Source organism: Empidonax traillii, unplaced genomic scaffold (assembly GCF_003031625.1).
Source record: "Empidonax traillii isolate 1590-97213 ecotype Southwest subspecies unplaced genomic scaffold, ASM303162v1 scaffold277:size2070623, whole genome shotgun sequence".
Taxonomy (NCBI): Eukaryota; Metazoa; Chordata; class Aves; order Passeriformes; family Tyrannidae; genus Empidonax; species Empidonax traillii.
Window position 1 is genome coordinate 1,227,294 of NW_020955470.1, and position 109,380 is coordinate 1,336,673.

Consider the following 109,380-nt stretch of genomic DNA (forward strand, 5'->3'; position numbering starts at 1 on the left):
ACTCTGGGAGCTGTAGTTCTTGCCGCCGCCCTTCCCTGCCCGCCGGGTGGCGGTGAGACCACAGCCCCCAGGGTGCCCCGCGCGGCGGCCGGCGATGGTAAACAAGCGGCGCGGGGACACGTGTACCGGCCCGGGCCGCGACCCCCGCCCCGCAGGGGGACCCTATCGGGTCCCCGCGTCCCCCGGGTCACTCACGCGTGTCCGCGCTGCTCCCACACGGGCCGAGCAGCGTCCTGGGCACGGCCCCGGCGCGGGGTGGGGGGGTGGGGGGGGAGGGAGTTACCAAAGGTCAGGCAGTGAGTCAGCACAGTCGGCCCTGCCCCAGCCTCGGCCTTCGCGTCCCTTCCATTGAAAAAAACATCGGCCCAAAGTTAGAGTTGGTGAGGGGGGGGAAGAAAAACAAATTAAATTAAAGCAGGTTTATAAGTTCAGTAGTGTCTCCCGGACATTCCCATACATTTATTGCCAAAATACCAACGTGGTTTGGTTAAACATTATTTTTGATAGAGAAATGAAACTACAGATACTTTGTCCCCTTACGCAATGACTGGGAAGACCTTAGAGAAAGGCTCCTCCCGAGGCCACGTCCTCGTCACAAAATACAGTAATTACTAAGCATGACGTGATACAAAGCAAATGGACAATTCAGAAAATGTCAATATTTTAGAAACTGATGGCGAGTGTCAACATTTTGCAGCTGCTGGGTTTTTTTCCAAGAAAAGCATTTCTTTCTTATTCAGTTCTAAGCATCGTTCCAATAATGAGAATGTGTCCTAAATCCTGTCTCAGAGATTTTGTTGTCATTTGGTATCTGCAACAGCTCTGCTTTTCAGGCTCGCTAACACAGCTGTGCGAGAAAACAAGAAAAAAAAAAAAGTCAACACAATTTAAACAAGAACTGGTTCCGTGTTCGTTGTCCCATGACACACGCGATTAGTGGCCACTAGAGGGAATGCCGGATTGCTGTTCCCACAGGCCTACTAGGGTAACGCAATTGAAAAGAAAAAAAAAAGAAAATTAAATCACGTACACCGAAATTGTAGTTAGCATCCAAACACACCCGGTATGCAGATGTCATTGGCACATCAGTTTAAGATTTGCCTTTTCCAAGAAGTTTGTCTGTTAGTGAAGTCATTGCCATCTGTAGGCACTGTTTGGAGAGAGACATTACTTTGAAAAACACCCAGTATCTTCTGCACTCTGAACTGGAAACTATTACTTTTTATAAGCAAGTGTAGTTTTAAAAAAAAGGGTAGAAGAGCTAATGTCATGAAATTTAATTCAAAATCTTCTGTGCTTAATGACCAAACAAACTGACCCTTTACTTATCATTTTCCCAGTTCAAAAAGATGAGTTAAACAAGTGCCTTGAGGAAAAATCTTAATACTGAGATTCAAATATTAAGCGACTAGACAGCTTATTATAGTATCACCTGTCTACCCCACATCCCACAAGCTCACATTTTTTCTGTATTTGCAGTTCAGGTTTTTCCTAAACAACTGATACATCTTTATACAAGAAAGATTTTGTGGCATCCTCTCTCTCAAATACATTTTTTAATAAATAGAAAACTGGTAAACCAGGAATCATTTTTTTTACACCACTCCACAATAAAATAATTTTAAAGCTGTGCTTCTTCCCCCTCCCCTTTCTCTATTGATCTCCCTTATGTATCTAAACAGCCTTTAGGCTTTTTGGAGAGATATCTGAGCTTCTGGGGCTTTTAATGAATTTCACTGCTGACCCTGCATCACCAGATGGACGCTTGGCAGAAGACCTGTGCAGGCAGATGTCTCCCTTCTCTGCTTGTGGCACAGCCACTTGCAAGGTAAAACTCACAACTTCTGAAAGCTCCCCCTGCCACAGTGTGGAAGATGGAAAGGGCAGAGGCTGACTCAAGCAGCTACAGAAGATATAAGAGCCTGTCTCAAGTCCCCTCAGATTCTTCAGAACAGGTCTGTTGGCCTAAAGGTTCATACCTTGTTCTGGAGCCCATTTCCACCCTGTTATGTTACTTTTTGAACCCAAAACACACAAAACAAAATAGCTGCACAGATATTTGCTGTGAAGGCTCACAGTTCCCTACAAACACTTAACACAAGTATTAGATGTGAAGCCCAGTCCTCTGAGATTCACTGGCCCAGATTCCAGACAGAGGTTTAGACAAGTAAATACCACTGCTGAATTAGAGCCTTGATATCACACTGGAATCTACAGCATACCCAGAAAGCACAAAAATATGAATCCTACCTAGGACCAAGATTACAACCTTGTAAAGATGAGCGTCTGAATTGTTTTGAGATTCTAAAAAGAGATATGTAACACCTTTCTTATTTTCAAATCTACCTTTTCTTCTTTGCATACAGTCAATTAACATTTACTCAGTGGGATGTAAGAAAAAATGAGTCAATGGACAGGTAGGCCATGAAGTAGATGACAGGAGAAAACTATCAAAGCTTAGTTACTAACCCCCTTGGTTCAAGGCAAATATGTATCATCTAAATTTCAAAATTAAGATTATGTCAATGCCATACTCCTTGAGCTGTATGTCTAGTCTCTAATTAAATCATTACTCCCCCTCCCCACACCCTACCTCGCCTTAGTCCATGCCCAAAATGAATGGGTGCTCAGGGAATGAATCAATACTGTGTAACACACACTGTTGGTAGCTTTGCTGATTCAGTTGCTTCTGCTGTTGTAAGAGGTAGAAAATAAGGTGGGGAACTGGGAAGTGTTAGTTGTGAGTTCCTGTCACATTATGGTTGGCTACCAAGAAGCAAAAAACAATCAGCAGAGCCTACACTACTGGAAAATACTGATTAATTTGCATCTTAGCTATTTACTTCTTAAAATTGCCAGCCACCAAGTTAAGAAATCACAAGGTAGATTTTTACAATTAGTAATATTTCAAAGTCATATTAATAAAATGTTATATATTGGGTTTGTGCCTATCTCCACTTTGAATCCCTCTGGACCAAAGCCAATCCTGCCCTTATGACACAGCTGTTACTGCTGACTCTCTGAAATACAGCATATCATTATTTTAATTCTACTACAGGTGCTTTCTCATCCACATGTAGACAAACACCTCAGTAATTAACTAATACTCCCCCAGACATCAGAGGAACCCTGTTCACCACGGCTTCCACTCTTACCCAGCGTGGCAGCCTCTGCCAGACCCTCTCACACCAGTTTTCTCCTCTCACAATGACTCGGGTATCTCCTAAAGCTATCTGTACTCATTCCCTCTTCTCACAGCTGTTTGTGGCTGACTGCAATGGTGGAAGGCTCCCTTCACCTTCCTAAGGACAACTCTAGGCATGCCCATGCCCACATCTCACTTCTTCAATCTCCTCACAGAAGATGCTGTTGAGAATGAAAAGCTGAAGAACAAAGAACTTGTTCCTCTCAGGAATGAATTCTTCCATTGAGTGCTAGAAGGGAAACTTCACTTGCCTCCTGCAGTCGGCTCAGGGTGTGGAGAAATGGAACAAATAACAGGCCAGAGATGTTTTTTTTTTTTTTTTTCTTCCAAGACAGGTCAGGAATTAATGAGAATTTTATGTAATGTCATTAAGGCATAGATTCCAGTTTTAGCTAAATTTATCACCTACAAAAATAAAGCAAGACAAAAGATGACAATAGTAGTAGGCAAAAAATAAAGGCTTTTCATATCATAAAAACAATCCAGAAGGGTGATAATTAAGAAAACCATCTATCCAAGATCAAAGCTTTCAGAAAAACAACTCAAAAGATTACAGAAGATCTGTAGGTTTCCTTTATGCTGACTGGTAATTTAAAATGCCAGGGAGTGTTTCTGGGCACTGGAATACAATCATCTGCAATGTAACTTGTCTTAGAATTTTTTTGGTAAATGGTAAGGTTTTTTTGCAGGCCAATAGCAAATAATTTTTTGATAGGGCTTGGGAGCTACCATAGGCCAGGGACTGTTCTCAGTCAGCCATCTGTGTATGACCATCCCTTACGGAAAGCTGGAAAAAAGCTTCCACGACAGCTTATAAACGAGCCCAGACAAATACTGGAAAAAACTATGAGTGTTGGTTATTCAGAGCCTTTGTTCTAGAAAATAGTCTCAGGCACATAAGATTTGCTAGGATAGATATAACCATACAGATGAAGCAAAAAACTAAAGGCAGAGTGAGGCTAAAGTTGCTTCAGATAGTCACACCACCTGAATCCACAAGGACAAAGCAACTAAGAGGAAAAGAAGACAGAGCTTTGTGATAAGTTGGATGGCTTTTTCCAAGTAAGACATTTATCAGAACTGAGTTTCCAAAATCTTCAGAGATATGAGGGAGCAGGTCCCAGAGGCTCACTTGGCTGCCAGGACATTAGTCATCCACACAGAGCTGCACAGTGTTATCGTCTCCCAAAACTCCATAGCTGCTCAGCTGAAATAATACAATACCTTCAAAGAAGAAAGGACAAAGTATTCATATCATGCCATGCTGCTATTTTTAGGCTGTCCTAATTTAATTTATGTCAGTAAGAAAAGGTTTAGTCAGCAGATACTGTCACAATGGCCTAGAATAACCTCAGGTCAGAGTTTTTCACATGGTTTTGACTGGGCAGCTTCTTTTGTGTAATAGCTTGGTCTTTGTCTCTTCCCTGTTCCTCCATACACACATATACCTCTACAAGTTCTAAGGAAGAAACACAACCCTACTCAGGGTATTCCCACAGCCATAGCAATGCCAGTACTGCACTCCAGCACATTTTGACTTGCCATCATAGAAGGGACAAGGGTGGGACAAAGGGGATGGGAAAAAGAAAGTTGCTGCCCAATGAACCAGACCCAGCCAGTCACTCCACTTGCCTTACATCTCTTTACTGCCACTGGCTCTTCACATGGCTGTCAGAAGAAAGATCACTTAGAGGGAAAGAGAGAAAGTGGCAAACTGACTTTCAGCAAAGCACTTTGTTCAGCAAAAGCCGTAAGATGCAGTAAGCATCTGGAAAAAAAAAGACTCGGAATTGCCAGTTCTGTGGAGGACGACCAGCAGATACAGATTTTGCACATCTGGGAACCCTTGATATTGAATAAACAATAATGTTTGCCATGAGAAGTGTGTCATAAACTACAAAATGGCACAAGCATGACATAACTATCCCAGAGTCACCTTACAGAGAGCTTAAAGCACCAAACATTTCAAGCAAAACAAAACCAAACCACCAAAACCAAACTACACCATTTCAGCAAGGACCAGAATAGTCTTTACTGAATAAAAAAGACAACATGAAGGAAGAAGATGGAGTGACAGTGGTTTAGGTAGTAATTGGTTTCACAACACTCTTTGGAGGTTTGCCTCAAGACTTCTACAACTGGTCGCTTCTGGATCTCATAAAGGAGATCCAGAAGGGAATGATTTCAGAACTGTTTATTTCAGATGACTTTGAATTAAATCTCATGGAGCACAATGTCATTTGACATTTAAAAAGTGATGGCATCAGCACTAGGACCAAGGAAGTTTGCTTTCCTCAGGGTTTGTGTCTTGTGACTGACTCCAGGGCTGTGGTCAAATTTTTTTTCCCCCTGGTTAAGGCATTTGTAAACAAACACTTGCTGCCATGTGGATTCTCTTTTGCTTAGTAACATGTGAGCCATGAATGCCTCTCCTACAGGATTCCTCTCAGGCTCTTCTCTCCTCACTCAGTGAGGCATAGTTTCAACAAACTAACTGGAGCTTTTTTTGCCTCCCTTTTTTTTTTTTTTTTTCTATTTAGAACTTAACCATCTGTCAAATTAATTTAAATCATGTGCAGAATTATAAATCACTGTTAAGGTTGGTGAGAAAGGAGAGAAACGAACCAACACACAGGTGCCAAGTAATTGCCAAAGTACCATTCCTTTAGTGACCTGGCTACAAACAAGGACAAATCAAGGATACAAATCTTTAATAACCAAAGCACGGACACAGATAGTCTCAAAAGGTAAACCAAACATAGTATTGTTTAAAATTAATAGAATTATCTACCTTTTTTTGAAAGGTCTTTAAAAAAAACCAGTGACTTAGTATGATTTCCTTCTTAGGATGAACAGTCATCACATTTATGACATGAAGTCTGGCATGTCTGAAGTGTATGAACAGATCCAGGAGAGATCCCAAGTGCTGACTGATGAAGGATACAATGATTTAGATGAAACTCAGAAAGTGACAGTTTATTACTGTTGGTTAAGACCCTCTGAACTCATCAACAAAGAAAATTCCAGAAATCCTCCAGTGCCCAAGAGCAACACCATAAACCTGCCACAACATGATGCTGTACTTTGCAACTCCAAAAATCCAAAGCCTCTGATTATCCTGAATTTGTCACTCCACAGCTTTTCCCCAGCTACAAACTACTGAGCAAATCATCAAATACAAAGTAGTTACAACAATTACCACACCAACATGTTGTCTCTTCTGAGTAGGCAGAGCATCCACGTAATTTCATTTATGAAAATCAACATGACGGTGTTAAGAATTATGAATTTTTTTAATAAATGAATATAAATAAGCCTCTTTATGATAATGGAAGTAAAAGACAACAATATCAATCAGCATAGATTTTTATATATAAAAGTGTTGTTTATTGTAAGGAAACTTTAAATATAACCAACAATATTGAAAATATCATGACTGGCATTTATGGCCTTGATTGTAGTTTACTGCCGTACAAGTAATTTCTAGCATTTTTCTTAATCACATCAAGCCAGTGCAAAATATAGGTAGCTTTTAGAGATTAAGCATACAGAATGACAAGAGTGTAGATTTTGGTTACCTGACATTTCCTTCTAGTATAACAGGCTTCTCTTTTTTTCCATAAATCAAAAGTATAAAGGCAAGTTATCATATGTGCAATTATTCACACCAGGTTTCTAGGTTAAAAAAAAAAAAATTACATTTGTAAATTTTGCTCAGATTGTACTTTGTTACGAATCTGACTTATAATTTATACCATACTGTATGATATAAATGATATATTATCATATTATATAATCATAATTTCATATACAGGTATGATTATATAAATTGTCAGAACATATCACTAACTGTAGGGTAATGATTGCATCAACAGACACAAATGTATGGCATTAGAAAAGTCATTATCTAAGAAGGAAAGATGTTATAATTCAGGTGTTTGAAATAGGGCATGAGCAGCCTTCCACCAACTCTTGCAGTGCTATTTTGGCAGAACTACTGCCCATTGCCAGTATGTGCACGAGTTTTCCATGTACATCAACAGACAGGTCAGTAAGCAGTATTAAAATTGGGCTGTGCCTGAAATTTCCAGTCACAGACCCTTGTAAGCAATGAGCCCTGTGAGCCTTATTAGGATGATACTCCCTCTCCTCAGTCTCAGAAGGTATCCCATGCTATTATGGCTGAAGACATTACTTCATGATGACCTACAGGTTTTTGAAAGCAAGACGTTAGGTTTAACGATAACAGACGTGTGCAAAGCTTTGGAAGTACTGATCTTTCAAATTAAAAATACTTTTGCACTTCCTGATAAGGATTTTCAAGGACAAGCTTAGTTTAGCATGGCTTTCAATATCAATCACTTCAGTAATTGACTCTGAACTTTGATAGCTAAGATTAGACTGCAAGAAGAGAGATATACAGAGATCATTTCATTTGAAGCAGGTAAAAGCTTTAACATAAAAGAGGTGAGATCTGAAAAACAATTAACTAGAGAACAAGCATAGATAGAGAAGACAAAATGCATAAATATAAAACAAGGGAGAAGGAAAACAATTGAGGTTATGTATGATTAGGTAGAACATGACAATGACCCATGCCTTTGCTTTGAAAGCATTAAGGTTAATTTGTCAGCTGTCCTCACTCATGTACAGAATGCGTATAACTAATAAAAAATGCAGTTTATTGCAAAGATATACAAGTCCTCTAAATTGCATAAGATAGTACAATGTCGTGCTGAAACATGACATATTAAACAAAGAGGACTTTAAAACAAATTACAAAATGTTAAAAATCAGATTTGGGTCATGAGCGTTACACAAAACGCTTTGTCATGCTTTATCTTACGATTAATCTTGTGATTCACTACATCTGTGATAAATGCAACATAAAATCATGACAACTGTAATAGTCAGAAAGTAATATCTACTGTATATCTTCTGTATTAATACATATAAACACTTTGTGTGCACTAATACTTTCAACATATCACATTCAAACTAACAGTCTTTCCAGAAAAGTTGTAACGTTTTTGAAGAACAGAAGCTCGTTTAACAAGTTCATCACATGTGTGGTTTTTATTTTTAATCTATTCTTTATGGAAATGCTGTGTTAAAGGATTTGATTTTCAAAGGTGCTGTGCTACTACAGGTCGTCCTAAATAGCAGATGGAACCATCAACTCTAAGCACTTTTAAAAATCAAGTCCACAATGTACTGAATTGCTATTTTGTTTACTAGTATTCCCACTGTAATAAGTAAAAAAAAAAAACAAAAAACCGAACAAAACAAAAATAAACAAACAAAAAACCCCCAACCAAAATCAAACCAAACCAAAAAACTCCAAACCCACTCTTAAAATCACAAAAAATGCTTGGCATCTATAGGAAGAGAGACAATTTCTCAGTGGACTAACCACTACTGTGCTATATTCTCATAACAGATCTTGTTGCTCCACTGTTTAGTTCATGCACTGGTATCGGCAATGTCCATGTTTGTTCCAAACAGAGCAACCAGCTGCTCTTCATAGTTTGCAATGTTTCTTTTCAGAATTTCCATACAAGGTCCCAAAAGCCTTTCAAATGCCTGCACGTCCATAACTAAGGGAGAAAAAGAGAAAGAATATGATGTGCTCATCAGTTACAGACATTATACATGATATTTATGACATTCCAGTGTAAAATTTTAAATTACAACAAAACAGATACTACTGTATAATTAGGAGCTAAACATCAGACCCTGGAAAGCTATGTATGCAAAGGGTTGTCTATGAGCACAACTCCTATGGTCTTCACTTTTCCTGTGCCTGAGACAACACTGTCATGGAATGATTAAATTAACAGCTGGTGAAGACAAACAATTTTTTAAGAGCTTAAATCATGGTGATAAAATGGGACAGGATTTTTCAGAGTTATTTTTTAGATGAATCAGTCTACTGAGAAAAGAAGTACTTTTACCTTTCTGCAGACTATAAGACATTAATCTGATAGCTATAAATGGTTTGCAGCAATACTCTGCACTGTCCTAAAACAATTTTTAATTCCATACAATCAGAGAAATGTTGGAGAATTGTCTTTATTAGTATTTATAAATTGCAAATAATTTTTGCAACTAAATAACGTAAATAGAAATGCACAGCAATAGCTGATGTACTTAAACAGCCTTATTTAGTTAAATGTAATTAAATCTTATATTCTGGAGAAAGATACAAATAAAACCAACCAAATAGATTATGTATCATTTTATATCAGATGTAAAATATTATTGAACAATACCTAAACATTTGACAGTGCCAAGAGCAAATGCAGAAGCAGCTCGTGGTTTGTTAGTTACAAGAGCAAGTTCTCCAAAATATTGTCCTCTTGAGCATCGAGCTATTTCAACTGCTCCATTCTCTTCTAGATCTTGTTTGCCCTGAAATATCATGTAAAAAAAGAAAGAAGATTATGGGTATGAGGGAGAGACTTGCGGAACTCAGGATTGAACAAGCAAAGCTAGTGGCAATAGACACCATTTAAGACTTAAAATACATCAAGATTAAAATTAAAAAAAAGTTCAATGTTTTAGGGATGTTTACCTTCCTTGTCATTATAATCCTTACTTCTCCAGATTCTACAATGAAGAAAGAATCAGCCAAGTCACCCTGCGCAAGGCAAAAATAAAGTGAGTAAAGGAAATGTAGTTTCCCTTCTAGTTTCGTTAACATTAAAATATTTGCAACCAGTGCCTTGGAGCTCATCTTTTTGATAGCTGTTGCAAACTGGCACATAATCAAAACATCTATACAGAACTGCCAGCAAGGACTTTTCATAGAAAGACATAGGTGACTGTGACTTACACATAAACCAGAAAACCCGTGTTAAGGAAGATTTTTAGGATCCTTACTACTGTTTCTCCACTTCTGTATTTCTTCCAAATTATTGCACTTACTGAGTTTCCAGTATAAAAAGCCTCCAAGGGCTATCTGATATCCAGTATTTATCCTGGGGCAAGACAATCTCAGTTGCCTAGTCTGAAGAGTTTATTTCTGCATTCTTTTCCAAAAGATGTTCAAAATATTACCATATTTTAACAATAAAAACAAGTTAAGTCTTCAGAGCTCCTCATTGGAAGCACATTTATATAGTTTGAATGTCTAAGTATACTAAAAGTGTTGACTCCTTTATTATACCAAGAGGGCTGTTTTTCAAAGTACTGTAAGTGAAAAGTTAGCTTTTGAAACAGAATAATCACCTCTCTTAGATGTCAGATTCATTGGTTTTGTTTAGGTGAGAAAAAAAAAAAAGTTTAAAAGTATGCATTGTCTATAGATAACATGATTACTGTTATCTACTGGGAAAGAAAAACTAAAACTAGAAATAAACTGTACCTGAGCAATGATTTGTTCTCCATCTTTGTACACTTTGGTACCAATCACATCAACCACTTTTAAACGCTCAGACATCTTCATTTAAAAAGAGAAAATGTAGAAATATTTAGTTAACATTATTATACTATATATTTAGAAAGCACTTTCATATTTTCTTTTCATGAATCTTTGCACAGAATACTGTATCTTGATTCTCCTGTTTTGATAACCATTAAAAAAAGAACTGCTGAACAGTGTTCCAGAAGGTATATTAGTTTCAATAGCCAGGTATTTTGATAGAGCTTCCATTTCTGTAAGAAGTCTATATATCCCAAGTCTTAAAAAAATATTTAAGTAGAATATTAACAATAATTCTTTATCCCAAATTTAGAAAACCCAAAAGCAAGCAAACTTTTATTGTGGAGAAATTTTGAATTCCAAATTTCAAGTCTTCAAAAGCAGAATCTTATCCGACACCTCTGATACAGCCATGAAAATAATTCAACAGAAATCTTACTTCTAAAGATTTAAGGAATGGCAATGACTCAATAAAACTTTCATACATTCTTCTCTTTTTGGCATTATTTTTTACAATGATTCTTCGGAATGTTACCCTGTCCTGAAAACACAGAAAGAAAAAGAGAGTTTATTAACAGAAAAAAATGTGTGTACTAGAAAATACTTTAGAAATGGCTGAATATGTTCAAATTACGCCACTTTAGTCACTCAGTATAGCTGTCAAACTGGCAGCTGGCCAGTGTCTCCCTACAGTCAGTTGGAACAGATTCCTCTAGGGGTCATTCAAGAGCTCCTCAAGTTAAGCTCCTGATCTGATTCAAGAAAAATCTCTGCCCTTTGGCAGAGAGTACATGCTGAGTTCACACAGAGGGTAGAGAGTTTACATTAAACTGCAAGTGCTGAGTGTGTGATTTAAGATATTTACGAAATCTTCAGTATTCAAATGTTTCATTTAAAAAGTTTATTCATTATCCTGAGGTCCCATACATATTGATAGGTACTCCAAGAGGATTTTATATTATTATATAAAGAAAATCAAAATACATGGCTCTGAGTCTTGGGTCACAGTCCACTTTCTGCTGTTTCAGCAGAACAAGATTCACTGCTGCCCTAAACAGTCAACTGTACATTCCTTAATATATGGCCATGCAAGTGAACCAGACAGATGGAAAAACTACATAAATGCTGTTTTCTTCTCTTGAGTTCCTATGACTGTATCCTGGTGACAGAGGGGAAACACACTGCAAGCCTTCACTGATACAGGTGGGACTTACTGGCCAATACAATCCAATCCAATTTAAAGCCATTCTTCCAGTGTCCTTACACAATCCCAAAAGTCATGTGGATTAAGCTGGCAGAAAACCACGTTTGACTTCAATGGGAAAATGTAATCTTGGGATCAGTCACTAGATTGAAATGTACGTCTTGAAGAAGATGGCCACTGCAGTTTTACTCTCGGTAAATTCTATTACTGTTGTCAAAGATCCAGGTCGTGCAACCTCATACTGGGAACTTTACTCTGGAACCAAAGGTGTTTCCAATCAAGATTTGGGGAAAAAGAAAACGATATGCCATTGCCAATTGATAATTATAATTAAAATAATTAAAAAAAAAAAAAATCAGTGTTTTTTTTAAGCCTCAGATTTGCATCTGCAGATTCTGAAAAGAAACCTCAGCATTGTGTTGGGAGTTCTCAGAATTTTTAGAATTAAACTTCCTGAAATTTTGAATTTTTTAAAATGCTGATAATAGCATGCCAGTACAATTTACATAAAATAGTTTTTTTAAAAATAGCTTAAAACAAGTGTTCCACTTACCAAACCCCAGATGGCACCAGGAGAGGTAGCTATAATTGTAGCTGCTCTGGGCGTATTGTACATTAAGGCCAACTCACCAAAACATCCTCGGTTATCATAGGTTCCAACACACCTCCCAACACCATCGCATTTTACATAAATATCATATGTACCTCTGTTAATAAAATACATAAATACAATTACAGTCCAGCCCTGGTCTTTGCTAAGCTGCCTCTCACTATATTTTTTATACTGTGAATTCCAAAGATAAAGTATTTGAAATATACATTCGCTTGTTTAAATGGTATTAAATACCTTGTAGAGACATCTCAATGACTTCTATAAATAATAAAAGTGGTCTCTTTATAAAGGGAAGGATAGAGCTATTAGTTTTTACATTAACTCAGTTTAAAGATAGACTGGATGTACAGTGATCTATTGATCATCAGAACTTATTAAAAATTAAGATTTAACTTACAATCTGTTTCTTAATTTCACTTTAACCACACTAAACACAAATGTCACAAGTCCTTGTAAAAATTATGACAGGATCACTGAAATAGTAATACAAGTTATTTAACATTTTACATATTTTACAGTAGCAATTTATAATGAAATAAATAAAGGAGAAGCAAGAAACAGAAGAAATATACCTGAAAAGCAACATAAGATTATGAAATAAAAATATACATTTGTTTAATATATTGCGCATTTCTCCTCCTCAGCATTAAATTAGTAACTTTTTTTTTGCTTTAGGAATGCAGTAAAATATGGTATCGTGTAAAACATGATGTTACCACCCCCACTGGTGCTGAGCCATCATTTTGTTCAGTGCTGAATATTTGCATGCTATGTGTTGATAAATCACGTGAACGTAATGCAAAAATCTGTGCAATTATTTCACTGATAAGGGACATAGAGGTGATTCACTGCACCTAAAAACTGCAAGGCTGACAGAATATTGTGAAGTCCCTGCAGCCTTTTGCATAAGAGGTGACAAACTGTAACCTCACAAAGCTGAAAAATACTGTCTTTCCACACAGAGTCCTGACACACTTCCATGATCTTCTGATTTAATATTTCAGGTACAAGGGGCCTACAACAATCATCTTGTCCAACCACCTGACCACTTCAGGGCTCCCAAAAGGTAAAGAATATTATTAAAAGAATTGTACCGATTGTACCACTTCTTACACACCGACAGCCTTGGAGCATCAAACAACCTATCTGGGAAGCCTGTCCCAGTGTTTGACCACTCGGTAAAGAAATGCTTCCCAATATCAAATCTGAACCCCTTCTGGCACAGCTTTGAACCATTCCCATGAGTCTCACCACTGAATACCAAGAGAAAAGCTCAGCATCTCCCCCTCCACTTCCTCTGCTCAGGAAGCTGCAGAGAGCAATGAGGTCGCCCCTCAGCCTCCTTTTCCGGACACATTCAAGTAACTTCATTCTAAATTGTGGGGCCCAAAACTGCACACAGTGTTCAAGGTGAGGCCACACCACCACTGAATACAGTGGGATAATCACGATTTTTGACCACCTGGTTGTGCTGATATACACTGATCAAGAAATGCCTTTGCACTTCTTTTAGAGTTCTAGCACAGTATTCCTATCAAACACTTCCAGAGATCATCACTGTGTTAGCCTAAAACTACAGGTACTATTAAGAAAAGGTGATTTGGGACAGCCTGGCTGGAGCCTGTGCCAACAGACTAGTGAAGGATGACAAAATAAATGCTCTTCCTAGCTCACTGATTTCAACAGTAATGATTATCTTAGTTACCTGCTTTTTCCATACAGATCTCCAAATGAAAAGTAAAGACTTAGCTCCTCAAGGTTTAATAATATTCATGTGAGCAAGAAAATCTACAGTTAGCACTGAAAAGCAGTAAGATTTCAAATACTGAGCTGTAAAACTTTTCGTATTGTGTTTTGTGTTAGATCTCTTTCCATGTTAAAAAAAAAAAAAAAAAAAGAAAGACACAAACCAAAAAACCCACCTTTGGGATCTAGCGATACATAACAGGAACATGTTTCCATATGAAAAAAATCTACTGCCTTTTAGAAACTGCTCTCCACAGCTCAGACAAGAGCCATACTGGTTCACGTGTGCTCTTTTTTTTTCTCCCATGCAAATATATGTAAGAGTTAAATACAAGTTCATAGAATGTAAGTCTTTCTCAGTGACTTTTGCATAATACTGTGTGCTATAATGAGACACAGCAATTCACCTGTCAATGACGTAGAAGTTGTCACCGTCATCCCCTTGATCAATTACGTGTTCCCCTCCTTCAACCAGCTTTTCAAACATCGCATCTAACACCTGAGACATCTGTTCCTGTTTCAAAGAACACGAAGACAAGAAATTATCATCTGCTTTTAAACTTTGCTCTTCAAATTAACTCACTGGCCAGCTTCCCAATATGCAGATAAAAAATGTTAACGGGTGGAAAATATTCATGCTGCAGAAATGTGTGGATCAACAGAAAGACAGTTTTATTTAGTATTCAGTGTTATCTTTTTCCTCTTGCAGTGTTCAGAGAGCAGGTTCCCTTCTTGTCCTTGCAAGTAATAATACTTGCAAGTACTACTAATGACCATCCAAAGAGAGAACTTCACCCTTCTCAACTGAGTAACATTATACCATTGAAAGAAAAAACTGTATCTCTTATTTCATGTGATAGACTTACCTGATTTTGTCTTCACAACTATCTTACAGAATTCAAAGTTTCAAAATGATTGTAAAGTATTTTGAAAATCTAAATTATATAATACCTGCAAAATGTTGAGCCAGATGTAATAATAAAGGTCTGCAGTGCTTTGGTTAAGTATGTAAATGCTGGACTCCTTGGGAAGTAGAAATTAACACACAGCTATAAAACTACCTAGTTAATCTGAATGGAATACAAATGTTTAGAGAGAAATGTTAAATGACAACAAAATGTGACCATCTGAATTATTACTGTCTAATAACAAAACCAAATCACTAATTACATAATTTGTGCTGTTTGGTGTAAATTTGCTAAAACTTGACTATTCACATCTAAAAGAACCAAACACAGCTCATTGCAGATTAAGAACATGGCTTCTAAAAAGATAACTTAAAAATTTAAATTTTATTTTCAGTTTATCCCACAATATACCTAAAATTCTATCAATAACCACAAGATTATACTTTACTTTTTGAAACTTATTAAGTATGTAACATTCTGGAAAGAGCACGTTCTAGTGAAAACCATGGTAAAGAAAAGCCTGTATATTTGCATTTTACAAGGGTTCAATTAGTAGCATTTCCAACCACTGAAAGATGGATGGCATTTGGCTTTCTGGAGACAACCAGTCTAAGCCAGCCCTGTAGAGTCTTTTTGCAGCCCACAGACAGAGATAACCATACAAGATAGCTCAGAATGAATTTCATCCTTGTGCTGTTGAATTTCTTCATTTACTGAAAGCTTTTAAAAACATCAGCAGTACCATGTTATCCAAGTCTTTTTGAAAAATGGAAGCTAAATACAATTATACTTCACAGAGTTCACTGTGTGTGGGCACAAAGAACAATGGAATGGCAGCATCCATCCTTCATACAGCCAATCATGGTAAAGTACAGTAAGACATCATGCAGCCCTCCCAGGCCAGCAAAGAATCATTTACCTATGTCTCTATTTAGTTGTACCTTTGTCAGTATAGACAGGTATGTATTTACAAAAAGAAGGATCATTGTAGGTATCAGTGAATATAGTTCATTTCAGAGAGAGAAAAGTGTCGGGGGGTGCCACTGGGAGAGACTGCTTCCACCCTCTGTAAGCTACCTGTTTATGTTTAAGTTTGTCCAGAAGCGTCTCGTTCATCCATGCAGGCCTCCTGGCATTCTTCCCTGCTTTTCTCTTTGTAGGGTTGCATTGTTCTTGAGACTGGAGGAGACAATCCTTGCGTATCATCCAGCTCTCTTGGGTCCCTCTTTTCTCCAGGGCATCCCTCCATCCCATGGCACTGTACCAAGTTGATCCTTCAAGAGATCAAAGTCTGCTCTCCTGAAGTCCAGGGTAGTGAGCTTGCTGCTAATCCTCCATGTTGCCCCAAGGATCTTGAACTCCACCACTTCATGATCACTGCAGCCCAAGCTGCCCTTGAACTTCACATTCCCCACCAGCCTCTCCTTGTTGGTGGGAACAAGGTCCAGCATAGCAGCTCTCCTTGTTGGCTCCTCCTCACTTGGAGAAGGACATTAACATCAGTGCATTCCAAGAACCTCCTGTATTGCTGTGTTGTCCCTCTGACAGATGTTGGGCACGGCTGAAATCCCCCATGAGGACCAGGGAACGCGAGGCTGCTCCAATCTGTCTGTAGGGGACCTCGTGTGCTCAGTCTTTCTCATTGAGGAGCTGTAGGAGACCATCACTGTAATGTCACCTGTCCCTGCCTTCCCTTTAATCCTGACCCATACACTCTTTGTCAGCTCCTCATCTATCCGCAGGTGGAGCTACATGCACTCCAGCTTATCACTGACAAAGAGATCAACACCGCCTCCTTGTCTCCTCTTCCTGTCCCTCCTCAAGAGCCTGCATCCTTCCATTCCAACACTCCAGTCATAGATGTCCCACCGTGTTTCTGTGATGCCAGTAAGGTCACAGCCCTGCATAAATAAAGTGTGTGCCAGCCTGTTGTATTGCCATTCCATAGCTGAAATGCACAGAATTGTGTGCATGTTTACAATTAGTTACAAAAAACATGATGAGATTCAGAAGAACAGAGCCCTAGACAGGAATGACAACTGGTTTACCAAGGACATCCCCCTGGAATAGTGTGTGTTTCCATCACTCCTGCCAGGTCAAGTGAAAAACAGTAACTAAACACTCTCCTATCTTCGTATCACACAAAAAATTGTCCTCCAGATGCATGTTGTTTTATTTGAAAATAGCATGTTAACCTCAATTTCTCTCCAGTCAACAAAACAAACATAACAATCACATCTCAAGACAATTCCTTGAAAAAAAAAAAGTCAGTGAGATAATGGACATTAAGTATAATTTAAACTACATTTTATTTAGTAAAAACTTACACAGATTAAAAATCCAGTCACTTGTATGTCCTTGCAAGACAGATTTTGATTCATTCAGGAGAGCTGGTAGACCATGGCATGTCCTTCTCAAATGTCAAAGGCTCTTTTAACTGCCAAACTACCAAGTGCTTTCCTACTGCTGTGCCAGGTAAATGTCTTCTTAATATCAGTTTACAAATTTACTGTGAGCTATTCTGTAAAGGAAAAAGGACAAAGTTCTCCACACTAAACTCAAACACTGGGGCTTCCAAGAAGCAGTGATGTTCAAACTGCCGATATAAACATCTGTTGTTTGACAAAGTGCTACCTGAATCAATGAAGACACTGTAGATAAAAATCAAAAGTAGGACATAATCATCACTAGTAGTCATGACAATGACAAATACAGAAATGTCGTGGTTTTGCCCACCAGCCCATCCCTGGGGCTGAGGATGGTTTTGTCCAGGTAATTTCCGGACAAAAAGGCCAATCAAAAGTCCAGTGATGCCTTTGCTAATTACATCTTTAAGAAAACAGAAGAGAAGGTTGTTGGCGCAGTTGAAATTAGGGGCAGCAGCCATGTAGGGGAGAGGAGTAGCGGGCCTGAGCAGGGCCAGACTCCCTCCTCCCCCAGCTTGGGCCAGGGTGGGGGGAGCAGGTGTAGCACTGAAGTCTTCCCTTCTCTCTTGTAAGAGAGTGAAGAAAAAAAAGTTTAAAAGACGAACTGCTTGGACAGAAACTGCTGTGGAAAAATTCCAGCGAAGAGATAAGGGACCTCCAAAGTCAAAACTAGCAGCCGGAGGAGAGAGAAGAAAAGTTTGAAGGGGGGAGAGCTGCTTCTTCCCCCTTTCGCTCTCTCTCTCTTCAGCAGGGAAAAGACTGAAAAGTAAACCCTGCTACTTGTAAAAGTTTGTTGGAGTAAGGAGACCCCCCCATGCAGGTGATAGAGGAGTCTGCAGATGCACCAAAGAGAACCGAGACTTCATGAGAAGGACTGAAGTGAGGCAGAGTCCTGGTGGAGATTTGTAACCCTGAGGGAAACCTGTGCTGGAGCAGTGACGACTCAGGTGGGATACTGGGATCCGTGTGTGTGTAGATCCATACTGCTGTTGAAGATTTTGTGACCCTGAGAAATCTCATGCTGGAGTGAGACGGCCCATGTGAGATGTTGGGATCCGTGTGTGTGTGGATCCGTGCTAGACCCATGCTGAGAAGTCTATCAAGGACTGTTCTCCCATGGGGAGGGACCTCCATAGGAAAACAGGAGTGAACTCCTAAGCCATTATTCCCTGTAACCCCGTGGAAGAAGATCCATAGTAAGCAAGTGTCCCCTTGCAAGCCTATGGAAGGAAGACCCTTCGGGACCTGGGTAACCCCCAGCCTTCAGTCTTAGCCCAGGAGGGGGGTAAGCCCAGCCCTGGAAGCCAACACAGAGCGAGAAAGAGAGAAAAAGTTCCAGCTGCAACGAGAATACTGCTGCTACTGAAGATCTATTACTAGAGAGAGAGCTGAAACTCCGAAAATAGAGAATGAGACTACTTCTTCTCCTTGGACTAGTATAAAAGGGGAAGAAGTATTTCTGTAAATATATAGCACTTCAACTTGAGTAGAAATTGTTGTAGATATAGTTCTTTAGTTTTTAATTTATTAGTAGTTTTTGTTTTACTAGTAATAAATGTTTATACTATTTTCCCCAAATCCCATCTCTCTTTTGTCTGCAAAAACCTTCTCTCAACTAGTAGTAATTGCAAATTGACCCAGAGCAAAAGCACGACAAGAAAATAAATTCTGAAAATTTTCCTTTCCCACTATTCAAGATAAGGAATTCGAGAGATAGAAGGAACAGCTACATTTCTACAATTAAAATGATGTGGTGTCTAAGAGCAAACCAACACCATCCTAATCTGGCATTTGACAGGAGCCAGTAAAATCCAGATATTAAGATGGGTGCAATAAATCTCTAAAGTAATGGATGGTATGTTGGGATTATATATGCTTGGAAATCCCCCCAAAAAAGGATGAGTGTGCTGCTGGAGGTAATCTCAGTTCATTTCCCTCTTAGATCCAAGACATCCTGCACAATGAAGTGGGCATAAGATTGCCTTGTGCTTTAGTAAAACAGTAGCAACAAGACTTGCCTATCTCATATGACTTGCAAAAAATTAAAATGCTCTGAGACACAACCATAAGACTATCATGAGAACAAAGTGAATCCACATTTCTTTTATTGTCTCTGAGTTCATAAACCACTTTATTCTTTCCTCCTACAGCCATTTTACTAAAATGAGCCCCAGTTAAAAATGGCATCCTGCCGGCCACCTTATCCTCACTATGTGCAATGTAAAATATCAATGAATTAATATTTCACATGATATTAAGAAGTCAGTGAAGCAGACAGAATACCAAAATAGGGAGCAAGAGATGGGGAGGGTGGGAGGAGCGGGAGAAAGATCAGGAGAAAATGTTGGTAAAACAGGCAAGAAAACCATGGGAAGAAAAGGACTTCTTAATCAACAAGGCAGGACCTGGTAGAGGAAGAGTGGATTACAGAATTCATGTCTACAGCTCTTTGCATTTGTTTTTCACAACAAAACCATGTACATACACTCCTTAGAAGTCTGATATAAATGTCAGCAGCAATACTGATCCAGTTCAAAATATTTAGTTCCCCTGGGTAATATCTACTCGTAAACTAATCAAATGGCATTTATTTCTTCACTATCAAAGAATTTACTTTGTATTTCAATGTATAATCAATATTTTCAAGCAATAATATTTTTCTTGAGAATATACCTTGACCTTTCTCCACATGTGTTAAATTAGTATTCTGCCTCTCAAAATACCATGCACATGCCCATCAATCAGGCTCAGTAATACATTTCATACTTTGTAACTAGCCCTGTGAGCAAATTGGCTGATTCTTTTTTGAACTTTGTTAAAAAAAATTTTAAAAGAGCAGAAATAGTTCAGAGTTGCAAATAGTTTCCAAAATTCTTAAGCCAGATATGGAGGTACCTCACACTGTGCAGTTCTTTTGCAGAACGTCTTCAACAGTTGATTAGAGAATCACAGAATAATTTAGGTTGGAAAGATTGAAAGATTGAGTCCAACCATTGCCCAGCACTACCAAGTCCACCACTAAACCATGTCCCCATGGACCACATCTACACATCCTTTAAATACCTCCAGGAATGGTGACTCCATCACTTTCCTGGACAGTTTCTTCAAACACTTTGACAACCCTTTTGGTGAAGATCTTCTGTCAGCAGTTACCAGGAATGCTTTGGTCTTAACTGTAAGAATCCACTATTCATAAAGCAGTTACATTATGCTCTCTTTCATCTTCCTTCAAGTTAATCAGTTCTAATTGATTAATCAATATTTGTGCTGTCTTACACTAATTCCCCGGGTACATGAGTGGCAATATGCCCAGAAATTGCTACTGTATATTTGTGAACAATATGTATAATTTATTACCTTTTATAAAAGGATCAAGACCTATTTTAAATATTCTCTATAAGCATTAGCAGAGCAAAGCTCTCCAACACAAAATTTCCCTGAAAGAGAATAGATGATCTAACACTGCTTCTGAATTTCTGCAAAAGAAAGGATTTAAACTTTAAGTGCAAGGGCGCGGCACAGATTTGATGGTACCAGTCCACCGAGCCACATTTTACTCTGATAAAAGGTTCCTCAGGTATTTTAACTGCTGCCCTACTGGCCATAAAAGCCAAACCAAATAGCCTGTCAATCACCCCAGCAAATTTTCCTCTTAAGAGACAAACCCAACAGAACAACAACTTCAAATTGCATTGTAAAAAGGAAGAGTAGAAGGCTGCCTAGGACGCTATATGAGCTGCTGCTGGTATTCCTCCTGGTGATAAAACAGTTGTTAGGCTGAACAGGGAGAAATTACAGTAATAGGGACTTAGGGCTTGTCCTCAGTAATGGCTCAAGACATTTGGTCACCATCTTGTTTTCTCCTTGCTGGCTTACACAAAGTGGAAGTGGAGGGGAAAGAGGGCATGCAGCTTCTGATTCCACTGCTAGTAACCTCCAGCATGTGGAGCACAAAGGAGGTGGTCTGGTAACATGCTCTGTGCATGCAGGTAGAATAAGCAGCCTGGCACACCATGGCAAACCTAGAACAAAAGTAATATGGTTTCTGGCAATGGGGTGGCAAGCAACTGAGAAGAACAATAAATGATACTCTGGTCTAAGAGGAAGAGGTTTTTCTGGGAAGAAGAGCAGGAAGAGATGCTTTAGAAGAGGAATGAGTTAATCTAATACAGGATACATTAACAGCATGGGAAGAAGAATACAAACATCTGAATAGACCTTCCTCTTCTAATTCACTCATCCACATGGTTCTGCTCCTAGAATTTCTCAATTCTTTTCTGATCTGGTCCTCTAAAACTAGCCAAACACCTCTGCAAAACCTTTTTCCCTCATCTTGTTGCAAATGCCTGTTTCAACCAATATTTTTCTCTTCCTGTAATTTTTTCAATACTATTACACACTAGCTAAAACTGATACTGAGTAACAGCAACTAGATGGGAAGGGAGTAAGCCCTCATAAAGGCAAAAAGATTGCTAACATATCAATTCTTTAAAAGTATTTTCTATTTAAGGGAGTTGACTCAGGAGTGCCCTGCTGAAGTCACATTCACTGACCAGTCACACCCTCATCAATCTACAAAGCAAAAGAAAGTTTCAAGAAAATTCAAGTAACTTCACAGACTTCGAGGAATTTATAAGAGTTGACCTTTAAAACATCAATGTTGCTCAGGGAAATGTACCCAAACTGGTGTTCCTTTACAACCACAGCCAATATGTGAAATATTGATATTTTTAAACAATTTTGTGCAAGTTTACTGGTCTGATATTCAAAAACCGCTATAGGTAAATGCAGGCTCAAGACAGTGTTGTGTGTAATTGTCTCAAACTCTGAAGGTTATCTTTTTTTCCTCTCTCTTATTTAGTGTCATGTTCAAATAGTTCTGCTGTTCTTTCATTTTATGTGATGGCTCTTGTCTGTTCAGATGACACCCTTATCTTATCCTTCCATTCAAATTACAATACAGTGTGCGAGGATGGGATAAAATTTTAAGAAAATGTGGACTCCACTGAGCATCATGTACTGAATGCATGCTGTAAGACATTGTTATTCTGTATTTGAGAATGGTGTTTGACACCCTGCTAAAAGGCCATCCAGGAAAAGCCATTAAGTGCTTTATGTTGTCTCTACCTCCATAAATGATTTCTGAAACAATGAATTTCATACACAGAACTACAGCAGAAAGGGGATGAAGTTCAGTGCAAGGAAAAAAAAAACACAATGGGGGAGTGGGAGATGCTATCAATACAAAACTTGACTTTTGTTCCAGAGACTTGAGCTTTAGCAGCTGAAGATATTATCTCTCTCCAAGATGAAGGAGGTTTTTGCTAAGACACCACTCTGCAAACTGCAGCAGCTCTCATGCTGCAGGGTGGAGAAGCAGAGGTGAGGAAGAAAGCTGGCATAGGAACATTTAAATTACTGCAACTACAGTGGCAGAGCCCTTGAGTCACTGCCTAGAAGAAGAACAAGAAGGAGGAGTGGGAGAAGTCCCCTGAGGACTACAGATCCTGGCTCCACAGAAGAGGAATGCCAGACTTACGAAGGCTACATTTTAATACTCTTGCTGCCTTCAGAGCTCAGTAGTTTTCCAATGTCTTTTATGAGTAAAAATATTATAATGAAAAACTCTTCTACAAAAACTATCTTATTCCACTTCCCAGAATGCTGTCTGTAAAGAATTTCAAGCAGGAGGAAGTGTTCTTAATCCACTGGACAACTGGAGCAAAGACTTGGGAGATCCCAGGAGCAGATTTCAAAGCTTTGGATTGCAGAGATCCACAGGGAAGAACTCAGTTAAGCAATCTGCTGCTGAACACCTGGAACAGTCTGTGGTAATGATCAGCAATTACATGTAACTGATTCAGAAGGAAAACCTAAAAAAAAAACGTTCAAAACATCAGTATTGAGACAGCAAGCACAGTCCTGAGAAGACCTTCACAAACAGGAAGTAACCCATCAATATTCCTTGGAAGAATCCATCCCTGGAAAAAGTCCATCAAGTGTCCACACCGGAACAGTTTAATGCTCTCTGTCTACAAAAGCATTACAATATAGCTGATTTGATGCCAACAGATCCCTATCCTGCAGACCAAGTGGCTGATGACTATTTAGATAGAAGATCTAGTTCTTGCTTTAAGGGAAAGCAGATCCCATCCAGAGGACGGATACTGTAAGGTCTATTAACATCACAGCAGGTTTTAGGAGCACACGATAATCCATTGGGTTGCTGGGCTCATAAGAGATGCTCAAGAGACCAACCAAGAGGGGCCATTGGCAGATTAATGTGGTGATGGTCCAGCCAAGTGGAAGCCACGACACAGAAACAACAAGGAAAATATATAATAAAGCAATTTCACATCCAGAGCAGACGCCCACAAACAACTTTGTATCCCTGAAGCTATTCAGAAAAATAATTCAGGAGCAGAAGGGGTAAATGTCTGCGTGACTTTAGCTTGACTAAGTGTAGTGGAACAGATTAACTACATATTAAACAGACAGCATGAGGGAATTAGGAAATCTTCTGTATTAGAATCCCTAGTGTCCCAACAATGCACACGTATTATTAGCACCCACGTGGAGACTACCGACGCTCTCCGATAATGCTAACTCCAAGGTCCTGCAAAGCTGGGAGTTTGTGGCTCGTTGCCCTCCTCTGGGCTTCTCTGGGAAGAGGTACCCAGGGTCAGAGTTCAGCTTTGTGCCGACAGAAGCAGGAGCTGGAAACCTGCAGCACAGATTAACGTGCTTTCTCCATAAGAGCACCTGATTTCCAAACAGAGCTGCAGACCGGCCTTTCCGTTAGCTCCCTCTTGAATCAAATTTTAAACTTTCTCTTCTCATACTTAAAACTCTACCCAATTATTTTTGTTTCCCCCATGCTCCATCCCATGACAGCATCGAATCAATTCCTTTGAGAAAGCATTTGGTGTGCTGTGAGTCATCCCAACCTCAGCATGCGTGTTTTGATTGATACAATCACATTTTCCCTTAAACAATCCTGTATGCTTTTTTCGGTACCATTATCACCTTTGTCTGATCCAGATCACTCATTCAGTTCATTTAAGCTTTCATAAAAGCTCCTAGTTATTCTTACAGGCAACAGAAAGAAATTATTTGCATAAAATAAGATTATCTGAAGCTTTTTTATGGTATCTGCACTACATGAAATAATAATGCAAACACTTCACTATCACCTTTCTCTTTCCCTCTATTTTATAACTCACTTGTTCAATTACATCCATAATTAAATTGTAGGCTTAAGGTGTAATTTTCTGTTTTGAGGGAGCACTCAGCACCTTTTGGATGCTAAAAAGTAACTACTAGAGACAACTTAAACATTCCAGTTAACTGATGCATTTATATACATCAATGTACAGCAAGATTTAAAATAAGAAAATACAACATTTTACAATCACAATAATGTATAGATTCATATTAATGTACTTCAAGGTTATCATCTATGGTGGTGAACAAAAGACTATATGATTCATCAGTTATAAAAATGTAATTTCTGGAATTCATGAAATAGTCAAGAAAGCATATGTAAGAGCTTACAAAAGTCAAATCTGCAAATATCTGTTCAAAAGCTCAAGAATTAATTCTTAGCAGCACTGCTAAATGCTGTTCAGTACAAACAATTTCTTACCGGGTCCAGGTTCTTAAAAAGAAGAATGTCCTTGCAGGCTTCCTGCAGTCTGTTTCTTTGATCATCTGTTTTGGGGTGAATAATCTGAGGGATATAATAAAAAACTCTTAAGGTGGTTATCATATAGCAGCACTAGCTGAAAGACTGAGCTAATTCAGCTATGCATTTTACACAATATTTTGGCCATGCTTCATAACACTTTCATTTCAAAACCTTCAGGATTTGAATAAACACTCAATGATAACATGGTATCACCACAGCATTAGCAAATGTAACACTTCTTTATTTAAGGTCCAGTAGAATCCAGTTGATTTCTGCAAGCCATTCTGGATACCTTTATCTGCACTATTGTTACATAAACATTACTACTCTCTGATCATATTTGGGGCATGCATGTTTTATGAAAAGCACCACTGTTATATTCAGTCATTTGCCATGACTACTTTCTAAAGAATATTTTGTGAAATAGTATCTGTGTTAAATTCATATCAGAAATTTCACAGAGTAAACAACAGACTTGACACAATCTGATTGAGCCAGAGATTTACTAAATTACAAATGTGTGGTTCATGTGAGTATCAATCAAGTTGCTCAGCTCATAAGCTTCATAAGATATGCTAAGTATAGCTGTGATAGTATAACCTTTTTGGGTTACTTTTTGACAATGGGTAACCTTTGACAATGGGGTAACCTTTTTGACAATGTTATAAGCCAGAAATTAGGTAGAACATAAACAATTAAACTTTCCTTGAAAGTCATGCTATTTCATCTTAAAAGCTAAATAAATGTTTTTAAAAAGGTGACATAAATAAAAGAAATGAACACAGTTCATTAGTTATTGCATTGTACATCTAAAAATCTTAGCAATTTTATAATTTACCTGTTTTCTGCACTATGAAAAATACTAGAATATTGAGGAAACCACTGCAAGATTCTGAGGACGCCAAATAAGTGTTTTGAGCAGCTGCTCTCTACGTATATATAATTGCACAAAAATGTTTGCTTAACCACATATCACAGGTTTGGTAATTTAGAATAATATATCAGGTCCTATATGGGTGACTGTCATCAGAATTTTTAAGTGTTCCTTTAATACAAAAACCCATGAGCTTACAAAGTATACGATAATAAGGATGCTTTTGGAAAGGAATGGTAATGCTGACTGCATTTTTCTCCCTAAATTTAATGCCCAAGAATTGAAAAAGTAAGTATTTGATTCTAAGCATTAAGTACCCTAGATTCTGCGTCGTCCTCTTCCTCATCAGGATTGTAAGCTTCTGCACACACTGAAATTAAAAAAAAAAAAAAAAGTATAATCTTAATTCAAATTACAACACCGTTTCACAAGATTTACAGAAAATGCATTGTGTGACAGAGGAATAACATGCATTAATGTAACACACTCAGTAAAGAAGATACTGCTGAGAGGGTCCATAGCAGGTACACTCAAAACTGCGGGTGAAACAAAGCCCATTTGTATAATTTTTGGACATGTTTTCCCTGGTTTGAAAGACCTCTAATGTAAGTTTCTGACCTAAACTGTTCTAAATGATCTTTACTTACTATCAGAATTTTTTTCTGATGTCTAAGTTAATTATTTCTTGTTAGAATTCAAGCTATCCATATGGGATGCAGAGATCACATAATTCCCTTCACCTGTGTAGATTCAAGGTGGTTCAGGGTGTGTTTCTTTGGTTCGTTGGCTGACTCCAGGTGTTTTATTGGGGTTTTTTTGCATCCTTGAAAACTTTTCACTCCTACCTATGTTTTGTTTTTTTTTTTAGGCTAAATAATTCTGGTTCTTCAGGTTTTTCCTTACAAGGCACATTTTTCAGCTCTCTAACTCTCTTTATTGCCATTCCCCTCCAGGTAGCCCTTCTTTACTGAAATGTGATGCTCAAAGTTGGACCCAGTATTTGAACAGTGAAGAGCACTGAGTATAACACACCAATTACTCCACATATTTTGCAGGCTATATGACTTTTTCATCCATCGTGCCTTCTTTACAACAGGTTGACTACACTGACTCATGTAATATTTATGACATGTATAATTTTCAAAAATTAACCACTGCTTAACCACCTATCCTGTGGCTATTTGGCTGTTCTGTTCAGGTGCAGTACCATGCACTTAGGCTTGTTAAATATTACCGTATTTTCAAAGCCATTTCAAGATCATTTTCAATTCTAATCCTGTTACCCGGCATCCTTCCAATCCCTTCTCAACTTTGTGACAACTGCAAATTTAATAAGCATATTCTCTAAAACATAATCCAGATTATTACTGAAAAAACAGAATAGTGCCTAAAAAAAAACCTCTTGTGGAATATGCACGAGTGAAACAGCTGCTTAGGGTTTACCTTATCCAACCAGTTCAGCAGCTATATCCCAGGCAACTCACACTGAGACACTGCCTGATATTCCTTAACTTGTTCATAGGGGAGTCTTGTGAAACAGCACTCAGACGTTTCTCAAATTGAAAATGTAGGACACCTGCTCCTTCTCTTTTATTCACAAGTTGTAATCTCTTGTTTCAGGGTATTAGACAGTTCCAACAAATCCATGCTGATTGCTATTTGTTACTTTCCTCCAGGTATTTACATAATGAATATTTGTCTGTAATTTTTCTAGGAACAAAAATTATCTGTAAATCTATGATAGGCATATTCTCTCCATAGCTCCCCCATCCTTTTAAAAATGAGGTTTTCTATTTTTCTGGGAGGGCTTTCACACTTACTTTTCTTCTTCAGATTCTTAATGGCTATTGCTAACAGAGCTGAGACTAATTTAGACAATTCTTCCAGTTTCCAAGCACAATGTGTCTAAGGCACAGCTAACTTGGGAACACCTAACACATAAGTTACTGTCTGATTTATCTTTTCTCTGTTCTAGGCTGTTTTCCATATACTCTGGTGGAAACTGATGTGCTTTTGTTAAGCAGCAGAGCAACACCTTCCTGGAACATGCTTACCAGAAATATAGTTCCAGAACAATTTCTGTTACTTCTCATGTACTTACCAGTACACAATCTTTTCTTGTTCATTTTTTTTTGTCTTGGCTTCTTGGATGTGCTATGGTTTGTTGGGTTTTGTTTTTTCTCTACATGTTCTTCTATTCTTTTGTACTTGTTCTGAATAATCCAAACTAGTTTTAATTTAGTGCTTGATATAAATGAAGTGCTTATATTTTAGACAGATTTATTTCACTATGCTTTTTGTCCTTCTTCTGTCCTGTCTCGGTTTGCATTTTTTCTCTTTATAATTTTTCTCTGAGGAACAAACATTCTTTAATTTCTTTTCTCCAGGCTCCTTTCCAAAGAGATTATGCCCACAGTCCTCTGACACCCCCCTGAAACTGTTGTTCTGACTCTTTTACCTCATTCCCTCCCTGAAATCTCTAAGTCCTGTCATCGCAGGGTAACTCACTCAACCTGCCTTTTCTCTCCCTATTCTTGCAACAGCTTCTCCCTTAGAGCTGATATCAAATATAATAGCTTCCCTTTTGATCACTTTTCCCATCATCTCAAACTTTGGTTGTAAGTAAACTGCAAAACGTCAGGCAGTTGGTATTCTCCTTTATTGACCTCCAGCAGACGACTGATTGATTAAAATCCCTCATTATCACCATACCCTGTACCCTGACAATAATAAATACCCTGACCTATCTGATCTGTTTGGTGGCCTGTGCAATGCCTGTGTAACAACGGAGCTTTTCCCCTGTTAGTATTGCCCATGGAGCACTGGCAGGTCTAACTCCCTCCACAGCTGGGTCACAGCACAAATGTCTGAACCAAAATGTACAACAGCCTCTTCCTCCTCCCCATCCTCTAACCACGCCTTTGCTATGCTAGTTCAGCCACAGTGTTACTCAGGGATTAAGATTTGATGTCCTCTCATTTATTCCCCATACTTCCTATATCATTATACAACTTAAGAAGTAGTGACCTGGTAGACACACATTAACCTCCTTATTACCATACCCAGTTAAGATGATTTCATGGTAAAGCATAACATCACACGTATTATACACAGACCCACAGGAAGTCCTGGTCCTCACTGTATCATGCACTCAGCTAAAATGTCAACTTTATAAAACTTGGCATCTTCAAAAACTTGGAAGAATTTGACACAAGTCCCTCTGGAACTGACTGAAAGATTCCTATGAAGTTTACTAGGAACTGGATTTGGTCCCAAATAATTACAAATGCCCACAAAAGGAAGTCTGCAATCTCTTGAACAACTATAGTACTTTACCTCTACATAAACAAAATTCCTACCAACTATTTAATGGTACTATAGTTACTACAGTCTTGTCAGAAATAAACTTTAGGGGATTTTATTTAAATAGCAACAATAATAACATGCCAAGTAAGCACCATATAACCCATCATAATGTAAATCAATTTTTTTGTTTGTTTGTTTCAGCTGATACCAGGCTCTGTGACCTTGTGCACGTATGTGCACATGGGAGCCAACAAATCTGTGTCACAGTACAGTGTGCTGCTGGGTACATGAACAGTCTGTCTCAACCTGAGGTACAGGTACATCCTTACCTCTGACAAAACCTCTACATCAAAAAAAAGTTATACAAACCAGGAATTTAATTTAATAGCTTTGATATTGTTATCCCAGAGCTGACAGGTCTTAGAGGGCCTGGCTAAACACTTGACAGTCTTCCAGATCACACAAAAGAAACTGAATTTAGCCTCATCCATGCCTGTCTTGAATCATCTTATCAGTCCCTTTCACACAGCCTGAAGCAGGATCAGTCCAGAACGAGACTGTGTTCCTGACCTATTCTGTGTCAGTTTGTGTCTCTGCTCTAAGGTCACTCTGCCAGCAACTCATTCCAGTCAATCTCATTAGCTACTATCAGCAGGTGCCTTCATTAAATATTTCTTCTCTACCACTGGTTACAGACAATATATTTAAGAACTGCAGTTTCTCCTGCTAGTGCCCATATGCCTGAATTCTAAAAGGATTTCTTTTTATCATCTGTGGTAAGAAATTTAACTCTTCTGGTTACAAGTCTGTATTTATTTTGCCTTGGCTTATCTTTTTTCCACAATCAGGGATGCATCTTTCATTAAAGTCACAACCTTAAAATTATACCAATGCTGTGGATCTGCTTTTTATATATGGCATTTCCTTCATTACTTATTTCAGTAACACATTAATTTCTAAGTCCATGCCACTAGATGTCTCATGGAAAAACTTGATACATTTTATTTTGGTTCTTATAATACAGCCTCTGACATTACCATGGTCCACTGAATTTCAAGGCATGAACACTGGGGTTTGACACACAAGAATCCCATTGACATAAACTATCTAAAGCTACGTGAGATGCCTCTTAGGTAAACATCCACATCTGCACAAGTCATCTGGATTCCAATTACAGTCAATGCAGAGAAACCGGCATGTTTACAAGGAGATTTATATGACCTGTATTACATGTCCAGATTGAGACGAGATTAATTAAAAATGTGACTAATTGGCTGAGATAAATCCTATCCCTCTTGAGATGAGTCCTAGTAGTTACAACAGGCTGCAAGACTGGTTTTCCCCACTTCTCCATTTAGCATATATTTCCTGGAAAACAAAGAATTTCATCATATAATGATGGTGACAGGTTGTTCATGCGATAGCACACCTGTATTCATTTTGTGTATTCTGTGGTCCACATCTCTTTTGTCTAAGCCTTGACTGGGACTGCAGACATTATTTATTCTGAACTATTGCACTGTTGGTGGCTGCAATACTCATTGTGATCCATATTTTATTTTTCTACCTCTCTAGCTCATTCCACGCTCCCAACAGTACATGGCGACTTTATCACGCTCAAATGTCCTGCCACATTTTGCTACAAGTCACTGCTGAATGCAATACTGACATCATTGCTCAAAAAGCAGTTCTAATACTGTCTTAGGGACCTATTTCATCCCATGCAGAATTATGGCATTAACAAATAGCAATACAAACATGGTACATATTTCTCCATTGGTTGCTAAGCTCAACTAAGTGAAATTATTTTTATTTGCTTTTTCCAGGTGAGGGCTACATTTCACACATACCCATCCAAGATGGATATAAACACAAACAAGCCCAAATACATCAACGCAAAGTATTTGTGGGAAAAAAATCTGAACTGTCAAAAGGCAGTGCGTTATGAAAATACACATGCACTGAAATCTGCACACAACTCAAGATGGATTGCTTTGTCAGCAAGAAGAGGTAAGCTTTTAGAATTTCTAACTCATCACTCCACATGATGAGTGGTTTTCAGCTAGTAAATATATTTTATATTCAAAATCAGCAACACAGTCTCTTCAGACATGAATGGATTCTAAAATGAAAACTAACATACAGTTAGTAATTGTAAGATAAAAAAACATGTTGGTCAAGCTCTCTCTATTGCCTTGATGTATCAAAAAATAAGGTTATCAATATATAAATGAATGAAAATTCACATATAATTACTGAATATTTTATTATACTCAAAACATGACAGGAAAAATAATCAGTGTGTGTGTACCCTTTCCAAAGTACAGAACCTCTGAGTCGTAAAGCATATTAGAAAGAATTTCTCAAGAGAAGAAGAGCTGTGGAAATATTTTTTCATCCCATTCGGGGCAAATCAAGACCACAGTTTTTCCAGCGTGACTATCAGGCTGGAGCATGAAAATAACCACCTCTACCTGCTGTAGCTACACCAGCATGTCTTACATCCCTACAAACATCCCTAACTATGACAGCTATGCCCATCCCCTCACACAGCAAAAACATCACTTCCCTAGTTTAACTCTATGAGAATTGCTAAGGTGACTTAATGGTAGTGTGAGATTTTTTTCATTTTGTCAGGATTTACTTCTCCTGAATGAGAAACATGGTGCACAGAGACTCCTCGCACGGCAGGTAGTAGTTTCAATCTAGACCAGACAATTAATACTGGATCTCCAAAGTTTCTGCATCAGAAACTCATTTCTTTAACATCTCACCAGTTCCTACCACTACAGGATGAACTAGGAAGAGAGCCCCACCCCCCAAAATCCCAATTCCATAATTAGTTTTTATTTAAACAAAAGCAACTCTCTGGGGTGACAGCAATGAGGAATAACCAGCTGTAGTCTCTGATGATTGCAACTATCAAGTACCATATTATTTCTCTTTTCCTAGTTTTGACTGGACCACATGGAAGATGAAATCAAAGAGCTGTAATTAAACATAAGGACTGAAGAACAACCCAGAGAAAGGAGATCAACTTTCTCCTCTATATGAGCATACAATAAGATAAGGTGTAATTTATCTGATTCCACACATGATAAAATAAGACAATACCAACTGGCTCTGCTGCTGAGACCCACCATTTGTGCAAAACCCTGGACATATTTCAAGAAGTTAAGTTTACTTTAAAAGCAAGCTCATTTGGAACAAATCAGGATCGGTGGGGCTATCATTTCCCATGATACTGTCAGAAAGAAGGAGCCTACTCCTGATGGGATCACTAAACTGAAACTTCATCCAGGCATAATGAGGTGAATACACAGAATTCCTAATACTTCACAATTCTGTGTCATTATTCTTTAGATATTGAACATTTACATTAAAACACTACCCAAATTGGAATAAAAGTATGCATGCTCAGAAAAAAAAGGTCTGGCAAACACAGAGATGTGCATATTCTAGAGATTTCCTCACATGCAATAAACTAAAATTGAAGAAATTCCCCTCCAATCTACCAGACTTAGGGGGTAACAACTTTTGTGCAGTCGACTACCTAGCAAAAATCACCAAGTGCTCAGAACACCAGTCTGAAAATCCAGAGCTGGTTAAAGTCCAGGCAGCTTATTTCTTCTTAATTACCAGGAAGGTGGTCTTCAGTTCATTAGGCAGGAATTGATTGAATCAGAGTCTTGGGAGCGCTGCCAAGGCAGTCTGTTTCAGTATCAGCTGCTTGTGCAGGACAGTTCTACTCTGGCTTTCAGCGCACAGACTCAAATTCTCCAAAGACTGCCTCACAGTCATAGTCATCAACACCTACCAAACACCAGGTTTGTACTCAGCTATGCAGCTCTGTGGCAAAACCTTTGCCAGAGCTGGAAGACCTTGCTCAGCCTTCACTACATGCTTCAAAGAAGTCAAAAGACTCACACAATCAACTTTCCTACAGCATTTTCTCTTGGCCATCTGCTATGAATGCTATTTCTAACGAGCAGAACCACAAGCTATTTCCTCCAGCATTTCTAAATAACATGAAGTGTCTAATATAATATGTAGCGTCTCGAATGAGGTCCATGGCAATAGTGAGTCACAAAGCCTCCTAAGGATTCTCCGTTCAAAAGTCCACATGGGTTTATTCATATTTCATCAATCCTCTCAACAAAGCAGGAGTTCCATCAAGATGGTACTGATCACTATGAAAGCCCATTTGAAGAAACATGACAGACCACTCAACATTTTTTGATAACTATCCCTGTTAAGTTATTCCTCTATGGGCAAGCTTTGCACAAGTTCCTTAAAATTATTTGGTATGTAAAAGCGAAAACTGAGATATATTAGACAACAGTACCTTTTTCTACTTCAGAGTCCAAAGCACTCTGCATCACAGGTAGCATGCTCACTGCTGGGTCAAAGATGCACACTCTGCCCTGAAATCATAGGGGTTGAATCACTAAAGAGGTTCCTTCACAGAAACTGTCTATTCAAAGTTCAGCACAAGGAGCTGAAAGACTTTCCTATTTTTAAATAGGGCACCAGAAAGGTCCTTTAACAGAATTTCCCTAAGGACTTACATAGTACTCAGTCCTCTTTCTAATCCTATTTCAGTCCTTTCCGTAATTGTGTAATTTGTCAGGTTGGAGCTAAAAAAAAAAACCAGCCAGGCTTCTGGCTGATGGTAGGAGACAGTTTCGTTTGGCATCTCAGGACATGCTTGATTTTGTCTGGCTTGTGAAAACAAGCACAAACACATATTACAATGTCCAGAACACTGCAGGTAGTTATTAAACAATAAAATCATTACAAAAGCAAGATGAACTTCCACTAGAAGAGTTTGCCAGTATACACCATGGACTATAGAATTTACTCTGTAAGTCTTCCCAACATAGCATATGGAGTAGCATAACATATAGCAACATACTGTACTCCAGCGTTGACTTGTATAACCTTTTGTTCCCATTCTCATACGAGTCCCAGCAGTTCACAGTGCTATAGTGTGTTATTTGGGACGTAGCTAAAATATGCATAAATATTTGACAAACTCTGAGCAGACACAGGGCTCTTTGCATACATTTCAACTTTATATTTGCTAATACTACAGAATAGAAACAGAAATGCACTCAGCTCTTCCTGCCATATTTAGCTCTTCATAGACGTCAACTGCAGATATTTTTTCATATTGAAAAGTCAGCATTAGGATGATATCAGTGTCTACATTATTTTCCCACCAGAACAGTCATGCCTTACATACAATGTGAGCAAATATAAAATGCAGCTATTAAGAAAACATATTCTGAACAATGGAATGTAATATTTTTGCTATTTTGTAACCCATTTAAAGTGGGTTAAAAAAGAAAACCGTGTGCAGAAAGAAACCAATTTACAAACCTAGCACAGTAAAGCATTTAGTTATCAATAGAGCAGAACAAAAGAATAGAAAATGGAGAAAAAACGTACAGGCAGAGAGAAAAGCCAGAAAAGGAAGTACTCAAATTCCAGAGTTATGAGAAGACATTGATGGACAAATATAAGAATCAGCAAGACAGACGACATTGTGGGTAGAAAGAAATAAGAATTATTTGGGAAAAAGAATAAAAAAGCTAAAATCATAGAAGTAATTTAAATTTATTTGGGCAGGGTTTTGGTGGCTGTGGGGGCCTGCAGTGGTGGCTTCTGTGAGAAGCTGCCAGAAGCTTCCCCATGGCTGGATGGAGCCAGTGCCAGCTGGCTATAAGATGGACCCACCACCGGCCAAGGCTGAGCCCATCAGTGACAGTGGCAGCATCTCTGAGGTAATGGATTTAAGAAGGGGAAAGAACAGCCAGAAGAGAGGAGTGAAAATACGTGAGAAAATCTGTGTTACAGATCTGCAAAGAGTTATGAAAGCTAATGAAACAAAAAGGTGGTGGTTGTTTTAAGGAACCACAAAATATGGCTTTTATATGCTGGCGTTTAAACACAAGATCTTGATAGACTATAGGAAGGATATAGTGAGGGAAAGAAAATTATTAGATGTGACACACAAAGAAAATAATTACTGGTGACTGGACATGTAAAGATATGAGAAGATTCATGAAAGTAGAAAAAATTTAGATTAAGGGCAGGCAACAGAAGGTGACTTCTAAGACTGAGACTCATGCAAAGAGGGACTGTAGGGAGAGTAGAGACAAAGCCAAAACTATTGACTCTGACAAGCTTGTCTCAGTTTCCTGCCAGCATATTGAACTGGTTTGACCAAGACAAGGTGAAAAAACCTACCAATAGCAGGTATTACAGTATGATAGTATGGTATATGGCATGATATATGGGGAAGGTAGAGATAATACCAAACCTAGAATACTCCTATGAACCTTTGGTATGACATCTAAGGCATAAATGCAAGAGTTCCTCAGAGGCACATGTCAAAGCCCGTGATCCCACAAACGAGGTAGACTTGGTTTGGGCAGCTAAGGGAGTGCAAAATTCAATCTCAAATAGGCTTCACTGAATAGCCTGCATCCATATGGCATTCAGAATAGCAGGCTGAGAATAGGCACCCAAAAAAGAGGTGGAATTATCCTTTTAAAAGAATAATTGCTATAGCAAAGTTACCTTTGGCTTTCACAGCTATGGGACCAAGGGAAGGAAGCTTGAATCTACCTTTCCCATTTTCCAGAAGTGCCCTACGTTCTACATTACAAAGTACTCTGTAAGGAGATGCTCCTCAGTCCTCCTTGGCCCAGGCTGCTAGGCAGAATGAAATGAGGAAATAAGCTAATGGAACTTGTCTCCTGGAATTTTAGTGTGCTGATTTTAGGTGACTTTGGTCAAATGGGTAAGTCATGCTCACATAATCCTCTATAAGAAATATGATAAACCAAACTTAATAAACAGGTTCCAGATACAACAGGAAGACAGGTAGACAAAAAACATTATGGAAAATATTTCTGCCAAGTTTTGAAATGGTTGATTTTGAACATCTGTTTTCTCAAGAATTCCAAAAAATTAATTTAAGACTTTTTGCTGACAAGATTCTTTTCAGAGAGCCAAAGGAAGTTCAGAAGACAAATCAAAACTACAAAATAATATATATGCTGGTTTACTTTTTTGTAGTCAAAATATAAACTGCTGTTATGAAATAATACTGGTAACTACATACTAAGGTAAGAAAGCAAGTACCCACATAGCAATGAGTCCATAATCACCTGCATTTGTAATGATGCAGACAACTATAACAAGCCAAAAAATGGGCTACAAATATTATCATTCCAAGAGCAGGGACTGTAATCACCCTGAAAACACAGATTACCACATTTATATTCCCTAATAATAGAAGTTGTCCATGACTGTGTGACTACTTACCACTCAGAACAAGAAGGAAGGATTGGGGTCTCACAGAACTGATTTTTTTCTTTAAAAGTAAAAAACCCCAAGCCTCCACTCCTTCAGCTAACAACCTGTCACTCCTTGAAACTATATTTCTCAGGAAGTCCTTAGTCAATGATAAATACAGGCAGTGCACTCTAATGACTAAAAAAAAAAAATGCATTTTTTATTTTCAGCTTTCTAAACAACCTCCACCCCTCCCACACATACACATTTGGTACCATTATGAACTAAATACTACTGAATTCAAAAGACTAAATGGATCTAAACACAAGCTGATCTATCTTTTTCCTGCATACTGTAAAGCCAGTTTTATATTTTCTTCTATCTATAGATATTGCAGACATCTACAGTGCTGTTTCATTCCCTTGTTTTCTACTATTACAAGAAGACACAAAAAGGCCAGATGAGGTGTCACCAACACAAACAGGATGTTCCAAGATGTATTACTCTTCTATACTGGTCACCACCACTTAACTCTTTTTTCTCAGTACCTACTGAAAACCAAATTGCACCTGAAGAAAAGACGAATCCAGGCAAAACTAACGTATGTATGCAGAAGTTCACCAATGAACACAACATGACCTCAAACAGCATTAGACTTGCAAGACAGTTAGTTTCAACTTCCCAGTCTACTCCATGTCTAAATGACTGTGATGGCAAAAGCATCCTTGTCCACCTTCAGCTGACCAAGAAAGATAGTGCCTTTTTCACTAGAAGAAGAAAGAACTGCATGAATGGCCTCCTTACTTCAGCAACAAATCTCTAATCTTGGAAAAAGCTGACCACATCTCCACAAATACTTTGCTGCTATATTCCAGTCCCTGTTCCAGTATTCTCCATTTTCTGCAGAGTTCCTTGTTTTACACAAACCTCAACCTCTAGTCTCCTGCCTTAATACACAGGATCTCCACTGGGACAAGCTCTTGAATTGCCCCGTACAACCACGGCCTTGCACCGTTTCAGCAAAGAAGGAAACTGTCAGCCAACAGAAGAAAGCTCATGAATGCACATACAGCAAATTTCTCAGCAACTGAATCCACACCAGAAAACCTCTGAACAAAAGTAGACTTGCCATTTTGAAAACAAAACATAAAATTCCAAGTTAGTTTCCCTTGGTCAACTCTGCATGCAAAACAGATCCACAACTGAAATTATTCTTACTGAATGGAGGGGAGGAAGGATTTTTATTTCTGTTTTTATTTCAAGAGAGATAATAACACATATCTCCTCTGTAAACTACAATTAATTCCTTTAAAGTTGGGAGGGGGGGGGAAATAAAGATACTAATGTGAACCAGGTACCTCACATTTACTGAAACCAATATCCTAGGAAATCATGTATCCCAGGTAACCACTTTTCAGAACAGCTCCTAGAGTTACTGCACAAACTAAACAAAGAGTTAACATCTCCCTTTGCCAGGTGCTAGAATTCAGGCTTACAGTGCAGTCTTTTTCTCCCAGAAAATTAAGTACCTACAGCTGCTTTTCAGCAACCACTCTGTTAAATATCAAAGAGCAAATGAACCCTTAGGGTGAGACAGTGGCATCTAGCTTCTTCAGCCAAAACACTTACGTGTGACAGAATGTTCTTTTAGGGATCAAACTTAGAGGGAATGATCAAGGCCATAGAGAAAGATGAAGGAACCTCAAGGAAATTATATTCCTTTATAAATGCCCTGTGTGTAAGTAGCAGTGCTAAAGAACTTCTTGATTTAATTTGTATACAGTTCCCTTGAGACTTCTAGAAATTTTGGGTTTAATGATTAAATAATCATTCTGAATAAAGTTACCAAGATAACAGCACAGTTAGGAGATAACAAAAATATGGTTGTTAAATGAACCAGACTGCTGAGGTACCCACTATTGGTATGCTAAATAAAGCTTGGACTACTGTGACGAATTTGAAGGTACTACATTTACAAATCCACATGGGTTTTTTTACACTCTCAAGGGCCTTTCAGTGCACAACCCGTAAAACAAAGGTAACATTATTTACAACTAATTGAAGCTCTCGAAGTTGCACCGTACACACAAGCCAGTGTATAGATCATTCAAGTCTGGTGAACGATTTTCATCTTCAATTACCCTCAGAAGAAGCATGTGCACCCAAACATCTCTCATTCTCCTGAGCCCTGCAACAGCACAGGCTGGAAACCCCTCACTCAGGAATTGCTCCCCTAGAATGGCCCTGTGCCACCGTAAGCCAGCAGTGCCCCAGCAGCAAGGAGGACCAGCTGCCTCCTGGGCCATAGGAACAGGACAAGTGATCATCCCTCTACTCACTAGACCCCATCTGGAATACTAGATCCAATATGAGGGCTTCCAATAAAGGAAAGACACTAAGAAATTAGAACAAACTCAGCGGAGGGTCGTCAGGATGGCCAAGCACTTGCTGTGCGACCAGAGGCTGAGGGAGATGGGTTTACTGACCCTGGAGAAGAGACAACTTCGCAGCACCTGACAGCAGCCTGGCAGTACCTGTGGGGAGATCCCTAATGCTCTGCACACTGGTGCACAGTGGAAAGATGACAGGCAAAGGCATGAGCGGAAAAAAGTTTCAGGTTGGACACACGTGAAACTTTCCATCATGAGGCCAGTTAGGTGGTGGAGCTGACTGCCCAGAGAGGTTATGCAGTCTCTCGCAGTCCTTGTAAGTTTTCAAGAACCAGCCCTCACTGACTTGGTCTGATTTAAGGACTGGTCTGCTTTGATCTGGAGGCTGGACTTCCTAAGGTCCCTTCCAACCTGAATTATCCTAGCATCCAAAAGAATTTCATCATTGGGAAATTATCTTTTTTTTACTTTGTGTCCACAAGTATTATCTGTGATTCCAAGTCATTTCCCTGATGCCATCAATTACCTGGCAAAGGCTACCTTAACAGTTATCCAAACCAGCAACTACAGGAACCACTTCAGAGCACATCACAGTGAAGCTCAAGGCTTTTTTGTCATCACTAAGAGAAGGACACATCTGATCTCACTGGTCTTGAAGACAGGTGAAAAAACTGCAGACATTTCCTTGCAGATTTTAGCCTTGTCCTGTCACATGGAAAGTGTTGCAGAACCTAGAGAATAGTGACCTGCTTGCCGTGTAGATTTATCAGACTACAGTGAAGCTAGAACTGGAAGTAAAATCTAGCATGAAATATCAGAAAAATTCAGCACACCACTTGTCACAGGAGACATTGAAGCTGGGTAGTTGACTAGAAGGTAAGTCATAGGATTCCCGGTTACTATAAAATTTCATGTTCTAAAGTTAATAACATGTCAAATGAGTTTTATAATCTGTGATGATACAAGGCTTGACTTCCAAATGCTGGTCTCCCGAACCTGGTGCACAAAGCAAAATCAATAATGTAAAGAAACTGAAAAGTCTGAATAATAATGGGATATACAGAAGAATGATCATTAAAATATAGAAAAAATATTTCCAAATGCTTAACATGAGCAGCATCTACCTTCAGCATGCTGGTGGAAACTGCAGGAACTGTAGAGAGCCAAATGCATAAAAGACAAAAATGTTATCGATTGTAGCTCAGAGCACATTATTGATGTTTATGTCCCAATGTCCATACTATTAGAGGGACCAAAGTTCAATACTGTTTTAAGGCAAAGACACTTCTTTTTCTGTGTAGCTCATTTGAAATTATTATTTTCACAGAATCACGAAATCAGTAAGGTTGGAAAGGACTTCTGAGATTGAGTCCAACCTTTTACTGATCACCACTTTGTCAACTAGACCATGGCATTCTTCAACACCTCCAGGATTGGTGACTCCACCTCCCTGGGCAGTCTGTTCCAATGCTTAACAACCCTTTCTGTGAATAAATTCCTCCTGATGTCCAACCTCAACCTTCCCAGCACAGCTTAAGACCATGTCCTCTTGTCCTGTCTCTGCTTGCCTGGGAGAAGAGACCCATCCCCACCTGGCTACAGCCAGGTAGTTGTAGAGAGTGATAAGGTCACCCCTGAGCCTCCTTTTCTCCAGGCTAAACAATCCCAGCTCCCTCAGCCACTTCTCATTGGACTTACCCTCTAAAACCTTCACCAGCTTCGTTGCCCTTCCCTGAATACGCTCCAGCACCTCCTCAATGTCTTTCTTGTAGTGAGGGGCCCTGAACAAAGGACTCGAGGTGGGTCCTCACCAGTGCTGACTGCAGGGGAATGATCCCCTCCCTGCTCCTGCTGGCCACACTATTCCTCACACAGGCCAGGATGCCACTGGCCTTCTTGGCCACCTGGGCACACTGCTGGCTCATGTTCAGCCAACTGTTGACCAGCATTCCAAGGTCCATTTCCACAGGGCCATTTTCCAACCACAGCTGCCATCTTTCAGAACAAAGAGTCTGATAAATTGCAAGTCAGAATCACAATAATAAAAATAAACACACCCCTTTTGTTTGTTTATTTGTTTTTCAGATGGCCAGGCATTTAACATCACCAGGAACGAACAAACTGCCTCAGAGAACAGGAAGTCCTCATTCAAAAAAACTATGATTTTTCTTCAGCAATTCTACAGACACTAAAATAGCAAAAGATGGCATTTCTCCTAAGAAAGTCAACAGATTTCAGAATGACCTTATTACTGGAGAGCAACACCAGACGTGAAGACAACTGATACAAAATACCCATGGGGTCTCCATATGTTTCAATTACAGAAACCTCAAGTTAACCTTCCACTCACCTGAACATAATCTGACAAGAACACTGGCCACTGTAGTACATTAAACACTCTCCATCACGAGGTGGAGAACACCCAGCCAGAGACACCGTCTCCAAAGAACATGGGGGAAAGAAATGGCTGAGGTCACATCCTAAAGTGAGATAAAAATGTCTACCTACTCAGCAATTAAGCAGTTAAACTGAGGCATCCAGTAGTAGTGCTGATTGAATTAAAACCAGAAAAGACTGAATCCTCAGTATTTGCATCAAGAATGCAATAATCCAACAGTGAATGACCATTACATCTCTCCAAATACCCACAGCTGCTTTTCTTCCTTCTAAAATAAGATGCATTTCCAACAGACCACCACCACCCACCACAGAAATGCCCCAGAGAACGTTAATTTACATATCCACATTCGCATCCTGGGGACTATCACAGCTATGAGGTCTAACATTATTTCTCTTGTTAAGGTATCAATGCTGAGGCTCAGAGAACCATAGTACAAGTACATAGTACAAGTTAAATGCACCTTCCTGAACTTTATTGAACAAAGTGCTGTGTGTTACTACTGAGAACAAAGTGTCAGTTCCACAGAGGTACCCCCAAGTGGTACCAAGGGATCTGACAGAGCTGTAAATCACATAGTTGCTGAAATGGAAAAAGCTGATATGTGCTTAAGGTGCTTAAGGTATAACACTTGCTAAGACAATATATATATATAAAAGTCTTATACATATATATAAGATATATATTTGGTAAGCCAGGGCTACTGAAGTCAGTGGCAACACGCAAGCTTTATCTATGTCACAAGATTTAGTGGAAACTCCATGGGCCCCACTAGTCTCATCTTAATCAAGATAGGTTTGGAGAAAGATACCTCCTTGAAGAGTCATCTTAGGAACTCCATCCCAATCAGTTTGGGCCCAGAGGTGCACAAAGTGGTGCTTGTGGTGCTTGACAAAGAGGTTCACTAGAACCTCAGACAACCTCAGACACCTGAACCAGATGAGGCCTTTGTGGCTTTCTCAGCTCCACTGCTGTGCAACACAGACAACAGATCTCTTCCCTTGATGAATTTAAAAGAACAGCAAACAGAGCACTTATCAGGAACACATCACTTTCTAAGCAATAAAAATACTTCTACGGATCAGAGTTCAAACCTCTCAAGTTCCACAGCAATAGACAAATTATGAAGACATTACTGCTTTAAACAAAGAGAACAGGATCCACCATGCAGAAGAAAATCTGCCTAAGCAGAAAGCTGTTCATCTCTGCAGAGTGGCTGAAGGAGCCAACATGACTCTGAGCACGTTACAGGTCTTGCTGTACCTCACTCCTTCCTTGGAGGATGAGTGATGGCTGGGGATCGAGTCCCTACAAGTGTTGTCAAGGGAAAATAATACCATAAGGGGGAGGATTTGTACTGACACTGGCAATGCTCACTTCGAGTATCACCCACAGAAACCCACAATTATTTATTGATGTTAACAAAACTATCTAAAATAGACATGATTCCCTACTGTTACACCTAGTAAGAAAAAGGCCTTTCATATTTTCTTTTATTCTTTTTCAAGGACACTTTATTTAGAAATAAAGTGTTCACTATTATGCTGTCACCACTGAAAATCTAATGACTTAGAAAAGGCACTTAGAAAAGTGTAAGAGGGAAGATAAAATTCAGTGAACTGTTAATGAAACAAAATTTTAAGGTCTTCCTGATCATATAAACCCATTCATAACTTGTCAGCATACTACACTGACCTTTGAAAATTATAAATTAAAAAAATATCAGTCAAACTTTCACAGAAAAAAATATAAGTATTACCAGTTTTCAGTGGGCACAGGAGAAGGCTCTCAGAGGATTTTTAGGCCCTCATGAAGTTAAATATTATTAATGTAATACACCTGTAAGGATGAAGGTCATGACTGTAGGACTATATAAGAATTAGAGACACCAAGTCAAAGCACTGTACAGACAGCACAGGTAGCCCATGGGAGACAGAGAATAGCACATATACCATAGATAGAGCCTCTGCTCCCTCATGCTGGTGTGTCTTCCCCTGTAGTCCCCAGCCATTCCTTATATCTGCAACAATATAATAAAATGAACAGCCATAACAGGGTGCTTCAAGACCTGAGAGAAGATTGGGAGCACATGGTTCAGGGTCTCCACTCCCTTACCCAGGTACCACCCAACAACTCTGTCACCGTAAGTTCTTCTTCGTGAAGAACAAACTTCTAAAGTTTAAACACCATAAAGACATGGTACAAAATGCTTATGTTTAATATAGTTTGAAGAAGGCAAGGGGCCTTAGCTGAATGGATTACAGTTATAGGCTTTTGTTCCAATCTGTTTTGTAATATTTATCACTGTAGCCATATATTGCAATAAGCACAAAAGAGAGAGCATAAATAAGATTGGATTTCTCAAAGAAGCAAGTATTGGAAGACTTGAAAGTAAAAAGAACCCTCAAAAGCCTAAAAAGAAAGCTTTCTAGTGTTTAGTTTGGTTGTGTGCAAAAGGAAATTAAAATTCTAACTTATATTTCCCAGTATGCATGTTAGAAGGTAAAGGGATACAGCAGACAGTTCCCAAAATATGTCTGTGGTTGTACCAGTGACTCAACTTGTAAACAGAATTGTAAATCTTCACTGGACACAAAATTCTCCACAAAAATAAGAGGACAACATGAAGCAAACAGTCATGCCAGTCCCACTTCATTCCGTGTGGAACACAAAAACATAGGTTAAAAACAGCCAAAGTTCTGATGTTAAACATTTTTTTATTAGAGAAAGAAGTGACATGTGTATCCCTGATGGCTGGTAACAATTTGCATCTATAAATCCAGCCAGCCTAGTGTTACATTATTCCCTTCTGTTAAGCCACTTACGTGTGCTCTACCCACTTCCATCCATGTGCGATTTCAAAACCTAATCATTAAAGTGTGTTGATTTTATCTTAGGAAGGGAGGACCATGGTAGTTTTAACTTTGCAGTCATTAAACCAACACAAGGAAGAAAAATGGAGAAGTTTCATTAAAAAGAAGTATTCATTAAAAATGGCAACATGGGGATGTAAATGCAGAGCTCCTGCTGGCACCACTTGTATAATAAATGCACTAAGAAATCCAGTCGTTGCATGTGATTGCAGCCAGTCTATAAATAGACACAATTCCAATTGCTCATATAAATAATGTCTTTGCAAATGATCCCTCAGTCATATTGTGTTCTGATTAAAGAGCCCTGTATGAAAAGTGTGAACTGAATAGAAATGCCCCTGAAATTTGTTTCCTCTCTTGGACAATACAACCTCTTGCCATCTCGACCTCTAGGCAACCAAGCACCTCCATTCTCATTGAAATCGGTGGGACATACTTAGCACTTCTTAAAAATAAGGTCTAGTACTGAATACAAAGGTTTAACAACTTTGTGATAGAAAACATACCTCACAGTCAGCGAGTTTTAACTTTTGGTAAAGAAGTTTATTTTCTACCTAATAATTCAAACTGAATGCAAAGCTTTTAACGACAGATTTTAAAGCTATTTTGTCACATACGTGATCATTTCACTAAAAATCACTGATTTTTGCTGATCACTGAAACTGATTTTGCTTCAGCCTTGAAAACATTGCAGATATTAAAAAAATTACATTATGGTCAGAGGTGAACCACAAAATATTATATCCTAAAATTTATCTCCCAGAAATTTATGGGTATGTCAGAATTATGGCTATTATTGGCATTTTTCAGTAACCAAAATTATATTTGGACTGAATTCCACCACGTCCACTAAACATATCACAATGTGCCATGTCTACTCATCTTTTGAACACTTCCAGCGATAGTGACTCCACCACTTCTCTGAGTAGCCTGTTCCAGTGCTTTACCACTCTTTCAGTGAAGAAATTTTTCCTACTACCCAATCTAAAACTCCCCAGAGCCACCTGAGACCATTTCTTCTTGTCCTGTAACCTGGGAGAAGAGCCCAACCCCCCAGCATGCCACAACCTTCTTTTCTCCAGGTTAAACAACCCTAGCTCCTTCAGGTGCACCAAGACTTATGCTCCAACCCTTCCACCAGCTTTGTTGACTTTCTCTGGACATGCTTCAGCACCTCAATGTCCTTCTTGTAGTGAGAGGCCCAAAACTGAACACTGGTGCAGCCCTGCCAGTGCTGAGTACAGGAGGAAAGAGCTGTTTAATACAATAAAAACATTTTGTAACTTGATGAACTTCTGCTTTTTGGGAAATCTAAGGCTGGTACATTGGCTCTAGAAAAAAAATGCAAGTCAAATCAAGCACTTCAAACAAGCAAACAAGTGTGCATACAGAGCCACAAAAATGGCATGATTTACTATTAAACAGGTAGAAGAGAAACAAAAGTTGTGTGAGCACGTGCATTTGAGCATGCACACATGTATTAGTCCTCTCTCTTCTTCATATACTCTGCTCCATCCACAGACACATGCCATAGTATTTAGAGACTGCCAGGGTTGACCATCAATCCAGACCAAGACCTCTCTGTTCCATGTATGGTTTGATGCTAGATGGGCAGAAAGCCACTCTTCCAAAAATCTAAAACAAAGTAATTTTTTTAATTTTCTTTTCCCTTTGAGACCAATATTTTTGCCCATTCCAGGCACATAATTCACAATCGTTTAGAGTAATTACACAGATTGTTTAATTTCTAACTTTTTATTTGTTCAAGACACCAAGACACCATTTATATGTTCCAGAATGTCATGACCAGCTAAATGTCCCTGTGAACTCAATGAAGTCCTGTACACGTAAATTTGTCAGGACAGCTTTTTGGTTTTTGTCAGGTGACAGTAATATGGGATCAGAGCATTTACAGGAATGAACTTATTCCTGTTACTTTAAATCTACAGTTTCTTGACCATTATACAGTTAAGTTCTGTGCAGAAGGTTTTAAGCAACTGGCATCCAGAGTCAGGTGTGAGGATACCATGAGCTCAACGCATCAGCAAGCAGAGAGTTTTAGCATAGCAATATACATGGTTAACACCTCTGTCACACTGCAGCAAACCAGTCTCTAATAGCAGGCAGTCTTTGTCTCCATTATGCAGCACAGCTTTTATGTCATCATGCATTTTAATCTTCTTTCCCTTTTAAGACCAGGTTCTCTGCAGAGATGGGAATGTGCACAGTGCAGGCAATGAGGATGCCTCACACCCAACAAGCACTGCTGCTGGGCACTTGGTGGTAGGCGTACCACAAAGAATTTGAAATCCCATTTAATGTGTTCTTTTTGACTGCATCAAACACAGGCTTCCTACTCCTTTCTTACAGGCCCTTATTAACCTGGTGTATCAGCTACTGTCACACTGTGTTACTCCTCCCTGTCTCTGTTTTGCTACTGTGACAGCTGTGTGACCACAGTTCTCCAACACTCCTTTAAGTATTTTCCCACAAAATATTTTTATACGTGGATTGTGCTTCTTGAGCTGATCCATAATAATTGTACTACCTTCCCTTCCTCATTATTACAGAAGATCAGTTTCCTGGATGGCATATTAAAGAAACCAACTGGGTTGGTCTAATAAGGCCCATGCGTATCAGGAAGAAGTATGGGGCATTCCATACTTGTCCTTCCTACACGGTTTGACTAGTACAGGTAAAAAATTCAACCAGAAGAATGCACAGTCTTCACCAAAGTGCAATAACGTATCGATGTTGTTGGGCACTACTGAACCATAATGACAATTTAGATTCTACTCTGCAATTACTCATGGACAAACTGATCCCAGGAGCACATCTTAGGAAGATCTTTTGGATCAGGATCTCATCTTTTTCAGTGCAATTATGCCACACAGTAGGTGTAAGTATTTCTTTTCTTCCTGCTTAATTGTCTTGCACTTGAAGCATTCCTTTACACTAACCATGAGAAAATGTGATTGATTCTGTGATATCTCTAAAATTCTACAGAACAGTAGGTAAAGATTACACGGGGAGACATTTTTGCTGTTTTTTATAATACGTACACATTTTTGTCTGCTGATGGCTGATTCTTTGACTTCCTCTATTTGAGCCTAAATCCCAGTTTGGTGACGGCTGACATTTCCCAGGAACTTATTCCCAAATGAATAGCATAAATTGACTGGTTCTTTTAAAATGAAGAATAAGATTAGTGTTTATCTTCTCAGTAAAGGACATGTCTGAAAAAATTGAATGGTGCCCTGCATGACCATCTTTTATATTAGTAAATTACTGTGACGAGCTGTTACTATACATAGTATATTACTATGACAGGACAGACGAAAAATTATGAGTAGGTGTACTTTGCTCTGGATCTAACAGAATAGGTGTGAAACTAGTTCTCAAACCAATGCTAGCAGGAGAAAAAGTCTCTTCCTGTTGCTCACTGGCAAGAATATGAGGGAGTGGAAAGTAATTGTTTAGAACCCCTCCCTTTCAGTGTTCTAAGTCCCCAGCTCACAGAGCACAGTTCTGTTCCAATCTGAAGCAGTATTTCCAATACACAGACTGTGATCACAGGGAAGATGAAGGTTGACAAGTAGGTGTTGAATTTGTGTCTTAAAAGACACACTCATCACCTACTAGACTGCACGCACAGGAATTTTAAGGGTATAAACTCCCAATTTTGTTGCAGTGCATAGCTGATGTTCAGTATGAAAGATGGTTTCAAAGGCTGCCTGAAGCTTTAAGATTAGGCTGATGTGGGGGTCCCTCTTCTGTGATTGGTTATTGGAAAATGAATCTCCACATTTTCATTATTTCCTTGCAGATGAAAAAAGAGTTAGTGTTATCATGCAATCTCATGTTAAACAAAAAAATCTAAACAAGGCTTTAACATTTCCACTTAATATTTCCTTTGACAAGTTCATTTGTCTTGAATTTCTCATGGAGTTCTGTTATCTATTCTATGTAATAAATACATACAATTTTCTTCATGAGTGGATTGTAGCATATAGCAATTTTTCATTCTGGCATGCTCATAATAATTCTTCACAATAATTGTAAAGACACCAGAAATCAATCTTTCTCACTTTCACACAAAACAGTGATTTAGAACAAGAGCAGGAATTATTCTCCTTTTTGTTATAGCTTAAAAACAAAACCCTTAAAGATGCATTGCATTAATACAACAAAATTTTATTATTTTTAAATTTCATTTACTCTAAAGAAGAAAAGGGTTTTAATTTGGGTGAGAGAGTTATAAGGAAGAAAAATAATTATAGTATTTAGTCAGAGAAATTTCTGAAACAAACTCAGGAGAGACTTTCAAATTCATGTTCAGTCCTTCAACAATTTTCTTGCAAATTTTATACTAGAAAGTTACATATTCTCTGCTTTACACACACACATGAACACCACTGCCATGCAATGGCCAGATTCTTCTCCATTTGCCATGTGATCAAGCACCATGGGTGGGAGCAGGACTCTTCCTCACTCAGTCAATGTAAAAACTGAACCATAAAAGAGATCCTGGGTCCAAAATCTATTCAGGAGATTCCTTAACAGAAGGCTAACAATCAAATAGGACAAGTGGGAGTACACGTTGTGCATGCAGAAAGTTGTCTTTAGTCCCTTACTGCAACATGCCCTGCAATGCTCTGCTGCCATTTCATGCTGCTGCAACACAACTATGCACAGTACAAACAGTTATTCACGCATCACTTTGCTTCAGTTGTTGGTACACAGTGGTCACTCAACCACCTCCATAAGTTTCTACCTATAACAGGAAACCAAATAAAACTCATGCACAAAGAGTCATGAGCTAGAATCCACAAGTGTTAAAACACTGCGTATAATAATGGTATAATATACCATTAGTGACTTGCCTAGCAGTTCTAAGGAACTCAGTTTGAAAGAGCATACATACACACTAGATTTAAAAGCTAGATCTCCAGTGAATTTTCAAGAGCAAAGACTTTTCACATATTTATGTAGAAGAGAGAGAAAGATCTGAAATGCAAAACCAGGCATTGCCTAGTGTTGAAGAAAGCAAATCTGGTTCCATGATAGCAACAAAACTATTACTCTGAAGTACCAGTGCTTGGTTAGTAAAGATGTCCTACAGAGAAGCATGAACGGCTTTGGAGGCACTTATAGGACCTACTGAAGAGAGATAACAACTATTGATTACAGAGATCTTTATCCTATATTTCTTCCCATGCTACAGGCTTTCTGTATCCTCTAAACTAGACATTGAAGAAGAGGATCTCAGATATGTACGGTAAAGCCATGAAACAAAGACGCTGTGCAACTGGATTACGTGGCAGCAGAAGGATGGGTGCAGGAAATAGTGAGCATCTCAAGGCAAGAAAGCCTTGGGCTTGCACTCTGACAAAGGACACTTTCTTTAAACAACTGAGAAGTACAGTCTGCAGCTCAAGGCATCGCTCCCTATGAAACATTACAGAACTGACATGGAGCGTTTAGTAAGCAAGACATCAGACTGCTGTTAATTTTATACAATGTGCATAAATGGCATCTAGTGTTTTAAACAGCATAGTATTTAGCAAAGATAATTTCCCCCCTTTCCACAGTATTTAAAAGAAGCAGTACTTGCCAAATACTAAGCCAAACTTGAAAGTCAAAGGCCAAACCATTTGTATTGTGGTGTTCTACATGGAAACTTGCTAAGCAAAATGTTCCACAAATACTGTTATTCCATTTTGAACAACTCACTCTGTAAAACATGCCTTGTCTTACTCATCTTTTATCCTTCAGAAGAAATCTTCTATAACACAAAACTCAAACTACATGAAGTCACAGATGGAATGGAATTGTTTTGGAAAACTGGTAAGCAGATACTACAGCCTACGGATTCATGCTCTAGCACTTACAGGCGAGGGAGAATACCTCTCTCACTTAAATGTTGAAGGCCAATATTGCACAGCAACCAAAGTGGAGCTTATCAGAGATGCAGATATGGAAATACGTTAGAGAAGAAAGATCAAAACCATTAAACAGAGACTATCAATACTCACCAGCTCCAAAATAATTTTTAAATTCTTCATCTTTCTTTCAGTAATGAGCACACATACTCATTCAAAAAAAAAGCAATTATTTTATTTGTTTCAAAATCATGAGTTATGAGCATCCTTATAAAAGCTTTGGCAGATTATTAGCTTATGTGACCATGTTTAGGTTCTAGAGTGTTATTGGGATCTCTGAGGTTATCAATAGGGAAAGTTAAAACAGAAGCAAGTTACAACAGAAACTATAGTATGACCTCCAGGTTGACAAACACAGGAAGAACTTATTGTGCATCAAATGTTAGGTAGAGACCACAGAGGAACTATTAATCTGAAAAACCTGGCTATAAAATGAAGAGAAATTCAAATACAGAGAACAATGTATTTTATATCAACTAGTTCACATCACTCACTGCAACATGAGAGCATCCATGAAGAAATATTAGTAGATTTATGCAACAGTCATTGACATGTGCAAACTACTGTTTGTGAATAATTAACAGCCCTATTTATTGTTATTAGTATGAACATTTTGCCTAATTTTTGACAGAAAGTCTGTTTTTCTGAAAAACGTGTTTTCTCTGGAATTTATTCACTGTTACTTAGTTATATAGCAAGATGATGATGATCTTCTCTTTGTCTATAACACATTTGTTTGGTAATGAAAAGAAATATTAGATCCTGCATTCAGGTATTCTAAGTACAAGAATGCCAAATACCATTTTGTCTGAACTAAGAGGGGAAAAAAAAAAAATTGAGCTCCTTAGATAGACCTCTGTCTAGTTTCATGCAGGAGACTATGCTGAGCTGAGTACCCAAGAAAGCAGAAGGAGCCAGGCTCCAGCATGCTCCCTGGCATAGTCCCAAACAGGACTGTTCCTAAACAGTGGCACGGCTGAGGCCACACTGCTGGCTGCAGGAAGGGCTTAGCATATAAACACAAGTTCTACTGTGGCACCTTCCCATACCCATCTTATTTAGAAGTTACTCACATAAAATGAGTTTAAAGGAATTCGTCAGTGAGTCTAAACACTTGATACCTTGCTAGGATATCTGAGCTCTCCCTCAGCTGGGTGGGCAACAGTCCATGAAGACAAATTTGATTCATATTTCAACACCAATCTCTGGTTTATGTTTCATCTATCTGAAACAAGATATGCCTAAATAGTTGAAAAAACTGCAATGATTAATTTTATTGATGCAAAAACACATGCAGGATACTTTCCAAAGATAATACTAAAACAGCAGGAAACCCCGCAATTTCTCATGAAGGGGCATATACCGTAATTTGTGAACTCAAAACACATCTATAACTCTCCTGTTTTCTAAAGAGCTTGCAATCTAGCTTTTCCAGCTTGTGCAATTTTAAAATAATTACTGCGTACATTTTAGTTTATAAAATGTAGTCAAGAAACTGCAAGGAGATCTAAACAAACACAGAAAAGAAACGTAGATGAAAGCTCAATAAATCAGCTAACCCATCTATCTAAATCATCTATGCACTGCTGCAGTATGAATTACACCTCTAGTCCTGCAAGAAAAAGTCTTACCTTTCCTTAAAACTTCTGAGATTACAGAACATTCTGAGTTTAGTCCATTGCTTTACTAAGTGCTTAGTTTGAAAGTTTTCCCCAAAGCATAGCCTAAATATTTGTGTGAGTGAAAATTAGACCAATCACTATTTGTTTATCTCCTTCATTCCCTGTCACCTCCCTGGGACAAATATTGAGAACCTTCTCTATAGCAGAGCACAAGGTTTAGGTACTTATTCCTACCATCACCCCACCCTCCCTTCTCTTGCATTCTTTCCTCCCTTCTTCCATCACCTCAAACTTTGCCTTACAGCATGCACCTACTAAATCTCTTCTTCTTTTATTAAGCTTAGTGTTAAAGTGTTATGACAAGACAGCTTAATCATGGCCATATCTAAAACTTGGTATGACATTTATTCGCAACAGTTTGCCTATTTCTGTAACTCAACTCCATAAATGGGCTCTGAAAAATTCATATTCAACCTCTGCTGATCATGTATACAAAGGAAACACTCTGATACAACCTGCTAGAATCTGTTTCAGGTTTTGGAATTTTAAAAAAGGAAAAAGAGTTAAGAAGTTCCTGAAGTAATGAAGAGAACGCCTAAATTTTGGGGTTTTTTGAATAAGAATACCACTGTCCAACTATACACTATAGTATGGAAGAGTTATGGCACACATGCAATGCAACTGACAGAAGAAAAAGTTCCACACGCACAATCTGTCATTAGAACAACCAAAACAACTGAAACGGGAAGGAGGTAGAAGAGCTTCTGAGCACACAAGCTCTTCAGATCTGCATCAAAAGCAACAAATCTCAAGGTAACCACAGGTCAGGAACAAGTACTCGAAGTATAACATCATAATGTTATTTCATCAGATATTCCGAACAAAATCAGTGGTGAGAAGTGGAAGTAAATATGTGTGCTCTCTAAGCATCCCTAAGCCTGTATTAATACACCATTTTTCTACAAGAACTTCTCTCAAATTGCCAGAAAATATAAAAGGAGACTAGACAGGGAAAATTAAACTCGTTTATGGGACTGTCCCATTTGCAGCAGAACTTGTGAAGTGCACAGCAAATAAGCCATGCAAGAGAAACTAAAGGAAGCTGAATGACTCAATTATGGATTGGGTGGGAAAGAGCTTTTAGCACTAACTTTCCACAGACCCAAAAGTGTTGTGGGGCAGGTAACTGAGATCAGTTCTTCATACTCAAGTTAAAGAGTCAGCAGTGCCCTGGCAGCCAGGAGGGCCAACTGTGTCTCCTGGGGGGCATCAGGCAAAGCATCGCCAGCCGGTTGAGGGTGGGGAATGTCCTGCTCTCCTCCTCTGGGGAGGCCTCACCTTGAGAACTGTGGGCAATTTTGAGCTCCTCAGTACAAGAAAGATCTTATTACAGAATGTCCCTAGGAGGGCTACAGAGATGGTGAAGGGTCTAAAGGGGGAAGCCATATGAGAAGCAGCTGAGGTCACTTGGCTTGTTCAGCCTGGAGGAGACTGAGGGGAGACCTCATTGTAGTTACAACTTCCATGAGAGGCGAAGAAGAGGGGCAAGCACTAATCTCTTCTCCACAGTGAACAGTGATAGAACCGAAGGGAACGGCCTGAAGTTGTGTCAGATGAGTTTTAGGTTAGATATCAGAAAAAGGTTCTTCACCCAGAGGGTGGTTGGGCACTGAACAGGCTCCCCAGAGAAGTGGTCACAGCACCAAGCCTGACAGAGTTCAAGAACCATTTGGACGATACTCTAAGACACATGGTGTGCCTCTTGGGGATGGTCCTGTGCAGGCCTAAGAGCTGGACTCGATGATCCTTGTAGGTCCCTTTCAACCCAGGATATTCTACAAAACACGTGCTTTCAGCAGGGCTGGACTGAAGCTCAGCGTTGTCCCTGATCCAGTGGCTGTAAGGTGCTACAGCTCAGTGCACCATGCCCATATTGTTATACAGCTAAGGATTTGAGTGTTACAATGATGATAACTGTAAGAGAGACCATAACAAGGAAAGGCAGTACTCTCTGTAAGGACTGGGGAGTACAGATTATACAATGCATTTGTGCAAGATCACAAAATAAAGACGGCAGTTTGTTCTCAGCAATTAGCACTTGAGGCAGCTGCTATCACAGAACATGGTTGAAAGGGCACGGTTGCAAAGGAAAGCTGTGTGAAACAAAAGCAGTGGCCGCCTTGCAAGAGGAGCATGAAGTAAACAAAGGGCACGTCCACTCACACAACAATGCATCCGTGAATGGCTGCAGCCATGTGGGATTCAGCGCAGTCCTACGATCCCCTTCAGCAGGATGAACTTCGGGAAGATATTCTGCTTCCCTGACCTCCAGTAAGCTACAAGGTGCCACACTGATGTGCAGCCATAAGTTTTGGTGCCTTCTTCACTGTGCTCTGTTCGTGCAATGTAGATACACCCTCAAAATCTAAGAGCACTTTTTCTTCTGGTTTTCCTCACTGTGACAATGACAGCCTTAGTGCTAACTGAATTTTAGTATTAGATACTAGTCAGCTATGTTCCTATTTGTTCAAAAAATGTGACATATTGGGCATTTTATATTTTGGATTGACTATATGTGTGTGATGAAGAACAAAAATTAATTCAGCATCACTTGAATTCAATTGGGGGTTATTCATTACTCAGAACAAGCAGAACCAGTAACTCTGCTTGAAGAACTGGAATTACTGGTTCATCAAAAAAAGTTCTTTATTATTCTTTCTTCTGTCACTATCACTTGATAGGCTTCTACAACAACAGTGCATCCTACCTGAGCATTTCCAAGGGGAGTTTACAGTTACTTCATTCCTCACCATTATTTTTGGTACAACCCCAGCTTATGCCTTACTGCATAAAAGGGAACAGCACTTCATTTTAGTAAGCTGCCTTTCCCTGACAATTTTTAACACGCCACAGGGAAGTGGGTGCCAATCTTTTAAAGAAAAACTCAATATAATTGAGTTGATTGAAAATCATAAGAGAAATATTGTTCCTAGGGACATCTTCTATTTTTGGTTAACAGTATTGATTTGCTCTTCCTAAATACTAGTTTATACTTAACCACTGCACTCAATACCACCTATGTTCTCCCATACTTGTAATTTCAGAAAGCAATTAGCTATTCCTTCACTAACAGGACTCCCATGGTCTAAATGCAGTAAAAGTCACAATGTTTCTTAAGTAGGTTGTCACGTTTTCTACGGAAATTATTAAACTGAAAGCTAGTGATATATGTAAATGCTACTGTGGGCATGACTAATCCACAGTCCACATGATGGTTCAGAATAACGAAGACCGAAACTTCTATTTTGTCACTTTCTTCCTAATGGCACCTTACACAAAGATAAGAATAAATTGTTCTGGCAAACTTGCTCCCAGATTTTCCCTTTTATGAGGGCTGTGCAGAACCTCCCTCCTCCTATCTGAAGGGATGCCACAACACACCCCTACGGCAGGCAGAGGCGTGAGCCCTGTGTGTGGAACAGGGGAGAGCTGAGAACACCCATCCCCACGGCTGCATGACAGGAGTGCAGCCAACAAGGGCAGGAAGGGCCACGGGCCAGTCACACCTCAGGGACAGCCCTGTAACATGACCTGTGTGTGACGAAGTGTGAAGGTGCATGTCCAGTCTCTGATGCGTCCTGCTCCCAGCAGTGCAGTCACAAGCCTTGGAGGTCTGAAGACAGCCCACCACTGATGCACTCACTATTCACAATGATGTAGTAAAGTACTTGCTAACTTGCGTGTGAAGTGTTTCACTCTCTGTATGAAGCAATTTAGTTTAGAAAAGACCTTTACGATTACCAAGTCCAATCATTAACCAATCATTAACCCACCACCACCAAGTCCACCACAACACCATGTTCCTAAATGCCACATCAATCTGTCTTTTAAATATCTCTAGAGGTGGTGAATCAACCACTTCCCTGGGCAGCTTCTTTCAATGCTTTGATAACCATTTTGGTAAAGAAATATTTCCCAAAATCCAATCTAAACTTTCTCTGGCTCAGTTTGAGGCCATTTCCTCTTAACCTGTTGCTTGTTATTTGAGAGAAGAGACTGCCCCCCACCTGGCTACAACCTCCTGTCAGGTAGGTGTAGAGAGTGATAAGGTCTCCTCTAAGACTCCTTTTCTCCAGGTTAAACAACCCCAGCTCCCTCAGCTGCTCCTCATAAAACTTGTGCTCCAGACCCTTCACCAGCTCTGTCGCCCTTCCCTGGACACTCTCCAGATCCCCAGTATCTTTCTAAACTGCAGAAATTCTTGCTGGAAATATTTAAATAATATTTAAATAATAGCAAGGCTTGAGCAGACATGAACTAAAATGACTTCTTTACCAATTCAAATTAACTACCATCTGTCTTAAATAATTCTATTATCATGGCTTTTGGGCATCTAAAGCAATTGAGAAAAAACAGAATGTTGCATTTTCTTTGTTTTCTCATAACTGCTTTGTAAGTCTAACATTTGTCAAGTAAAATGAGTTTTGCTTCTTCGAGAAATTTTCATACTTCCATAAAACGGTGGGAGAGACAAGGCACAAAATGTAGCTCTGTCCTTGTAAGAAATTACCACAGTACATAAGTGTACATAGAAAAATAATTTTAATTTATGTACCTGCTAAATGAATTAAACACTTTGTTTTCATAGGGCATAAAAACCAGCTTCCTTCTTTCTCAGCCTTTCCTCTTCAGCTAAGCAGCCATATACCTAAAAGTGACAGCTCTTTGCAGTGTGTGGAAAGGCAGAAAATATTTCCAGTTTCAAATTTTTTTAAAAAAGGTTCAAAGTAAAAAAAAAAAAAAAAAAAAGTTGCACTGAGATCTTCTCTAGTGTCACATGAGATTCTCTTTCTTTCTCACTTAAGTTCATGGCTGATGCAGTAGGTGCACACTGTAAGCATTCATTTACTTATATGGTGCTTCTCTTTTTCTTTGGAAAGGTCCTTACCGGCACCTATGGTGAAGAAGCCTGAAAGATTTTACTTTCTCTGCTTTCTTCTGTTCTTTCCTCAATAGTGGTATATCCTTGATTGCAAGTTTATTCCAGATATACCTAAACCAGTTTCTCCCTGGAGGTTCAGTGCTGATGTACTGTGCCTGTTGACTATGTTTAAATTATTTTTGTTCAGAGCTTGTGGAGAAGGTGGCAAATAAATAAAGCTACTTCTCTTTCTCATTTGGTTGAGAGAACAATATTTAAAAGTTAATTTATTTCCTTTCCATCACGGGATGAACACAGTATTTTGAAGTTTGATATTGTCTGGAGAGAAGAATAAGGAAGTTATGTCTGTTGTTAATATGCCCTTGAGTCTATCTACCATGTCTTAGGTTAAGAAGGCTAACTCACAATAAACCGACTTAGGTTTTCTTTGCTGTCAGAATCTTAAGCATATACATAACTGAAGTACTTTACAGACTTATCTATTTCTTAATTTAAAAAATTATACATTTGTATATAACACTAGTAAATGGGTACAAAATAGCCTCTGTAAATATTATCTATCAAGTATAAATTTAAGCTCATTATGCAGCAAACCCATGCTGGTTTTGTTGCATTAATCTAAATTCCTGCCAGTATTTAATTAGATAATTTACTTGTTTATCTATTTGTCATGGTTTAAAGGAAATTAAAATCTATCTCATCCACAGCAAGAAAGTATCTGTCTATATTCAGAAACTGCATCTCTTGGCCATCTCAGCTTGTTCAAGAATTTCTACTAATTTTTCACCTCATGAACATATTTACAGCTTTCTTTTCCACTTCATGCTGCTTCTACCTCCATGTTCCCCTTTTCCCCCCATCCATGTCTTTTGATTGCCTCAGCAGTTGTTATCCTTTCTCTTCACCTCAGTGTCACCAGATTTTAAAGGAAAAATTGAGGATTAGCTACTTACAGCTGTGTCATTGTTCATTCTAGCTGTATTAAGTCTTTTTAATCTCCTCTTCTTGCTAAACTCCTCTATTTAAGACTATGATATCTATTGTATCTGTGCATAGGCTAGAAAATTGGAGTGCATTATTAGCTAGCCCATGTGTAGCTATGTCATCAGCACTATGGTATATGTGTATTTTATGTACAGAGCCCACATTGCACATACACACATACATATGAATAAACACACACACGAGATACTATATTAGGCAGCTCAATAGATTTTAAGAATCAGAATTCAAGAACACTTAATTGATCCTAACTTACTTATGCCTTTATTCTTTAGGTACCAATGACAGCACATTAATACATTCACAGCATGTTAACAGGAACAGCTGTTAAATAATAAATGCCTTACTGTATTATTTTCAGTGGGTGCTTCAGCAATTAAAACCTGGCTGCCTAATTTCCAGCTCAGTTAGGAAAAATAACTGTATCTTATGAAACCAAGTAAAATACTAGGCATTATCCAAAGAAGAACAGAAACATCAAGATATCCACTGTAGAGAATTACTGTTTTCTGTGAGGAAATGTGTCATCTCCTGGCTTCTCCCCACTTATCATTGCAAGAGCTCAAAAAGCAGCTTTTAGCAGAATAGTTTACGAGCCTTTGCTGCAGATATCATTGGATGTTTTGCCTCAGCTGGTGTCAGTAATTCAGCTCTTCCTCTATCCCACCACTGGCTCAAGGCAGACACTACTTCCCCTCTTTGAGATATAGTTATTAGGGAGCCACAGCACAGGTCAGTTGGAAACCCAAAGCAAATCAGCAGAAAAAACCCTCTTGTATTTCTGCTTTATTTAAATCAATGCACCCTCAGTCAGCAGAACTAATAGGTCTACGCCAGGGAAGTAGAGACAACCAGTGGGCATGACAAGGGCAGGGACCCTGAAGTGACAGACTCTCAGAATCAGTCTGCAAGATCACTAGATCAGATGTACATCAAACCACACGCTACAGCTAACTCCCCAAATATCCATCACCAGCTTGGAGTAATGTTCACCAAAAACAAAACTTCAAAAACACACAAAAATCAACAGTCTTGCACATTTCAAATTTTAAAATAACTCTTAGCCAAACTGCCTAAAATTAACAGAAATTCACATTTGAGAAAAAAACCCCTACATTTCATTTGGTCTGCCTCTTGTTTCCTAAACTTTGATTACAGAAGCCACCAAGCATAAAAAAATCCAAACCAATAGCCACTATCAGCTTTTCCACTCGCAAGGTATCTTGACCACCTTAGTCTACCCAAACAATTGTGCAATTAAAAGAAAAACTATCTAAAAATATGGTTAGGACTGCAAACATCCCTGTTAAATGTTTTTATTATCAGCATAATAAGTCTGATTTCTATTTTTAATTTTATATTTGATCAATCACGTTTCTAAAATGCACTGTAGTCTCCAGTACTCATTTACCATTTAAGAAGAAAAGAAAGAACTATCATCTTCCACAGGCTTGTTTGAAAAATAACTATTTTAACTATTAAAACTGCCAGCAACTTAATAAAATAGTACATATAGTAGACTGCAGTATTACCTTGTTCCAGCTTGAAATGTATTCACATGATTTACATCTGGACAATACCATACAACCTGGCTCATTATATTTTATCTTTCCACAAAAATATTTTATCTTTCCACAAGACCAAAACCCATGAAATAATAATTGCCTGCAGAAATTATTTCCCCAATAATTGTACAGAAATTTCAGCCTTATAACGTTTTCAGTTTCATTTCAAAAAGAAATGTTAATTTAACGTTAAAGAAACATTAAAAATAACTGGCTAGGGCTTTTTTGTGCATGTATTAGTTTTTTCAAACAATCAGACTCTCCTACTGAAATGCAAAAGCTTAGCGCACATCTGTTAGGACTGCATTCATTAAAGTCAGCTATCAATCAGTCACAGTAGAACTTTCCTTAAAAACATGAAACGTGATTTGCATAGAGCCCTGCTCGCTGTTACTGAGCGCTAGTTAACGAACCGCTCCTTTCGTTTCAAGCTACAGTACCTCATGAAGTACTGTCACTACTTAAAGCATGAGAATATTTGGAATTCATGACACTGTCTTACTGTGTGCTACATATGTGAGGGTGGTGAGGCACCGGATCAGGTTGCCCAGAGAAGCTGTGGGTGCCCCATCCCTGGAAGTGTTCAAGGCTAGGCTGGATGGGGCTTTGAACAACCTGGTCTGGTGGAAGGTGTCCCTGCCCATGGCAGGGGCATTGGAACTAGATGATCTTGAAGGTCCCTTTCGACCCAAACCATTCCATGATTCTATGATACAGCATGCACCAATCCTGCAAATGCAAAGTTCCATTTTTCTATACAGTTCCTTAGTAATCCTGAGGATTTCCACTAATATTTTTATATTGACAAGGAACTATCCAACTGAGGTTGTAACCAGCAAAATTATAACTCTGGATAGACTTACTGCATTATCAAATATTAACTTTATTACATTTATTATTTAAAAGTGACCTGAAGTTGAAAACAAACTCTTATGAGTCTGTCATGAGTTTCATTAGATTTAGTGGTGACTTTTGTGCCACATTTTCAGATTCATAGTACTTTAAACAAGATTCAGGTTCTGGACCTCATGCTTCAGGAGAAAAAGCCCTAAAAGTTAAGCCTGCAGGATATAACATGGCAGAACAACAGGGAGAGGCCAAGAATATTAATTTTTAATTAACTAATTAATTTAATTTATAATTCTATGTAATTTGGAGGTATCTGTTACATGTAATGGAACAAGGTGAAGAGTCCTCTGAGCCAGCAAGAACCAAGTTAATTTGAAGAATACACAAACTGGCCCCGAGATGGGCAGGTGCACTCCTAGGAGAACACACCACCACCACAGCAACGGCACTTCTAGACCCAATCTGCCAGCTGAGCAGAGCAATGCACCATGTACACAAACCAGCTCAGTTTGGAAGAACAGTGAGATTTTTTGCCCAGTTGTACATTTCTTCATGCATAGCGATCACCAAATTGCAGTTTCAGGTTGTCTGTAAAGTAAGGCAGCCCTGAATCAGCTGACATTCAGGTCTTGCTTTCAGTTCAGTTCTGCTAGGACTAAAATTTTTTTCTCTAAAGGAAAACAACATCTTAGGTTTTTAATAAGTTTCACAGCAACAAGAAGGGTTCAGGCAAGCTCTGTGACCCTGAAACCTCAGCTACATTTTTCAGTAAAGCATATAATAAATTAGAGGTTAACTCAAGTCAGTCATCTTTAAAGAACTCTGACTAATGTCATATTACATTTTACATGACAATCACTGCCAGCGTTATGTTTCAACTATTATGTAGACAAATGAAATTTCATTCAACTTACCTGATGCACGTCTTGTGAATCGGTTTATCGCTGGAGCTGGAAAAAAAATACAACATTTTGTTTATTTTTGTAGTGGTCTAACACACTTTAAACATAACAACGTTACACTTCATTCAAAGTGTTAACCATTATTTTTGTATCTTTATAGAAACCCACGCTACATTCACACACAATCTTTTATGCAGCTTTGTAAGAGATGGCACATAGTAACTAGTAAGCTTTCAAGACCATTTTCTAAGAGTTACTGTTACTTACTGCTGTCCTTGACTGGACATGAAACATTCAGATCTGCATTTCCATTATTTATTGAGTGCACAGTAACTGGCATCTTGCAAACAATAACGCAAGCAGGCATTAAAAAAAAAAAAAAAAAGGTAAAAAAATCTACTTTACTTTTACAAAATGAACCTACTGGAAATATGGCACCAATGATACTCCTACAGACAAAAAGACTAATTTGCAATCCCATCTAAAAGATCAACTTTTGCTTTGGCTAACCTTTAGAACTCCTTGGGTAAGTCAATAACAATGCCAAGCCCCATCCAAACCCCAGTGCAAATGTTTTATAGTGCCATCCTGGCGCATCTCCAACTGTGTGCTGCAAACATTTGTAATCAGATTCCTGTCTTGTTTCCAACTGGGATAAACTGCAAAATGCAACGTAAAGCACATGGCTTTACGTTTATTTAATTTCTAGGTTTACCAACGTCTTTAAGAGCTACTGGAGATAAAATAGATAAAGTTTCATGTTTTGCCTTCCAAATACAAACCTTCAGTCTTCTCCTAATTAGTATAAAACACTGGTCTAGAACTCTACTTTCATGTGATATATTAACTGCTGGAATAAACAGCATGAAGAAATCTGAATGACCTAATTTCGAATGTGGGAAGCAGCTACATTAAAAATGTATGCCCTTACAGTGCTTATTAATATTCAGCCTTAAAAAGTGCTCTTCATGTTTACACAGAATTGCAACATGAAAAATATCAAACTTTTTTATTTTATTCCACTTAATTTTACATGGGAGTTATGCATCATTTCTTGAACATCTAAGCCAAGACAAAGAGGAAAAAAATTGCTGAGAAAACAGGAGAGACAGTAACAGCCTGAGACACAAACTGATTTTCATCCCCATTCCTTTGGGGATGAAAAAAGAGAGCAAAGCTACAATTTCTGAACCACAGTGGCAGACGGTTTGTGCAAGCAGATATAGTAGTGACAAGTCCAAGTTGCAAAAAATACACTGGGAAACCCAACTACAGAGGTTTGGAGTGCTAGTCATGAGCAAGGAAATCTCTGGTTAATAAGATATCACAAACCCCGAAAATGCATACAGATGAACACAAGAGTAACATAACCAGCAATGTTATTTTTAAACATGAATTCTGATTCCCTCTAATAATTTAAAAACAAAACAAAAAAATAGACGCATTTTTATTAAAGCAATTAAAGTAGACACCATATTTTATGCAACTGCTGTTTTGTAATACTGGGCTTGTTTCATTCCTCAAAACCATTTATTTTATCACTACTGTTACGGGCCAAATTTATTTCAGGGCATCAGTCATGACTGTCACCATCAGACCGCTGAGTTGTTTCCTCAAGCATGTAAATTTGCAGCAGGTCTTAGCAGATGTGCTCATATAAAAAACCCAAAACTGGAATCTGACATATTTCTAACAAGAAAGCATAAAACAGTATTCTGCTCCCATTCAAAAGCTTTCCCCAAACTCATGGAGGGTTTTGGCTGTCAGTTCTGTACACAATCTGTACATATGAAGATTTAACTCCTCTAGACAGCTACTCCAGCACATTTTACAAAAAAACCCCAAAACAAACCAAAAGCCAATCAACCAACCAAACCCAACACACACACACACACACACAAAATAAACCATTAAAAATAAAGAACATCTAGCACAAAACTAACGTAACTTGAAACAAGTTACTGGGACTATCAAAGAAGAAAGTTCTTTTCCAGCTCCATAATTCTAAATTCACTATTCTATTTGGCTGCAGGGAGCTTAATTTATTGGACAATAGATTTTACAAATTATTTACTGTTAGGAAAAAAAAAAAAGCAAAAACGTCAGAACCTTGATTAGCAACCATTTTTGAGCTTATGTGAATAATCAGTATTTCAGCAGCAACCAGACAAAGCCTTCCTGTCCAGACTGGGATTTCATGGAGGTCATCCAAATGTGTTATTGGAAGATTTCAAAGCAGCATCCACAGTTATTTTTTATGGAGCAAGTTGAACCACTCTCTATTTTTCTAGTAGCGAATCACAGTACTCTTTTGTTGTCCAGAAAGATGGAAGAGTTAGCACAGAAGAAGGTCTTAGAGTCATCAGCCCTACAGAAATTTAGCTGGTGTTCTCACTACAAAGTAGATGCATGGTCAACCAGGTCACTACAATGTCTGGCAGGATAAGCATAGTAAGGTGGGCAAAATAAAAGTCTAAGAAGCATTTTGCTGGACCCATAAACAAATACTAAAATATCCTTCAAACATGTCAGGAGGTTAAAGCCTTGGCTCAGAAACAAATGAATAAATCAATGGCAGAAATAGTCAGTGAGGGATATTAAATGCTCCTCTTGGAGCCACATAGCATCACGAGCAGCAGAGAGATTCCCAGGGAAGAAACTCTACTTATTCTGACTGTGATTATCACCTTCCCTGGACATTGTTTTTTTAGCCCCTGTCCTTACTGAGTTAGGCTGACTTAGCTTTGGACCAAGATGACTGTCTTGATTCACATGGCTCAAGTGAAAGTGGTACTCAGAGAGACAGGGATGCCAAGAGACAGTCTTGGCATCCAGGATGAATTATGAGGCAGCTTTGAAACTCCACTCACAGGTCATGGGAATATTGCATTTATATCCCTGGGTTCAAGCCCCAAGCCATGCCCACACAAAAGAAGTGGTGCTGAGGCGCTGTGCTTCCCACCCTGCTACTTCAGCCGCTCCCCTCTCTCCTCTCAGCCACATCCACAAGCAGACTCTTGGGACTTTCCATGTCTGCCTGCAGGCACAGTGAAAAGCAACTGGCTTTGGGCTCTGTGGACTGCCCAAGGACTGCTCCCTACAATGTGAAACCCAAGCAGCCTTGTCAGAGGGCTACCCCACTATCACTAGCAACACCGTTGACACACAGCAGTTCACATCTCCACAGTTTCCCAGCAGGGGGAAACTTGGAATGGTGTTGAGGCTGCTGAAGTTAACTCTACATAAAAAATACCTTGAAGGTTATAGTGACATTGTGTTGAGGGCTAGTTGCTCAAAATGATTCAATAAACCAACTTGCTAGAAAAAAACCACAGTAACTTACAGCTACACTCACCCCCATACTAACTTGTGCAAAATGTAAGAGGAGCAAAAACATGGATTGCAAAACCTCATGATTGCAAAAGTCAGGGATTTTTCCCAATGAAGGGTAAACTGGCATGCAGATAAATTCAGAACATGTCCAGCAATATTTAATATTTTTTACAGCACCACAACAAATAATGTACTGCTGTGCACAGAGGATCTTGTTTACAGCCACCGTGTCACTCCAATACTAAATATGATTCTTCATGTTCTACTTAGTCTCAACCAAAATCTATTACAAACCTCATAGAGGAAAATTATCTGGGGGTGGGGTGGGTGTGTGTGAGAGAAATTGCAGAGGTCTCTATCCTGATGAAGTCTTGATTAAATTACCATTTGAAACTGCAAAAGCTTTAGACCTTTATGTGACATGTTTGAGTTGTTTCATTGTTAGTGGTACGTAAGAGAGAATTGGTCTGCTGGTAACTGAAATTCCTGTTTGAAAATCCCTGCTCAGGGGACTGTACAAAGGTACAGCTTTTAAAACAGTTGGGGCAATACAGATTAAGTAAATAAACAGAAATCATCTGCAAACGATCAAGAGAGGCAGAGGTATTTTAATATATCTATTCACCAAGAACATAGGCTTTAAAAACAACATCAGACTACACAAAACACACTAGAATTTTTTCCATCACTCAACAACTGTCTAACCATTGCTCCTTTCCCCGTTGCACTTTCTGAGCATTAGGCAGTCACCACAACAGTCCTGCAAAGTAGACTATAAAAGCAGCATAATTTTGTAAGTAGAGGAGGAAATGGGAGTCTGTGGGATGATCTGCAGAGCACCAAGACTAAGAAGGTAATGCTAAGAAAGAATTCCTAGCTGGGCAGCCTCCAGATAGTTAGCTTGTTCTGATAGCTTGAGCTATCCTTTTTTGTAGACTCCCAATTTAATTGGTTTTGTTTCAGAAACTGCAAGAGATTCTTGTGCTATTAATGTCACCTGGATAAGAAGCCAAACACATTGCAGACATTAGACATGTAGCCTTCCCAAAAAGTCAGGGACTGTCAACCTGGGATTCAACAAGAGACTCTGCTTATCAGGGGCTGTTAAGGACATGCCTGAGCACTCTCTGACAACCAGACCTGCAAACTGGTGATTTCTGCCAACCACAGCAAATACACAGCCCCAGGCTGCTCAGCAGAGTGCACAGAACCCCACATGTGCCCAAGCAAGTGTGAGCACACTCCATTCCTTGCAGCCCCTCCAGTGCACAGAGGGAAACAGGAGACTGCTCAGTCTTCTGCCACATTCATGGCAACTCAAGGCAATGCTCTTTTAGAGCAAAACACACAAAGCCAAAATGCCTGCTCTGAGTGACGAGGGTTGGCAGGAGATTAGTGATTAAGCTTCAGTATTAGTAAAAAGTAGAACACCTTCCACAAGCCTCACTTCCAATTAGCCACTGTAATTTCTTCGTATGGCAAAGGGCTAAACCTCCTAAAAAATAAGAAAAACAAAAAACAAATAAACAAACAAACAAAACAAAAAAAAAAAAAAAAACACCCACCAAAAAAATTCTGCTATTACATGTTTAAAATCCTCACATTTGGCAGCCCATAGCTCCAAAAAAACCATCTCTATTTACACAACAGGAATACTCTTAATATCTTAATGGATAGGCACAAACAGAAACATCCACACCGCAGCGTACTATCTTTGTGTGGAAGATGCAAATGCCCCAAGTGAGGTTAGGAAACGAATGCAATAGACAAATCATACATTTTTTTCTATCCTATTGAGGGCAAAGCTATGTTAAAACTCTCGAGGACCTCACTGAGGTCAGTGGGTCAAACCTAGTCCAAATTTGAAGAATAGACTGAGAACCTGCTCTCAGCAGACTGTATGATTTTATACCATTTAACTCTTGTGTTTCCAGAAGAGTTATCCCTGATTTACCCATGTCTTTTAGTCATATACCTCAAAATCCCAGGTCAAGTTTTAACTGATGAGAATCATGGGCACTACATGCTCTACCTTTTCAGTTCCAAGTTTATCTGCTTTTCAGAGGTCTCCCAACTTTCAGAAAAACTCTGAATTATGCTTACTGCAATCATATTCCTATATTATGTAAATTAACATTTTCTTGCCTTCTTTCACAGATTATTAACTAGAATGACCTAATCAGAACAAGAACAAAATAAAATCTAAATGAACGCCACTCTAAAATGTATGCTTTCGTCAGACTTATGTTTTTATGTCCCAAAAGGAAGAAATACCGTTAACTCCCCATTAACCAGGACAACGACAGACTGGGACAACACAAAAATAATAATAGTAGTAATTTGGAGCCCATCTAATTTCCCTCCATCACAGGAAATTTTCACTTTAGTTCAGGATTATTTCCGGTAGAATGATATTTTCAGATTTTTTACCTTATGAGATGGACACAAGATCATACAATTGTGTTCATGTACGTTCACACTGGTAAGACCTCATAAAAATCTCAAGGAAGGCCGGACAAACACTCACTGACAGTTTGAAGAAATGACTCTGACAAAAGAGGGAGTTGTCAGGCCTATGGAGAATGGTTCTTGTCTTTTCTCTGTGAAAGGCCATGACAGCTGTGAGGAATGAGAAGAGGGGATGAGTCCAGCAAATACACAGCTATTATTTGGAAGACAAACAAACAGCCCTGGCAAGACAGTAGTTAGATAGAGCATCGCTTTCAAAATAAGTGTGTTTCAATTTCTGGAAATGTAACAGCAACAGTAATATTTTAATGATGAAATATGTGAGATATATTTTACTATTTCTCTCACCAAGCAAGTCAGTCTCAAAAGATGATTTTATTACTAAACACAAAATTGAAGAACAGCAGTACATAGGCTTGGCCTTTTCACAAGGAGAAAGGGTAAATCACGGCCACAGAGGTGCATGCTGTGAGTAACAGTCAGCCAAAGAACCTGAAAGGTTAGACAGCAATACTGCCACCAAATTTCCCAGAAAACAAACCTTAACATATCAGAAAAATCTGAAGTCCGCTCCCAAACTCTGATTTACACCCTGGGGAAGAATACCCACAGTTCCTCAAAGGATAGGATCTGCACACAGAAGGATCTGGCTCCATCCAAGGAAAGGTGAATTGCTGGAAGGCACTGCAGGTACGTGCTTTCAGGAAGAGTGTGCTCCCTAAGGAGTCAGGACTGCTGCGAACCGGAGGAGGCAGAGTGCACACAGACACACATTCATACACACAGCAAAACGCAGGCAGCGAGGCATGAAGGAAATGCAGGCTTTCAGCAAATCCCATAGACAGGCTGAGAAATCAGAGATGAGGGAGAAACAATGCTATAGTGACAGTATTTATGTGCTACTGAGAGAAAAAGTGAAAGCAAATAATTTAGCTTTTGCGAGAAAAGTAGGTGTTGGCAAGAGAAAACAGCTACATCTGATGGGATGTCCTAAGATTTATTTAGTTTTTAATTAAAAATGACATTTTAAAATGGTACAGATTTTAAAACCATCTGTACCCTAACAAATACAAACATAATTATTGTTGTCTGTGAAGACATCAACACATCTGTAAAAGAATAAAAATATACAGAAACCAGAATATTCTGTTATTCCAATTTTTATAATGCACAACAAAATAAACTAGACTTACATGAGGTTGTAGTCCTAAAATGCATTTTGTTAGTCAAAATGAAATTTTGAGATTTTCATTGGCTCTATAGTTTACTTCTTTTAATTTTTCAGTCTGGAAAATTTCTCTCTCAAGAAAGCTGGGAAAGCCTTGTAGTCAAAATAATTTGAAAATTAGATCAGATATTGTGCAAAGACCTTGTGCTCCTTGTGATTTAACTTTGGAGCTCAGATTTCTACAATTATGTGCCAGTTCACTAGGACTGTCCCTTTTCAAACCCAACATCACACACTTCCAAGGACTGAATGACTACACAGTAATAAGACACAAAGAATTTCTTCAAAAATCAAAAAGCTTTACTTGATAATTCACATCAAAAAAGGCTCAGTAAAATTTTTAGCAAATTGATTCACTGTTTATTAAGCTGTCACCACACAAGAATATGAATCAAATATGTGGGTAAATACCTTGGGGCTTACTTTGCTGTGTATCCATTTAAACACATCACTATGGTATCAGGAAAACAGCAGTGCTATAAATGAAGTCTCTGAAAACATTTAATAAACAGAGAAACTAATCTATTATTTCAGGATTTTTATATTATTTCCAGGTTATAATTAATGTTGATGATAAATATAGGTTTTTTTAAATGACACTACAAAGTAGCACATTTTCATTGTCATGTTTTGACATAAACATACAGCCAATATTAAAGAATCAGCACAGTTTTGGTTGGAAGGGACCTTCATGATCATCTTGTTCCAATGCCCCTGCCATGGACAGAGGGATACCTTCCACTAGACCAGGCTGCTGAAAGCCCCATCCAGCTTGGCCTTGGACACTCCCAAGGATGGGGCAGCCACAGCTTCTCTGGGCAACTTCTTCCAGTGCCTCTCCAACCTTATAGTAAAGAATTTCTTCCTTCTATGTAATCTAAAACTACCCTTTTTCAGTTTAAAGACATTCCCCCACCCTGTCCTATCATACTTGAAAACTGCTGTAAGGTCTCCCCGGAGACTCCTCTTCTCCAGGCTGAACAACCCCACATCACTTAACCTGTTCTCACAGGGGAGGTGCTCCAGCTCTCTGATCATCTTTGTGGCCTCCTCTGGACTTTCTCCAACAGCTCCATGCCCTTCTCATGCTGGGGACCTCAGAGCTGAACACAGTACTCCAGGTGGGGTGATCTCCTGCTGGCCACACAGGTTTTGATGCAGTCCAGCATACAACTGGCTTTCTGGGCTGCCAACACACACCACCGGGGTCATGTCGAGCTTCTCATCCACCAACACTCCCAAGTCTTCCTTCTTTGTGCCGCTCTCAATCCATTCTTCACCCAGCCTGTATTTGTGCTTGGGGTTGCCCTGACCCATGTGCAGGATCTTGCACTTGGCCTTGTTGAATTCCATGAGCTTCACACAGGCTGACCTCTGAAGCCTGCCAAGGTGCCTCTGGATGCCGTCCCTTCCCTCCAGAGTGCTGATCACACACAGAGCTTGGTGTTATCTGCAAACCTGCTCAGAGCGCATGGAATTCACATTATCGACAAAGGTGTTACACAGCACCCAATACCAGCCCCGAGGAACACCAGTCCTCACTGGGCACCACTTGAACATCAAGCCATTGACTGCAACTCTTTGAGTGAGGCCATCCAGCCAATTCATTATCCACTGAGTAGTCAAATCCATGCTGCTCCAGTTTAGAGGCAAGAATGTGGTGTAGGACACTGTCAAGTGGTTTGTACAAGTCAAGGTAGATGACATCAATCACTCTTTCCTTATTCACCAGTGCTGTAACCCTATTGTGGAAGGCCATAAAGTTTGTCTGGTACAATTTACCCTCAGTGAAGTCATGCTGACTGTCACCAATCACCTCCTTATTTTCCATGGAAGGAATGATCTGCTCCATTATCTGGCCAGACACTGAGGTGAAACTGACTGGTCTGCAGTTCCCCAGGTCATCCTTTTTTTTTTTTTTCCCCCCACTTCTTACAACAGCACTTTATGTTTCCCCTTTTCCAGTCAGTTTAAACTTCACTGGACTGCCATGACTTCTCAAATATGATGGATAAATGGTTTAGCTAGTTCATCTGCCAGTTCCCACAGAACCTATGGATGCATCTCATCAGGTTCCATTAACTTGTGCACCTCCAGGTTCCTTAAGGGTCTTGAACATGACCTCCTACACCAGGTGGTTCTTCATTCCCCCAGTCCCTTCTGGGACTTCAAGCCTTCTGCAACTTGGGTGGCAGGGTCAGAGCACTTGCCAACGAAGACTAAGGCAAAAAAAAAAAATCTTTACCTGGGATGTGGACAAGGCTGAGATACATAATCAGGTCTCCCATTTCCTCCTGGAGAGAGCCCACATTTTCTCTAGTCTTTCTTCTATCACCAACATATCTGTATAAGCTTTTGTTGTTGCCCTTGACATCCCTGGCCAGATTTAATTCTATCAGAGTTTTAGCTTTCCTATCAGGGCTTTAGGTTTCCTAACCTGATCCCTGACTGCTCAGATATCCTCCCAGGTATTCCTCCCAGGCTACTTGTCCTTGCTTCCATCCTCTGTAGGCTTTCTTTTTGTGTTTGAGTTTGTCCAGAAGCTCCTTGTTCTTGCCTGCAGGCCTCCTGGCCTTTTTACCTGACATTCTCTTTGTTAGGATGCATCACTCCCGAGCTCAGGGGAGGTAATTCTTGAATATTAACCATCTTGATGGCCTCTCTTCCCTCCAGGGCACTCTACTAAACAGATTCCTGAATAGGCCAAATTCTTCTCTGCTGAAGTCCAGGGTATCGAGCTTGCCCCAAGGATCTTGAACTCCTCCATTTCATGGTCACTACAGCCCAGGCTGTCCCTGAGCTTCACATGCTCCACCAGCCCCTACTTGTTGGTGAGAACAAGGTCCAGCATAGAACCTGTCTTTGTTGGCTTCCTCTGTCACTGGAAGAAGTTACCATCAGTGCATTCCAAGAACCTCCTGGATTGCTTATGCTCTGCTGTTTTGTCTCTCCAACAGAGATCAGGGCTTCTGAATGTGAGAACACCCCTATCTGCCCATAGAGAACCTCATGTGCTCAGTCTTCCTGGCCAGGCAGCTGTCACAGATCCCCACTATAATGTCACCTGTCCCTGCCCTCCCTTTATTCTGACCCATGAGCTTTTGGTTGGTTCCTCTTTCACCCCCAGACGGAGTTTCATGCACTACAGACGGTCACTGACATAGAGGGTAACACTCTCCCCTCATCTCTCCGGTGCCTGTTCTTCCTAAGGATCCTGTATCCTTCCATTCCAACACTCCAACCACAGGAGCTCCATCCCACCATGTCTCCATGAGGCCAATAAGATCACAGCCCTGCAGGCACGTGCACATCTTGTTTATCCCCCTTGCTGTGTGCACTTGCACAGGGACAGTAAAGTTGGGCCCCCGATGAAGGCGCCTCACTGGTTGGAATATTGCCACAAGTTAGTTGGTTATTTAACCTGTCAGAACACAAACCTTAAAAGAGAGGTAAAGAAATCTCTCCCTTTTTATCAGTTAGAGAGATTTAAGCTCTTGTGAATAATTGATGCTGTATGTAATTACTAACACTGAAAAACAAAAAGATGAAATGCTTGCCTGATATGCTAGACCAATGACCCAACCCAGCGAAACGGGCTGTCACAGCCCATTACGGGAATCAAACACTGCTCTTTTCCCACCCAAGCAGCTTGTCCAAGATTTGGGGAGCTATTCTTAGTTTCTAAATTTATTCTTTCGGACATTGATGTATTGAGCTTTTCGATCTTAAATGTGCACTCTGTTACTGAGCATGTTTCCCCTTAGAAATTCATCCTTCTTATTGTTTGTGACCAGTACACTTGGCCATTATCTCATTAAAGGTAATCAGTGATCCAGATGAGAAGGAAAAAACCCCATATATATAGAGAGAGAGAGAGAGTGGAGTGGGTTGGGGTGGTTTAGTTTGATTTTTTAACTTGATCAATACACCCAATACCACTTGCAGTAACATTCTTCCTTGCTAATGCATTACCATCTCCAAGGGATACTCTGCAATAGCTATAGCACAGTTTACAATTGCTACTAAACAATCTGACACAATCTGACACAAAATGCCAGTAATGCTTTTATCTTCTTACCATCTGTAAATGGCTTCTTTCCACTTGAAATTTCATAAGCTATTTTAAGAATATTGTGGTTATTTGCTTTCTAGCACTGCTGCGTAGGCATTTAGATCCATTTCATGTTCTCTCCTGCTTTCTAATTTTGCTGCCTGGAGCATATTTACTAATGTATGCATGTTCCCTATCAGAATAGGAGAAAAACTGGTCATTCTGCCAAAACTCTACCAGCAATGCCCAAATCAGTTAGGTGGTGCTTCTCATCTGTAAAAGTATCAAATTGACATTTTATATGACATTATGTTTCAGGTTCACCATTTCATAAGATGAAGAAAAACTTGGCAGAACCAGTATTTCTGCCAAACTGAAAACTAACAAAGATTTTATAAGAGTAACCTGTTCTGATTTCCTGATAGGCAAGAGCTTCCCTTAACCATTACACAACAGTGCTCCAGATCCTTTTTTTTTTACCAAAATTTTGGCCTACGTCTTTTGTCTCTTGACAGTACCCACAAGATACATTTATTACAAAGGAATAACGTTGCAATCTCACTGATGGAAGTGGGTTGGAGAAGATGTCATGGCTGTCAGTATTCTTCTCTGAAGGAGTACACCTTTGTGTGGAGTTTATAATTATCTCATCTATTTTATATGGTTTAACAACGGTGAACATAACTGCTTTTTCTCATACACATTCATACTATCTGTGTTTAATCCAAAGCCTCAAACCTTTTAAGACTCAGGCTTTCCTACTATTTTTCATGTTTTTGTCACTTTGCCATTAGGTTATTACAACAAATCCTACATGGGCAAACACCATTAAAACGTTCTGAAGCAAAGATTTTATACAAAGACTCTGCCTGGTACCTTGGCAGAAACGTGTGGTACAAAGTACCTTGATGGAGAAGTATATGAATATGTATGATCTGCAATCTGCATTGCCTACTTATTCACTTCCTGGTGAAATTTAAGGTTTTGGACTTCATTGGTATTTTAAAGTTTGCATATTTTAAGAACATTACGTACTTAGCATCTAACTAGAAAAGTCATAACCAAAAAGTGAAGCTCTTAAGGAATATCCTGTCGTCTCTCCTAGCACATAACAGAAGCTTGCAGATGATACCAGTGGCAGGATAGCACTTCCTAGACTCTAATGAAATGTCTAACAGTCCACAGGCAGAGCATATCAGCCATTTCCTAGTCCAACATCTCACCGGTTTAACTACAAATAATATACTTCCCACCATTATACAAACTGTCCATTGTCTGGCAGCCAACAAAACCAGTTAGTGAAATAACACCACAATGAACAAGTCCCAGTGTCCTCCCACCAGTCAGAACACGCCCACCGGGGTCATTTCCCCAAGCTCAGATCCCTTAGGTCTGAGCACAGTTTCTGAGAACAAGTTGGGGATACTTCTGGGTTTTGTTTTTCTGTTTCTAGTTAATGCCTGTACTCTTAGGCTGCAGACCCTGGCAACACCAGCAGCAAAAGCCTGGCCTACCAAAAACTAGTGTAGAGATCTAAGAGTTTGAGTCAAAGATAGAATAAAGAGGAGAGAAGAGAAAGAAGAGAAAATCAAAAATATTTTACTGCTCACTTCCCATATACATGCAATGGAAGTGACGGCAAGCAGCTGTCAGGGATTACAGTGAAGCTGTTAGCCAAGGCACCCTTCATGATTTGGCCTTTACAGTTCTCAGAGGTAAGTGAATGAAGCACAGCTGGTGCTGGCAGCTGCACTCACTTCAACACAGGCCCAAGGTACCACTGCAATAACTGTTCTCTTTTACTCCTGCAAACAGGCACGACAACACGAGCCCAGGGAGAGGGTGGGATACAGATTCAACCTTAACAAGATAAGCATTTCAGACACTCAAAGTCCCTATCCATATCCACAAGACTACTGATGATGCCCTAACTATAGAGACCCCAGGTGCTGACCTTCATGAATGGCTGTACGAGTCAAGAAAGGGCAGAGAGAAAGCCACCAAAGAACCCCTGGTGACAGTGACACCTAAGCAGCTCCACAGGCAGCATCTTGAGTTAGCTGCACACTGGCCTGTTGACATTGCACTGAAGACAGTGAAACCTGCCCGAGCAACTGAAGGACTGCAGATAACAGCAAAATTTTGTCAACAACATGACTTGCAATAAAACAAATTATTGTTCTCTCTATTGATAAAGAACCATACAAAGGAGCACCACATAAATATATCAACCTGTGAACAAGAGAGCTGAAGAAACTTATGTAAGCAAAGTGCATTATCTACTGTTTTTCTGTTACTCAGAAGGGTATCAACTGAGGATCCCACAGATGGCACCTCCCAGCCATTTGGTACAGCTGGCTGTCATTTTCCCTTGAACTGGGCAAGTGAAGAATGGTGCCAGTTAGGGATAACTACTCTCCACGTGACCAGGCAGCACCCTTCCTTGGACCCATTGCCTTGTGATATCTAGCTACTGAACAACAAAGAACATGGACCTCATCTCTGTGATCACCACCATCCTGATCCTGAAATTCTCCCTTGAATAGCTAGCTCTCAGTTTTGGAACATGATACCCCATTGTCACTCTCTTCTCACAAATGTAGGCATGCAGAACACGTTGCAACTCATAGCACAGTATGTTGCACAGCCCAGTTTCTGTCTTGTACTCAGTCATGATACAACTGTGCCAGCATTTATATGACCATGATCAAACACAGACCCAAGCATGTTACTGTCCCAGTGCCAAGATGCAAACAGCAAACAACATAGCATATAGATGGTATAACGCCTTTGGTTAGGATCTCTTTCCAGGCCTACACTCATATCAAACTTCTCATCCACGGTAACAACTCGGAACTTCCCGAGAATATTCCAGGATTATACCCCAGCTACATAGAATGTGTTTAGAGAATGAACAGAGAGCTCAGTTGCCTAACTTGGTGTTGAGATTTTTGTGCCCCAAAGGCAATTTGTCTATAATGATGCCAAATTTTGCCACTTGAGCCCCTTTATATATCTTGGGTTTATTCTCAAACTGCTTCCTACTGAGTCAGTCCCTGTATCTCAATTATAGAATCTTTGAGGCCAAATAACTCTTTTCTCAAGAGAATGGGGAGGTCAGAGATCCCACTGTGTGAACAGACCTTATGGACAGGTTAACAGGATGTGTCTTTTCTGTCCTGAACCAATCAACCCATGCAAGTGAGATGAGGAATGGCAAAGGAAGCTGCAAATGCCGATTTATTTCAGTATCTTCTGTTATATTAGTGTGAAACAGAGATTACTGGTAGCACCTGAACAATAGCCCCTGAGAAAGGGGGTGATCAAAGAACAAATACTAAGATCTGTCTTCTTTTTCTTATACTGCAGTAGCATTAAAAGCATTCTAAGAGATGATTTAAAGCTAAATGACATTATGTATTTTTGCTCCACTGCTTGTGGATCACATTCAGAAATGTCTAGTAATGGCAAGTAGTGGATTTTCCAGCACTATTCCATTTTGCTCAACAGTTTGGGCAGCATTTGAGACGTTGCATCTGTTGTTAGTAAACTTCAGCATCACAGTCACTTTCACATCCATTTTGTTCTTCGCCTGGCTAGGAAAGCTTGAGAACATTGTCCTGACTTCCTTCAGTAACTATCTGTGAGATTCCTACCAGGGGCCAACTTTCCATGACTCTTGATAACAAAACTCTCCAACAGCCTGATTAGTCATCAGGCAATGAAATAATTCTTGGCATAAAATAACAGTCTTCCAACAGACAGCTTTAAAAAATAATAAAAAAAAGGAACTTACTGTGCTCCCAGTTTGGAATCCCCAGCAAAATTACATATGATAATGACACCACTACCTGAAAGACAGCTAAACCCAACCCTAATGAACACATATGCTCATGACCCAAAGATGAGTCTGCTTGACTTGTCAGACTAGCAACCCACACCTCTGAAAAAAAAAAAAATGCCCTATTTTTCAGGCCATGCCATACTCCAAAAGCAAGCACTAAAAGCTCTTCTCTTGAAGCGAAGTCAATGTGCAAACAAGCATGCTAAAAAAGCAGATAGGGTGCCTGACTATGACCTAGTGATCTGGATATTCAAATACCCACAAGGACAAAATAGAGTTTCTTCTTCAACTTACTGGAACATGCATGCTTTACATTATACTCTCAGCAGAAACAAAAATAAAATTCCATTTTATAAATTAAATTGCAAATTTCTAGCATTTCTTCCTTGCTTTCTCAAAAAAAAACAACCCCAAACATACAACCAAAAACCAAAAAACAGACCAATCAAACAAAAAAACATTCCCAAACAAAACACAGACTGCTTCAGAGTGTTTCTGAAATTAAAGAACACTCAATTTCATAAATTTAGGATAAACATTTCCAGCATCCACATTAGGTTACTACAGCTTAAGATGAGGAGTACTCCTGATGACTTTTCTTCTGAAAATTATTTTGGACAAGAAAAAAATATTTCTACTTTTTGTGCTAATAGCGGATTTAGAAAAACCCATAAGGGTACAAACAAGGACAACTTTATTTAAAAAACAAACAGACAAACAAACATACAAAAACCCCATAGGACAAGAAATTTATTCATCCTTTATAAGCTGGGTCTATACATGACCTTCATGTTAAGTGTGTTTAGTGTGACCAGAAGAACACACAGATAACACAGGATTCCGTAGCAGTTATATGGCAAGAGTCCATATTAATAACCACGAGCTGCCTTTTGTATAAACAACTCGGTAAATGACAGTATGAGTGAGAAACATCAAGCAACGCAATCTCTTCAGTGTCCAGACAAGACAGTTCTGCACTTCCTTCTTGAGAGGCTGGGCTGGTGGCAGCCTGCTCTGGCTGAGAAGGGCTGGCTGCTGGGGATGCAGCTACCCAAGGCCATCTCCAGCTCGTTCCACTCCCTACAACAGCCTGTCCCTTTTGGGGCAGCTGCTGGCCAGGCAAACAGCTTTGCCTTTTCCTGCTCCCTCAGGCTCATAGAGCTTCCATCCCCAGTGTTTACAGGATATACTTCTCTTTCCATTAGAGCACAATGCTATAGTTACCAACAACCTCCCCTAGCACTCATACGAGAAAACCTGGGAGAAGCCAAGCTGGCTCAGATACAATCTACAGAGAACAACAGTAAAATTCACTAAAGCTCTCTGGGGTTTGGTACACTTTTAAGGGCAATCTTCGTAGCCTAAACAAACCACATAGGTTTCCTCCATTTACAAGTACTTTGCTGATTGCTCAGGCATTCCTGTATATTTCAGTCAAAGATAAATCCATTATTTTCTACAGTTGGCCACAAAAAGATAATGCATCAGACAGAAACTTCTTAAATTCTAGCATCAGGTGTACCCTGGGCTCTAAATACCAGAGTATTGCAGGCAAGCACTGCTATATGACCCCCTACAACCCTTCACACATATACTGCTACGAGGCCCCTGAAAGTTGGGGGTGGCAAGTATTCCATGTTACTACATCACAGGCATCTCTGCAAATGACTCAAAGGCACAGAGCAAGTCTGTGACACAAATGGAGGTTTAACCTGGATCTTTCTTCTCCCTTAAAGAATGCTTATCAAGGAATGAGATTAGAATAGACCAAACCTTAGCCTTCAGTCCAAATTCCTTTGTCTTGTGAATTTCACCCAGATCCACCGAGTATTAAAACACACTTTTTCCCCCCTACAATTTTTAAGTACCTCTTGTCACTGCTAGGAAAAGTTACCTTCAGTTACTACCACACTGCATACACTCATTTAAAAATGTTTTTATCAGTAATTTGACAGACAACAAGAGCTTCATCAGGCCAGTCTATGAAAAACAGACATGTATATATTTTCTAAAGCATATAGTTTTTCATAAGCCCCATGGGTGTTCCTGTATCATGACCTTAAAATTTCTAGAAGTATTACAGATGAACAGCATCCAGTTCTACCATGCCAGTAATTCTGATTAACATGCCTCTTTCATTCGCTTCGCAGATCCAGTGCAAAATTCTCCTTTTTGCTTTTAAAACAAGAAGTTCATAGAAATCAAACTACTTCCATAAAATATGTAGGATTTGACCAATAGAAAACAGCAAATAATAGTAATTTAATTTAGATATCAAAACTACTGATCACCAAAAATTATTTTTTTTTAACTACGATTAAACTTTCAATACAAACAGAAAAAGGTAAGAGTTTTGTTTCATCTCACAGTCTCACTGCAATTTGTGTTAAATTTCCAATTACACACTACAAAACCTGAACCTTCTTTTCCACCTCCTTAAGTACAATCAGTTATATGCTTTTGATCCTTGCTCTGGTAACACAGAATACCACATCAAACAACGACTGCACGAAGAGAAGTTATCCTTAGAAAACACTACAATTGTTGAATCTCTAATATACAGTTTGTGCAGGAGAAGCTAGTTTTACGGAAAAAACCAAAAACTTTGCTACCTAAAATGTACTCCATTAAAAACTCCTACACCAAGATGAAAGCTGAGTTCATCCCTTTGTCTAAAAAAAGAGAGTAGTTCTACAGTTCTATAAACTGTTTTGTCCTGGAATGCTGAACATAAGTTAAACAATGTCAGTTTTTAGCCAGAAGTAACTATAAAGTAAGGTTTCCAGAATTAATGTACAAATCTTATTGGCTCTGCCTTTACATTTTTGAAACAGCACACGTGTTTAGATTCTGACCTTTGTACATTTTCCAGATGAAAACAAAACAAAAAATCAAATTAATACTTTTAGGCAATAACCAGGCTCCTGTTACTTTCCAAGTGACAGTCAGCCAGGTAACCACTCCAAGTGGCACAGCAATTATGTTTCTGTTCTCAATACTTAGGAAGAAGGAGTGTGCTTCCACTGAAGCTGGCCTGTGAATTTTAAATTGGTTTCAGCATAAACCATTCAAACACTGCAAACAAGAAAAGGTAATTTAATTTTGCAAGTGATAAATCAATTTCTTAAAAAAAAAAACAAAACAAAAACAAAACCCAAAAAAACCCCACAAACACTAAAACCAAATAAACAAAGACCCACAAACAAAACCCCACAGCAACAACAAAACACAAACCAACTGAACTTGCTGAACAATTTTCATCTGAATTTAGCAATGAGGAAAGCCTTCAAGGAAAGAACTTTCCACTAATTTGTCAAAATCAGCAGCTGATAAACTAGTACCTACCATGAAGGAAAGGTCACCTAAGTTCGGTCTCGGCTTGCCTCACATGTCCCGCCAGGTGGTCAGTACTAGACACTCCCAACATCAGTACCAGGTGGCTCTGACCAGGCTCAGGTGCTGCCCCCACCTTCACTGCGTGCACCTTTACTAACCTGCTTCTTCCTGAAGACTAAACATTGCAAGGGTATTTTACACACTCCCTGCCATACTGCTACACCATACACCAGCTGGCTCCTTCAGGCTGCCAAACATGGGTTAGTTTGTTTTTATGCCAGCTGAACTGAACCTGTACCAACCAACCAAAGTGCTGTAATAACTCCAGACTATGATTTTGACACCATGATTTAAAGAAAGAATAAAGGCACGTGCCAGTTTGTATGTTCAGTGCCGTGTAGTCAGTTTTATTAGTTCTTCACAAGCAACTTTGTAACAGCTTCAGCAAATAGAACATCAAAACTTAAAAAAAAAAAATCACTGAAGAGGACCCTGCAATAAATATTGAAGGTGAGACAGATTGCAACTTACAGACCACAGCCACAAAAAACTTCTCCCTCAGAAGCTAAACACATCTTAAAAAGCATAGAAAACTTTAGTCTTGTAAGAAGAACAAAAGTAGTTTTGCTCAATGGTTGAATTTCCCCATGACAATGGAATGATGCCCTGGTTGTGACCTTGCCAGTAGGGGCCTCTAACAGTGCCCACTGGGACAGTTCCCTCCTGAGGGGTGAGACCACAGATCAGCTCCCAAAAAAGGGACCGTGGGTCCGTCACCTCTGAGCCAGAAGAGGTAATAAATGGCCTGCTTTATTTGGGAGAAGTACTATTAGGGTCCTTAACCTGTAGGATTCAAGGACATATCTTTTTGAAGCTCATTTGCACGCTTTGTTTTGATTCTGTCAAGGATTCAGATGCTATAGTGGCCGAATTCTTCAAGAGTTAGACATCTCTCTAACATGAAAAAGCATATTTCAGAAAGCACCCAATGAGGTACAGGCTGATATCAAGATCACTACAGTGATCTGGATCCAAGAGTACTTGTCTCCTCTTCTGAAAGGCCTGTACATGCACCTTACATCAGCTCACTCCCAGATGGTGTTACGTTATCTGGTGTTACAGCTATAAAGACAGTGAATGTCATTCTAGAACTGTAAATATCAACCTGCCTCCTTTCAATTGAGAAGCGTGATCACATACACTTTGGTGATTCATCTTCCATTACTGTCAAACAGAACTGCAAATAATACTTTATCTCAAAACATGGGAAATGGATGTTAGCCCCTGATAGAGCTTCCGGATAAAGAACCTTCCTAATTTCATAAATTGTAAAAAAGGAAAGCAAAAGAAGGAAAACAAAACACTTGATACCCTTTTAACAGCAACAAAAGGTGAAAAACAGAAATGCTGCTACTGTCTTTTACTGTCTCATACTACCATTTTTTTCTTTTGTTGTTTGCTGTTGGTTTGTTGGTGTTTTTTTTTAATCCAGTGCATGAGAAAGACCCTTCAGGAAAAAAAAAAAAAAGAGACACAGATGGAAGAAGTTGCCACTCACTGCTGTACTTTGGTGCTCTGTACAACTTCCCCAGGAAAACTCTTCCTTTGCTGAAAATGGTTCAGTGGCATCCAACTTTGGCAGTAGCACCAAAAAAAAGTCTGAGAAGAGGACAAACATCCACACATTCGCATGGAAAACACACCTTTCTCTCACAAGCTCCAACTGTTCTTTGATTAGATTTCCCAAGATCCCAAGACTTCCCAGTCAATAATTTGAAGCATGGACTTAAAGAATGCATGACATTGTTCCTCCTCTTTTTTCAATTTTTTTGAGCCCATAACCTGAAATAATTACAGACAAACCATGTTCATATGACAATATATTCCAGATAGACAGCAAACTAGGGCGCACTTAAATCAATTCCGTTTCATTCCTGATTCTAAGAAGGCAAAACCAGAAGAGCAAATTACTTCTTTTGCAAGGTGGATAATGGAAATTAATCTACCTCTACTCCCACGTCTATTGCCAGCAGCAGCTACATTCCAACAGAAGGGCAAAACTGACAGATTAGCAAGGGAGATGCGCAGAAAAATACTGCAGATAAATTTTTAACAAGAAGTGAATTTAGTAGTATCTAGGAATAAATAACCATCTATCTTCTTTCAAACAATTTTTTATATGTGCATTAGCCATTAAATAATATTTCCTGTAGGCTGAAGCAACAGGAAGGAAGGCAGGCTGTTAACTTTATATTTAAACTACCTCACAGATGCTACAATATTGTAGTGGTGAAAGGTATATCAAAGTTTCTCAAATTTAGAGTACCTATTAAAAACCAACAGAGAGATATAAATTATCAGCTAAAAGATGGCTTTTAGAGAAAGATGCCTGAACATTACTCAGTGGTATTGAACGAAATGGCTGGAAATTAAAAACACTATGCATTCAAAACAGGAAAATAAAAGCCCCAAAACTAGAACTAAAGCCAAAATGATGACTGGGTCTAGTACTAAAGAGACTCTTGAAGAAACAGATCGATAAAGCTACTGGATCATAACTCCTTGATTTCAATAGAAATTAGGTGTGATTGGGGGAAGAAAAATTAAATCTGTCCCTCTAACGTTTAATAGCATCAGTTATTGAGAACATGCATTTTTCAAAACTGATCCATGATGAAAACATGGTTTTATTACAGTGGTAGAAAACACTGTATTTGAAGTCTTAAGAAAATTTTAACATATGTCTATAGCACACATCTTAACTATTTCTGACTGCAAGTGTGATGAGTATCACAAACACTGTTTTGGAAGAGAACAAGAAATCTCAGGACAATTCCAGCCCTCCTTTAGACAAAGTTTTTGTCATATTAACCACTGTTAATACAGGATGAGTATTTAAACATACTTAGAACTTTTAGACATTCATTTCCAAAATCTTAAATAGCAAAATTTCTTGATCAACACCTATTTCAAGGACTAATACTAGTCTGCATTTGTTATCAAAGGCAATTACTGGCTCAGTGATGGAGTTAAGCATCACTGAAAAATGTTACAGCTTCAGAGAGAGGATCTAAAAGGGAACAAGTTCAGCAGTAAAACTGATGCAAAACAAATTAGGACCGGATCAGTGTAGTGACAATACATATTCATTTTTGAGGTCATCCAAAAAAGGCCATAACAGTGCTATCATGGACAACATGAGTTCAAGTTTATTCAAACCCTGCAACACTTACAAATGCCTTTTAACTCATGGAAATGGATTTTGGTTTTGTTTTTTTTACAAATCTATCACTAAAATCAGAATGGGAAAACACACTAAGCCTTTCAGTCTGTGCTCTTGGGCTAGCGAGTCTGGGTGCTTACACTTGGTTCCAGCTTGTATTCATCCCAACACTCAGAATTCTGTACATCTCATTTATAGTCTACACTGAGGCTTTCCAAGGAATATTTTCTTTCCAGCGCTGGGCAAGGATTTCTTTTCTTCTTGTCTGGTATGTTTTACAATAGACATGTCTGCTAAAAAGTTACAACATGAAAATACTATCCCTATTTATAAAAACACATTTGACATCTGCATCAAAGGGATTCAGAAGGGGCTGATGCTGTTATAAAAATCTTCATACAAGCAGGATGGTATCTGGAATGACTGAGCAGGAAAGATCATATTACTTCTCTTCCCTTCAAAATCTATTTTATACAGCAATTTTCTAGTCCCTCCATTAAGGAAGTCTTCATAATATTTACTAATTGGTCCTTTTAGCCCAGCTTTTACAAAGACCACTTTAGTCATGTAACTGGAACAGTACGTGTAAGAAAGCTGTTCTCATTATGAGCCTTTACCTGCTCAAGCTCTCAGCATCAAATTCTTACTCAGATGATTTTTTCTTAACATCATTAAGCAGAGCAATTTAAGAGTCAAAGACACAAGCGAAAAACACTTTCTGTTGTTACAGAATATTTTTTACCACTCTACCTTCCATTTTTATTATTGTTCCATTCCTTATAATCTTATCATTTTATCTGTGGTCTACAAATTACTTTTCTGAGCAACAATGCTAAAAGGATGCCTTTTATGGAAGAGATGGCAAACTGCCATATGGCTGTTCAGTTCACTCTGTGAATGCCTTGTGCCTACAACCTGCATTTTACTCCCAAGCATTTCAGACACCCTTGCCTGTCTCTATCTCCCTTCACTTCAGACCTTCCACATTTTTGTGTGACAAGGAATCCTTTAAAATGCTGAATAAGGCACTGGACATTTGATTAATATCATCTTTTTGATGTAACCCCAAAACTCTGTGTCTCCTGGGTTACTTGCTGCATCAATTTAAATCTGGATTCCTGTATTACACTGCCTAGAGACTGCAAATAGAAATTCTCTGTGATTACTTCTGCTATTTTTATCACCAAATGCACAAACACTTGAAACAGAGCTCTTCAAATATTTAAATGAAAACCCAAATTGACAAACATGATGCTTTTCTTCAAGGAAAAATGTAATACCAGTCAATTAGAAAAGTAAAAAAATGAAGAGAAAACAAAGATATTCAACAACTTTTGTTTAATACTACGAATGAAAACTGATCTACAGACCAAAAAATGTATTCAATGAAGAATAAAGAATTTAAAAAAAAAAAGGTTTTTAATTACTTGTCAGGATCAAAATTCACAGTAAGAACTTCCTGTTCAGTTCCACGCAGTAAACAGGTTATCTGTCATTCCTACTCAGCAGCGAAAGGGTTAGAAAGAGTTCCCTGAAAGGTTTTCAGTATAAAAAGCTATATATAAAGCTATCTAGAGTTATCTGTATCAACACCCTATGTCCCAAAGAAAAGGGGAAAATAATTATATATTTTCTTTAGAATTCTCATAAGACGGCTTTCAAACAATACCATAACTGATGGATGTGTATGGTAATACCTATTTACACATGAATATATTTCTTTTAACACGGTTATCTGGCATGCAGTAACTCTCACATATTTATATGGACTTCATCTTTTATGCATCCACATCGATATACCAACGTACAATATAAAAAGACCGTGTGATAATTGTATCAACCCTAGTAAGATCACCTCTTCTTCTTCTCCTAATTCATGTATGTCAAGACCTATTCCATCAGCAGAGAACACTGAGCCATTTTAAATGGCTCTTTTTCTCAAACTCTTCTCTCTCCTTCATTCACTTTTTAAAAATCACTCACCTTTTTAAAGCACAGAACTTCTGTATAATTACACTCACTTGCAGCTCATAATAGGAGCTCAAACCTGGAGTGGGAATAGTTTCTCTACAGCATGATTTTAAAGCATTTCCATTAAAATAACAGTTGAAGAATAACCATTGTAATTTGTACTAAGCTCTAAAGAAAGGGACATTTCACCATGTTTGTTATGCACTGTTCAATATTTAATTTTTCCATCAGCACTAAAACCATCTTAACTCTCTATGAAGACTGCAGCTGCACCCACATGTCCATCAACTTCCTTGATGATGACCACTGCTGTTATTTTTTGAAATAGAAAAGGGTTAAATACAGTCTGGATTCTCCATGAAAAACTTTAGTTGAAACTTTCACTAGAATACAAGTGTTACAAGGCTCCAGACATGGTAATGTCACAGGCAACCATGTCAAAATAATTAAAATATCTCTTAGCATCAGATGACCATCTTCACATCTGTACAATTCACTGATCACTACTTTTAGTTAAGTTTGCATTTATGTTCTTCTGAAATACACCTGTAAGCCAAACAGAACTTCAGTAGAAAATTTAGGACACAAATTTGGGATCTCCTCTACATGAGGAGAGCAGGGTAGAGAAAAACAAGAGCAGAGAATTTAATTAGTTCTCTCTGTCACATGTGCTGTCTGTTCTTTTACCTTTCTCCCCTTATTTCACTTCTGCCTCTCCTTCCTTTTATTTTTACCTTTGCACTTTCCTTACCACACACTGAGTCCTATTCCACCTCTATGTCCTCCTTCCACCTTGCCTTCTTGTTTCTTTCATAACTGTTCCAACAAATGAAATTTCCCAATCTAGAGGTCATCTTTGATACTGGAATACCAGAAGCAGAGCAGCAGCCCGTACCTTGAGTAATCTGTACCTTGTGACCTAAATGTGTGATTTCCAAACCATATGTTCCAGATTTACAGGAGCAGCTAAGGCCAGTAAGTCTGCAGAGATTTGACTATTTAGGTAGATTTCCCTCAGATGAGGGAACTGGACAGAACTAGCGAACAAAATGAAATATTTTTGCATAACAGATTTAGGATAAACCCCAAGTTATATCTGCATTAAACCAAGCTTAACTTCCTGACAGATGCATGAAGTACCTCTGTTCAAGTTACAAGCACTAGGCCATTATGTTGTAGGAGTACATTCTAAAAACAAACACTTTCTTAATGTCCAGAGATGTATCTTTATTCTGTTCACTGAGCAGGGAAAAAAAAAATAATTGCCTTTCCATTCATGTAAATGCATAAACAAGAGTAAACACAGGGAACAAAGAATGCAAAGTTTCTTTGGGAAACTGAACCAAAGTCAGCAAGGGACACAATAGTCCTAGAGCATTCCTGAGTAATGCAGTTTTCCTTTAAAACAGACACAATACATGCAAGAAACCAAGTGTTGATGCGCAAATGTTAACACTGACACTGTTTATACCTCATAATTCATAATGCAATCATTACAAACCCATGTCAAAAAATTTTATTCCTATGCTTACTGAATTAATGCTTTTTCCAAGCTGAACAGTCAGCCAAAACCAGTTTCAAGTTGTTTCTTTACAGAAAAAGAAGCTGGAGACAAATTCAAATATTTTTGGTATCATTCTACTACTTTTCTGTCCTTGGGTCTTTGGAATTTTCTCCTGCTTCTCTTCAAAACACAAACTTTAACAAAGTATTAGAGATCAGAGACACCTTCACTTATGCATGCTTTTCTTTGAGCAGGTATGCACGAATACTTTTGGGTGGAGGCTGCTGTCATTTCAACTAAACTATTAATACAAACATACTTTTGTTAGCAAAAGTATGCTTTTCATCTACAGTCACAAATATATGCACGTCTGAGAGGGAAACATACTCCTTACTAGAGAAATTACTAAATGTTACGTATTACAAGTTCACGTTTCTAGTTGCTTATAATTTTTTAACTACAAATCTCTCAATCTGAATAAAACACCTGTATCAGATTAAGGGATTAAAAAAAAAAACACAAACAACTGCCAACTTGCTCAGGTTTACTTCCTAAAATAACTGTTAGCAGAAAGAAAATATTTTAGTTTGCTCCTGTCAGAATTACTGGAAACCTTTATTTCAAAAAGCTGCGTTATTCTGAGAATTTGCAACAAGCATTGAAAGCTTTGTGGTTTTGTGACTCTGTACACTACTGAAGAGCAGCGAGTATCCAACCCCTGACCACCAAGACCCACTGCACCAGCAAGATACCCATTCATGCAGCTGGAATTCTTTGCCCTTCCAGAAGCTGTCTTCTTCCCAAACACCCATCCTGAACGGTCTCTTTGCCACATTATGCTCTGGATGACAGCAGGCAAAGTCTGGAAAAGTGCAAGGAGATCCAGCCCAAAGCCTTGCCAAGGAGTGCACCGACAATGCTGGGCTCACACACTCGCAAGGGACTTGCCTGTGGTTGGAAATTTGTCTCTCCTAAATTGTAAGCCATAGTAAGGCTGCTCTGACCTGGGTCCAATTAAGCTTGTCCTTATAACCATACAAATAATGCTTTATTTCTTTCTGATTATCAAAAGAGTGACTGTAGAAATTATTAAAACTTCATTTCTAAAGGTGGCTAAGCACATAATAAATAGTGATGCTTTCAGCCACCACTCATCATAACCCAGATTTTAATTTGAATATACATATTTTTAAGAAATTAATGTTTTTCTATATGGTCCCTGATTTAATGATATCCTTCTACAACCTATACATATATTTACATTTCCTCCTTGCACTTCTTTATCCCTTCCACTGCTCTAATCTACCCATTATCTACACATTACAGACCTACAGGAAAGTTACAAACTAATCAGAGCTTTCTGGTTTTCTTTAATTGCAGGAAGAAAACTGTAAATTATCTTAACTGTACTGGTGAAGTACCATTTATCATCACAAAGCTGGCATGAATGTGGTTGTGTGCAGAGTTTTCTCTGATGCTCTGGTTGCTACAATTTACCTATTATTTCAAAATTTCTATGAACAGTACATAGGTAAAGCAATTCCAACTGAATAAAGGAACTAAAGACACATCTTTAAAATTGGTATTGTAAGCTAGAACGCATATTTTACCTAAGCAGTGATTTCGTATCACTTAGGCACAAACAGTGGGTTAAAGCAAGATACATACTTGCATTTTCTATCTCAGGTTTTCAAAGAAGCAACCAACACACCAACAGAAGCCCACGGGGGAGGAGAGGGACAGCTGTAGTATTTTCCTGTTAAAATACACCACTATCTGAGAAAAGACGCCAAAACAAACTGAAGTAAAACAAAACAAAATAAAAATAAACACAAGCTACCGAGATGCCAAACGATACATAAAGCACGGCAATTTTTGAGTTTAAAGAACAGCACTGTTACCTCTAAAAACTCCTCTGCTAATTCATATTAAGGCAAGTAAAATACAAATTTTTAGCTATGGTAAATACTTTAAAACAGCTGCTGCAAAAGTCATGGGTTATTACTCATCAGAATAAGTCTCAAATCAACATGTAAGTTGTAATGTCAAAAGTACAGTCCTTGTAAAAGAACAAATGCTTTACTGTGCATTTTCGAATTTTGCAGACACAGTATAATAAATCTTAAATATGCACTTGAAACCTGCAAAAAGTTAGATGGATTTTCTAAAAAGGGGTTCATTTTTATGTATATGTCTGTCCTATCCAATTTAGTAATTGTTATTAGTATTAGTAGGAATTAGTTGTTGTCACTGATTAATACTAATACACCCATGCAGGACAATTAAATATATATTTTTTAAAAAACAACCAATTAACAAATCAACTAGGGACCTAAAAAACATTCCCAAGTGTAAAGAATGTAATTTCAGAGGTCACCTTAACTCCAGGTGCCAATTCAAAATTATGACACCAATACAACAAAGCTCTGCCTTGAGACAAGGTAATTGCTTCTACCTCTCTGTGATTGTCTGTAAGTGATGTAAAGGACGCAGCAGAGACCTGAACAGAGTTTAATTCAAAGTTCACATATGACTCTTAATCCCAAGTACAGCTTTTTTTCTTTTTCACACAGCTTATGCCTCAGCTCATCATTTCTGAAACAGGATAATGCTGATGTAACTTCCACAATACATTTCAAGGACAAAACTAATACTGACAAAGAGTTCAACTGCAGGGCTTGTAGGTATTTAGAAACATTTGTTGAGGAGAAAAAAAAAAAAAGTATGGAGACAACAGCATTTACAATGAGCTCTCACCAACATTCTGTTTGAATTAATTAAGGAATACTCTCAGTCTGACATTTCAAGTGTACTGATTTAGCAAAGAAAAGATACCACCACCAGGTCTGAGCTCCTTCCCAGAGGTTTTCAATTTACATTTGCTAATCAACTTTTCCAATTTGTTGTTCTCTCCCAAGAAAGCAATATGCAAACAGGACAAATTGACAGTACAGAAGCAGTTTGATTATTTATAAAGGCAAAAGAAAAAAAACAATCCCCCAAAACTTAAGTTTGAGAATTGTTACTTAAAGAAACAGAGTGAAAAAGCATAAAAGAAATATGCTTTTAAATTGGTATTTGAACACATTACAAATTATTTGAGTACAAGCCTTTATGCTCTCAGTTATTAACAAAAGACTTAGTGGATGCATTGCTATTTTACCTTACAAGAATATAATCAGGGAAGGCATAAAATCTGAGTTTAAAATACACACTTCTGCACAATACACACATACACAAGCACACCATTAGTAATCATTTCCTGTAACTTACTCATTATTAACCTTCCATGTTGTTTCACAAATATTTTCCTTTTTTTTGTTACTTTTAATCGATAACTATTGAAACTGACAGAAATTACAAGCCATAATAAAATTAAACTTTCAAAATATATTAAAAATGTGACCTTTTAAAGGGTTTTTGTCAAATAATAAATCAACTAGTTAAACTAAGAGATTCTAACATGTCCCTTAATGAGAATATTGACAATAATGGCTTTCCCTCTTCACAATCCCAACAAGAGGACTATCAAGAGAATCATGACTATAGGTATTCATAAGCAAGCTTCTTAAAGCACCCTGTAAAGTTTTAGATATGTAACACATACATGCTAATAAATCAAGGTACATTTATGCACTTCCCTCCATACAACATTCCAGTTCTCCATTTACCAGTGAGTCTGTTTAGTATAATCATAATTAACATCTGAAACCAAGGTCCTGTGTTAGTGAATTAAGATAATTTTGTTCTTCCCCATTATCACCGTTTCAGCTATCAAAGACAGCAAATTTTCAGATTTTTACTAATCTCACGTAATCAGCATTAGAGTTTAAAATTACCCCATAAATCTGCAGAACCTGATTGACAGATTCAAATTCTCATTAAATACACATGGCAGAGCTGCAAATAACAAGATGAAAAGAACGGTGACTATCCTAAGGCGTTACATGACACATTTGGAAAACTTCTTAAACACCTATTTGTTTATCTACATTTTCTGGTAAAACGCACAGAAGACATCATTTTAAAAACTGCACTGATATTCAACTACTAAACATCTCACTTCTCTACTCTGATAAGTAAATCTACCTTCAACATGACCCGGAGGGATGAATGATTTGATGAGATACACTTCAATTTCAAGCTATTTAAAAAAAAAAAAAAAAAAAAAGCTCGGACGCCACCTCTTCTCTTGATGACTGGCCTCAGTATCTAGCGGTACTGACTGACCCTTCAGTCAGTCTGCTCGTGACAGAAAGATGAAGCACTACACACCCTTCAGAGACAGCTACGACCCGTCCCATAACCCACAGCAGCCGATGGATCGACACGGTCTCTAAATACAGCCTGTCAGCCACACAAAGATAAGGTGTCTTTAGCTGCGTGCAGAGAGGTGTTACCCTCAAACACAAAGATACTGCTGCCACAACCACGCTTGCTCCACAGGCCCTTCTACATGCAGAATATTTCACCCTGGCTCTCAGCAAGAAAATGTGGTTTAAATTGTGCTCTACTTTTAAAAACACATATAAGTACGCCTACGTAAAATGCTTAATCAAGCGCGTGAAAACAGTAACATGACCACGGGAGGTGTTTTCTAAAGCAGAGATACCACCGCGCTAATTACAGAGCGCAGATTTGCTCTATCTTGCTCTTACAAAAAGGAAATACAGAGATCTTTGTTAGGGCTATCACGGGCTCATGCACTCTAAGACACTCAGCAGGTGATACCTGCGTGCCCAGCATCCAGCACCGCCGAACAACAGGGGGAAGCCCGGGAGGTTAAAGTTTGCCGCGGGATACGGGAAACCTCCCGCGGGCTCCGCCGTTTGGCGTCAGCGCGGGCGGGAGGTGCCCGCGGTGCCGCCGCTGCCCGTGCCCGCTCACCGAGCCCACCCCCGCACGGCCGCCGGGACCGGGGCTGTCCGGGAGCCGCTCCCGGCACAGCGAGCCCAATGGCCGGGATCCCCTTCCCTGCCCGGCCGCGCACCTGAGCCCGGGGGCTGCGGGAGCCCCCCCGTCCTCCCAACCCCCGGGCCCGGCGAGGCGGGGGAGCCTTACCCGGGAACTGCTGCGGCGGTGGCGGCGGCGGCGGCTGCTCGTCCTCGCCGCTCTCGGAGTCGGTCTGCATGGGCTCCTCGGCGAAGTTGACCCCGCGGGCGTCGGGGGGGCCCCGGCGCTGGCTGCCCCTGTCATGGCCGGTGCCCGCCTTGCGGCCGCTCGGCTCCTTCTCCGCCGCCGCCGCCGCCTTGGTCGTCGCCGCCTCCTCCTTGAGGCGCCCGAAGTACTGGAGGGCGAACTCCAGCAGGTCCCCGGGCTGGCTCCGCAGCACCTCTACCGTGAAGCCCTGCAGCAGCTCCGTCAGCCCCGCCGGGATGGAGATGCTCATGCCGGGGCCGGCCGGGGGGGCGCAGCCCGGCCGGGAAGGGGGAGGGAGAGGGGAAGGGGAGAGGAGAAGGAGGAGGAGGAGGAGGAGAAGGGAGGGAGAGCCGGGAGTCGGCGGCCCGGGGACGAGGCGCGCCCGGCGGATCGCCCGTGGGCAGCGGGAAGGGGCGGGCGGCGGCGGAGCAGGTGGGAGCGGGCGGGGGGCGGACCCGCGGGGGGCAGCGGCTCTCGCAGCCTCGGCGGCGGCGGCGCCTCCTCCCCCCGCGCCGGGGGAACCCGCGCACATGTGACCCGGGAAACCATGACAACCTCCCGCCGGGGACTGCGGCCGCCGCGCCCCGCCCGCGCCGCCGCGGGGAGCCGGGCCCGCGGCACCGACCCACGGCGGGCAGGGCAGGCAGGGCAGGGCGGCCGCCGGCATCTCCGCGCCCCCGCGATGACCCCCCGCCCCGCCGGGCACCGCGGCACCCCGGGGCTCCCGGGCTCTGGGCGCCTCTCCCTGCGGGGAGGTCCACGCATCCATGGATTCCTGATGAGCGGACGTGTCCCCGCTCAGGGAAGGACCGCAGTACATGTAGCGTTTCGTAGCTGGCTCCTGCTCTGCTTTTTCACAGCCATGCACCACCTTAAAGCTATTCTCCACATCATTCATATGCATAGATGTGCTGTCTATTTATATTCGTCTATAGATGAATAGAGGGGTGATGTGCTAGCAAACTCATCCTGTTTGTCAGCTGATTGTCTAAGGTCCATGGAAAATTTAGATGGAGAAAGAAACAATTGTTAGAAAAGGGGAGGAAAAGTCCAATTTAAACACTGCCGAGTGCCAATACTCAGCATAAACACTCTTCCAAGCCATGCTGCAGAAACTACTTAGCACAGCGGTAAGTGGGTGCTGCTTGTCATCACCAGGAAGCTTAAATGCTTTAAGTAGAGTAGGTAGCAATTACGGGTGCCATGTTTTCCAAGGTTTCACTGAATGCTTCTTGAAAGTGAGATCTGTGGAATGCATGAAAACCGCATCCCCTCCTGGTTTGCAATCACCCTTGAACATTGGCCAACGTTTGGGGTTCTGGAAATATCTGTTGGAGTCCTTTTTTTAACGCACCAAGGAAATTAACTGCTAAAATGTCTAAGGCTGGGACTACATGGCTGTTTGATAATTGATTTCCGTTAACATTAAGCATTACTCAAATTGCCTTGAGATATGCTTCCTGAGGGCGTAGGGTAAGATAAGCAGCAAAATGTAGTAGCAAGATACTGAAAGACTTGACCTCAAGAAAATAATGTGACAGCAAAATACACTAATCTTTACAACACTTTTCACGTAGATAGGTATCTCAAAGCCAGTTTTAAATTTAATTACTTTCCAAGTGGAACCCAATGCCCGCAGTGTATGCCTTTCCAAATAGAGCTTGGTTCACAAGTTGGGTCTTCAAAGTAGATAGACCAGGTTAATTAGTGAGTGAACCATGCCAGTATTGGTGATATTACTGCCCTGCAGCAGGCAAGAAACACCCCTACCAGTCGAGCTGTGGAATACCTTTGAGCAGCATCTTGTGGCTTCATTTCATTCTGCAGGAAAAGCGTACAGCTAGCCGTTATAAAGTACTTATTTGAAGTTAAATTCACTGACGTTTAGCTAAGTCAACTAAGTTCAAGCTAAGTCATCTTGGGGCAGACTCTGAGTGCTCTCTGCTCCATCAGCAGGCTCTAAGTGTCTCAGGGACTCTCAGCCCAGCCAGCACACCCCCACTTCTTGCCATGCCCTGGTGCCAGCAGGTCCTGACCACAGCTGCCTGTGCAAAGCTCTGCTGGCACAGCCACTAGCCACACCCATTACAATGGCTGAGGCTGAAGTGCAGCGGGAGAGATGACATCTGTACTTTATGGACAGGTGCATAACTTACTCATTCTAGAGGGTGGTTTAGCTAGAAATGCCAGATTAGCTCATTTACAAGTTTAGGAGCTTAAAAACCTTCTCACACTACTGAGAGGGCTGATCTGTTTGTGACCAGGTTCAGAGATACCTAAGCTTTGAGGAAATTCCCAAGAAGGGAAGTGTTAGTAATTAGTGTCTTCTAGGCACTGGGTGTTCTGTGAGCATATAATATTCCATTTACCGGAGTCTTCCAGGACTAAAAAGGTTGTCATCTCTGAGGTTTTCTCTTAGCCAGACAGGGTTATTCTAGGAATTTACCAGCAGCATAGTGCCTTTTGCCATCTAATCAAGGACTCCCCTAGCTTTGCCAGAGCCTCCCATCCTCCCAGTTGTGAAAGGAGATTGCTTCTCTGAGGACTTCCTGAAGAGCCAGCCTTTGATGTTTTTATGTAAAGCTGGAGTAATTTGAATAAGAGATTCCTAAGTGGCAGCACTCTAAAGAATGCTTCTTTAAAAAAAAAAATTCAAAACAGCCTAAAACATTTGTGTCTAGTGAAACTTATCTTGAGTTTTGTGCATCTCAAAGGATGGCAGTGAACTTTGTAGTTCAAGTTTGTGTCATCTGGTTTCCTTAGATACTTTCTGTTCCAAGGATCTTGCATTGATATTTAAATTGCTTTTAAATCCACATAAGGAGGACAGCTGTTGAAAAAATGTGTTATGTCTAGCGGAGTGAACAGTTAGATAATGAGAGTATCGTATCGGTTCACACCTCTCCAATGAGTTTTATTAGTTGCTACTAATCTTTGTATGTCATTCTAGTTCAGCTGTAAATATCTTTCTGAAATGAAAGAGAATATAAAACCTTCAAAAAGCCTTCTGTACTGAAAAAAGATTGGACAGAACATTCCCCTCACAATTCCCAAGGAAACAACCTAAAGACTTTGTTGTCTTCTTTCCTCCTAGCCAATAGATGCACTCTTCATAGCACACTGCTTTACCAGCTCTGCCTGTCACTCTGTCCCTTCACCTGGTTCAAGGCTGTGAAAAACTAGAAGACTAGAGCTAATAGGTGAGAAATAACAAACACTGTGTCTCCCACAGGACAATTCCAGCATGCTTCAGAATGTGGTTGGGACTGCTCTGTCAGAGATCAGAGAACGAGATCTTTTCTGATCACACGGAGGACAACGAACAGAGTGCAGAAGGAAGGAGTGTCAGACTTCCGGGCCTTGCCTTCACCAGGGTAAATGCAAACTTAGTAAATTCAGTAAACTTGAGCTAACAAAGTCCATCCAGCAGCCAAATACAAGCCTTTTTTTTCCTGCCAGAGGTCAGTGTTTTGCCTTATAGGAACATTCTTCTGCAGTCCTTACAGATATGCTCCCAAACAACCATCTTCTGATGAACCCTGGCTAAGCCTGCAATGCAGTAGGTGCCATACAGAGGGGGCAGGAGTGTGCACTTAACATCGTGAGTGTAAACCTGCATGATGCCCTTTCTGTCTTATGGAAAGTAATTTTAGCGAGCACTCTAGTGCAGTACAGGCTTTTAAACCCTGCTTTTAGTTACCTTGTTGCAGGCAAGAGGAACTAGTAACTCGCAGCTGCGGTTCACAATGGAAAGAGTTTATACTACACTTGAGAAAATACAGGACAAAACTTGGCCCTATACCTACTGCAGCATAGTAGGGAAAGACTGACATTTGCTTTTGGGAGATATTACTCCATCTATTTCCTACGTTTTAAAAATCAGTTTGTGTTATCTTAAATCTTTTGTCCAGGTTTTTGAAACTTCAAATGCAGATGCACTTTGCATACTGCATGACTAAAAGCTGCTGCTGAGAATGCATCTGCAAATCCCTTCATGCTTTATATTTACTTCAAAATCCATTTAGCTATATGGCAATGTTTTTTCTTGCTGGCTCCTGATCAAGCAATAGCTGGTTTGTAAGTTTTGAACAACCACAGTTCATAAGAATAATTATGTACCAATTTCTGATCTTCCAAAATACCTTTAAAATGTTACATGTATTGACTTTCTTTCTTTCTTTTTTTTTCTTTTCTTTCTTTTTTTTTTTCCCTCCCTCTCAGCTCCTGCTGGCTTACTAGGCAAATCTGGCTCACAGAATCATTTTACTGACTGTTTTTAATGGCAGTCATTCAGCCATGGATTTTCCAGCAATAACAAAACTTGCAGTTGTGCAGATTCATAGTTTCCCACTTTTCTATTTTTCTCATTAGAACGATGTGTCACTGTTATTACATTACAAAATCCATTGCCAAACCCAAATCTATATATCAGAAAAATTTTCAATTCTACCAACAATATAAGAAACTAGTGCCTGTAATGCATTAATCAGATTTGAACACATCCTCATAATTCTTCCTTCAACAGAATCTCCTGTTCTTCATATAATACCTTTACTCTGCCTGTGCCTATTGTTCTACAGATTCAAAATATTTAACTCTTCCTCTGTCAAATGTAAATCTAGTTAATGGCAAGAACCAAGTCGCCACTTACATACTCAAGTAAAATTGTTACTTATGCCAATAAAGGTTTTCCCTGAGCAAACAGAAAGGCCAAGTTCAAAACCTGGATGGAAGGAATTCAACTGAGGAAGCAGAATAGTGGTGAAGCAGTGTTAATGAAATAGCCCCTACCATTTTCAGTGCCAGTTCACAATGAGTTTAACCAGATATATGGTTTGAGGAGTTTCCTCACACAAAATGTCACCTGCTAAACCTTGAAAAAGTGTTACTTTCTCCTCCCTTGTGTCACCTTTTCAGCACTTGTATGGCTATGCAGTCAGTGAAATTAAATGCTTGATAGAGCTGAGATGAGTCATCATGCTGTCAGGGAGAAAAGAGCAGAAATCACGGCTCAGGAGGAGGAGTATCAGACTATCAGCAATTCAAATTCAGGTTGTCTTATGTTGGTCATGAAACCAAGTCTTCCAACAACCTCATCTACTGAGATAATATGTTCAGAAGAATTGCAGGTATCACATCTTCTAAACAGCTGTTGATTTCCACTGAAATCTGTTATTTGTGGTCCTTGATATTCAGAAACTACTGGATACTGTCTCTTAGAAAATTGGTCCTTTTTATGTGGGCACTCATTTTAGGCACTCATAATCACCCGTAATTTCAGAAAAAAATGTTACTAGAATTTTTAAAGACAATATAGTCAGTGCTGAATTTGCGTTTAAAAGTAAACCTTCTCATTTTAAAAGCAACAAAATAAAATGACAATGTAGATATAGGAGAGTTCAGCTATTTTGAGGATCTTACTTCGTTGATGTTTTGCTTTTATTACGTTACTGCTTTTAAAAAAATGGCATTATACACTGTAAAGACAACCTGTTAAATGGCTAACAGAGACATCTCTCCAAGTAGCTGACAACAGAAAATCATCCTCAGATGGAGAAGATCCGATCCCCAGGAACTGACAGTAGGCTGCTTCTGTTAACACCTCCTGTAATCACAGGGGAGCAAGTAGAAATGCTGCTGATATAATTTCCAGATGACACAAAACCCAGTCACAACAGTTATGTCAGTGAGCTTAGGAAAGCATGGAGTGATTTGGGTGACTTGTCCATTTAAAGAAAATCTTTCTTTACACAGCTGCATATTAAGTCATTGACTTCAGAAGACAGAGTGCAAGAGGTTTTTACAGACTGGAAAGACTTTATCTTGGAAAGCAGCACTTCTAAAAGGGTTTGGGGATCAAAACAGAGAAACAACTCAACTTCTGTTTCCAGAATAATTCTGTAGAGAAAGGGGCTAATGAGATTCTTGCTTATTTCAAGAGGGAGACCAAAAATAGGAATTGGGAGTCTTTCCTCTTTAAAGCACTCCTGAGACCAGTAAAAAAAAAGTACAGATTTGGTGTTCATATGTTCAAAAGAATGTGGATAAATAGGAGAGGTGCAGAAAAGAGACACAGGAATTATTCATAAGCTGAAGGAAATGCCTTGAAGTGAAAAGACTGTGAGAGTTCACAGCCTTTATTTAAGCACTTGTTGCTATGCTCAGTAGAAGAGACTTATATGATCTAAGTGATGAAGGACATCAGTCTTGATAGTCTAATAGCACCTTTAAGGAAAAGAATAGTATCAGTCTTGCCTATCAGAAATGGTTCAATGTCTTCTCTTTGAAAGTCAAACTCTTTCATGTCACTAGAGGAACAAATAAATATCCCAAAACATGCAGTAGTTCTTAGATCTTACAAAATATGAAGCAATAGTTAGAAAATCATAGTACAAATCTGCTTTTAAAAACCAACAGTCAGCCCCATGGATGCTTGGGTATTATTTAAATGAAAAAGATCTATAGTGAATCAATAGTTTTGCTTCATTTTCCCTTGGTGGAGCTGGGGAATCCAATTATTTTTGAAAAATTAACTTTCTCCCTGCCTCTTCTCCTCCTTTTTAGTCCCAAGCTTAGGTATGGCACCTTCAGATCATCTACTTCGTGGCAAATACAGCGAACAAAGGAGTAGAAATAGCTGTTGGATGAAGAACAACCCTACAATTCCATGCCTTGCATTTCTCGTTAACTGTCAATGTTCCACTAAAACAAAAAAAACCCAACCCATTATGAGAATTAACTTAGGTTTCTTGGTAGCTAATATCCAAAAGGAGGGGCTCAGAGCTGTGGAGTCTCTGCTTCTGAGTGATGTCTTCTGGGAAAGAGGCAACTTTTTCAGTGGACATTAACTGTTGGGCTTTTGATTTGGGTTGTTTTTTGGTTTTGTGGGTTTGGTTTGATTGTCTGGGGTTGTTTCGGTTTGTCTGTTTTGGTGGGTTTTGTTGTTTTTTGGTTTTAGGTTTTTTTTCTTCTTCCTGAGGGATTTAATTGTTACTCATTATTTTCTTGAAGAAATTATTCTTTATTCTTGAAACGAGGAATAAAGCATCTGCATAAATACTAGTCAAAGAGGACAAATAAGCAATAGCTGAAATATTTTCTTTAGTTTAAACCTTAATGCAGCAGTAACGTTCCTGCAGGCTTTTGTCCTGGTGAAAACTGAAAATAGCATTAGTGAGTAAAACCACCATTCTGACCCTAATGTGTTTCTCAATTTGGGTGTCTCTGCACAGTTATAAACAGCTTGGATTGGGTAAATATGCACATTGGACTGTGTGACGGGCACTTCAGTGTGTTAAAGGCATCAGACAATAAGGGTTCAGGTATTGCCTAGTCTGTGAGGAAAGACGTGTGCTTCTAGTGGGAAGAGCTACAATTGAGAGAAGAACCTTCTTTCAAACCAGCAAACCTTAAAGGACAAATGTGGATGTGTAAGAGCTGTGCACTGGAGTGCCAAGTCTCCAGTTTGTCCCAGAATGGTTTGTTTATATGAACTTGTAGATGTGCATTTGATTAAAAACCAATCTAAATGTAATGACCTTTACAGATCCTGGAACAGAAGCCCTGTCTTTTTATCTCTCATGCATGTGTGTGCATGTATAAATAAATACACACACATTTGTCTGTATATGACACTACTGTTTCTGTTTTGGCAGAACCTAAAGACCCCATCATATTTATCTCTCTAGGAATGCAGTGTAAGTATCTTAACTCAGCTGATTTGCAGTGATTGAGACTCACTATTTAATGTAGACTAATGGATCATCAAAGAAAGTATGTGATTATTTTTATACTTTTATAAGAAACAGAAATATTTATATTTTTAAAGTAAAATTCATAATTGCACCACCCTTTCAATATTCCAACTTTAGCTCCAGGAGTGGAATATAAGCAGTGCCAGACATTTATTCCCATGAGTTTTTTATCGTTGTTTTCGACACATTCTATTTTTATGCAGTTCTATGGGAAATGCACACACTTTGTGCAGTTGCCAGAATGTGATTTCCCAATGCCCCTTGTTTATTTCGAAGGGTGCTTTTTTCAGATTCAAGTACTTTTGCAACAGCCCTTTTTCACGTTTTATCATGTAAATGCTCCTTGCTTATACTGAACCCATTTGCTGAGGACAACAGTTACATATGTGGAGCTGAAAGGGCAGCCACAGAAGTTAGCAGAAGCCTCCCACAATGGCTGCAAGAGTTGGTTCTTCTTCCTTTTTCACGTCATTATTCATGCCCACTCCACTTAAAGGCTTCAGGGCAGAATTTTTGCTTTGTTCAGATTCTGCAGCGTGTATCTGAGTCCAGCAGCTGTTGGGAAGATGATGATGGTCTGCTGAAATCCTTCTCTCTGGGTCTACATTGCAGGACAGTTTGGAGGCTGCTCAAATTCATACCAGAGTAGTCAGTGGGAATCATCCATGTGGGGCTAGCCAGAACACAGCAAGGTTCAGTCTGATTTGCAACATGGGAGTTGGACCAGCAGCAGATGGGTTTGGTAGCAGCTGGCAAGGCACGTGGACTACTGAGGCACAGGAAGGTGAGAAGGTTCATTACTACGTCCTGAAACTGTGGTCCATTGCTGTGGCAATGAGTCAGAAAAAAACGCCTGCAAGGTTACAGCTGATACATATTTTCATTAACAAGTCTTTTAAACTGATACCATTGCCTAGGCTTTTTAATTCACAAAGGCGCCAGGCAAAAAGTAGCCCTGTTAAGGTCTGGCAACCTCATAATCTTCCCTGAAGGAAGATAAAATTCATAAAGGAAACAGGAGAAATATTTTGAAATCTGGCACTTATGGGGTGCCAGATTTCCATGAAGGGGCATGGAAGTGGAGCCTCTCAAAGTTGCAGCGTCAAAAGGAGCCTCCCAGTCCAGGTTTTTCCACAGACTTCATTGTGACAAAAGTATTTTGCCCTGAAAAGCCAAGAAGTCTCACCAAGGAGAAGTACACTGCTGCCCTTCCAATCAGCCTTCAAAATAAACGTTTTCCAAGGTGGTCCACCAACTCAATTGACTAAGATAAATCTACATTAGGTATGAACTGCAGAATTCTCCCTTCCTCTGAAAACAAAAGGGAAAAGGAAAAACAAAAGGAAAGGAAAGAAAATGAAAAAGAAAAAAAGTATAATCAAGAGCTGCAGGGGCTGTAGGCTTGTCCCTGGTAGCACCTCTGGCCTGTCAGGAACTTCTAAGTTTTGGGCTCTGAACACATGAAAGGATGGTGCCTATTAAGAGACCTGACTCTGAGAATAAGACAAGTCTTTTTATTTCACAGTTTTTATAGATCGTCATGAGCAATCAGCTAAGGCATCCTAGGACCCCTGAGCTCAAATGAGTCTGTGCAGAAGGCTTAGCTTACAAAGTCCATATTGATCTGCACACTTCTCAAAATCATATCCCATAATTTTCCTGAGTTTCCTTCTCATGAGCACGTGCCTATAAAATCCAAAGTTTCTCCAACAGTCCCACTGTAAAGGGTCCTAAAACAGGCCACTGGAGTAGAAACACTAGTACAGATTTCAAAACAGCTGGTCTGCCTTTTCCATAAGAAAGAAAGAAAGACAGGGGAGTGTAATTGGCCCAGGACAGTCACTTGGAAAGGTAAAAGTCACTCATAAAGCATCTTTTTGTCTTTGGCAGTCTTCAATAATTAGGTCATTGTTCTGATGTTCTTTTTCTAAAGGTGAAGATGAAGGAATGCAGCAGGAATGCAGGCACAGAAGTGTGGGGATCTTTGGGTGAGAAAATTCCCCTTGACCAACCATAGCCCTGACAACACCAGTCACTTTTCAAAGTAAGTCCTCAGCTTTTTATTCTTCTCAAAAATGCCAAGATGCAGTGGGAAAGACTGCAATATGGATACTTCACAGATCCCCTGAACAGAAATAGAAGAGGAAGATGCAGACAGTGGATATCCTGCTTTACTAACATTACACAGCCAGATTGTCCTGTGGGAGCTTGCAGCAAGGTCCAGCTGATCTTGTTGTAAGATAGGATAATGATTATGGAGAGCACAGAGAGATTCTCGGTGTGTGATCGGTGCCACACCACTGCCTTGGCCAGTTTCCAGTGTGATACTCACAGGCTGAGATCTTTTAGCTAACCCATAAAGTGCTTGCCTAGTTTTGTGGTCCTCCCAATGGAACCAATTTCACATGGATTAAGACACACGGAAAAGCCCAGTCATCGCTGCAGCTGAGGTGGGAGGGAAGGAACATGAGCCGGGGTTGCATTGGTGTCCTCACCTGTCCTGGGATGGTCCAGATCAGGCACATCTGCAAATCTGGTGTGTGCTTAGAGAAGTCACATAGCTCTTTGTGAGTCTCCACTGTTTATTGCCCTTTCAACACAGATGAAGAGAGAAGGGAGCACCATAACAGACCAGGAAGAAGGGCTGACTCCTTGCAGACCTTTTTTTTGCCTGGACTTCTGTGTGTTGTTATATATCTGGTATGGGCAACACTCTTCCCTACTTGACATCAGCCCAGCTGGATGGCAAGACAGGAGGAAAGGAATGGGGAGGAAGGGCGAAGCAGGGCAGGCAGACAGCAGTGTACCAGCTTTCCTGAGACAAAAGACATCATATCCTGGCAGGGGCCATCCTGGAGAACTGTAACTAATCATGTCCTGGGCTCTAATGTGCCCAGTTGCAAAGTAAATTTGGGTTTCTTAGTAACTGAGATTTTCCATGTTTGATTGCCAAAGTAAGATCAGTGAACTTTGTCCAATGGAGATGCTCTCAGTGAAACCTGGCAAGCAAGGGGAGGGCAGACATGCAGACTTCAGCCTCCCCAGCCATCTCTTTGAGAGGGGAAACTTTGGTACAGAGATGGGCACACGCCTTCGTGCCATGGAAATTGCACAACACCCTTAAAAGACAGAGGAAGTGCAGACCCAGTATTGATTCTGTCATAGTAAACCTGATTTGCATCCACAGGAAACAGGGCTTGGGTTATGGCCACAAGCAGTGAAGAACTTCCATGTCTTGTCAGTGTTTCAGTGCATCACGTGCATAACCAATACAGAGTTCACTGAAGATGCTGGACAGCTGCTGCCGCTGCAGATGGTGTTGGGTTCAGGTCCTACCAGATTCATATTATTGTCTCTTGTGATATGGAAAATAATTAGAGGTGAGAAAGAGATATGTCTCATATGAGAAAGAAATATGTCTGATGTGAGAAAGAAATGCCCCACAGTCTTTGAAATAATGAATCACAGAGCAGCTGAGGCTGGGGAGGCAGGGACCTCTGGAGATTGCCTAGACTGTGTGTTTTGGGTTGTGCTTGTTGCCTCTTGCTCTGTGACTGGGCACCACAAAAAAAGTCTGGTGCCATCTCCAGGATGAGCAGTCCCTGCTCTCTCAGCCTCTCTTTGTCTGCCAGATGCTACAAGCCCTTAATCAATGGTGGTGGCCCTTGGCGGGACTCACTGTGGTATTTGTACCAGTACAAACACAAGTACAAGTACCAGAGAGCCTTCATCCTGTCAAGGTCCCACTGAATGGCAGCACAACCATCTGGTGTACCAGCCACTTCTCATGGTTTTGTATCTTTTGCAAACTTGCTGAGGCTTCACTCTGTCCCACCACCCAGGTCATGAACAGAGCTGCACCCTAGCACAGGGTGACCCCTGGGATACATCACTGCTGACAGTACCCAAGTTATTTTCAGGAGCAAGTAAGATTTTGTCCCTGCAAGGGTTTTAATTTCTGCTGTTTAAGAGATGGAGAGTAAGGAAAAGCTCTTTTAAATGTTTATGGAAGAACATATTTTATTGGAGACAGGCTAATAAGTCCTAGAATTTATTTTGAAATGTGTACTATTTTAAAATATCTACTAGTTAGTAAAGCATGAAACATTATTTCATTTTAAACATGTGCAGCATTTAAGAGTTGGACTTTTAAAACATGTAGATATTTTAAAATTACTCCATTGTGTAAACAATTCCTTGCTTAATAATGCAATGTCTTGAAAACAAATTCTAAATAATTTAATTGATGGCTCTTATTTTCTTTTTGTGTCTCAACCATTGGCATTCCTCAGTTTAGACGTCAGCATTTCTATGCCTGGAAGCTGGAGAATAAAAATAGTTGCACACTAAAAAGAGGCAGTGCTGAGGGTGAAAGGTCCTGATCTTGCAAGTTCTTGCTCGAATGGAAACTCAATGGGACTACTTGGGTGAGGAGAAATTACTCCCCCAGCAGAAATTACAAAACGAGGCTGAGCTTTGCTATAAAATGGTAATAATTCAAACATGGAAAAGATTATTCACTCTCCAATGAAACAGGATGAGCCTGAGTGTACAAATGCATGATTTTTAAAGAATCGACCACAGATGAAACTCACTGGAAATCTCTTTTGAAAACAGATGAGAACCTCCTGCTAAGCAGTTAGACTGCAGTGATGTTTTAACAATTGGGATTTTTTTTAGGGATTTTTTATTGAAGAGCTGAGCTACAGGGATTGCAGGCCTATTTGGAAGCCAACTATGTATTCATGTCAATATTAATAATGCCTTGGGCTAGACAGAAAGCTTGAAAACTATGTGTTAAAATAAATAAAAAGCAGTGCATTTTTGGAGTCACTTCATTCTGTGGCCTTAAAAAGAGTCTCCTTGGCACAGTAAGATGACCTTATCCTTAAAAAAATGGTATTATATGTCAGAAGTGTCTTTATTTCCTGAGACAGTAGGACAGAAAAGCTGCTTTTATTCCAAGCAATCCAGCTTGTTCATATGAAACGTAAAAGGAATGAACACATCAGGACATCTTGAGATAAGGGTGAGTGCCTAATAGCTGTTCTCCAGACAAAGAGCACTCAGTTAAGAAACAGGGTACATGTCAAGGAGGTTCTAAAGGGGAACAGAACTCACAGCTCAAGAGAGGTTAAAGAATATCAAATAGGCTACAGAACTCTATCTCTTCTTTCACTACTCCAAGTGAAGGGGGAAAAAAGTCCCCCAAACCCATAAGACTTTTATTCTCTAGCCCTTTTCTACCTGGAGCATCACACACAGAGGTTCTTCACACCTCTATGCTGATTTTCAACTGAAGTTTTCTAGAAAAGGCAGCACCCCACTTCCAGGATTCAGGGACAGTCCAGTTGGTGTGACCAGACTCTGCATGAGGACTCTGCCCCACCGGGCCAGTTTCAAAGCCATTTGTAGCAAAAGGCATTTACCACAGCGGAAGGGCCATAATTCTCAATTCTTCAAAACATCAGAGCTAATGTAATTGCAGCTACTAGTTCTCAGCCAGCAAAAGGGCACCTAAACTTCTGAATTGCTGGTCCCATTGTTTCTTGCTCCTTTTGAGACATTTCTGATTTTCCCTCTGAAAGATGATGATCCTATGAATAATTAGCTAACTTCTCAAATTGCTTCTCACCTGTTGTTTGAGGAAGATACTCCCTAGCTGTAGGCTGGAAATGAAAAAAAATCTCCATCTCCAAGCTCTTTGCTTAGCACAACATGGTGGTTCTCTCATGAAGTTAATGGGCAATACAGAAATCCTTCCTGTTGTTCAGTGCACTTGATTCGCCTTGTCCTCCCCCTTTTCCACTTGAAAAAAAAAGGTTCTTTGACCGTATCTAGCATAGCTTCTTACATGGGAAGCTCTATAGAGAGTTTTCCCTTTATGCATGTGTAGACCTACTTTTAGTCAGTGCTAATTTCCTTCCTTACTTCTGGTTCTCTCTAAGCATAATTGTTGTATTTGGAATAAATTAGAGCAATTACCTTCTCCAGATCTCAGTGGTTTCCTCAGTTGTTCTCTGTCGTGATCTTGTAAGTAGTTGTGTGCCTACAGACCTTTGTGCCTGGACAGCTTTCACTGTTGGATGGAAGTCTGACATTTTATTGTTCAGAAGCATTTTTGTAAATAATCCATTTCCATTGTAAGACTGCAACTGATTAGCTTCCTTGGGGAAAAGATCAGGAGCCCTGAAGAAATGGAAATGTCATGTTCCTGTGTTGGTTTAAAGCCTGTTCTTTGGACATTGTTGATGACCAAGTTACTGAAAACTGAACCAGTCTGTCTGAGTTTACAAGGATATAATCCATCATTAGAGATTTACAAAGTAGTGGTTTTTTCTCTTTTTTTTCCTGGATGAGCTCATTTTCTGAACAAAGTAAACCCATATATTACATTAATTAGGTCTCTCACCACTGTTTACTTGCAGGCCTGTTCTTTAAAGGATAAATGACAATCTGTTTGTCACAGATCCATTTTGGTATATATAAATTTAGATATTAAAAGTAGCTGGAGGTGGAATAGTCTTATTTAGTGGGTTTAGGACCTTAAAACATGGTGTGAAGATTCCCACCTGTTTGGGTTTTTTAAAAACAATGACATTATTTTTTAACTTTGCACGTTGGTGAGTTCTCTTCCAAGAGTGACTCTTACCTGGGAAAAAATAGTGCCCTGGAAAGTGCCATTTATCCTCCACATTACAGTATCCAGTATGATTCTATGGCAGTGTGGGAACACATCAGGCTGAGGCTGGTAGTGGGCAGTTTGCCATTCTGGGGCGAATTGTTTCTGGCTCGGTACCATATGCCTGAGGGTGGCATGTGTCTTCTCAGGAAGGACAAATTGCTCTCCTTCATGTTTGGCAAGTTCCTTCTGGCATGCCAAAGAAGCCTATATTTAGTACTGGTACTGTTTAGCCAACAATCTGGGAAAATTGTCATGATGATGCGACTAGAGATTTACCGAGGCTGTTTTCCAAGAGCTGAAGAAGACATGGTTGAAGTCGGCTTTGACTTTCCAGCTTTGAATATTATTGCTCCTATTTTCTCTGAGTACAGTACATCCTGCTCCTATCCTGCAAGTCTGCAGTGTTGCAGCTTCAGCTAGAGCTCATTTATTCTGATTTGGCATTGGTGGGATTCCTACAAAGCTGGCTATATTGATATACAGTTTGATATCCAAAATTTTGCTCTCCATGTTCTTTTGAATCCTGGCTGTAGCTGCCTCCTTTCCTGCTACCCCAGTAACATGTTTTGTCCTGGCTACCTAAAGCTCATTTGCTCCCAGATGTGCTGAAAGCAGAGATGGGGAGAGCAGCATCAACTTTTCTCATCAAAACTCTCTTTGCCTGTTATCTGCAATGGGCACCTGCCTTACGTACCATTCAGAAAGCTCCTGAGACCAAAGGCAATGTGAACCCTGACACTCCCTGTGGGAATTTCACCTCCTCTGTTCTTTCCCCTTGTGAAACAGCAACATCACAAACTTCCCAAAGAAGTGCAGAGATTATCTGGAAGGGGGATATGTTTCTTATTCATCTTATTTCCATCCCAAATTTGCCACAGGGACATCCACTCTTCAACATGAGCATCTGAAGATCCTTCTCCTGGAAGGCCATGCCTGTGGGAAAGATGGGCTTGGCTTATCTACTGTTTGTATTAAGCTGAAGTTACATTTTCAACTGGTAATTTACTCTGTACTTAAGCTTTGCATACATAGCAGTGGTAGCAAGAGTGTGAAAGAAATTACCTCTTGAGGAAAAAAAAGGCAAATACTCAATGACTTTATTGCCTTTATTTAGTTTGTGTGAAGGAATGGAGATCCATATGGGATAAGCTAAACTAAACAGGCTTTTTATTAACTAAACTTTTCAAACACATGCTCTGCTCACAACTCAGCTGAAGATACATGGAAAAAAAAGATTAGGGAGGGCTCTAATTTCCTATTCCTTGCTTAAAAAAATCCATGTGACTATTTGCTTGTGTCTCGCCACACATTCTCCTAAGCAAAGGAGTTCTGGAGTTATTCTTAAAAACACTGTCAAAATGTACCATAATCCTTTGCTTGGGCATTAAAATCTTCTCTTCCATCTGAAGCAAGCATTGCTTTTGGTTCTTGTAGCTACAGCCAAAACATGAAAAATTGTCTGTGCTTGGGTTGGAGTTTTCTATATGCTTAGCAGGAGGTTTCCAGGGCTGGCTAATACAGCACACATTTTCCCTTCATTTGTGGTTTCATTATTGCTGGCAGCACAACGAAGAGTAAGGTGTTTCCTTTTTCCCTGTATGTCCCTTCTGTGCACATAGAAATTAGACTGTTCTGCTGATTCAAATACTGTGAGGACAGATCATCTTCTTAGACTTCTTGTCAAAAAACCTGATATTTCTTGTGGAAGTTTTCAGTGACGCCTCTTAACATAGTACAATTTCTAGCTTGTCTGCTAGTGAACAAATGTTGATTAGCAATTCTTGGCATTAGAAACAACTCACAGCTTTTGCTTATTTTCAGTAGTTCAGGGAAGGTCCCGACAACCTTAATTTGGTTTGATTAACAGATGATTGACTATTTTTGTATATTTCTCAGCTTTCTGTCCATTGGGCCAAGAATAATCTGGAGAGCAGGTTGTGCACGTCTGAGACATCCACCCTGGACAGATCTGTTAAATCCCTCAGATGTTTGTTGTTGACTATTGCTTTACTAAATTCACTGCAGGTCCCTTATCTAGCAAACACTGCCACATGGTAACTCATGGCTATGAACATTCTCAAGGTCAGAAACTGTCTCTAGCCCATTTATCTGCCAGGAAGGTGTTCGCTTGCATCTTCCAAGGGAGCCCTTTTCCTGTGAATAAAGTAGCATTAAGACAAGTGCAAGACACAAGCCAGTTGTTGGAGGACAAGCTAATACACACTCCTACTTTTAGCCTGGTAGAAGGCTTTGTAAGCATAGATTTTAGGAAAAAGTACATGGTAAATTAACAAGAAACATATTACGTCTGACAATTTGTACAGACTAAATGGGATACATAGATGTGAAAATGCACTGAAGATCAAAGTTTCTTGCACTGTACACCCTCCCCTCACACTCAGGATCTTTGTGGGGCTCTGTCACAGCCTGATTTGCTGTATTGTTGGCTCCCATTTGTTTGATTGAATTTGAAAAATTACCATAGTACTCAACTATCAGAAGGTAATGGTTTCCTCTGAATTAAGAAAGAGCAGCTGCCAGCTCCTGCTGTGCTCTGCTGGGAGCACTGGGCATTGCCAAGCTCCTCAAGTTCTGGTTCTGGTGTTCTAAACAAGCGAAACAGTCTCTATTTTTGATCATTCTTGCCAGCAAAGTGCACAGCCCACTTCCCCTGTATGTACCATTTGAGAGGTCCCCTGAGTATTTTTCTGCGAGCCATTGAGGTGTGTTAGTTGTAATGACCAGGAGTCTGTTTCTGCAGTCCATATTCTAGAGCCAACTTTGCCTCTTTCCAAAATTCTTTGGTAGCCAAGAATATTTTGTCCTGCAAGTTAACCAGTATTTCTAAATCAACTTCAACGACTGATTGTCTTAAAAGATTCCATGTTTCATTGGTCTCATTTTTCTTAATTTCTAGGCACTGAGCAGTTTGGGAGGAATCATCTGTGTTTCTCCAAATGTTGGAGGTTTTTTTCAGCTTTCTATCATGAAGTTTTTTCTTACAGACTTCTCTGTTTTCATGCCATACTTTCACGTCTTTTAAATCATTCCCTTTGTGGATTTGTGACATTTCTGACATCTACAAATATTTCTTTCCCCTATTTGAATGGAAATGTTGCTGTTTGGGTATTTTTGCCCTCATTTATACTCACAGAGCTTCTCTGTCGTGCCAGCAGGTTGTCTACTTCTAGTAGTGTTTAAATTGTGTTTCAAGGCTTGTGGTGTCATTTTAAGTTTTTGGGAGGTCTTTCTGTGAACTATATGAGATTTGCTGTATTACACCAAATCCTGTTACCAGGTGTGCTGTGGTTTCTATATCTTTTTGACAAAATGGTGCATTTAATCATTTTCCTCTGATTCAATTTCAGGATATATTCTCTTGATCTTGTAAATAACACTAATAAATATTTCTTGTGCTTCATCTTTGATGCTGCTGTAAATTAGGATATTGCAATTATGAAAAAGACTCTTCTATATATATATTTTTATTGGCCTATCTCTTGTGGGATGATATTCTAAAGGGTGCTCTTGGAATTATTGCTTTACAGAGAGTAATGCAAGTAACTTGCTTCTCAGAAGGTCCAGTTGCTGGTGCCACTAGCTAGACTGATCACAGTTTTGTATTGCATGCATACATGATACCAGCTGGGATAACTAGACT

General features: G+C 39.5%; 1 protein-coding gene across 1 annotated transcript; it reads right to left on the bottom strand.

Moving 5' to 3' along the window:
* Positions 1–6,568: 6,568 nt before the first annotated feature.
* Positions 6,569–91,704, bottom strand: PRKAR2B (protein kinase cAMP-dependent type II regulatory subunit beta). Its single transcript, XM_027890112.1, has 11 exons — positions 91,203–91,704; positions 61,195–61,230; positions 26,404–26,456; positions 25,171–25,254; positions 14,599–14,705; positions 12,386–12,539; positions 11,068–11,169; positions 10,572–10,646; positions 9,780–9,845; positions 9,478–9,616; positions 6,569–8,802 (listed from the first exon to the last, which is right to left on the bottom strand). The coding sequence occupies exons 1-11, from the start codon at positions 91,528–91,530 to the stop codon at positions 8,669–8,671; spliced, it is 1,278 nt and encodes a 425-aa protein (XP_027745913.1). The 5' UTR covers positions 91,531–91,704; the 3' UTR covers positions 6,569–8,668.
* Between the last annotated feature and the right edge of the window lie 17,676 nt (positions 91,705–109,380).

What these genes read in the sequence shown, in the direction of transcription:
- PRKAR2B (XM_027890112.1), bottom strand. Translation starts at nt 91,530, where the DNA reads ATGAGCATCTCCATCCCGGCGGGGCTGACGGAGCTGCTGCAGGGCTTC. An exon ending in ACCGCCGCAGCAGTTCCCGG is followed by an intron (nt 61,231 to 91,202) that starts GTAAGGCTCCCC and finishes TTTTTTTTCCAG; the next exon opens with CTCCAGCGATAAACCGATTC. An exon ending in AACTTCTACGTCATTGACAG is followed by an intron (nt 12,540 to 14,598) that starts GTGAATTGCTGT and finishes TTTTATTAACAG; the next exon opens with AGGTACATATGATATTTATG.